General features: G+C 46.7%; 1 protein-coding gene and 2 long non-coding RNA genes across 4 annotated transcripts; 2 read left to right on the top strand and 1 right to left on the bottom strand.

The window, feature by feature from the left end:
- The first annotated feature begins 23635 nt into the window (after positions 1 to 23635).
- On the top strand, positions 23636 to 54256 carry LOC144177987 (uncharacterized). The gene is made up of 5 exons (XR_013323903.1): positions 23636 to 23776; positions 38103 to 38272; positions 40946 to 41013; positions 50688 to 50768; positions 54015 to 54256. It is a non-coding gene; the product is annotated as an uncharacterized LOC144177987 (long non-coding RNA).
- A 26649-nt stretch (positions 54257 to 80905) lies between these two features.
- On the top strand, positions 80906 to 82718 carry LOC144177999 (uncharacterized). The gene is made up of 2 exons (XM_077705545.1): positions 80906 to 81245; positions 82021 to 82718. Exons 1-2 carry the CDS (start codon positions 80906 to 80908, stop codon positions 82716 to 82718), a joined length of 1038 nt encoding a protein of 345 aa, XP_077561671.1.
- Positions 82719 to 88070: 5352 nt separating this feature from the next.
- On the bottom strand, positions 88071 to 130249 carry LOC144177986 (uncharacterized). 2 transcript variants are annotated; one of them, XR_013323901.1, is made up of 6 exons: positions 130032 to 130249; positions 129329 to 129401; positions 107521 to 107690; positions 97144 to 97211; positions 95450 to 95530; positions 88071 to 88313 (listed from the first exon to the last, which is right to left on the bottom strand). It is a non-coding gene; the product is annotated as an uncharacterized LOC144177986 (long non-coding RNA). The 2 variants fall into 2 exon arrangements; XR_013323902.1 differs by lacking the exons at positions 129329 to 129401; positions 130032 to 130249 and adding an exon at positions 128789 to 128925.
- Between the last annotated feature and the right edge of the window lie 13930 nt (positions 130250 to 144179).

Genomic DNA, 144179 nt, shown 5'->3' with positions numbered 1-144179 from the left:
ACGTTATAGGGTACGCCCTTCCCAGGTGATGTCCACTAATTATCAGTTCCAAAAAAATGAAGGAAGGAAACCCTTAGAGCAACAATGATGGATGAAAGATCGTTGCGACAGCGAAGAAGTACCAAATGTGCACCAGTCGTGGACTTATATCTTCGTGAAGTTCATGAAGGTTGCACACAACTTCGCTACGTTCAAGTCTCACGCATTACAGTGAGCCTGCTTCATTGTTTATTGATGAGGATGATTGCTATTGGTTTCCCCTTTGTAGCGGGGTGATGACGTGTCATCTTACCAAAAAGGACTCATGTAACTTAGTTTTGGTTTAATAATTTAAAAGGTGTTTAAACGTGTAAACGTTAATATTTAAACGTTCGCTGCCAAGCGACCCCCAAGTGACATGCATGATATCACTTCGCCTTATGAAGAACGCTAATTAAATGTGGTTATAGGCCGCACGCCAAACCTGAACAGACCTCAACGGTACCAAACCGCAATTATTAACGAAAACAATGCGTTTGATTAATCTTGTAAAAGTTTCTGCAAGAAAAAGGGAAGCCCGGTGGTGCTAAAACGCAGGGCAGTGCCTATAAGTTTATCTCGAGGCCACAGAGCCCGAATGGCAGGCTACTTTTGGAGGTTGCTCAATAGGATAGCGTGCGATACACCCTTTCTCATGTCACCTAGGGGCGCTGGGCAGCGAAGCTTTTGAAAGCACGCGACAGGGTTCAATTATAGGTTGTGAACAAGAAAGAAGAGGACGAAAAGGTTGAACCGCAACGGACTCCAACTGGCCACCTCGTCATGCACTCTCCGAACCGAAGACTTGGTGGTTCCCGGTTCGCTGACACCGCACGCGGTACATGGGATCGCCGACGCAGGTCCGAATCGCCTATTAGGTCCGACTCACACCATATCGTAATTCCAGCGAGCTACACCGAATCCGGAGCGTCAGTAATCTACGACGCAGGGCTCCCAAGGACACCACCGCCCCCCTATGCTAGCCTCAACGATGCACCTGACGGGACGTCTCCAGCGACGTCCCTTTCTGGCTCAGCGACGAAGGGCCCCAGCGTGAGCACGGATAAAGAACCTCGAGAGCTTAACGCATTCAACTCAACTTCCGGTTTCGTCCCTGCGCCTTCTGCTTCTCATTCGGTGTTACAAAGGTAAGGTCACCTACAGAAAACAGCCGAAAAAACTTTTATTTTTATATTCTGGTTCCTTCCATCCATGTAAGCCCATTGTAACAAAGGCTACTTAGCCAGGCGCACAGGTCCTTGCCAATAAGAAAAACCACCAGCTAAAGCATGTCTCATCCCTGCGTGGTCTCAGAGTATCTCAAGAACCTGTAACTCCCTTACCCATTATATACTAGCACGGTACAAGACGTTTAGAAAGGGGTCACGTTCTGATATCCTGTGAAATTACGACGCAGGATATCAGGAAGTGTAAAGGCTCCTCGTCGAAATGGGGGACTTCTGATAGGCCCATCATCTCAGTGTGTTGACTTGGTTGACTTAGACACTTATCTGCAGAAGCAAGTTGGTCTAGATTAGAGCGTTGTGACTACGAATATACCACTCGCAGCCATAGTCGTCACTTATTGGCTCATAAGGTATCAAAATCGTTAAAAAAACCCACCTCCAACACTACCCCGAACTATCAACTGTGACGTCACGAATCGCGAGAGGGGAAACTTGATGGGTGAAGTTTGTGTCAGCGTTGCTCTTAATGACTAAGTGTGGTGCCCGGTGCTGATGTCCAAAGGAAGCCCCTGATAGTACATTGACAGACGCAATGCCGACGTAGCCCCGAAGCAAAGAATTTCGTTTATTAATATTTTGACCTCTTAGGGGCAAAGCCCCTTCGGGGCTCTGGCTGTTGACGTCTCCAGTCGTCGTCATCGTTTTATGTAGTCATGGTACTAAAACACCGGGACACTCGTTTTCTAAAGTATCGCGCTGGAACGTTTCATCTTCGTGGGAAAAAAATGCGCACTAAAGGAACACACAGGCACAGCGTCTCGCTAGAACGCTTCGTGCTTGAAAGACACGACACGTTTACAGCAAAGCTGTATACCTCTACCTCCCAACGGTTTTATCTCAACGACAGAAAATGCCGAGGCGCCAATAATGCACTTATGCGCTGCATGTTTCCCCACTCCCAAGTATCGCGTACTGAAGTTGGCCTGAGGAATTTTACGGGTGCCGAAATCGTATACAGCAGCACAAGATGCAGAATTGTGCGCGTGTTACACCGATGATGGTAGTGACAATATATAGCCTGCATATACAACAGCGAGGAAGTTCTCATTTTATATCAATTCATAAAATCAATGCATGCGGGAACCTTTGCTGAACGTATGCTTTTTTATAACACCAGAACATCAGATTGTAAACATCCTAAAAAAATTGTCTGGCGATTACGATACTCCCTAATGCGATATTTGGGCACAGCAGCGGTGCGCTGAGGCAGTCCGCACTCGGTTCTCTCAACGGCAGCGATGGTGAGCCTCTGCGTCGGCGGCGCAAAGTGCATCTCACGAAAGGAACGCGAACTGCGTCTTAATAAGCGAACGCAAAGCGAACCCTCCACGTTTTCGCCAAGCATCGCGCCGTCGAGCGTCTCGTGCGGGCACAGCATACTGCCCCCTCCCCTCCCTAACCGCACACTTTCGGAGAGCGCTGGCTCACGCCGCCACGGCGAACCACCCTCCCCTCACAATTTCGCGACACTCTCCTCCTTTGCTTTCTTTCACCGTTCGCTTTTTCTTTCACTCGCCGGTCTTTCCATCGTTCACTTGGTTACGGTGACAACGCGGCTCTGCCCACAGAAGGCCGCCAAAGGGCCGCACCCTAAAAGAATTTCTCAAGGGCAGTAGGGTTGCCTCCGTTTACATTCGCGTAGAATGTTTCGCCTGGCAGCAGAAGTAGAGGGGCAGTCATATGCTGCGCAGGGGTGAACACGAGACCTATACGTACCTGCTGGAACTGCCAACAGAAATGGGACATACTAGCAATATCAGAGAGGCTACCAGAACGTTAAGGCCACCCACATCATTAGTGGTCGTGACGTCCTGGCGGCCTATCCTTATTGGCCGTAACTTCCTGGTAGCCTATCCGATATCGCTCATTTTCTTTACGTTTACCTGGGCTGCAGTACCTCACAGGAACGTTTGTTTGGGCGGAACCAAATCGGCGCCCTTGAGCTCAGCTGCACAGCGCCTTAGACAGTTCGCATAGCGAATTGGCACAATTAATTATAAGGACTTTTCTGTTTTAGATGTGATAACAGGTTCTCTACCGTATTTTTGCAATTCTAAGCACCCCCAGATACTAAGCACCCTCCCCTAGTATCAGAAAAAATATTTGAAAAAATGTTCACACGCGAATCTAAGCACCCATTTTCTAAGCAACCATCTCAAGGTAGATCTCAGACGCGCAGAAGCGCGGCGCTAGATGACGTTGTGGACAAGAAATGTATGAAGTTTTCAATTACAAACCACGTCAGCTGAATATAAGACGACCTGCTGGAGGATACTGAGAGCGGCAGCCCAAGCGGAACAACGGAATCGAATGGTAGTGAGGGTGACTACTATGTATCAGACGTAGGCCGCAGGTTTACTGTGGGCGCCTATATATCTTTTTAACGTTTGCCAAATAAAACCTTATTCCTTGCGCCCGTCTAGTAAATATACGGCCGCGAAAAAAACAGTGGTGCGGGGGGGAGGAGGCGGGAGGCTGGTATTTTAGGTTTTCGAATCTAAGCACGCCTTCCCATCGGTCATCGCAATCGTGGAACAAAGGAGGTGCTTAGAATAGAGTAAATGCGGTATCATCTTTATCCCCCCCCCCCTCCTGCAGAAGGTGGATCCACAGTTCCTCGTTACACAGTCTTTGAGATCTTCTTACGGTTCCTGCTTTCCGTCAATGCTTCCTCGAAGTGTAGCAGGTGGAGTAATCTCGCAGCTTTTGTGCTAAGAAATATTTGTGGCAATACTTTGGTAAATAAAGGACACTAGCCCTCTCTTATAAAAAATACGGAGCGATTTCTTTGGTAAGAAAGGAAAACAAATAACTTATTGCTCTTGCGATATACCCCAGCAGATGACGCGTGCAGAGTGCAAACGCGGAAAGTAGAATTATATGATTCAAATCTTCTACCGTAACACAAATACCTCCTTTGTATTCATCATAGATTGAGAAAGAAGGGCGGGGAAGAGTGTGAGGACAGAGGCACGTGTGTGGCAGGAAGTTACTGTCTTTTTGTATTTGCAGCGAAGCAGACATACACGCGGCCAATTTTTCTACATGATCTTGTATCTATCGATAGGAAGTAAGCGTTTTGATTTTTTCTGGTCACTTTCTTTTTCTGCAAAACGTTGATAGTATAATCCTACCGAATCCATTTATGGATGAAAAGTTTTGTTTGTGCTCAATTTTTACCGGTTTACATGTCTTCCTTTCCTCTAACATGAACGCGCGCCCTTCGACATTACCTAAAAATTCGAATAGCTTAATGTTGTTACGTTGACAACATAATGTACATAGTATACTGCAGAGCATGGTACCGTATTTGCACGATTTTCAGGCGCACTCTTTTCGTTAAAGTACCCCTCAATTTCTGGGCCCTTTGGAATAACGCTTTATTGTTGATTGTAGGGTTTCACGCGCCGACGCAACGCAGGCGATGAGGCGGGCCGTAGTGAAGGGCTCCGGAATAATTTTCGTACCACCTGGGGATCTTTAACGTGCGCCGAAATCTCGTACACACGGGCATGTTCTCTTTCCGCTTCCATCAGAAAAGCGGCCACCACGGCCGGGAATCGAACCCGCGACCTCATGCTCAGCAGCCTAACACCTTAGCCACTGAGCCACCACGGCGGGTTAGCGCTTAATAGTAATATGAACTGAAAGCAGCTGTCAGCATTGCCATAAGCACCATCATTTTTTTTTTCAAAATCCAACCTAAAACAGACTTTAACATCACGTGAGAAAATCCTTAGCGAAATATTGCACAGTTTGCTGCTACTTCTGATAGTAGCACCTCGTTTCAGTAGCTATGGCTCCGAAAAGGCGATACTCTGAAGCACAATGCAAGCGTGATGGTACTTCATTTACCATGAGCGAGGAAACCGATACCTTCACCCACGCTCAGAGTGTCGGACGCCTGTATGCGATTTTTGCAAAAAAGGGAGAGCCAAATTTATATGCAAGGATTTAAGGAAAGTATTAACCGACCCAAAGCACGGGCGTTTCCGACGAGTTAGACTCCCAGGAGGGAATTCCAAACGAGCGATAAAGGAACGAACGACCAGTAATGTCTGAAATTACGCAGGTCAAGGGAATTCATATAGCAGACGCTTTCAACGTGCCCAACTCTATGTTTTAGGAGAGGAATAACTGGATCCGCAAGTTTAGTTTATGAAAAACAAGAGCTTTTCGCTGCCACAGTTGCATGCATCAAATAAAATGTCGCCTGCTAGGTAGGTTTTGTGACGTCTTTTGTTGACATTACATTTTTTTCTGATTAAAATTACCTGCGCTAATATCGGGGGTGCGTTAGCATAATGCAAATCCGGTATTTACAAGCACCGTCCACACTAAGCGCCAGGCCACATGAAGGACCATCAAGTCCAACCTCTTTCTCGTCGTTTGAGGCAACACAGAGAATTCCATTGTGGCAATGCATCTCCTTCGCTGCTGACGAATACACGAGTTTTCCCTTTACAATATGTTTCATGTACATGAAGTACCAATTATTTGACACCATCGTGGATTTATAACAACAGCCATTAATTCAAAACCACTCTTGGTTTCATTCACAGCGCAAGTTGGGTCACAAGTAGCAGGCGTGACCGGAGCACTAGCGTGACCAGTGTAAGCAGCGAACTACAAGACCAGGTGCACTACCCGCCATCCAGCAACATCATCGTGGCTTCAACGGTGCATGAGGGAGATAGTTGGATAACACGATCCGCTGCAGCGTACTGGGTCGTTGGTCTGGCCATGTTCTGTCTGGCGATGGCCTCAACCCTCACCTTCACGGTACTCACTCGGGGATCTCTCGGCGAAATGGCGAATGCTCTCCAGAGCGACGACGGCCGGCCTGAGCCAGTCTTAGAACTTGAAGATCCACTCAAGCTGAAGGAACCAGCAAATGAGTCCCTGCAGTCTGAGGCGCCGCCGCTTGACAATGTTGAGGTGTTGAGGTGGAGAACGAACCCTCGCGGTCGCCGAAGGAACGGGCCGCCACTCTTCTTTACGGCCGTAAAAAACACTTCAAGAACTCGCCCGGCAGACGCAACTCCTTCTACTTACAATGCGAATAGAACCTCAGACGAAGCTAATATATACAGTAGTGTTCCATGGAAGCGTCCGGCTTATGTAAAGGCGAGAGATGTCGAAGAATTCTCTATAGAAGATAGGACCGATACCACAATGACAGTGTTGAGTTTGCCGAACGAAACTACTGCTTCTTCAACACCGAACGAAGCCCTAAACACCGCTGTCGTCAGGAACCGCAGATTATTCCGTAAACGCGTTATCAAGGGGCACTGATGAGACTGCATCCGTTCTCACCAAATGCGTAATACTAGTTGTTAACTGCTGCCTAAGTTGCTTTCAAAAAACTGCCCCAAAATTTGCGTCTACAAAGGAAATGAAAAATGAAACGAACGTTTTATCGGTTACAATAAAATACGTTCTTGGTCCTTTTATTGTCGTTTGTGTAAAAATTAAATTAAGTTTCATTCCAGGAATATAATTCTTGCTTTATTCCGTTCCCTCTGGCCAAACCAGTTCCGCCATGTATACTTCGATCACTGGTTTGGGATCTTTCAGAAACGCCAACAAACAAGAATCCCGTCGTTTCCTATTAACATGAACCATACATAACATATTCCGATTCATCTTGCACTTTGCGGGACATTGTCGTGGACGTTAAGCAAAAATTTATAGCACTGAAGCGAAGCCCTCAAGGTCAGTTTTGACAGTCTGTAATACCAGTACACAATTTCATATCTCGGCAAATTTGGCCCGGCCCACTCAAAATGACTCACAACCTAAATTTGAATGAGCACTCACTTACCCTCAGACTCATTGGTGAGAACACGTCTGCGCTCACACTAACTCAAGCTCACAGCAAGCGCAGAACTTAGAACTCACTTAGGCTCAGAACTCACTAGGTCTGAGAACTCAACATGGACTCGCAATTCAAATGAACTTATAACTTCCTCGGACTGAAAACTCCTCGAATCACGTGGGACAAAAAAATGACTCCTAGTCATAATCATCACGTAGTCAACGTTAGTCATGAATGGGGTAAAAATAACTGTGATGTCACTTAGGCGTGTGGGGTATCAAATTAGATGTTTCTATTAGCGAAATAAAATCGGACAAATACGAAATGTCTCCTGGTCATAATATGGACACCATCATCATAAGTCATGGATTGGGTTAAAATTCAAAGTGATGTATCGCTAGGGCATGGGGGGTATCAAATTGAAGGTCTCAATTAGAAACCTCACGTGGGACAAATAAAAATGATTCCTTGTAATAATCATGACATAGTCAGGATGTGCCATGAACTGAGTAAATTCATAGTGATGCCCCTTAGGCGCGTGTGGTATCAAATTAAAGGTTCCGAGTAGGGAAATAACGTTGAAACAATAAAAAATACATCATGATCGTAATCATGACATAGTCATGGTAAGTCATAGACTGGTTTGAATATTCATTGCAATGCCGCTAGGGCGTGTGGAGTATCGAATCGAATGTCTTGATGAAGAGATTCACGTGGAACAAACAAAAAATAGCTCCTTGCTGATAAACGAATCCCAGTCCTGATGAGTCATCGATAGGGGTAAAATTCAAAGTGACGTGCAGCTAGGGCGTGTAGGGTGTCAAATTGAATCTCGCGATGAGGGCAATCACGTGAGACAAAAATGCTTCTTACTCATGTTCATAGCGTAGTCATGGTTAGTCGTAGTTAGGGTTAACAATAAAAGAATACCGCTAGGGTGTGTGGGGTATTAAATTAAAGGAATGGATGAATAAAGTCACGTGGGTCAAATAAAAAGGCCTCCCGTTGATCAGTGATAGTTACGAGTAGTTAAACTTCACGAATTCAGTGCAGATGTGAAAATGATAGCACAAAAGGAATTGCGGCGTCAAAGGAAAGGTTTTGAGGGCGCATGAACCGCATCGTCATATCATTATGTCCAGTCACTTCATAAGTAAGGATTTCGAGTTGTGTCCTAAGCTCATGGGGGCATTAAAATGGTTGGTTTCACAGTAGGGAGTGGCGTGCAGCTAAAGCAAACACATGCCACTGAATAATTGCGAGTTCAGCTTTGAAAGGCGGATATTCAAAAGCCGTCATCTGCTGCATCAGAGGGTCGCAATGTGTGGAAAAAGCGCACGTAGCCACCAAAAACAACGCTGGTGAAATGCAACTGGGGAAAGATGGAGATGAAGATCGGGGAAACTTTTGTTAAATGCCGGGAAGGGTCAGATGCGCAGCCACCCACTAATCACTGTACCGCGCTTGTATAACTTGCGTACTTTGTTACTTCTTGAGTCAATCAGTTATTGGAGTCACCTGCACTATATAGTACTGTTTCAAGAACGGAATTTCCAGGGGGGAATCCCGCATCGTTTCGTATCTTTAGTCTGTGTCGGTTTCCTTCTTCCGCAATTTCCCGCGATTAGCAACGAATCAGTTTGTCAATGCACCTGCGGATGTGTTTTTCATTGCCCCGAAGTTGGTTGCACCCAAAAATAAGTGACTCTAATATCGAGGACGCCTTCATTGCTTAAGGTTGATCTTGCATCGGTTAGCAATTTCCGCCAGAGCTACGTAGAATATTTAAATGGCTCAGTGCACAGAATATTCATAAGGGGTGGCATAAAATCACAACATTAAAAAGGAAAGCAAGCACACAGATTTGCACATGGCAGGTGGTGTTGTGTTTCTTCTCCATTTGTGCTCCGGGTATCCATCGAAAGCGGTATTTTTGCAAGGAATAGATATATTAACAACCACACTCTTGTTTGTAGACCTTTGTATTACTATTGCACTTTGTATTCATAGGGCGATGTCACCCGAAAAAGAGGTAAACCACTCCGGCACACTAACCTGGCACGGATAAGTACACCCAATGAATTATTACTGTTCGTGCGAAAGCAGTCTTTGGCAAATACCACACAGCACCAACCATGCAATGTCTTGTATCTCCACAAGAATACCAATTGGCCAAGCTAACAATCTTATTCGTTATAATAGTGTTAATGGGAATTATTATTGGGGACAAGAGACAAAGTAAGTAAAAACATTCAGACAAAAAACAAGAACCAAGAATTATCCCAAAAAAAGCCAAAAAAGTACCCCAAATTGCTGCTTATCGGCAAGATTTCTATGAAAACACTTCGCAAGAACAGGAGAGCCGTATAAGTGCACCTGTATTATTCAAGAATTGTGAAAAATTTTATCCATTTTCAGCTTCATCAGGCTGATGTGTTCGTGAATACAAAGTTAGAGCAAGTACATGTACCACACCACGTGGTCTTGAAAAACACACCAGCAGCCCCCATTATTCGCACCCCCACCCCAGCGTGGGAGGCCACGCTGTGCAGTTCGGACTACGAGAACTAGCGAAAGTTGGTCGACCGGCCACAGACACCGTAGCCGCCGCAGGGACGCTGTACTAAGAGCTTCTCCCGCTTTCAAGCGCGAACCCCTTTTACTTGAAATAAATGTTTTTTTTTTCTCACCACCACCCCCCCCCCCCCACCATGAAGGAAGGCAGGAAAAAATTAAATGATTGTAAGCTTTGCCAGCATTTACTTACAACGTAGTTATGGTTGCAATTCTTCTGCGTAGTTATGGTTGCAATTGGTTGCAGAAGACAAAGAATGCCCGGTAAATGTTTCTTGGAGATTTATTGGCGTTGCCCAGGGCCGTGCAATACCTTACAATAGACCGGCCGTCGGCTCACATTGTGCGCCATCGGAATGTTTCCACATCCCCTCTGAGCACTGCAGAAACAGAATTTTTAGCTTGTTTAAATATGTAAAGAAGTGGGTTCTTTTGTTCTTATCCTTTTATAGCCGGCCGATTAGGCAGTGTGGCACCTCCTACATATACTTGCACATGCAACTCAATAGCAACACAGCCCGTGGAGCAAAAGTGCAGGCAAAAAGAAAAAACACCCCTGCATCGAGATATCAGCGCACGTTAAAGGTAGCCATGCAGTCAAAACTTATCCATATCCTTCCACTACGGAGCGCCAGATTGACCAGGGGCAGCTTCGGCCCATTAAAGCCTGGAATCTCAATTACATATCTCTGGACTCTCTGGAATATACCTATTTTACATATGTAGCAGTCTCACCTTTTATATAGAAGTGCTACTATGCATCATCATCATTATCGTCACCAGCCTATCTACGCCCACTGCAGGGCAAAGGCCGCTCCCATTAACCTCCAATTATCCCGATCCTGTGCTAACTGCGACCAATTTGTCCCCGCAAACGTCTTTATCTCATCTGTCCATCTAACTTTCTGCCGCCCACTGCCACGCTTCCTTCTCTAGGAATCCACCATGTTACCCTTAATGACCAACGGTTACCTTGCTTTCGCATTGCATTCCCTGCCCACGTCCATTTCTTCGTTATTTCTACGAATATGTCCTTACCCCGCGTTTGTTCTCGCACCCACGCCGCTCCCGTCTTGTTCCTTTAGGTTACACCAATTATCTTCCGTTCCATTTCTCGCTGAGTCGTCCTCAAATTAGGCTGAACCCTCTTAGTGAGCCTCCAAGTTTCTGCCCCGTTCGTGGGTACAGGTAAGATGCAGCTGTTCTACACTTTCGTCTTCAGGGACAATGGTAGGCTGTGATTTATTGTCTGAGAATGCCTGCCGAATGCAATCCACCCCATTCTTATCCTTCTAATTATGTCTGCCTCATGGTTGGGATCCGAGGTCGCAGCTTGGCCTAAGTAGATATATCCGCGTACCACTTCCGCTGCCTCACCACCTATCTCAAACCGCGGTTCTGTCCTGAGGTTATTAATCATTAGTTTTCTGCATAATATTTTAGGCCCACGGTTCTACTCTCTTTGTTCAGTACGGTAAGCATGCTTTGCAATTCATCCCCCGAGGTACTTAGCAAGGGACTGAAATCTAAGGCTGCAGAAATTCTTTTTGCGATTAACTTTGTAAATACCTTGTAGATGACTGGTGGTACGCTGATCGGCCAGTAATTTTTCAAGTCCTTCATGTCAACTTTCATATCGAGTAAGATGATTTTCACGTTCTTCCAAGATTGCGGTACACACGCGGTCTTTAGGCATTGCGTGTGCACGTTTGCCAGTTTTACTAGTACAATTTGCCCGCCACCTTTCAAGAGGTCTGCTGTTATCTGATCTTCACCATGTGATTTGCCCCCTTTCATTTCTTTCAGAGCCTTTCTTACTTCTTCTATCGTTACTTGTGGGATGTCTATCTCCTCTGAACTAATTTCTATCTCGGCATTATCCTGGATGTCCCGGGTACTGTGGAGATTTCTGTAGAACTCCTCGGCTACAATGAGTATTTTATCCTTATTTGTGATGACATTGCTTTCCTTGTCTTTAAATGCATACATCTGATTTCTCCCAACGCCTAGACACATCTTTATTGTTTTCAGGCTGCATCCGTTCTTTACAGCATATTTGATCCTCTTCCTGTTATACTTTCGTATGTCAGCCGTCTTACGCTTATTGATTACCTTCGAGGGCTCCGCTCGTTCTATTCTGTCAGCTGGGGTGGAGATTGCCATGCTTTGCCGTTTCCAAATTCGGTCTTTTGTCTCCTAGGAACGTTTACCAGTGCCCTGTCTAGCCATTGTGTCCCCGACTTCTACTGCACACTCTGTGATAATGCGTGTACGATTTTCGCTGTCTTCCTGTGTCGCAAGCTCTGCTTCCTCGTTGAGAGCTGAATAACGGTTCTGCAGCGTGATCCTGAATTCTTCAACTTTACGTCTTGCTCTTAGCTCATTGATCGGCTTCTTTCATACTCCCTTGTTGCAGCCCTCCTCAAATCTAGCCTAATTCAAGATCTTGCCACACGGTGGTCACTACACCTTACCCTTCGCAGCACTAACACATCCTGCACGACGCCAGGGTTATCGCATAATATGACGTCGATTTAATTGTTATGGTCCCAATTCGGGCTCCTCCACGTCCGCTTACGGCTCTCCCGCTCGCAGAAGAAGGTATTCATGATGCGTAGATTTTTGCGTTTTGCGAGCTCGACTTGTAGTTCCCCCCTGCTATTCCTACAGCCTAGACCATAGTTCCCACCTTCCTTGTCACCAGCCTGATTCTTGCCTACTTTAGTATTGAAGTCTCCCATGACTACGCCTCGCGCTAGAACGGTTCATGTTATGGTATAATGTGTTGTTACTGTAGCCATTGCCGATTCCACGTTTTCATAGAGGCGTTCAGCGAGCTGGTCATCGTGGCTGGATGTGGGGGTATAGCCCTGTACCACCTTGAGCTTGTACCTCTTATTGAGCCTAATTACAAGACCTGCTGCCCTTTCGTTAATGCTATAGTATTCTTGTATGTTGCCAGCTATGCTATTATTGACTAGAAATCCCACTCCCAGTTCTCTTCTGTCCACTAGACCACGGTAACATAGACGTCTCCATTTTTCAGCACCGTCAAGGCTTCACCTGTCCTCCTAACCTCACTAGCCCTATAAAATCCCGTTTAATGCCCTTGAATTCCTCGAAAAACACGTCTAGACTCGCTTCACTAGATAAGGTTCTCGTGCTAAACGTTGCCAGGTTCAGGTTCCAATGGCGGCCTGTCCGGGTCCAGGCATTCCCTCTGCTGCGTCACAGGTCTGACCGCCGCCGCAGTAAGTTGCTTCGCAGCCACTAGAGACTGAGGGACGGGGGTTAGTTGGCGTATTTTACGGGAGGTTGGCCCATCCTGCCAGGGTGGCCCATCCTGCTCTGGTGAGGGGGTGCGTTGCTGGCAATGGTAGCCGGGGTCAGGCCGCACCCCAAGCGTCATTCTGCAATTCCATCAAGACACGGATTTTTTTTATACCAGTGGGAATTGTCTGGCACCGGGATTCGAGCCATTGTCATTCTGCACGCGAGTGGGATTCTCTACCTCTACGTCACTGCTGCACCTTTTCCTACTATGCAAACCTGAGTAATTGGCCCAACATCTACAGCTTGCATGGGTTTCGACCTTGCTCTACGATCCGCTTCGGTGCGTAGATTATGTGTGGTGGGCGCTTCTCAACAGCTATCCCAAACCCGATATGGGGGTTGACACCTGGAAGGTTCGCATTTGTAGAAAACACATGAGCACATCGCACTGCCGAACGAAAAGCTGAAGTAAAAATATCAATGAACATGACAATGTCGGTTATGTGGGATGTACGTGCTGGTTTTTTTCTTTTCCACGTATGCCTTATGGGCGAACCCATTAGGGGCTGGGACAGCTGGCGTAACCTGTCGTCGTCGTCACCGTAATCACCGTTTTAATGGTCGTTTCCACTACTCACGGTACTAAAACATCGGGACACTCGTTTCCAGCGCCTTGTGCTATAACGCTTCGTGCTTCAAAGACGCGATAATTTTACAGCAAAGCTGTATACCTCTACCCCAAACGGTTTCATCCCCGTGGGCAAAAATGCCAAGCCGAAAGGCCTAAGACGCCGAGCGCTCAGCATGAAAACCGCATTATACACTTTATCACAACATCGAAACCGCATCGTACATCAAACCGCATATGGAAACCGCATGATACACTTATACACTGCATACTTTGTCCCTCCCCTACTTTCACGTTAATGGAGATGGACCGGTTTCTCGTTGTGCTCGTATGAATCTGCTATATCATGGCGTACTTCAGTAGAAAAGCACATATCACCGCTGCTGCTGAAGCCCACGCTTCGGAGTCCAACGCACAAGTGACAGCCCGCTAAACAAATATGTTTCCACTGTAGCTACTGTCATTTAATTACCATCCTCATATCAAAGTTCGGTTGTTTCATTTTTTCGCTGTGTTACTATACATAATAGGCTCAGCAAATTGGCCTTTTAAGCTACACCAACAGAGATTAGGGTACACTTTATTCCGGCTTTCGCAATTAGCATGCGGAAAATTTCTCGAGAAAGTCTCCAGTAGTCGACGTGTAGAACTGGGTCCTGCTATTATTTACATTTAAATTTAAATTTACTCTTTTGTAATAAGCACAACACAAAATAACCACCACCTGGTGCGCGAGTGGAGAACGTTTACTGAACGGCCTTTGGGGCGGTGGCGCCATCTGTCAGCCCAACGATGTACCTTTGCATGGCGTCACAGACAGCGTTTCGCGGGGCAAGCAACGTCTGGCGTAACCAGCAACGCCAGAAATTGCAATCCCCTGAACAGCTAAGGTGTTTAAAAGATGGGAACAACTTGGGGGAGTCTGACCAGTTTTCACCAGTTTCGGCTGACAGGGAAGTGGACATGTGGACTGTCAGCACCAAAAATAAGAAAACACCAGACACGAGAGATAAAACAAAAAATGTACACATTTTCACTTCACGAAAACTTCGACGTAAAAGTTATTGTAAGAAATGGAGGTTATGTCAAGGGAGAGAAAACAAATTTATTGGAAGAGTCAAACAAGTCATTAAGAATCCGAAGGACACAAGGTAGTGAAGCAGGTTTTTCATACTATGTTCAACATATGGAGACCTTACGTAGTCCAGGGTAGCGGGTACTAAATGCGATAGAACATTTCTGTCAAATTTCCAAACTAATTCATAATTTTGTCATTTCTGCCTAGCTCCAGACTAAAAGAAGGGGAATGGTTCCGCCGATATAAATTTTCGACCGTTATGACATTGTTATACTCGCAGTGTTCTTTGGCGTAAGCAAGAAAAAAACTCTGCACTCTATGCACAACCGTCTTTTTGCATAAACGTTATTTGATTATATTTTGCAGTGTATTTGAGACCCATATGATGGCTATATAATGTATTATTTTGTGTTTGCATCAGTCAAACCATCCAATTCGACATTTACACCGGCGCGAGCATTACTCCTCCACTAGTTGGCCCCGCATGAGCTTCACGTAATCTCTCCTTCACCCAAGGCAAAAAATTTGTTAATCTTCCTTTTGGTACCATCCTGAAAGCAGCACTCGATGCCATCTCTCAATCCACAGACTTCGCCGTGTTTGAATTTCACTCCTCCGTCCTTCCCAGATACACATCCTGGTGGACGCATTCGAAGCACTACAGATTCTGAAAAGTACCGTATCGACCAATACTATCGGCAACAAAATCTTTCATCAGCTCTTCACCCTGAAATCTACCGGCATTCATCTTCGAATGACTGGTAGCCCGGACACTAGGAATCATTAACGGGGGACCAGTAAGCCCACTCGGTGTCACGGGAGCGTATAACATCTAGGTCTCCGCTGCTACCCGGCTGGGCTCCTGTCCACAATCCGAGTCATAACCGCCAGCAATTCGACTTTTTCGTTACGAAAAAGACCGCCTGAAGGGCCTCACTATAACCGGCATTTTATCCGCTCTGCCCCCGCTGCTAAGATCAGCCAACATTTTTATGAACAAATATTTTGAAAATGCTGGCCTTATACAAGCGACCTTCCGTAAATGGGACACCCCATCCCTGCCGCATCGATGTCCCTTCTGCGGCTCCCTCACACCCGCCAACCTCCAGCACCTAATTTAATTTGGCACTGTCCGAAATTCGCGCGCTACAGAATTTTCAAACCTCCTCCAAATGCCTCCTCCTGATACATCGAGCCTCATACACTGAAACCCTTTATGCTGGCTTTAATAACACACTCAGTTTAGAGTCGTCATCTTGAGGAACAGCGCGAACTAACAGGGACACAATAAGAAAGAAGTGGACAGGACTAGCGCTGGTCCTGTCCACTTCTTTCTTAATGTGTCCCTGTTAGTTCGCGCTGTTCCCCAAGATGCAAGTACACCAACTCGCCCAACTCGCCACCCTGTTAGAGTCGTCAGCCTGCTCTCCGCACCCAACGCGGCCTCTCCAGCCTTCTCAAGGAGCCCAACTGTTTTGGTTCAAACTGCTCGCCTTCAAGATGACTCCAGCCCACTTGCTACACTGACTTCCCCCTCCTAACTTAGAGTATCCCTGCTACAATAAAGTCTATCTCTCTTTCCCGTCCTTTCCCTCTCTCTCTATTTCCTTTGCGTCATTTCTTTTTTCTCTTTGTTACTGTGACTGACGAGGTTTCCTAATCCCTTGGTAAGCCCTACGTATACGCTGCTAGCGTAAGCACACTTTAGTACTTTCGTATTTAGCATGCTCCAGATACCCCTGTATAACTCCAATGGTGCGATTGTGTGCTTTTATTTCCATCTTGATGTTACTTTTTCATTGCGTTATTTTTGTTTCCACTGGTTATTTCTTCTTCATTTAGTGCGTGGACGCCAGCCCACGTGGGTGGCAATGTTTGTTCCCTTTTGTTTACCTGTTCACCATTGTGAGCCGTACATGGTCCCTAATATTGTAGACGGTATATAATAATTAGGAGGCCAGCTGTACTTACAAGACAGAAAAATCTTCACCCAGCCATTAACATCGTATGGCAAAACACTTCAGAAACAAGCATAAATTTAGTGCGGAAACCAGGCCACATATGACCCCCTTGCGACGCAGCCAAACACCACCCAGCCTATGAATTGACTGGGCCAGCAACAAGGGAATGCGAGCTGGAGACTGCCCATCTGATATTGGCTTACCAAGATATTGCGCACTACTATAAGCTGGAACGCAGGCATTACAAAACCCCGCTTACAGAGAGAGTCAGAGAGAGAGAGAAAATTAATGAAAGCCACCGAGGTTAGCCGAGCCGTGGCGCTGGCTTCCTACGATAGATTATAGAAGAAAAAAAGAAATAATGCAAAAAAAACAGCAACAAAAACTATAAAAATTAAAAGATGTCATTTGATGCTCACAAAATTTTCAATCACAAAACTCTCTCCAGTTCTGTGTTCCGAAGAAACTACAAGAGAGCTTTGATTGCCGTGAATATTGACTGAGACCTGACCAAAGTCCCCAAAACAGCACTCAATTCAAGCCCCGCACCAAGCTGCCTGCACAAAGATAATATTAGTTTCTGACTGTGCACGGTGAACTTTGGGCACTCACATAACAGAACGAAGAGAGAAACACTAGGAGCAAGGTAATTTATTAGCCTTGGCTCACGAGAAACAGAGACCCTCTGCGCTTCTGTGGCTTCAGATGTGAAGATGACAGGTTGTGGGTGCGGGCCATTGGTCGGTTTGAGCAACAAAGCGACAGTGTCACTGTTTCAAAGTGTTTATCCTTAATATCTTCACGTGACTGAACGTTTCTGAATTTCCGCTAAGGAAAAAGACATTGAACATGTTTGCTGAAAAAAAAAGCTGGGTTTTCGGAAAACGTTACAGTAAACAGACTGTGCCAAGCCAAAGGGTGCAACCGGAAGATCAGGGTCTCAGATTCTGCGGCTTCCTTTTTGCCTCTGAATCATCTCACGCTAGACTTGTGGTAACTAGCTGGTCCAAGCTGCCTGCCATATCCAGATAGAAGTGAAATACGTAATGTTTGAGTTGTTCTCCCCTCAGCATACCCTTGGAGAAGGCCAGCTTGCGTGATAGAGGGTGGGTGTCTCCCCGAATTTAGCGCATTTTTGTTATCACTGACCTTTTTTAGAACCTTCGGTATAGACAATTGCAACAGTCGAGCAGATACACTGGTTGGATATGCAGAGAGGAAAAACCTGAGGTTGATGAACACATTCTTTTATAAACGAAAGAATACGAAATTGGCATTGAAAAGTTCTGATGGCACATCCAAAAATGAAGTCGACTTCAGTTTAAGTGACTGCCCAGGTATAGTGCAAGATGTAGAGGTGCTATGTAAGATTCAGAGCTGCGGTCATAGGATGGTTCGGTACAAGAGAAGGCTGAATCTCAAAACAAAGAATGAAACTTGTGAAAACTAAGAAACCCCGCATGGAGTCGGTGATAGCCGGATCGCAGGAGTTTAAAATAACACTCCTAAATAAATTCGCCCTTTTTAACGAGCAGACCAAAGTCAGTGTGGACAGGTTAAATTACAACCTAAGATCGGCACTCACTGAATCGGTGGCAGCTGTGGAAGAAGCAACATGTAGGTACCAAACTGGAAAACTAAGAAAACAAATGAACTAAGCGCCAAACGCAAGAACATGATAGTGTCAAGTGTGGCGGATCCGATTGAATTATCGCAGCATTCTAGACTGATAATCTGTGGTGACCAGAACACTACAATGTCCTTCCCAACCAGAGCCCTGTCAAACGTGCTTCTACGTAACACGCCGCGCCCTGCCTTCTATGCTGGCCGAGCTTACGGCCATCTGGGTTGGCTTGCAAGCACTATCAAGCAAGCAAGCAAGCAAGCAAGCATCAAGCAAGCCCCTCGAGGTATTACTTTGCAAATTTATACAGACTCCACGGCGGCCATCCGTGATTTACATCGAGTAAATAACAAATCAGCTATCTCGGGGACATTCATGACATACTGTATACGTACCCCTGCCCTCTGCGGGTGTCGTGGGTCCCCCGAATACTCTCCCCGGTCACATTGCAGCGGATGGTGCCTGCCACACTGAATTTGTTCCACGACCATTGCCTTTACTGACACTAGACACCCCAGAACAGTTTCTCCAAAGGAAAGAAGATCGTCGCGCCACACGAGCTTTAATTCCACCGTGTGGAACGGACCTCCCTAGCAGGCTCGCTCGCTGGGAGGAGGTCTAGCTGCAAACACTTCGTGTTGGCGCAGCCCTCTCTCCCACTGTTACCCCGGAGTGGCCGCCACGTTACCATGCCCCGCTCACACAGAACTGCCCCTTTTGCACAGCTCCTGCGGAAGATGCGGACACTGAACATTTGCTGCGGACTTGCACTTCATTGGAAGCGGCGAGAACAAGACACTTCCGAGGCACAGGCCTCCACCCTGGCAGACCATGGGACCTCCATCGGTGGATTTGGGGACCCCATCATCGCTCCCTCCTAGCGTTTTTTCGCGAAACGGGGGTTAATCTATACCTGTGACGTGGTATGTATGCCACCGGGCATACTATCGCAATAGAAAAAGAAGTAAACAAAATGACATTCGTGAATATAACATGGCAGTCATCGTGGAAACGCTGCACATAGAGGGAAGCTCAAAAGCAACTACGAGAAAGGTAGCCATCGGCAAACACACGATGTACGCACTCAGCCAAGAGCAGGGGTACATTACGCACAACTTCGAAGCGATAATGAATGTATCAGAACGATTCTACACCAGGCTGTGTGCCAGCGACGTTAGACCAGGGGAAACTGCATAGAGTACAAACTGAACTTGCGTTGCCCCAATAGTAACAAAACAGGAAGTTTGGAACGGTCTTAAAGGAATAAAAGTGGGAAAAGCTGCAGGTGACTACGGCATAATCGTATATATTTTGAAGGAGGAAGGCGATGTACTGGAAAAGCTTGCTGCACTATTTCTAGAACGCTTGCAGAGTCAAAAAGGGCCCATATACTGGGAAAACGCTAACATTATTCTAAATTCATATGAAGGGAGATTTCAAGGATCTCAAGAATTACAGTCATAAGCCTACTCTCAGTTGTTTACAAGCTGTTTACCAAAATAATAGCCGCATAGGTGACATCCTAGATTCCCAACAACCCAGAGAGCAGACTGGGTATAAGAAATTGTACTCAACTACGAATCACATCCATGTCATCAGCCAAGTGATATTAAAATCCGCTAAAATCCCCTTTACATGGCATTTATACATTATGAGCATACGTTTGATTTTGTACTCACCGCAGCCGTGTTAGAAGCACTGAAAGACCAGGGAATAGAGGGAACCTGCACAAGACTTCCAGTAGACATATATAAGGAATGCACGGGCAGGGTAACGCTCCAGAAGCAAAGCGATAAATTTCCGAGAATAGTTAGAAAGCTTGACGGGGAAAGCATAGGATGAAGGATAAACGGGCAATACTTGATCCATTTGAGGTTTGCGGACGACACAGCATTGCTCAATGAGCGTCCAGAACACATTCAATGCTTGTGGAACTACAATCAAAGCATGACCATGGGGCTATAAATAAATAGGAATAAATCTAAAATAATGAGAAACAAGCATACCAAAAAAGTCCTCTGGGTATTAGGAAACGAAACGCTGGCAGAAGTAAAAGAATATGGCTATCGCGGGCAGATGGTTTGTGCTTACCCCAACTACGAGAGGGAAATCTGGCGCAGAATAGGTGTGGGTTATAGAACACTCGACAAACACTGCCAAATATTAAAATTAAACTACTTCTGTCGCTCAAAAGAAGAATCTACAACACGTTTACACTACCAGTTATGGCATACGGAGCTGAAATGTGGCATCTCACTAAACAGATAGAAAGCAAGCTTAGGTCGCCTCAACGGGCCATGGAACGCATAATGTTAGGAATAACACTCAGGGACAAGAAACGAGCTATCTGCATCAGAGAACAGAGTAGAGTAGAAGATATTATAGTTCAAATAAAAAAAATGGCTTTGTCTAGAGTGCCGTTCGACGGTACTATAAGCACTCCACTATATCGACGTCCGCTGGCGTTCTTGTAAATAAAATTCCACATCTGGCACTACATTGCTCTACATAACGTAAAGTAAGGTAAAGTAAGGTAACACAACTATGATAACATGACCTAACGAACGCAAAGCAATGATCTAGAAATCCGAAAATAACCTAAGCCGTGAAAATTATACTTCAATTTAAAGATACAAAAACAAGTGAGGCAGGAGACGGTCTCGAACCACCATCCTTAGAATCAAGAAGCTATGGCCGATCCTCTACACCAGGCCGATATTACTTTTTTTAATTTCGGTTCTATTATTGTGCTCCTAGAGATAGTGGCGATGGGGGAACACTCCTCCTTTTATTTTTCCTCCGCTTCTCCCCGGCGCTTCTGGCGGCGCGCAAAAACGGTCACCGCTGCCGCACGGCGAGACGGTGAGGCCGGCGTGCCGGTCATGTAGTGGCCGATTTCCCGTGTGTGCACCCTCGGGCATTGTGCTGCTGCAAAAGGGACGCCAAGAACACCAGGATGAATAGCAATACAAATCCTGTTCTTGTTCTGTTATCGAGAGGGGAGAACCTCGTTCATATGCCGTGAAGCTGAGCTGAAGGAAGGACTTGTGTCGTGCGTGTGCTATGCTTGATGACAGACAACCTTGTCTGCGTTGTATCGCGCATAAAATGTCTGTCACCACACGTCGCGTTCGCGCACGTAACGCGAATAGAGTGTTCAAGTAAAGTTCGGGCTGGCGTCTGTACTGCCAAAGCGGCGTATGCCGACATACGTAGCTGGCCCGGTGGAGGCAGCGGTGAGGCGGTTGCCAGGTGTAAATGGGGGAGTGGGGACGGGGGTGGCAGATACAACCGGCATGAGCATCACCTGTTCCCCACATCACAACCGGCATTACCTATTCCCCACGCAAGCGGCGTCCCCGTCCCCTCGTATTGTTGCCATGACTATTATAACACGCTCAAGGCCGATATGGGGGTGGTGCTGTTATGGCAATAATAACACGATAATGTTTCCCTAGGCTCACCAGAAGAGAATATGGTGCTAGTGCCGGAATTAGTTCGGACGCTGGGTTGAAGGCTAAGTGACTACCTCCTGTCTACACTACAACAGACGCTTTAAGCGGTGCTAGCTTATTCGAATGTCATCGGACGGCACTGTAGCCATGCCTGCAGGGCTTAGCTAGAGTACCGTCGGACGGCCCCCTAGGCACTGCGTTAAGATAAATGGATGGACTTGGGCTCGACATGTTGTGAGACGAACCGAGAACCGGCGGGCAACTGGGGTAACAAAATGGATACGAAGAGACGAGTCTGGAAGAAGGGCGGACCATTAACCCGATGGAGGGATGAAACAAACCACTTCGGGAGTGAACAGTGGACTCGATAAGCACAGGACGGGAGTGGTTGGAGGCCAATGAGAGAGTCCTTCGTTCTGCAATGGAACAGACTAATATCATGGTGGTGGTAATGATGATGATGATGATTATGATGTAGATGATGATGATGGTGATGATGATAATTAACAGTTGATGCTCCAAGCGAAGATCTTCGCCCACATAGATTTGCACATACTTTTGTTGGTTTACCCTCTGCAAAATTTGCCATTATTCGGCATTGAGATCCCCTTGTGGCACAGGGGCGGAGCATGTTACAAAGCGTAGGATGACGAGACGTTCTTAACGTTTTTCGGGATGAAACTGCTGCAGTCATGGTCGCAAGATGCACGATATGTGAATTCTCGTGCCTCTTTATTGGCGCCTCGTTCTATTTCATACTGTTGTGTCCAGGTGTCCAGGAGACGCTAATTTTTTATTCTGCATGGGAGTACCTTAACCAAGCGACTGACCATTCTGCCTGCAGCCAACAGTCGTTTGACTTTTGAGAGTCAGTAATAATGTTCACGTGTATGCTCGATACTTCCAGAAGTGGGATTGCTGGAGGATACCCCGAACGTCCACTTTTTTGTTCCTGTATGTAAGGGGGTCATGCAGTCACAAAAATGGTTAGTGTAGGCGACTGCAATTTCTGCTCGCAATTCTTTACATCCAGGATTCAGTGCATACAGTGTTCTCGTGATTTTGGAACTCGCCTGGAATGAACTTGATCCTGACACGCTTTGGAATCGCTAGGGCACGCTGTGTTTACAAAATTATTTACGAGTCAAACCTGGTTCCTAAAGAACACGCTCCTAATCATTTTTTACTTGTTTTTGTTTTCTATCACTCCATCTACGACTACAGGGTAACTTATCGTATTGTCAACGCCGGTGAGGCGAAAAAAACTGCCTATTTTGTTCATGTTTTGTGGGCTTTTGCAGGCTATTGTTCATTTCGAAATTAATAATGGGGTGCCTAGGTCCAGTATAACTCTATCAATAAAATGTTTTGTCGGGCGAAGTGGTTTATGCTTTCAAAAATGTTAAAAACAGTGAAAACTACGAGGACATAGGAAAACAACTTGACAAGAGGAGCTCTAGTCTAGTGTTCTTGCGTTCCTCTGTTCTCGTACTTCACGTTCTTCTTAATTTCTATGAAAATTATTTTAGGTTACGAGAACAAAACTTGGCTGGTAGCAACACCAAAACGTCTTGGGTGAACGCAGAAACTTTCAGCGTTCTTCGGGAGTTTCTCGTGCAGATCCACGAAAATCTTTCTAGTTCCAATGGCATTTAAAACTTTGAATGCCGTTTTACTCAAATGTCCTTTCAAATGCTCGTGTAGCATGTGTATAAATCACCGGCCGTCATGACGGTTTCCTGTTTCTGCAGAAGAAAAGCATCATTCGACATTTTATGCAGTTTATGCTTTGTGATAAGGCTGTTTGTTCGCTCTGACTGCCTTACATTTCAAAGATTTGTGACCACAGAAAAGGTATAGATGCAAATAATGCAAAGCAACAATGCAAAACTAAATAACACAAGGAGGAAGGAGGCTCGACCTCTTTCAATCTGTGTTATTGTCTAGCCGCAAGTATGCTTCGGTACAGCCCCACAATGGGTTCTGCAGCCTGGTTTGAACAGCATGGCAACACTGCCGAGCATATTGCTTAGACTTGGCTTCATCTTATTTGTGAGAAATCATAAGCGTTTGTCCGACGAAGTCCTGGATGCTTGGAAGGTAAGTGACTGAGTATTCCTAAGCAGGAGTGTGCTTGTATTGAAAATAATGCATAATAACTTTGAACGATTATTTATTTTGTTTTCAGGCGTACAAGAACAAACTCTTAGAAAAAATACAGACAAAAAACTGTCTGAGGGAACTTTTAGTAGCACTGGCATAGGTTGATAGAACGATAGCAAATTTTATTAACACTTTAAGCTGCTTCATTTTCCGTGCAAAACCACCTTCCTGAATCTGGGTTTCCATAAAGCCTTGACACTGGACATGTTACGTTCGTAACATTCATGTACACCTGCATACAAAGTGTGTTTTGCGAGAACTGGAACAGCTGAAATGTTGTGACATAGGCTCTGCCTGCCAAAATCTATTGTGATAGTGCGATTTATTCTTGGTGTTTCATAGAAGCTAGAACATTTCATGCTCTACTTTACAATAACATGTTGTCTGCTATAGAATGGCCAGCTGTTGCTGTGACATCACGAATTGCGACTCAAAAAATAAAGCCGCAGATATTCAGAACGCTGCACGAACTCCTTGCGGAGCGACCCCCCATGTTACATTTTGTCGGCCGTGTTCTGTGCAAAACTACTGAACATTCCAATTAATATAAGATCTGAAGGGACCTAAAGGTTTCCTTGATTTATCGGGAAGTTTGAACTGTCAGATGTCGTTCGATCCCAGCGCTCGCTATTACACACTTTATATAGAGGGTATTTATAGTAGAGGGTACTTTATAGTAGAGGTTGTGTAATCACTTCACAGCCCAGGTGTATTATAGACCTTCTTCGGAGAAGAATCTTCCCTCACAAGTAAACGTGAGAGCGCCGACACTAGAAGCCAATTATCCCTACTGACGTCACGTCGGAGCGGGAAAATTCCCGTAAAAAGTGAAAGCGAAAGAACCAAGTGATAGTTTAAAAGCCAACAATAAAAGAAAGTGCACATCGCCGCTAGCATGAGAGTTATTTGTAATTGTGTATTCATGACGTAGCCGATGACGCAACGTGCTCCTGATTATTATAAATAGAACGTAACAGCCCGATCAACCACCAAGCACCTTCCACGCTCAACCACCTTCAAAGACTGCAATGGCCGGTGATTTTTATACTTTAAGTACACAAAATAAATGAACCATGCTTGAAAGGTACACAACTAGTTTACTGTCAGTCTATTGCAGACAACACGTTAGAGAAACATAAATCAGGCTCGGTATTACAAATTTGGTCGGTTTCAACCAATTACGTCACGTAAAAAATTAGTTTCAGAAACGACCCGACTCAGAATAACTACCTGCATTGAGTACAGAATAGTGGTAAGAACGCCAGACGCAGAAAATTCTACTATATACGGTTGCTTGATTTCAGACGCTTGTTCACTAACACAGCCATTTTTTTGTGAAGTAGACTAATCTGCAGCGAGGCATCTTGACTGCTCCTTACATACTGCCTGGAAATCTAACTGGTGACATCGAAAACTGACTCTTGAAACAAGATGGACTGCGCTAAATCAGAGTGTATTCACGTTACCCTAGAGCACGCAATGAAGTCTATAAGAGGGCGTTGTCGATAACTTCTGAACATTGGAACAACTTTTACACTGTCTAGCCATTCAAACAGGCTGAGTTTTCTTACATGTGTGTAATGAACGGCCGAAATCTTGTGCCCTTATGTGGGCTCTATTACTGGCAAAAAGTAAAAAAATCTCAAAACAGCCCAGAGCATTTGGTGAGTTTTTGTACGACTGCAAAGTTTCAAAAAAAAATGGGGACGCCCAAGCACTAGTTAGGTAGTAAGTAGTAGTAGTAGTAGTAGTAGTAGTAGTAGTAGTGGTGGTGGTGGTGGTGGTGGTGGTGGTAGCAGTAGTAGTAGTAGTAGTAGCAGTAGTAGTAGTAGTAGTAGTAGTAGTAGTAGTAGTAGTAGTAGTAGTAGTAGTAGTAGTACCAGCAGAAGCAGCAGTAACAACCTTATTTTGCCCAAAAAGCGGGGCTTCCAATTTTTGGGGGAACTCAACGTATGTTTCATTGTCGAGCGAATATGCTGATATTAGGTATCGGCACCATGGCGCCATGGATCGCTGATGACTGCTGCGCTTGATCGTTAGAGAGGGGCCAGCGTGAGAAGTTCGGCGCAGTTGTACTGAAATCAGGTTTACTTTTAGAACGGGCGCCAACTTTTCACTTCTGCGTCTTTTTCTTCTCTTTGTTACAGTTAGTGAGCGTATCGGCCAATCGTCCGTGTAAGCACTACGTGTAGCCTTAACTTCAGGTACTTGCAAGGCTGATGATTAAACGTGCCTAGCAAAATCAAAATTATCTTACTGAAATCCGTGAGTAGATTGCCGGCTGACGAAGTGATACCTCAAATAGCAATGTAAGCCTAGAGTCAGCTGCGCACAGCTACTTGACATCACGAAGGAAAGAAGCCATTTAGAGGGAAGCTACTTTGCTACTCGCGTAACTGATACTTCTTTAGTTAGCATGCCAAAAATTAGCACTGTATACCTTCGAACGTTCATCTAGTGCAGGTTTTTATTTTAAAATTTTCAGGTGTAAACCAGGTCGAGGCTCATATTAGAAATGATGTCGTTAGAGTATAGGCTGTCTAGCGATAGCGATGTCCATGCTCACCCACCGCGGTGGCTCAATCGCTAAGGCTGAACACGAGGTGGCGGGTTCGATTCCCGGCCGCGGCGGCCGCTTTCCTGGTGCAGGCGAAAAGCAAAAACGCCCGTGTGTACGAGATTTCGGCGCACGTTAAATATCCCCAGGTGGTCAACATTAATCCGGAGCTCTACACTATGGCGCGCCTCATTGCCTGCGTTGCGTCGGCGCGTTAAACCCTACAATCAATCTATCATGTCCATGCGCAAATCTGGGGCATTTGTATCGGCTGCAGAGCGCCCCCAATATTACGTGATACCTCTCTGGAAGAATTTGTTCCCACTCTATAAAAGAAACGAAACAACATGGGGAACAAATTTTAACACTTTTGTGGACGAGTCATTATGTGTCACGGATAAGGACTGTACCATAACTTCAACGTGAACATCGTAATAATTCTCAAGGAAAGAGAATTTGTGTCACGTATACGGTCGAGACATTAAAGAATGATTGCATTCAGTGTTAAAATTTGTCTTCGAAGTTTGCTAGAAACAACGCCTGCTAATGTATGGGCCTTTTTTATTTTTATTTATACCCCCGGTACAAATCTGGCATTACAGTGGGGAAAGACAAAGGAACCGCCAACTCGAATTGCTACAAGTTGCATTAAGTCAATGAAGACAATATCATGTGTACTCAATACATCAAGGAACTCAGATTTTCAGGTTGACAAACTGTTGACGGAAGTGAGATTACAGAAACAGAACAAGAAACTGAGGTTGACAGGTTAAAAAAAATCACGCATTGGTCTTTTAGGCAGCACCTAAACACAAAAAACTCGTTATCAATTTACCACTTCAGCTTACTCTAAGAAAGGAAAACACGAAGCACTACCGACAGCAGCAACAATGGCTGAAGGCAAACGATTGAACTGGAAAACTGTTTTGGGGTCAAAATAATTTTTGAATCATGCAGTGTTACATCGGTACTCCCACACTTTGTGAATGTTATCGACTCGTCCAGATACGTAGTGTGGCGGGAAAATGTAACTGTCATGAAAAACACAGGTTCGGGATAACCAAACATTATGAGAGCTTCAGGAGCTGCTTAGCTCCCCGTTTACTGAACTACTCCTCTCGTCACACAAAGCAGGTTTAGAATACCATTGCCTGCTTGTGTTTTTGTTCAGGGGTTGCGAAGCCCCGTATTCCTCTGAGAAGAACGAGCTTTCATAGGAAAATCCATAAGTTACGGCAGGGTGTATTTCCAGAAGGCCATTCATCCTAGACTTGTGAAAAACTTTGTCGAATCATCTGGTCGAGAACTAAAAGCCTAGACGTAGCAGATGAATCCCAAGACCGAAAGGGACTTGCTTTCATTAAATATCTTCATAGAATAGCGGACCCGTTTAAGGAACTCGGTTCGCGCTTTGGGATGAGAACTGCCATAGGGGGCCACAAAAATTGCGCTGGGTCCGTACAAGAGTAGATAAAAAGCTGAAGCGCGGGTTTAATAAGAAAGTGGCAATCCAGGGAATCAAGCAGGCCAACTGTTATGTTACGTGCGCATCAGGTGTGGTTTATCGCATCATCTTCAATGTGACTGAACATAGGCTGCCAAATTGGGCCTTGTAATAATATGTACTTGCGAGATCATCATCGGTTGTGGAAATGTCCCAATTCACAATGCCTCAAGTGCGGCCGCAGGCAACAATTTTATGCTACTGACATTTCATTCAAACACACATAAGAAATTAAATGGTCAATTTAATTAAACTAAATTAAACAGTCGATAAATACAGGAGGAGGAGGAATAAATGTTTATTCCACGAGCGCTGGTGCTGCTGTTAGGGCACCCGCCCGGTGGGGGGCGTCCCTAGTCCGGGATGCCCTGGGCTTGGCTGGCAGTCCAGGCCCTCTTCACCAGTATACGCTGGGTCCCAGGGTCTGGACTTTTCAGGCAGGCCACCCACTGCTCGTAAGAGGGGGAAGGGTTGGGGGGTAGGCCTGGGGTTTGTCCGCACTCCCATACTTAGTGGTAAAGCGTGCCCGGCAAGGGACAGAAATTGCAGGTGGCCGGGTATATGGTGGGGTAGATCGCGTGAAGGAGGGTGCGATGGGGATAGGAGTTCGTTTGTATCCTTCTCAGGCTGGTGGCTTCTTGTCTCGATAACTGGGGATGTGGAGCCGGGAATAATGTTCTGCCTTGGCGATAGTGGGCCGGAATGTCTCCATATTTGACAAGAGGTTCTGTTTTGGGAGCGGCAGGCGATGTTTGTCCCTCGTAGATAATGGCCCGGTGTACGTGCGCGCGGGCAGCGGCATGGGCCGCCTCATTACCAGCGAGGGATGTGTGTCCGGGTACCCAGACGATTTCTATTTCAGGTAGCTGACCCTTGGTTTCGAGGATGCGGAGGGCTGTTTTGGAGATGCGTCCCTGTAGATAGCTGCGGCACGCTGCTTGCGAATCCGTAAGCACTGTGATTGCGTCCTCGCTAGTCGTTGCGGCCAGAGCAATAGCCACTTCCTCTGCGCTTTCCGTCTGCGTTGTACGGACGGTGAGGCAGGTCACTTCTTGCCCTGTTGAATTGGTGACGCATACCGCGTGCGCTGGTCGCTGCAGATAAGGAGACGCGTCAGTGTACCTTGTGGTTGGATTTCGCCCATACTTTATGTCCATGGCCCTGGCTCGTGCGATTCTGCGAGCTTGATTGTAAATTGGGTGCATGTGGCGTGGTAGTGGCCTTACCCTGATGTTCTGTCGAATAAGTAGGGGAATCCTAACCTTGTGGTCTTGTATTGGCGGCGTTTTATAGTGCAATCTTCTTAAGGTCGCACGTCCTGTTGGCGTTAATTTGAGGCGTTCTATTTGAGAGGTATGATGGGCTTCCTCTATCTCTTCCCAGGTATTGTGTAATCCAAGTTGAAGCAATTTCTTTGTCGATGTCTTGCAGGGCAATCCTATGGCGGTCTTATATGCTTGGCGGGTAAAGATATTCAATCTTGCCTTCTCATTCTTTTTGAGAGCCAAGTACGGCGCACCGTACGCCATCCGGCTGACTAGTATTGCCTGCACCATGCGCAAGGTGTCCGACTCTTGCAATCCAAATCGGCGATTTGATACGCGGTGTATTAAGTGAGTCAATTGACTGATTGATTGATTGATTGTAGGGTTTAACGCGCCGACGCAACGCAGGCGATGAGGCGCGCAGTAGTGGAGGGCTCCGGATTAATTTTGACCACCTGGGGATCTTTAACGTGCGCCGAAATCTCGTACACACGGGCGTTTTTGCTTTTCGCCTCCATCAGAAAAGCGGCCGCCGCGGCCGGGAATCGAACCCGCGACCTCGTGCTCAGCAGCGCAACGCCTTAGCCACTGAGCCACCGCGGCGGGTGTCAATTGACTGAGCGTCCTTTTTAGTGGGGCTATGGTGTGGAGGCCTGATCCATTTTGGGGGATTGTAAGTCTCAAAATCCACAGATGGGATACCTTTGGGACTGGTTTTCCTGCTATGTGAATTTCCGGATCCGGAATGCTCCGCTTCTTTCGTTGAGCCGTCCGACTACTGAGATCAAGGAGTGCCGACTTTTCTGGTGCGCAGATGTATCAGCCAAGCAACTGCCGTTCACCACCCGAAGAAGATTGCTTATCAGTAAAATTCTTGATTCTCCTGTGGCTGTTATTTCGTCCTTTGGCTTTTTTTTCTGCATATATAAATTTCCTTCTTGATCTAGGAACTCCAGTTCGTACACGAGCGCCATCCCTGTGTTTTGGGGCTCCACTTGCGTTCAATCATGCTGGTTTCCGCTGAAAAATATTAAACTTCGCGCGAAGTTGGACCTACTACTTTTGTTAAACGTCTTTTCAACGAACCCGAAAATTTGTCAAGTTCTCTGTATTCATAATTGTTACCATGGGTGATATCCGTGAGGGGGGGGGTCAGGGGCGAGATATAGGCGGAATGCCTGAAAAAGCCTCTGCCCACGTACAGTTCAGTGTAGAAGGTGCGAAATGCATAAATCGTATTATCAAGCACGCAACAAAAGACACGCGACACATAGTGCTTAGAATAGAACATTCAAATATTTGACATAACGTTGAATAGAGCTCAAAATATACTTTTCAAAAAACTCTAACGATACCATGTCACCCACAAATAAACAGACTACATTCCAAGTACGTAACAAAAACGCACGCGTTACAGAGAAATGAAAAAAAATAAAACAACCCGATGCATACATTTAAAATTTACACAGCATGTCACAATGCGCCAATTTGTGCGAATACACAAGACACACTGCAAGCAAATCAATTTTCACAGTTCTATGCCGGATAATACACAACACCACTGTAAACTATAAACCTTCTGCATGCACCATTGAAACTTTGAAAAGACTGATCAAAATAATGTATATATCACCCCTGTTCAACGTGCTAAGGGTCTTTAAGTGTAACGTCGGCCTACCGCAATTTGCTTGTGTTACAGGCAGCCTGTGCTTAGAGTAACTTATATTGTACCCCCTGGAGCCGCCGTCCGGTGGTTTGTTATAAATTCCAGATTTTTTATCCCACTGCAAAGTTCAAGGTAGTATATTTGGTCCGCCTTCAGCATATTATGTTTATTCAATAGAGGCTAAGGTCGGAGTTCCCGTTTGTCCCCCTGATGGATCTCGCGTGTGCGTAATACTTTTTTCTGCAAAATGATTAGTCTATCACAGTTGCAAGCTGGTGTAGTACCCAATACTAAAATTTCATCGCTCAGCTTGGAACAAAACAGTGAACAGGGGTTTTGCTTTAACCAGGTCGGGAAAACACTGTGTATTTTATACATGCAGCCAATGGCTTTAAATAGATCAGTTTCCAGTTTATTGAAGCGTGTATTCCAGGATAGGTTATCGGTAAACCATACACCTAAAAATTTTGTTCTGTAACGTCTTCTAGTATGTTACCGTCAAATACAATTTTAACATTAGTTGTATCCGTTTACTCATTGTTTTGAAGATGGTATACTTAGTTTTATTTGTATTCAAGCTTAACCGATTTTGGTTAAACCATTGAGACAGTTCCATAAGGTAAGCATTCACGTATTCTTCCAGGCTTTTCTTTGCTTCCGCCATAAAAAATATTGGTGTCGTCGGCGTACATAATTAATTCTAGGGATCCTGGTATTTCGGTAATTTCATTTACGTACGCAAGAAACAGTAATGGACCCATTATTAGATCCTTGGGAACCCCGTGCTGAACTATAAGCTATTCAGAAATTAATGTTTTGCTGATAGCAACATATTGGTATCGGTTTGAGATGCGTTTTAATTATTTTTAGAGCTACTCCTCGTATACCGTATTACTCAAGCTTCTTGAGAAAAAAGTCATGCTGTACGGTATCGAAGGCTTTTTTTTCAAATCTAGGAATACTCCGATGGTGTATAATTTATTTTCAATGTTGTGAATAATTTTATCCGTTTGGTAATTAAGGCCAGTTCCGCGAATTTATTATTTTTTTTTTGAAGCAGTAGTGCGACGGTGTTATTCCTTAATCTTTCTGAAAAAACTCGTACTTCTCTCGTTTATAACCCGCTCTACTTATTTTTCAAAATGCTCGAAGTACAGAAATAGGTTCTTTAGTTATTGATATCGGTTTCCACACATCCTTTATAACCGGGGGTAACTCGAGAAAGTTTTAATTTGTCAGGAAATTCGGCAGATTCTAGTACCTTCTTTATTATACCGGATAAAATGGGACTACGTGTGTCTGCTACGTATTTAACAGCCAAAACCTTGATTTCATCGTAACCAGCGGCTTCATGGTTATCTAAGCCTGTGATTATTTGTTCAATTTCCTGCGGGGTTGTTGGAAAAACCATTATGAATTCGGATGGTTTTTCAACTCCTCTTATACTGGGCGTATTGGAATTGGTACCTGCATATACACCAACATTTTAAAAATCTCTGTTAACTTCCCCTGCACGTTCTTCTGCGTCAATTACAGTATTATTTATTAAGAGTACTTTTATAATGGCGAAACAGCGAGCAAAAAACAAGGACAGAAGGCACAAGACAACAACACGAGCGCTGACCATATATTTGAGTGTAAACCTTCTCTACCCAAGAAACTAGGGTGAACTTCAAAGAAAAGTTCAACAGTTCCAGAAAGCTTCCAACAGACATACCACAACTGTAACAAACTTCTCTTCGTCATTCTAATCCGTAATACACTGTGCAAAACAAGTGTGTAAACTGCCATGGGGAATAGAGTAAAAGAGGCCTACCACATCAATACGCAGAGCATTCGCTAGGTTTTTCAGCGGACAAATATTCCACCACTTGCTCAGAGCCAGTCACAAGAAAAGGATCTTCGATGTCCACAAAACGCAATTGCTGTTGTAGGAACGTAGAAATAGCGCCCTGCCAAGTACCCCGCTCCGTAATTATCACCCTGAAGGGGACATCTTGTTTATGGGTCTTGGCCGAAAAGAAAGCCTCCAGAGTGTCCTTTTTGTCCCACAAACACGAGTGCTTAGGGCATCCAAATTTAATTCATTTGGTAGCGCAACGCACTGTTTCTTCATCTGGAAGGTTTCAGTGGGGACTGTTTTAAATTCTTATCAATAGCAGCAAGCGCCTTAACACCAAATGTACCACCAGGAAGGACGACAAAAAAATTCCCTCGCACTTCCCCGAGGGGGAGAGTGTGTAAGTGCGAATGCATGGTTGTTGATTGCGCGATTACGGTGGATATCGTAATCTTGGAGTGGAGAGGAGGCGCCCAACACCCGCAGTCACTGAGCGGAGAGAAGAGGAGGAGAGTAGCGCCAGCCGTTACGGCGAGGGCTACACGAGCGCCCTCACGCGTCGGAATGCGGAGCGCCCGCTAAGCGAGCGAGAGCTCTCCCGCCCGAAGTGGAGAGGAGGCGCCCAACACCCGCAGTCACTGAGCGGAGAGAGGAGGAGGAGAGTAGCGCGCGCCCATCTCCCCCCGTTGCTAGGGAAGACGAGGAGGAAGACGAGGAGCGCGCGCACCCGCAGCTGTTGCTATGCGAACGACGGCGGCGGACGATTCAGGCTCGCTTAAGAAGTGCATTCGCACTTAACAATCCTTCTTTATCTGCCGTTAACAACCTTAAGTCATTAGCGACAAAGTAGTCAACCAGGGAATTCAACGGGCGCCCATTTACTTGCCTCGAGTTATCCCTGGACACCGCCGCGACAAGACAAAGAGAGTTCTGATCTAATAGGACCCTTTGTGTGACCGATGTGGCCATGGGAAGCTTCTCCACCGGCTTCAGGGCTGAATCCATGCAGAACTTCGGACCAAGCCACAGTAGACGAAAATGAGACTCAGGAACTTGACATTCGCCGAGCACCAAAACTTCTCTTTCACGGGCGTTGACCTTTTTTCTTGTCAGAATGGTTGGCCGTAGAAAGATCCAGAGCCACTCCGTTGTAGTATCCGCCGTTTTGCACCAGTACGCGAAGCTTTCGCCTCAATCCCCCCGCTCACCAGATTGCACCTTCAGGTAGAACCTCAAGACACTTGTCTGGTGATACCACTCCAACCGTAGAAGACGGCAACAACGCCTAGAGTGGCTGGCAGAAGGAAGCAACCATCCACACAATGCTTGAAGTTCCTTGGAGCACGTTGACTGTCTAGCATGCCACCAAGCCGACCTTGCTCGACAGATGCACACCGCGATGAGAGGCGTTAGGACTGCTGGATTAGTAAGATTAAAATTATCACACAAATAGATTTAAATTATGACACAAAAAAGAGCCCCAAGAACAAGTAATAAAGTTCAAAAGTGTCGCGGAGGAAATTCTTTGTTGTAACAAAATACGAATTTGCCCAGGAATTTTTCATAGGCACTTACAGGGCTGTGTTTTTGGAAAATCTCACGCCAACTTTCATTCTGAATGATAGAGCGAAGGTAACTGGACTTTCATTGTCGATGTTGCGAAAAACATTATTTTCTTCGAGGATAATAAAAATACCATTGGTAACTGGTGCTAAACAGAATACACGGAGATGGTCGCTCAGATCACATGAACCAACTTCAGCCGAAACGGAACTACCACCTAGATTCATAATACATAAATCAGCAGATGTCACGCTGGTACTGGTCACTCGAGTTTGTAGTAATATTAAATTGTTACAGGCATTGTGGTCGAGACGTTCTTGAAACTCACACGCTTCAGGGTTGTGCGGACCGGTGTCGAAATTTATGTCTCCGAGTATTATAAGTGGTGAGCTTGCGGATCCAGTATTAGACAGTACAGTATCAACGAACTGCAAGAACTCAGCCATGTTACCCGAAGGCGGCCTATACAACACACCAATAACGGTATTCAGTACTTCAATAAAAATTATTTACCGTGATACACCGCTCGACCGACGTCTGCATATAAAAAAGTGCCTTACTGTTTGAGTGACTCACTTATCAACGCGCAGCTAGAAGCGCTGGACATATTAAGACTCGAAATTTGGGGAGTACCCTTTTTTTCATTGTATAGGGGCTCACTAAGACGGGATTTTGGGAAATTGTAATCTCAAAAGGAGAAAGGCATACATTGCGTTAACGCAATTTTATCGATACCTCGCTCGTCCGTTGAGATACCCAAGTTGTTTTTGCTTATACATGTGGCGCGTAAAAATCTCTTAAAGCAGGTTTTATGGTTTCGTCTGGTAAGCTTTTATGGGGCGAATCTGGGGGTCGGAATAACTTAGCCATATTTGCAGATTCCCAATACATGTTTGACTAATTAATATATATTGAGTGATTTTTGCACGTAAATGTTAAACATACAAACACACAAACATTTTTTGTGAGTAAAATGAAAGTTAAAAGTGTTTTAATGGCGAAGAGGTCATACCAAAGCCCAGCAAAACTACGGGTCCAAGAAGCCTGACATTTCTGCAACACATTATCATACTGCTTCAAGCACTCAATATAGCTTGACTTTTCAAAGACTACTTTCATAGAAATTTAGAATAACTAAACAATTTTTATGCACTGCTTATTGCATCTGAGGTCATGCAGATATCGAACTGCTACTATCGGTTGTACGTGCTTCGGTTTTTTATCTTATCAGCCTTTAAAAGACTCACTTGAACTTGGGTTAAATGATGTTTTTCCGGACTTCTTTACAACGGTACAGCGTGTCAATATAGCCAATTGTTTATTGTGTTGAAATGTACGCAACCAAATACCCCAAAATTGATTTCAGTGTTTCGTCCTAAATAATAAGTAATAAGGTAGGCGATACATTTAAAATCGCTCCCTTCACAAAGTGGAAACGGCTAATATGTGATATTATACGCAACCAGAAATGACGGACTTTCACACTTTAAATTTCGCGACTGCATTGCTGTTATGTAGACGGAGTTCAAATAACCTTTACTCTTTACTTCATATTTAAGAAATAGAAAACAATTGTCCACGTAGCTGCTTGCTTCTCCGAAAGTTGAGGCCTCATCAACCGACGAGGATTCAGCAGCCGTCGTTAAGTCACTACATCCCCTCTATTCCCTTTTTCCCATGTTCTCCTCTCGTCTCTCGATTGCCAGCGATAATGCAATGCAGATTTATTCAAATTCTTTGAATGTTCCCGCGTTCACTCGACTCTTTTTGTCCCCCATTTTAGTCTTTTTTACTTCCTATGAGAAATCCCGATCCAACAAGTCTTCTAATTAAAGCATAGTATGGCACTTTATCACGTTTATATAGCCCAACAAATATGATCGTGTGTATACACTACCGCCAGACCAGTATGTGGACATGTGGGGCAGCAAAGCACGGTGCGCAGGACGCACAACACGTTTGATCGGGTGCAGCCTAAGCACACTGGTTTCTTTTGGAATGCAGTACAATTTTCCAGCGCGCGAGTTATCCCTCGCTATTTGCTGGAATAGGGCGTAGCGTTTTGTGTAAACGCGCACATATTATAGGACCCTCGGGTATTTTTAAAAAGCAGTGATTGCAAGTGGTCCATCCCACGTACTGACATAACACTTCCCATGGGCATGTAGTCGTTAAAGCCGAGAACTATTCTCGGAATATTTGTAATGAGTCGAGTTTCAGCTGTTTTCTCGAACCACACGCCTCCCGTAAGTCACGTATTGACAGCAGTGGCCATGCCGCGTTATGTACAACGCTACAGTCATCTCGATGATTATGACAAGTCAATAAGCACTGATTATGTGTAATACCCCTTGGTGTATTGACCTACCCGGGATCGCTGGTACTAACTAGGTTGTGTGTGTGTGTGTGTGTGTGTGTGTGTGTGTGTGTGTGTGTGTGTGTGTGTGTGTGTGTGTGTGTGTGTGTGTGTGTGTGTGTGTGTGTGTGTGTGTGTGTGTGCGTGCGTGCGTGCGTGCGTGCGTGCGTGCGTGTGTGTGTGTGTGTGTGTGTGTGTGTGTGTGTGTGTGTTTATGTGCGTGTGTGTGTTTGTGTGAGTCTGAGCGTGCGTGTGTGTTTGCGTTCCTGTGTGTTTGCGTGTGCGTGTGTGTGTTTGCATGTGTGTTTGCGTGTGCGTGCGTGTGTGTGTGTGTGTGTGTGTGTGTGTGTGTGTTTGCATGTGTGTTTGCGTGTGCGTGCGCGCGTGTGCATGTGCGTTCGTGCACCACTATTGGGCCCACCACTGTCTCATGTGTTCCCCAGAGCCTGCTGTGGAATGTACGGCAATGCTCTCAGCGATGCCAAATTTTACATTGTTCATTGGCGCCTTATCATCCATAATGCGGTTTCAATGTTTCGTTCCTGGTTTTTTTAGACGAATACTGAGCTCTATGCTGTATGCCTAATAAGCCTAACGAATGCTCTCAGTGTCTTAGGCAAGCGTTGCTGGGCCTTGGTTCTTTTGTTTTGCGACACGACATTTTCCGACCAACTAGAAGCTAACAGCTTCGCTGCAAAATAAAAGCTGTTGATGACCGCAGAAAAGGAATGTAAATGTCGCGAGGCGAAGCGAAAACGACAACCAAGATGTGTTCGTCTGGATAGCTTCCAGACACCTCGGGACGACATCATCAGCCTCATCTGAGGGGTCACTGACCCCAGCCTCCCGCGTCATGCACTCCAGAGAAGGGAAACGAGTTTGCGCAAAGTACCAAGGAATCAGAAGCTAACAGCAACGACGTGAGAAAGGGATGACGGGAAAGAAGCAAGACGGGACGTATGAAGTGTAACGGTGACGTGGGGCTGTCGCGTGCTTGGCAACAAGTGTGCAAGGGAGGTTATCCACGGAGACCCATGGGCACGTACCATAAACAGGTTGTCCCGTCAGGCATCGGAAGGGGACGACCGTGCTTTCAGGAGGGCGGCGCTTCCGTGTGTCTGTGTTGGGTTGTTTGGGAATATAAATACCATGCCTTCTCAAGTCTGTTTTTTTCTTTATTAGTCTTTTTTCTAAGACCCCACCGTCTAGTAAAGGATGAACGAGATATTTCTAAAGCGTTCCAAACTAATTCCATGAAGGCAATGAGGCCTTGAGAAAAAAGCACCGCAAAAAATGTCGACACCACTGTTGTGAGCAGAAAGTTGGTCATCAGACACTATAAGAGCTATAAATGCATCAGGGAATTTCCTGCGATGAACAGTACCCCGACAAGCCATGGTGCTTGGTGCTTGCAAAAAAAGTAGTGGAATTTATTGTACAAACTACTACGTTGTGTGTAAAAATTTCAGCAAACTGAGGGTAATCACGTGTCTGACCTTCTTGCTGTTTCAGTTCATAGGCGGGCCTGGCGATTATATGTACGTAATGTACCGAAACTTCTACAACAATCGCAACCAAGGCGATAACATAAAGTGCACAATGGCAACAAAATTATCTTTGAATGAAAGTTGTCACACTGCTCGGTACTGCACTAAGTGGTATAATATAACCTCCGGAAGAGGGTAAGTTTTTTACTTATAGTGTATAGACTGTTGCAACGCTAAAGGGGGGCTATTACTTCGTGCATTATATACGAATATACATCGAACCATACCTTTTATTGTCCAAGAATATAATGCATTTATCCGTTTCAATAACTCCACGCAATCTACCACTCCGATGCGGGGTTGCGATTACAGAAAGCCTTCTGAAATATATGCGTATACCGTATTGAGGTAACCGAGAAGTCATTTTATTTGTCAATTTATGGAGGTTATCGGTTTCCGCAATTCCCAGAAAAGAATCAGTTCTTGAGAAAAAGCTGACGCATTAAAGACGAAGTTGTTTGGATGTTTAGCATTTGCCCGTGGATGTTTTTATTGTCACCAGTAGGCCCAGAGGATAGAATTCCTGATAATAAAAAATAAGTTTGCCGAATACATCACTGCCTTCCTTTAGTTTAACTATAATATGCTTGCAGAGCGTTGATTTTTTTTTAATTTCGCGGGCGATTGCCCTACTCCAGGTTTATAAAATTCGTGTGCCGATTAATATTTTTTGCTATTGATATGCTCTCGGTAGTTAGTGTTCGTAAAACCGACGACACAAAGGAGTAGCCAGAAATGGTTTCTTTGGGGCCGATTGTTTTCGGCATAAAATTTGTAAGTGTGCCAGGAAAAGTGCAATCATTTATTTGTCGTATATAGGCATGCAACAAGACTATATATCTGAGTAATGACTATTTTGTAAAGTATGGCGACTACTATTTTCAGTTAAATACCAAGAACAATTTTTAGAGGCGAAGCCCCTTACGGGCTCAGGCTGTCGGCGTGTCCTGTCGTTGTCGTCGATCGTCTCATTTAGTCACGGTACTAACACACCGCGACGCTCGTTGTCCAATGCCTCACGCTAGAACCTAACGCGTACCAAAGAAACACCCCGGCACCCTCATTTTCTAACGCCTCGCGCCAGGACGTTTCATATCGGCGGGGAAAAAACGCGTACTAAAAGAACGCACCGGGACACTCGTTTTTCAACGCCTCGTGCTATAACGCTTCAAAACCTTCGGGCTCCAAAACCACGAGACTTTTACACAAAATCTGTATACCTCTACCCCACAACGATATTATCTCCGTGGGCAAAGACGCCAGGGTGCCAAGATTACACTTTTACACTGCATGCTTCGCCCCTGCCCAGGTTTCACATTATTGGAGATGGCCCGGGATTTTTAACTGTCAAATTGGTTGCTCCTAGATAGATTTTGTAAAAGCTAGGCATTCTATCTTTAATGTTGCGCTGATGGTTTATGAAAGCAAGCATCTGCTCGCGTCGCCTGGAATGTCCTCAAAAGACGATAGTCTTGTACAGCCCCTGCAAACGTAGCTTCCCCTCTTATCGCAACACCCCCCCACCGTCGAACTTCCCCTGGTGGAATGGTTCCCGCATTGGTGGTGTGCGGCGTTCACTTTTACCGTGTTTCGACTGCTGCGCCATCCCTCGAGACTGGGTACTGTTGAGGCTTAGCGCTCGAGCTACGAGTGCAATTCTGGGGAGCCAGCCTTGCTTCCTTCTCGTGGTTAAAACATTTTTTCAGTGCATTTCTTTTTAAATTGGCCTAGCAAAAATCGCGCACAAAGTTGCACGTGTACCTTGACAATACAGAACACTACAAAACTAGTTATAGGTATATTGACTTTATTCATCGAATAGGTCTAATACCATCATTTTTCCTGAGCAGGTTTCAAAAGTATGTACCTTGACAATACAGAACACTACAAAACTAGTTATAGGTATATTGACTTCATTCTTCGAGTAGGTCTAATACTACCTTTTTCCTGAGCAGGTTTGAAAAGTATGGAGCATATTTCTACGTTGATTAGATTGAAAATGGTTCGCCTATATACTCTTGTCGGTCAGGCATTCCTTCTAACTTTTGGCCGGGCGGCTGAACCGACCGACGGACAGGCATACATACAGACAGACCAAAATTTTTGCATTTGAGTATTCCAAAAAAAGACTATTGTTCTTCAAGCTTTCCCTGGTTTGTATTCTTGCGAAGAACGTGCATTTTAAAGTGATGTGGGCTTACTAGCACGAGCATTCACAAAAGGCGCGCCAACAAAAATATTGTGACACAAGACGGTATGGTATATTCTTTAGACGATGAATTACAAATGGCAGAAAATTTCACCATCTTCACATGATAGTGCGCATTATACGTCTCGGTGTGTCGAGCGAGCACTATAATTTTACCAGTGGTACTCACACAGCAAGTATAATTTTAACAAACGTGTAATAGGGAAATATGGCGGATTTTTCCGGTGACTTCTCTCGTACAAATTACGCTTTAAAGCAGGGATAGCGGTTTTTTACATGTGCCAAAATTTATGAAGCACAAGGCGAAATTTCTTTCATATTTAATCGGTGTTATCTCGTTGAGAAACAGAGAAAGTGGTATTTTAGTTACAATTCAAAGCCTGCATTTTTAAACAACGTGGGTACCAATTTCTATTTGACGTTTCTTGCTACAAAGCCTTTCCGTTACTCCCTTGAGTGCGAGAAAGATAAAAAGAATATTTCATACCTTTATGAAGCGCCTCGCATTTGATCATTTTCGGCTACGCATGAATAGTTCGTAGCTTCTCCGCAATTTCTCGAAAATTACAAATTTACGATTCAACTTTTCTTGCCCGCAGATACAACATTACTTCGGAGTATGACACACACGCTGATATCCTGACAGCAACTCAACACTATGGGAAAGGTCAGGACTTTTATTTTGCATAAAATGTTCTGATAAGTTATGAAAAGAAATATTTTTACTCGGAAATATTTTTAGCGAAATTGTGGAAAGAGTTTGCGTGGTTTATAATAGTCATTTTTTCAGTGTGGAATGCCATAACATTTCAGCGTGGTAGCTGTGATCCCGTGTTTTTATTTAAAAGGCGTGTTAATACGAAGTTAACTTATAAAATTCAACACGAATAAGTCACCATGAGTGTTTTTGTAGAACTCAAGATTCCTTAAAAATATCGTTCGCAGTCGTATCTCCACACGAGCATGCTTATAGGATAAAGACTGTGGCTGTTAGGTTAAGCTGGTTATGGAAAGCGAATAGTCTGTGGTACGATGAATAGAGGCATGTGCGCAGTTATTCCGAGTTGAGGCTAGCAAAGTCATTGCGCTGAAAAATACGGACGCTAAAGATTATTTCTGCTCCAATGACACACTACGAAAATTTTCGTATAAGCATATTGAGACTGCATGGATTGTACACAATTTTATGAAACAAGTGTAACGCGTAGAGCAAATTTTTCGATGCACTCGCTCCAGTCACCCACATTATACAACATAACGTAATAGTTTCTAGGGAAGCAGCCCTTCTATATAGACAGACGGTAGAAACCAGGGTGTCTAGCCGGAACTGAATGAAACCAAAAGCCGGAACACAATCGTTATTTTTGCCGAAACTCAACTCAAACCCGCACCGTTATTTTCTGAGCCCGCCGAACCAGAACCGGAACTGAACCGGAAAAATATAGATAGCGCCTACCGGTTCACGACAAAACGGTTCGACCACCCGTTGTTTACAACCCGCAATTAATGTCATTCGGGGCATTTCTCTTTCATTTAAGATCACCTTCATAACCTCTCAGGCACTTGTCCTCTTAAAAGCTATCAGAACACTGTCAACGCCCTATACGTAGTCTCCACATAAGCAGAGGTATGCCCACTAATGATGGCAGTGGTATTCGGCTGCTGATCGCGCATGCAGAATTCCAAGATCTGTGAAAGAAATTGCACAATTTGAGCACTCAACGGCGATAGGAAATTTCACCCTATACTCTAACTGTATAGGAGGAATCAGTACCCAGATTGGTGCACTGCGCAACATCGAAGGCCCACACCTTAGGTGTGGCTCCTTATTACGTTTCGCAATTTACTTAATCGTTTTGCACACTTGGAAAGCGTGAGCACTTGTGGTATACACAGGAGGGGTACAGTGGCTGAACTTCTGACAAGAATGAGTAGTTGATCACCACCCAACGCTGGCGCTTTTTCTGTGTCGATATTTCGACGCTCGTTAAAGAAACCCACGTGGTCAAAATTTTTCTTCAGCCCTGCAATATACCGTCCACCTCATAGCACAGGCATACATCCTCCGAGCATCGAACACGTACGCCAATATTTTTGACAAATGTATTTTCTTCATGTGACGTCGCGTGGGCAATCGATGTGAGTGTCGTTTGCAGCTTCGCTTTCTAACCACCTGCACAGTGTGGATTGGCGCGCATTTTTTCTTGTCGCTGCAATTTTATCTGACTTATTTTCAGTTTCTTGGATTTGCTTCATTTAAAAAAACGCCTCATTTGTTTAGCTTGTTTCAGCCATACATTTCCGAATGTATTCCACTGTATTTGGTGTTATCAGGCGATGAGATTATTCCCCCATTTTGTGCCTAGCTCTATATTGTGGGTCAGTGATAAAGACAATGGCCATGTGATCACTGATGACCGTGCTTAGGACTACCGACGTACTGTCTTCTGTGGCGGAGTTAGTAATAAATACGTCTGGTAAGGGCGCTGTTGTCGACGTGACACGTGTTGGGGACGTGATGAAGTTTGTGAAAACATTGGTCTGGATTATTGATAAGACCTCCGTGTCAGAGGTGGTGTTTTTGTAGCGAAAGCGACAACACGCTACCTCAGGCCAGTTTTCGCGGGGTGACCAGCTTTGAGCTGGACAGCTAGAGGTCAAACCATACCCCCTTCCGCGAGCGCCTGGCACGAAGCAGCGGCCCGATGGCGGGAAGAAATAGGCTTATTATTGTATCGAACCAGCTCGAACTAAAGCAAATACAAATGAAGTGGAACAGAAGAACAGCAGCTGGTCTAAAAACGAAAGTTTACTATTAAGAAGGGCGAATATAAACACTTACCACAAAACAATAAAGGACACTTCGCGTGAGCAAAACAAGTTTACAAAAAACCATGGTGATAAGGCAGGTAGATAGACACCGGCTACAGTCAAAGCCCACGCCGATATGCAATCTCTTTGGGATAGCGGCACAGGCTTGCTTGGCTGACACACTTTCTCCACTTTCTGCTATGTGGTACGCTTCCATAATTTCGCGGGGCGTTGGTTCACAGGGCCGAAATAGTATGTCAGTAGCAGGAAAATTACGGTTACATCCGCTGCACAATGTGAAGAAAGATGGGATGATGGGGGCTCTTTATTGACAATTCATGCTCTCTCAAAGGCACGTTGATACAATTTGTGTTCCACTACCTTTGCCTTTGTTTAAGTTCGCGCTAGTTTCATCCAAGAATATGTAGTTCCAACTAACCCAGCTTACAACCCTTTTGCCGAGAGATAGGCGAGGAGGGAACGGAGGCGTGCCCGAGACCGATGTCGCCACCTGCCGGAGCACCAGCACGGAGCAGCGGCGCAATGTCGCGGAGAGATAGGAGCCAGGGGAAGGAGGGAGCGGAAACGTGTGCGGAACCCGTGTCGCCACCTAGCGGAGGAAGGCGAGGAGGCCACCGCCGCAGCGATAAACGCGCCACAAAAGAAAACCAGGAGGCCACGAGCGGCGAAGAGCCGCGTGAGATGCTGGCATACGAACATCCAGCCGTGGTCGCTCGTACAGCTGCGAGGCTTAAGTAACTCCATCTGGCGAAAAAGATAATGAATAAGCCGTGTATTCAATGCAAACATGGCTGTATATTATTGCGAAACTGCACCCTGCCTAGACCTCTTCAATGGGCCTAGCCAGTCCAGTGAAGCATTCGCAAGCAACTAAGGTTAACCAAAGCTAAACCAAAGCGATTTTTTAATATCGATGTTTAAAACACCACGGATAACAAGGCGGTAATTTGTATCATTTCCATAGAACTCTAAACGGTCAAAGATGCGAGGAAAGCAGGGAGGCTGCTAGAGGATGGGCGATATGAAACTTGCATAATGTTTTTGTTGTCTTCTATATATAAGATTTCGTATCTTGCAGCGCTAACGCTGTGGTCAGGGATAATTTCGAATATGGGAACCTAGTTTGAATTTAAACGCCACCCCTCTACCTTCCTGACGGCTCAAGAAAAAGTGAGTGCATTCAGGCAGTACAAAATAATCTTCGTTTTGTACCGTGTCTTGGCAAATGTAACTGCATAGAAGTTAGCCTGACATGAATCAAAAAGCTGCATTACGTCGGCCCATTTTTGCAGGACTCAACGAGTGCTCATGTGAAATAGTTTAGGCATTTTTTCTCAGTTATCCTGGACAACGCTTATTACGTCTTTATAGGAAATACACCCCCTCAAGAAGAATTAGTGGACAGCGTTACGCGGTGACGTCGGCGCAGATTTTGTTCACATTATTTTCGCAGCATAGAGACGTGATACATAACGTTTCTGTACGGCGCGCGAAAACGCTTCCATTTTGCGTCCAGACAAACTTCTAATTATGTGCACGTTCACGTGCCACAGCCGTTCCTAGTATCTTCTTCACAGCTGTGCGCAAGTGCTAGTTTATATAAACCGGCACGTCTATGTTGAGGCCAAGAACTGCTGTTGTTAACCTTTTCTTTCGGGCCTTTTCAAGTACCCAATCTGGCAACTTTCAACGCTGAAATTACACAACAATGTTGGTTATTCCTTCATTCTTTGTTAGCACCATGTGGCACGTGTCGACATTATTGGCAGTTATGGCCCCGCCAAGACATCGGCCAGTTTTTTTTTTCAAATACCTGGTGTATATACTCATTTTCTGATTGTGCAATTTCTTTGATTTCAATGTTCCGGTTTCGCGTTTACCGGTCAGATATAGAAGAATTGCTTCGCAGTCCTGCAGGTCGTTTGCTAGAGCAAGCACTGTTTCCTAAACAGCATTTTTCCCTTTTTTCAGTCGTTTGTTCTCGAATAGGGTTGCCCCAAGTAGACGATTCGCATCGTCGAGGCCCGTGTTTATGTAGTTCAAGTTCGCCTTCATCTCGCCAAGTTCTATGCTCAAGCTTCTTTTTTTCGATCGGACATTTCGCTGTAGGGCATAATTGGAGTTTTACAGTTCAGATTTTTAGTGCTGTTTTAACTCCTCCAACACTATGGCCAAATCCTTAGGCATAGTTAGAGCACTTTTGGTTTGCAAAGCCACAATGCCGAAGAAGAAACCGGTCCAGGGCAACACTGACAGCCACAAGTGCAACTGCACAAACTACTTCCTTATTATATTCACTAACCTGCAAAAATACTGGAGTGGTTTTAGGTCCCTAAGTATAGTGTTGTCACTGCTGCCAAATGCGCCGGTTTCCACTATAGGGTAGGTTCTGTGGCAGCTGGGTTGAATCCTGTCCCAGCTATTGTGACCCACCTAACCCATTTGTCCCATATACCGTGAAACAACCCCTAACTAGCCCTTATGGTGCCTTAAGTTGTGGGAGAAAAAGTGACCGGCGAATCCATTACGCCGATTGTTTTTAAAGGTTGTCTCTCTCTCTCTCCAATGTCTCGGCAAATTTTAAAGTAACTCAGAAATCCCACCACTGTTATTGTGAAAAAGGAGTATCCTTAATTTTTCCTCGTCTTTTGTTTCTATGGTCGCTTAAAGCAACTAAATATTTTCCCTCTTTGCTAGTGATTAAACTAGCCGAATTGGTCGCGAACCGGCTTGGTACGTGGTGTAGTCAAACCGGAACTACACCGGAACGAACTGAGTTAACATGAACCCAAACCGTAACCTAACCAGTATTTTGTGCCGTTTGACACACTGGTAGAAACTATTCATCACTCAAGTCGCGCACATTCCCCGCCCCCCGGGTTCCCGATTTCGTTTTTTTTTCTTTCACAGGTTTTCGTGGGTTTTTCCCACTGTACAAGCTATTGCCTCGCCAAGAAATATGTGTTGGCCGAACAACACCTTCTCAAGGATGATTCAGGATAAAATGTCAATGAAAGTCAAGTTCTTCTCGGTGTATTGGATTGGAAACAGCTTTTGAGTGTTACCTCGCTAGCTACAAAGACATCCGAAATGACAGTAAATGGTTGTGCTCCAGAGGAATTAAATAATTACGGTTGATAATACGTGCACTTCATTTAGAAATAGTATTGGTGCAAAAAAACATTTTATTCTCAATATTGTCACGTGACAACGCAGAGATAGGTTGTCAAAAGGAAGGTGCATTTACAAAAGACACCGTGGTCACCAGCACAGAGGCAGGTTGATGGCGCAAACCCAGTCCAGCCGAAACTCCAATTTCGTCTGTCTTCTGTTCCTTTCCGACGGTCCTCCAACAGAACCACATACCCAGATAAACAGAGATTGGACGTAGCTGGATATGCGGCTGTGGTTAGCGTCAGTTTCTGGCAAAGCTGGTCAACGTCTGTGACGCAACCCCCCGGCCGCAGAAGCACCATCCCGGTGCTTGTTATGATGGAAGAACAGCGGTAGGGGGATCCTGTGTGTCGTGCGGCTTGAGGAGGCTCACGTGGACGAGCTGAGGAGTGAGTGCACAGATGATGTTGGAAGCGCCAGAGCCACAATTTCGTAGGTGACGGGAGTAACGGCACGCTCGTTGCGGTAAGGGTCAGTGAATGCGGACATGAGCTTCTCAGATAGTCCAATGCGGCGAGAAGGGGTCCACAAAAGAACCAAGGAGCCCGGAGCAAAGTCTGCGGGGCGGTGGCACTCGTCGTATCGAGATTTCTGGGATGCGTCTGGTGCCGAGAGCCGTGCGTATACGCAACCTGGCGAGCCATGTCAACGTGGGCGTTGACATCACGAGCTTACGCAGTGGTCGGTTGAGTCGATGCAGGCAGCGTGGTGCCGAATGGCAGGGTAGGCTCAAGGCCAAAGAGAAGGAAAAACGGAGAATATCCAGCAATGTCGTGCCGGGCGGAATTCTATCAAAATGTGGTGGAAGGTAGTGCTGCGTCCCATTCCCGATGGAAATTGGAGACGCACTATGCAAGCATGTCAGTGAGCGTTTTGTTAATCCGCTCAGTAAGACCATTTGTCATAGGGTGCGCTTTGTTTCAGAAGAGTGAAGGAGGTCTTTAGCAACCTGCGTCAAAAAGCGCCGGCAACGATCCGTGAGCAGCTGGCGAGGGGCACTGTGTTGCAGGATAACGTCGTGAAGCAAGAAATCGGCATATCAGTAGCACAGATCGTGAGGAGTGAACGTGTGATAGCGTAGCGCGTAGTATAGTCTGTGGCTACTGCAATCCAGTGATTGCCGGATAAGGACAACGGAAAGGGGCCTGAAATTTCCAAGCCAACACGATAAAATTGTTCGGTGGGAATATCTAAAGGTTGCAACTGGCAGGCAGGACGTAAGGGAGGCATTTTTTAACTTTGGCAAATATCATATGCCACGACGTAGCGACGCACAGTCCGGTAGATCCATGGCCAGTAAAATCGCCGGCGGACGCTGTCGTACGTGCGGGCGGCCCCAAGATGGCCAGCCATTGGCACCTCATGACGATGGCGGAGGACGTCCCAGCGAAGGTGCTCGGGTACTGCCAGAAGCAGGTTCGGTCCATCAGCCCGGAAGTTGCGGCGATATAGGACACCATCTTGGAGTACGAGCGCGTTAATAGAAGGCTCCGTCGGCTCTGAGTTGAAACGGTTGATGACAGACCGGAACGTCTGATCGTGGCGCTGGTGGTCAGCGAATTCGTGGAAGTCGGCCAGAAAAAATACGCAACTATCCGGGTCGTGCTCATCAGTGTTAGGCTGTTAGATGGGATAACGAGATAAACAGTGGGCATCTCTGTGCAGTTTATCGGACTTGTAGGCAACTCAATAATCAAGCCTTTGGAGGTGTAGAGCCCAGCGACCGAGCCAACCTGTGGCGTCTTTCAGGGAAGAAAGCCAGCATAAGGCATGGTGGTCGGTGAAAACAGAAAACGGCCTGCCGTACAGATATGGTTGAAATTTGCCAACGGCCCACACAGGAGCAAGGCATTCGTGTTCTGTGATGGAGTAGTTGCGCTCGGACGCGGACGAGAGATGGCTTGCGTAAGCTGCCTGTCGAGGCCTGTCCGTTTTTGTGCCAGGGCCACTCCTATTCCTGGCCGCTAGGGTTTGTGCGGATTTCCGTCGGAGCACAGCTGTCAAAGTGAGCCAGGACTGGGGAGTGCGATAGGTGGCCGATGAGCGTGAAAAAAAAACGGAAGCTTGCGCTAGGCCCCAACAGAAGGCTGCATCTTTCTTCTGAAGATCAGTGAGGGGTCAGCGATGGCAGCGAAATCTTTGACAACACGGCGGAAGCACGAGCACAGCCCAATAAAGCTGCGCAGGTCGTGCACTGAACGCGAGGCGGGGAAGTCTTTGACGGCACTTATCTTCTCGGAATCGGGCTGAACACCTGTGGCGTCGACTAGGTGGCCGAGAATCTTGATTTCGTGGCATCGGAAACGGCATTTGTTGGAGTCGAGTTGCAGACCTGCCCGGCGAAAGACACGCAGGATGTCCGAGAGACATTGAAGGTGAGTCTCATCAACTTCCTGCTGAATGACGCCCCGTTCAGTCAGGGACACGCAATCTGGGCGTCGACGTATAGGCCTGGCATCGCCTGTGTTTATGCGAAGCGTTACAACGGATGTGTCACCTAAGGGGCGGCTGTCGAAGTGAAAACTGTCCTGATGGCTGGCAGAAGACATCGGAGCTGGTGCGCTTGCTGAGCGGGAAGATCGGGAGAAATTGCTGTCATAAACTGCTCTGGTGGTGTTAGGTTGGGGGCCTACTTTGACACCTTGAGCTGTGTTAATGGCCACGGAGGAAACTTCGCAGTCATCCAATGGTGAAACCAGGGCAAGGGCTATTCTTTGCGTAACTTGTGTGGAAAGTCCAAAATTCAGGAAAGGGAGTGGTATGCGATTCTGGGCAACCGTTAAGACCGAAAACGGGAGGGTCACATTGGGGTCGAGCAGCATGTTGGTAACCGGTGAAACGATGTAATCACAATCCAGCACGGCCAGCTCAAGTCGTCGACACTTCTTGATGATTGAGTCAGTGATAGCGCACTCCTCACAAATGACAGGTGAAATGCGTCATCTGCGATGCCCTTAAGGATGTGGCCAACCTTGTGTTCTTCCGACATTCTTGCGTCAACCATGGAGAATAGGGCCAAGACGTCCTGGATATAGGTGGCGTAACATTCAGAAGATGATTGGGCGTGTGTAGAGAGCTCTTGCTTTGCCGCGAACTGGCTACCAATGGACTTTCCGAACACCTTTCGAAGCTCGTCTTGGAAAACATCCCAACTAGTTAGTCTCTCCTCATTTGGTAACAAACCGCTTCTGAGCCGTTTGTTTCAGGCAAAAAAAAAAACATTCGCGAGCATCAGCTTTTCGTCCCATTTGTTGTGAGCACTCCCACGTTCGAACATGCTGCGCCAATCCTCTACATCAGTGTCGTCCGTGCCAGTGAAGTCGCCGGGGTCACGAGGGTGGGATACCGGGATGGACGGCGAGGGGATCCGGGCTCATTGGTAGGCATCGCGTGGCCGTGAGTGTTTTGCCCGCTCCGAAGTTAAAGCTTCGGAGCCTGGCTGGTGAGAGGTACAGGAAACAGGAAGTCCACCTCCACCAAAGATGTCACGTGACAACGCAGAGATAGGTTGTCAGAAGGAAGGTGTATTTACAAAAGACACTACTGTTACTGGCACAGAGGCAGATTGAGGGCGCAAACCCAGTCCAGCCGAAACTCCAACTTCGCCTCGCTTCTCTTTCTTTTAGTCGATCCTTCAACGGCAACACATACCCAGATAATGAGAAATTGGACGTAGCTGGATATGCGTCTGTGATTAGCGTCAGTTCCTGGCGAAACTGGCCAAGGTCCGAGACAATATATTTTGCAAAGCGTAGTTACATAAAGAGAAAGTACACAGACACATCTATAATTTCTTGCGCGTCATCTTTTTCGCACTCAGTTATTGTGCTCTTCAACTAAAATACTGACTCATTTGGTGTTCGTGCTATTTCTTGTATTCAGGTAGCCGGAAACATGGAGCGTAATACTAAAATAGGAGTGCTGTTTACGTTTACACCTTTCCCAGCATGGAGGCATGCAGACACAGTAGCATCACTTCAATGAAATACGGTATAGTGTAACGCAAGAACACCAGGCTTCGCAGTTGTTAAGGGATGTAAGGTAGACATTTCCCAGAGCTAAGTTATTGTTTAGAGTGAGCCAGGTTGCAGTTACAAGCAGCTGCTGTGGCAAATCAGAGTTTATTGCGTCGCGCTACTAATCAAATTGTCCCGAGTGGATTTCAGGCAGCAAAAAACAAAAGACACAATCAAAAGCCTTCTATGAGCCACTGCGGCCGCTGTGCGCTCCGCACATACTGAATAAAAAAGCACCCCCTCTAATGCGAAAACTCCGGAAGCAGTTTCTTACCTAACCCGCGTACAGGACACTAAACAGCATACTTGCGCATTACAGGACGCGATATCACCGCCAAGTACAAGTTCCTGTTCACGGACGGCAACTGCTCCGTTGTACGGACGCCACACTGGGATGCAGGTAGAATGACTGTTGGTCTTTTTTAACCGTTCATTGCGGCTGCGGTTTTGGGCCGACATGTTTCGGTGGTCATATGTAATCCTAGTTTGATTTTTTGTAATGTTGCAGTTGCAGATGCCTCTAAATCCATGCCGGCGTAATCGGCCAAGCATTTTAAAATTCATATCTCAATTTGCCTTAAGTTTGTCAACTAACTGTGGTCTGACCAATTTGTTACTTGCGATAAAAACCAGCAGAGGTGGCAACGAAACCAACATATCGCCCAAGCTGGTCCTTATTGTCTTGTTCCCCTGTACATTCTAGAAGAAAACAATCAAGTCGTTTATAAAGATGCTGCTAGGTAGGTCGCTTGGTCTCCAGAGATTATTCAACTTACTGCAGTATTCTAGTGTGATGTGTAAGGCTCAAAATACTCCAAAAATCCCAGTTAGAATCCAAACTGTTTCCTGCGCAATAGTCGAGACAATTAAGGCCATTTAGGACTTATTATAAACTGTCGTTACATAAGGTTGTTTGCTTATAAATTTCCAAATATCAGTGAAGCTCTTGTGGGGAATGTTTCTCCGATTTCAGAGACATTTTGAGGCCTACGCAGGAAATTTTGTAATTACAGCAAAAGCGCGTTAATTCGACTCTCGTTAATTCGGAAAATTGGTTAATTCGGACACGTCATCTGGTCCCTGTAAATATACGCATCACTCTATGAGACAGGGCGCGCGTTATTTCGGACACATTTGACCGCAAATCGGATAATTCGGCGACTTTCAGGCCGCTGGCGAGGCTTAAAAACAAAAAAGAACAATTCGGAACAAAAGTGAAGCTCAAACGCAGCATCGCCATGGACATCAATTATCGACTTGGCTTGACTTGAGACTGGTTGAACGTATTTTCTTCGCGTGTAGGTTTGGCGGTGCCATCGGTGCCATTTTGTGGCTTTGTTCCCGTTGCTGAGCACCGTGAAGGGCTCAGAAAAATTGTGTCCGCGCGAATTTCTGCTTGAAAGCAGACAAGCATACGCGATTACTTCGTAAAATAAAGGTATGTAGAAAAAAACTTGCATTTGTTGTGTTTATTTCGACCATTCGATAATACGGACATTCGGTTAATTCGAACATTTTTTCCGGTCCTTAGAAATCCGAATTAACGAGCTTTTACTGTAATTAGTTTAGTTAATAGCAACGTTTGTTTGCGCCTATTTACACACATAATCTCGCATAGTGCGTCGTTCTGCGGTTACAGCCACGCGCCTCGATCAGGCGTTTATATAAAACAAAAAATCCCAAAACAAGCAAAATCTCTGAGTAGCATTTTGAGCACGCGCGACGAAGCAGTCGTCACACTGCCATTAGTTCAGCAGAATATGTCGGAGTGATTCGTGCGTTACCTCTTCACGAAAAAAGCTACTACTTAGGGTTTAGCGCCTGTTTCGTCAGCTGTGCGGTCGACCACACCAGACAGTTCAGTTTGTTTCAGCTTGTTTATTTTTCACCAAAAACACCACACAAGGTGGAGAAATTGTGACCGATAAAAAAGCTGCATCATAGCAGCGTGACCGGGCTACCGCCGCCGTCCGCTAAGAGACAGCAGACGTAACACTCCACCACAAAAACAAATGGTGGTACATACTGCAATTCCTACCCTATAACAGGAAACACAAAGTATCTCGAAAAGCGGTCATCAAAACGCGATATCTGAAATGTCATTCTAAAAAGCAAATCGAAACAGTATCTGTTTACTTTTAAAATACCTAAATGAAGGCATCCACCATAACACCAGATAAAAGTAACGTGGTTACTCAGCGTTGTAGCGCTGGTCACATGTAAAAAAGGTACCTACAATACAAGCAAGCAAAAAGGTAGAATTTCAGGACATGATGCGTATGTAACAATCCCAAATATTTCCGAATATTATTCCCAATCCCAAAGTACGCGAATAAAGCCGAACCACAGGAGGCATACAATACAGAAGCAGGGCCAAGTGCCACAAACTTGGCGTGCAAGGTTGTCCATGTATCTCGATTTCATTGTACAAACAAATGGAAGGAAGTTCATGCTACCGCGTGAGACTTGAAGGTAGCGAAGCTGTACACGAACGTCATGACCATCACGATGGTTTAAGTGCACGATCGCAGCCGATTTGCTTCTTCGCTGCCGCAACGACCTTTACTTTATCATTGTTGCTATAAATGTGCGCTTCCTTCATTTTTTGTAAGTGATAATCATTGGACATGACCTTTGAGGGGCGTACGCTATGACGCGTCATTCTCGTTCGTGGCGAATGTTGCCATGATTACGGCGAACGCTGGAGTCTTCCTCGTTCCGAGCAAATGTTTACATGATTACTCTGAACACTGAAGTTTTTTTGTTCGCAGAATCTTGGCCCATCTCCCTAAGTGGGTATGCTTGTCTTGACAAACATGCGCTGGGAACACTGTGCGGTCGCCGCGAGGCACGCACATACGAACGTTCGGCATTTTCTTGGCTTTTGTAAGTACCGGGTGGTTGCCGCGAGGCCCCCGGTCACGTGGGCGCGCTCGGCAATATCTTTGTATTTTTAACGGCGGACACGAAAAATTACGATATGCTAAACAGCTTCGCACTCATCCTTTACAAGTATTGGAAAAGAATTGATATCGCGCTTTGTTTAGGCACCGTAAGCGGAGTTAAGTGCCTCCAGGAATGTTTTCTATCGCCTTAAATCGAAAACCTTTATACTTGGGTTTCGATTAAAATGATTGTGACGGAAAAGCGATTTGCAAACGGTGGTAAATAATAATGTTTAGGGAGTTAGACGGATCATGAAAAGATTGGCGAACAGCCCTGCTGTTACGTACCTGTAAATCGGATGGCTCAGGCCTCTGTCAGGCCACGTTCGCCTTTAGTCTCAGCCTCCCCTTGGTTTTGCCAAGAAATAAAATCAAACACTCAAATACTCAAATTTAAAATCAAGGGCTTCTCCGGCTCATGTTTGCCGCCTCTTATTGTGGTTGATATCCATGAAACTACACCTTTTAATGGCACATAAAATGGTCATGGTGTGTCTGCTCTATATCTGCGGCCTAGTAAACAGGTTGAGATTCGCTCTACTGCGTGCGCATGTACTTGCTCCCAACTGCACGGTACAAGCAAGTATGTGCGTATTTCAAAAATTATTACTTTCGTCCTAATATTTTCCCCAGTGGTTCACTTTTGCAATATTCAAGGTACGTTTTTCTGGTATTCATATTGTTGCAAATGTTTCTTTCAGCCGCCCAAAAGGAAGGGTGGAGCAGAGCTTGTGAGATGTGGGTGCGAGATGGAAGTACGTCAAGCTGGAGCCAAACATGTGATGACGTATACGCCAGAGAGTGCGGTAGGCTTCAAATAAGAATATACAACGAAACATACTGCGAGAAAATCCGCCTGCTGCAATGTCAGGAGGGTGGAGTTTACTCTGACATGTACTACTTCTTTCCTAGTCTTCACATTCTGCCAAGTTCCAAGTTCCAAATAAAGCAAATAAAAGCAAATTGAAAATCCTGCAGTTAGTTTGAGGACTCATTGCTGATTACTATACAGTCGAACACGGATATATCGAACACGGGTATATCGAATTATTGTCTATATCGAACTCATAAATTATCCCCTTGAAAATTCTGTGTAAAAGTATAGGAATTCGTACGTTTATATCGAACCGTATTTTTCCCGACATTGGGTATATCGAACGCCGCGCGAGCTGGAAGGTGCTCTTCGGCGGTCGCTGCACCCCCCGATTAAGGTTGAGGAGGATGTGGAGGAATGCGCGGGCGTGGCGAAGACTGGCTCGCGGAACTAAATCCCCCTACCGGAACGAATTTGCGCTTGCCCAGTCGGGCCCCGCTACCGGCCGCCGTAGCGTTAGCGGACGGAGCCCGGTATGCTAAATCTCTGTAGGCACACAAGTCCCAACGCTCGGAAAATGTGACAGTGCGAGGTAGGGATGCGACGACTGCGCACGTCCCTTTTTTTTTCTTTTTTTTTTTCGGCTGCGTACGTTCCTCGGCTTGCCAAAAAAGAGTTTTTTTTTTCTCTCTCTCTCTCTGGGTCTGTCTTTCCCCGATGTCGTCTCAGGAAAGGGAAGAGGGAACGAAGGCGCGCTGGCGGCCTCCTCCTCCTTTTGCATTTTGCTGCTGTTGGTGCTGTTTGGCGAGTTGTCCCGCACCTTTCGGAGATCACTGTTTCTCTCGGAGATGACCATCGCGAGCGCTTTGTTGGAGTCCGTTCAGAGAGCCTTGGAATTGTAACTGTTACCTTCAAAGTTATTGTAGTACGTGCGCGCTGTTCTTTTGCGTGCGTGTTGTGCATGGTGTGCGAAGGCGCAGCGTACTGCTGGAATTTTCTAGTTGTGCAGCCTCGAGAAGATCGAGACCAGCGTCTTTAATTCCATTTCCTGGACGAAGAAGCAGGCCAAGATCAGCGATTTTTTTTTTCACGGAAATAAAGCGTCCTGTTGCGTCGTGAGTGCGGAATTAGTTGTCATTCTTGAATGCGACGATCGGTAAGTGGTCGTCCGCCATAGGTGAGGACTCAGAGACCATATTTTTTTACATCGAATTTTTCATATATCGAACTAATTCGCGATCCCCTTGCAGTTCGATATATCCGTGTTCGACTGTATAGTGAAAGATTTAGCGCGATCTAAGCTTGATAGGGCTAATTAAAGCGTATTCGAACACACAGACGCACTTGCGTAATCTCTGTACAATATTACGCAGACGGCTACAGCGCAACTAAAACATAACTACATTTCCTAGCAAGAGAAACTGCGGACTGTAACCCCTCGAGCAAATAAATGTCCAACGCCTTAAAACGCATAATTACGGCGCACCCTTCTAAAATATCGCGATATTCTGCAGAAATGTGGATGTCTTCTGTGGAAATGTGGATGTGGATGGTATTTATTAAGATTTTTCCATTTGTTAATCACATTTCCAACAGAAATAAACCTTCCAGTTGAATCCTTTTCGGAAAACGTTGTACAGAAGTTGTTCTTATATAGTCTCATTTATTCCGCACGACATGATTGCAGCTTCCCAGCCTCGGTTGCTAACTAAACAAACACTTCATAAGATAGCACAGGCCCGCGCGCGTACGAGACACGCACGTAGGCATAGTTCTCACGGCTGCCCAAATGTGTGCGTCATGTTCACGTGGACCATGCGGCAGTCATGGAACTGCACTTTCGCCTCCGCAGCTAGCAGATTCATGGTGAAGTTAAGGTTGATTATCACAACGATCGCAGTCTCTACCTTCTTATATTTTCCGCTAATCAACGGATGCTGCCAACATTCAAAGCAATCCGTGTAGTTGAAGACGGGATTGGAAGCGGAAATTAATACATTGTATATGTGTATTCCATCTTTGTTTACGAAGAGGATGGCTGAACGTAACCCTTTCAGCCGAGGTATTTTTATTTCAAGCCAAATTGTTTCTTCTGTGTTTTGTACAGTTTAGGACCGCACAACCTGAGAAACGAGCAAGTGCGGAGATACAGCAAAATCTTGACGTTAATTATTATCGTAGGCAATTACACTTTTTCCCTTAAAGAGAACAAAACATTTTTTTTTCTTTTCTGGACAGCTAGGACACGCTGAGCCTACAAACAATAAACCAATGTAGCCATACAAGTATTTGATGATTTATGAGCATTTTACAAATGAGAATTTCGTTTTTTTACACGCCCTGTTGCCAAACCGTGTGTCTATCATAGATTTGTTTATTAGAGTAAACCTTTGTGAAAACACAAGGTTGGTGATGTCTGCCACACAAGACACCTTTTGAGTATATTTCTCCAGTAAACTAGCAATCTTGGTTTTGTTTTGGAGTCACCAGTGCATATGCTGTGTGGTGTCATCAGATGACGACTCCAGGGCCGGAAGGACTAATTTTTTTCTGTAAAAAAACATTGACAGGATCTTCACTGACTCCATTTACCAAAAGCCACGGATCAGTGATGGAGATCTCCTCTCGATTTCGCAAAATCGTGTGTCCCTGCACATGGTTTCCTCATTTGAATGCGGAAAACCAAAAAGGCTCTCGTAATTTTGTGTGCACGTGCCGCGCCGATATTGTTTGCCACACGTTGCCGCTGTGCCAATCTCTCTCATAGCAGGTGTATATTACGACATGAGCGAAAATAGTACGTCGACAATAGCACGTGGCTACATTTCTCAAAGTAACTGGCTTGCACTAAATGTTTTTCTACCGAGTTCAAACACGAAGAGAAAACTTTTTGTTAATTACGTTCCGTTTGGGTTTGTTTACAACAATGTAAAGAAGTAACCATAGCGGAACTATTACGGCCCCTAAATGTTTTTGGCAAAAAGTTTTTTTGGCAATGGCCCTTTAGTGTTCTGTACTCAGGTTCACTGCAGGACAAAGGCTTCCCCGTTGACCAGCAACCGCTACTGCCTGGCGCGGCTCGACTTCGTTCTTTGCTCTCGAACCTTTTTTCTTTCATTCCTCCATCGATTTGTTGGCATTCGTTTTCTTCTCTACCCGTCTCTCCATATCCACTCTGTTACCCTGGGGATCCACCGGTTGTCATTTCTTCTCAATACATGACCAGCCCAGATCATTTCCTTTTATTCATTTCAACTATGATATATTTACTTGGGTTTGTTCGCTTATCCAAGAACCTTGGTTCCTGTCGCTAATCATTACTTCTATTATTTGTTTTATAGCCCGTTGAGCCGACCTAAGCTTGCTTTGGAAACGTTAAGTAGGACGTCATGTTTCCGCTTCGTATTTCATCACCGGCAAGATCTATTAGTTGTGTGTCCTTATTTTGAGTGATAGAGGTAGCTTACTTTTCATAATTTGCGAGTTCCTACCGAGTGCACTTCATTCTGCGGCGGATTTATCACTCGGTGTTGGGGTAAGCGCGCTCAATCTGTCCGATATTCTTGTACTTGTTCTAGCGCATCGTTACATATGCTGAAGGGTACGTTTTGACAGGTTTATTCTGTGTTACTTTATATTTCTTGATTAATATTTTCATTCCCACGGAGGGTGCTTTCTGATTGCAGCTGCTGAACAATATGTTTGCAGGTGTTCTGCAGTATCACGTAGCAAAAGTGTGTCGACTACAAACCTTTAAGGGCTCAAGAATTTTCAGTTTATATGTGACCCCATGGTTTCAAAGTCAAGCTTTCTGAATACCCCCTCCAGAAATGCTGTCAAGAGTTCTGGCGAGGTGGGATCTTGAGAATTTCTAGATTTCATTTTGAGTGGTTATCCTGCCCGTACATTTCTTACGTCCGTCGTCTAGAAGTATTATGTAGGTATTGTCTATTCGCTGGTATTTTGTAGATTCCAGCAGTGCTGCGGTGTGTACTGAATGAAACAATTTTTTGTAGTCTACAATTGCCTTTTAAATGCGTTTAGGATATCGTTCTTACTTGATCAAAGACATGGATGTCATTGATTGTTGAGTATCTTTTCTTAAACCCGGCCTGTTCTCTGGATTGTTGCGAATCTAGCCTGTCTGATATGCGGGTAAATAAAGCTTTCGCAAACAGCGTGAATACAACTGAGAGTACATTGATGAACCGGTAATTCTTAAGGCCTTTCGAATCTCCCTTTTTATGAATAACCATAATGATGGCGTTTTTCCAGGCTATAGGAACTTTTAGAGTGCTTAAGCTTTCTAAAAATAGCGCAGCAGCCTTCTCCAGTACAATAGCTCCTTCTTCCTTTAAAATATCCACTGATATGCCTTTCTCACGTTCAGCTTTTTCTCATTTCATGCTCTTTGAGGAAAGAGCCTCTCCCACAGTTGCTCCTTATTCTGCGACTACCATTGTTAGGTTGTCTTACAAACTATCTCCACTGTCCTCCTTCTCCTCATATAGAAGCGCGAATTTGTTTGAAGGGTTATGTTAAGATCTGCGTGCTTGCTGTGACTTCGTTTTGGGTTTTCTACTCTTCACGAGTTTCTTTTTTTTTTTGCTTTTGTGATTGAGCCTTACTTTGCTCCAGATTATCCTATGATCACTGCTCCTAATATTGTTTAGAAGCTATACGTCCAGCACAATACCTGGGTTGTCCCCTAAAATGAAGTTATTTTTTGTTCTGCTGTTCAGACTTCTTAATGTCCATTTCCTTTTTTTTTTTCTTCTTTTTTGAGAAATGTGTTCATTAACCTCAGGTTACTTCTCTCTGCAAATCTTACAAGTGTACGTGATCGATTGTAGCGACTGCCTATTCATACGTTTCCCAGTCCCCAATCGCAATGGTGAACTGTGTTGTTCCCATGCTTCGCTGCTAATTTGACGTCCTCCTGGAAAGTGCTTCCGGCTTCACCATGGTAGCTAGTTGTTGGCGCATATGCCTGTACTAAATTTAACTGTATCGCTTGTTTAGCATAATCCCAACTGCTGGGACCCTTCTACTAATTCTGAAAAATGGCTTCCCATTCTCTGCTATTTCCCCGTGTGTCAAGAACACCAACCCGCGTTCGTTATTCTTTTTAGTTCCTCGGTAACGCCGAATGTGTACACTAGTCAGCTTTCTGAATGCTCCTCCTTTTTTCTATCTTCGGATAACCCTATTCAATAAACACAGCTGCTGGGCAAGTTCGTGCATTATAATTGAAAAATAGAGCGAGACTTGGCCAACGACACAAAGAAGAACAACGGGACAAGCGCTCACTTGCAAATAACATTTACTGAAGCATCGCCTCGTATTTATACATTTATCATGGAACCATGCGCACTGAGATACACTAAACGGAGAGCATCAAACCGATGGACATAATCAAAGTGATGTTTTCAAAACCTTAAACTCGGTGGCACGCAAAATCACAGTTGTATCACTGAGGCACTGGTCCACTTTCTTCTTAATACCAAACGGTTCCAAGAACTCCCTCGCCACTGTATTGTCACTCCTGACGAGAATTGGAATCTTTTCAAAGAGAGTTCTGCATTTTTCCAAAGGAAAGCAGATTAGAATTCTCGGCAGGAGTGACAATACAGTGGCGAGGGAGCTCTTGGAAGCGTTTTAAATTAAGAAGAAAGGGTACAAGTGCGTCAGCGATAAATCTATGATTTTACGTGCCACCGAGTTTAGTTTTTGAAAGCGTCACTTTGATTGTGTCCATCGGTTTGATGCTTTCTATTTAGTGAAGCCCAATGCGCATGCTTGCATGATTAAAGGGGCACTGACACAAAATTTTGAAGGCGACATAACTTCGGAGATAGATTGGTGGGAACACATATACATCATCTGCAAAATATCAGAGGCGAATACAGCCTAGAACATATTTGAAATCAATTTTAAAGTGTGCGAAGCGCAACCGAGCAGCCAGCAGAGGACCATGCGCAATCGACATCCCGAAGATATTGTGTAAATAAACAACATCCAAACACGTCACGAGTTTGTGTTTGCCGCTTCCGTACTGCCGGCGTTTTTCGCCGGCTCGCCCGGCTCGCCGCTCCAATCGGAGGGCCGGAGGGCGGAGCTTCTGCTCTCGAGAACGAACGACCCGATCGTTGGCGGCGGAGGCGCCGTGATTTCGTCAGCTCATCGGGCAGCTGACCGCGACCAAAGTTCTACAGCGATTCCAGGCACTCTGTTTCTATTACTGTTTATTACCATTGGATGCGAAAACGCGCCGGAGGCACGAAAAGCCCACTGAGCTAGCCGCACGGTCGCTGTGCAGACGGCGGCCGCTGCCGCGAAGTGGCCCAGGCCGGCGCAGGTAGCTCGAGTGATAGCTTGTTACCACTTCCCGAAATTGTCCCAAGTCCCGACCATGGTGGCTTACATGAGAAAGGAGTTAATGATGCGATGGCAGGTTGCATTAAAAATTGTCATCTGCACCGCTTACAAGAGCGGCACTCGAATATCCGCCGCAGTGCTAAGCCGAACACATCTGTAGGCGGACCTGTAGGCAGACCGGCCGGCTGCTCCCAGCGCGCGTCTTGCCACCCACCGTCTCGAGCGTCGCGCGTCGTTCTTTAGCCGCGGTAGCATTTGCACTCGCAGCGCCTCGGTCACATCCACGGTCGTTTTTTTAATTAAGCGCCTCACGAGATCAGTACGTGGGGGCATTCGCAGAAACTGCCGTCAATGCGGATTCGACAGTGCTACGGCTGCTCTGCTCTGTGATATCCCTCCGACTGTCACGTGGTCAGCTTTGTTAACACAAAATCCATCGTTTCGCGGCACTCGCTGAAACCGAAACTTTGACTGGCCGCATTGAAAATGCCTTTAAATAAACAACCATCGCACGCTGAAGCAAATGAGGTTTCTACAGGTTATAAGTAGGTCACTAGCTACTTATCGCAACAAAAAAAAACAAGATGCAAAATTTGTGTGTCAGTGCCCCTTTAATGTATAAATACGAGACGATGCTTCAATAAATGTTAGCTGCAAGTGAGCGCTTGTCCCGTCGTTATTTGTGTCTTTGTCCCAGTCGCGCTTTATTTTTCAGTAATATTATAGAGAGTTAAGCCGAACGTTTATGACGGTCCGCTCCGCTCCCGGCTATCCGAGCGTCAACCGGAGCGAAGCCATAACCGTATGTTCCTCTACGGAGAGTCATTCGCATCACTGCTCGTGCCCGGGAGTGTGTAACCCAAAACGTCATCAGAAGGAAATATACGCGATTATTTAGGCACTGAAATAAAGAAAACTACCATGTTTATTGGCTTATTTTCCCTTTCTGTATAATTTAATCGGTGACACGATATGATTGTCCGAAATATCCCTAAAAAGAGGCCGTTCAACTTTGAAATAGCCAAGACAAGGCGCCTTCTCTCGAACGTACATAAAAGTAGGCCCATGCTTCGGTCGAAGTCTTGCGATTGCCTTTTAAAAGTCACTGAGGTGTGTGACGTCTTTGGCTATTCGGAAGCGCTTTCGCCATTGAGCCGCTCACGTTTCAACTAAAGAAACGGAGTTGCACCCTTGCGTGCTCGCCTCTCTGCGGGCGGCCATTCTAAAATGCAGCGTGGTAGGCTAACTGGCTCGACGGTCAACTCATCGATTCCGGCGAGCGTAGCGGGGCCCCACCCCGGCAGCAAGTTTCCGCAGGAGCGCGAAACAAATGCGCAATGGCACTCCCGCTTGCTATCGAAGCTGAGCGGATCGTGAAAAACGGTCCACTAACGCTGTCTAATATCCCACTTAGTGTCAGAAAGCTCCTCTAATAGTACAGCTACGTTCCCTTGCTAGCCAAGGTTCGTGTTAGGAACCATGCCAGGTTCAAGTTCAAAAGGCAGCCAGTCCGGACACAGAGATTCTTGTATTGTAGTCTATATCGCTGGCGTGACTGCCGCTGTGGTCAGGTGGTCTACAGCTGCTGCGGACTGAGGGCCGAAAGTTGCGTTTACTCGTTTATGCCGCATTTGTTGACGCGAAATGAGGACAAAGGAAAGGAGTGCCTGTTTAGGTGACGCGATCGGGCACTGTGCCTGATAGAGCTTGGTGTTCGCACGACAAATCCCGGCTTCTTCTTGGCTCTGACTGTTAGCTACCGGTCCAGTAATCCCAGTGCCATATATATATATATATATATATATATATATATATATATATATATATATATATATATATATATATATATATATATATATATATATATATATATATATATATATATATATATATATATATATAAGCTTAGTAGAGACAGAGACAAACGAGAAAGACGTAGAAAATAGAAATAAGTTTACTGACGTTTCAGGGAGAGGACTCCCTTTCTTCAGGTTTTTTTTGTACTCTGAAGAAAGGGAGTCCTCTCCCTGAAACGTCAGTAAACTTATTTCTATTTTCTACGTTTTTCTCGTTTGTCTCTGTCTCTACTAACCTTATTTTTTTCGCGCTCTGTGTGAGTTTTTATCTTTTCAGACTATATATATATATCATCAGCCTATCTACGCCCACTACGGGGCAAAGGCCTCTCCCATTATTCTCCAATTACCTCGGTCCTGTGCCGACTGTGAACAATTTATCCCCGCAAACTTCTTAATCTCATCTGCCCATCTAACTTTCTGCCGCCCCCTGCAGCGCTTGCCTCCTCTAGGGATCCACTCTGTTACCCTTAATGACCAGCGGTTATCTTGCCTTCGCATTACATGCCCTGCCCACATCCATTTCTTCTTCTTAATCTCTACTAATATGTCCTTAACACGTGTTTGTTCCCTGACCCACTCCGCTCTCTTCTTGTCCCTAATGTTACACCTATCATTTTCCGCTCCATTGCCCGCTGAGTCGTTCTCAATTTAAGTTGAACCCTCTTAGTGAGCCTCCAAGTTTCTGCCCCGTAGGTGAGTACCGGTAAGATGCCGCTGTCATACACTTTCTTTTTCAGCGACAATGGTAGGCTGCTATTCAATATCTGAGAATGCCTGCACCCCACCCCATTCTGATCCTTCTAATTATCTCTGCCTCATGGTTGGGATCTGGGGTCACAACTTGGCTTCAGTAGATATATTCGCTTACCACTTCCACTGCCTCGCCACCTATCTCAAACCGCTGTGCTGTCCCGAGGTTATTGATCATTACTTTAGTTTTCTGCATATTAATTTTCAGGCCCACGGTTCTACTCTGTTCATCCGGTGCGGAAAGCATGCTTTGCAATTCGTCCTCCGAGTTACTTAGCAAGGCAATGTCATCAGCAAATCTGAGGTTACTGAGTTCTTCTCCATTAACCCTTACTCCTACCTGTTCCCAATCCAACGTTCTGAATACTTCTTGTAAACATGCTGTGAATAACATTGGAGAGATTGTGTCTCCTTGTCTGACACCCTTCCTTATAGGTATTTTACTGCTCTCCTTATGCAAGATGACGGTAGCTGTGGACCTATTGTAGATATCCTCTAGTATTCTTACATAATGCTGATCTATCCCCTGGTTCCGCAATGCCTGATTGACTCCTAAGGTTTCGACCGAGTCAAATGCTTTCTCATAATCTATGAAGGCTATATATAGGGGTTCAGTATACTCAGCGCACTTCTCTATCACCTGATTCATCGTGTGAATATGGTCCATTGTTGAAAAACCTTTGCGGAACCCTGCTTGTTCTTTAGGTTGACTGAAATCTAAGGTTGCAGAAATTCTGTTAGCGATTACCTTGGTAAGTACCTTGTAGACTACTGACAGTAAGCTGATCGGCCTGTAATTTTTCAAGTTCTTCATATCGCCTTTCTTATGGATTAGGATGATGTTCGCGTTCTTCCAAGATTCCGGTACCATTGCGGTCATTAGGCATTGCGTATACAGGTTTGCCAGTTTTTCAAGTACAATCTCTCCGCCATCCTTCAAGAGGTCTGCTGTTATCTGATCCTCACCAGGCGCTTAGCCCCCTTTCATTTCTTTCAAAGCCTTCCTTCCTTCTTCGGTCGTTACTGGTGGGATGTCTATCTCCTCTGAACTACTGTCTCGTTCGGCATTATCCTGGATGTCCCGGCTACTGTACAGGTCCCTGTAGAACTCCTATTTTATCCCTATTAGGACTATTTTATCCCTATTTATGATGACATTCACTTGCTTATCTTTAAGTGCATACATCTGATTTTTCCCCACGCCAAGACGCCTCTTCACAGCTTTCAGGTTACCTCCGTTCTTTACAGCGTATTCGATCCTCTCCATATTATACTTCCGTATGTCAGCTGTCTTAAGCTTATTGATTAACTTCGAAAGCTCCGCTAGTTCTATTCTGTCAGCTGCGGTGGAGAATCTCATGGTTTGCCGTTTCCTGATTAGATCTTTTGTCTCCTGTGAGAGTTTGCCATTATCCTCTCTAGCCATAGTGCCCCCGACTTCTACTGCATACTCCGTGAAAATACGTGTAAGGTTGTCGCTGGCTTCCTGTGTCGTAGGCTCGGCTTCCTCGTTAGGAGCTGAATATCGGTTCTGCAGCGCGATCCTGAATTCGTCTACCTTGCGTCTTACTGTTAGCTCATTTATCGGCTTATTTCGTACTAGCTTGTTGCGGTCCCTCCTCAAATCTAGCCTAATTCGAGATCTTACCATACGGTGGTCACTACACCTTACCCTTCCGTGCACTTCCACATCCTGCACGACGCCAGGGTTATCGCATAATATGAGGTCTATTTCATTTTTATGCTCGCCATTCGGGCTTCTCCAGGTCCACTTCCGACTCTCCCGTTTACAGAAGAAGGTATTCATTATGCGTAGGTTATTCCGTTCTGCAAGCTCAACTTGTAGGCCCCCCCTGCTATTTCTACAGCCCAGACCATAGTTCCCAACTGCCTTGTCTCCAGCCTGATTCTTGCCTACTTTAGCATTGAAGTCCCCCATAACTACGGTATACTGTGTTTTTGCTTTAGCCATTGCCGATTCCACATCTTCATAGAAGCGTTCCACTGCTTCGTCGTCGTGGCTGAATGTGGGCGCGTAGCCCTCCACCACCTTGAGCTTGTGCCCCTTATTGAGCCTAATTACAAGACCTGCTGCTATTTCTTTAATGCTATAGTATTCTTATATGTTGCCAGCTATGCTTTTATTGACTAGAAATCCAACTCCCAGTTCTCTTCTGTCCTCTAGACTCCGGTAACATAAGACGTGTCCATTTTTCAGCCCCGTAAATGCTTCGCCTGCTTTCCTAGCCTCGCTAAGCCCTACTACATCCCATTTAATGCCTTCTAATTCCTCGAACAACACCTCGAGACTCGCTTCGCTAGATAAGGTTCGCGCGTTAAACGTTGCCAGGTTCAGATTCCATTGGCGGCCTGTCCGGGTCCAGGGATTCTTAGCACCCTCTGCTGCGTCACAGGTCTGACCGCCGCCGTGGTCAGTTGCTTCGCAGCCGCTGGGGACTGACGGCCGTGGGTTAATTGGCGTATTCATGGGAGGTTGTGGCCGTTACTACACCAGGGTGGCCAATCCTGCTCTGGTGAGGGAGTGCATTACCGGCAATGGTCGCCGATATATGTATATATATATATATATATATATATATATATATATATATATATATATATATATATATAGCAATAACGACGCAGCCTCGCCGGGATGCCGTTGCAAAATGCGACGATGGAGAAGCCGCGACGATTATAGATGAAGAAGATGGTGTGGCGCTCGCATGTGACGCACTTATCATGAGTTGCTAGGTGAGATTGGCCATTCCAGTAACAGTTATAAAACGATGACGCCTGTGCGCACTATATATATATATATATATATATATATATATATATAGAGAGAGAGAGAGAGAGAGATAGATAGATAGATAGATAGATAGATAGATAGATGTAACAGTATTATGGAAAGTGCTGGCTCAGAGGCCCATAAGAATGGTAGGGCGGGAAAGGAGGTAAAATTAAGTCCGGCTCATAAAGTACGCCTCGCGTGCAAAGTCCCATATATATATATATATATATATATATATATATATATATATATATATATATATATATATATATATATATATATATATATATATAGGGTTAGTAGAGACAGAGACAAACGAGAAAGACTTCGAAAATAAAAAGAAGTTTACTGACGTTTCAGGGAGAGGACTCCCTTACTTCAGAGTACAAAATAAGTTCGTTTCAGAGCTATATATACAGCAAATGTAGCAAGCGCGAGGGCAAGGTAAGAGGAGGGAGAGTTTGTACAAATGGATTCATGGTTGGTGGGTAGCAAAAGAATGAAGGGAGAGCGGGAAAATTAATTACAACAAGGATAATAAGAACACACAGTCACGCGGTACGAACTTGGAAAAAAGAGAGAGAGGAGAACCAAACACAGAGAAAAAAATAATACATAATAAAAATAAAAATAATAATAAATAACAAGGTAATTTTCCTCCCCCGTGGCAACGGGGGTGAAAGAGGGGTCAAAACAAGATAGGCCCATGCCCTTGTTTGACATGGGCAAAAAGATTAGTCACGCGGAACGAAGACGTTCCAAAGAAGATATGCACACAAAGGGCGAACATCTGCCCATTCACACCCGTTCTAGGAATCCAAGTAAGGTCATTGAAACAAGAGACACGTGGCTTCTGTTGGTGGGAGGCGGGGGTCGCGCCCAAAAGCAGTAGGACAGGCAGTTTCGACAGGAAAGAGTGTACATTGGTATACAAAGAGCGAAAAAAATAAATAAATAAAAAATAACCAGGTAATTTTCCCCTCCCTTGTGGCAACGGGGGTGAAAGAGGGGTCAAAACAAGATATGCCCATGCACCTGTTTGACATGGGCAAAAAGATTAGTCACGCGGAACAAGGAAACGAAGATATACAGATGCACACAAAGATGAACATCTGCCCAATACACACCCGTTCTAAGAATCCTGGTAAGGTAATTGAAACGTGAGACACGTGGCTTCTGTTGGTGGGAGGCGGGGGTCGCGCCCAGAAGCAGTAGGATAGGTAGTTTCGACTCGAAATGAGTGTACATTGATAGGGGAAAAAAGACAAGGTCAAACAAGTCATTAAAAAAAAGGTCATAAAAAAAAAACAGGCAGGTGCACGCGTATGACGCGGCAGCAAGTGGTATTCATCTGCCCGGCGCATGGTGCCAGTTCAGGGAATGCCGAGGCGGATAAAGGAGGCGCCATCGTGATCCTCGACAAAGCTGACTATGTCAACGAGGCTCATAGACAACTATCAGAATCTGCGTTCTACAAAGTACTCCCTAGCGATCCCACTAATGATTATAAGCTAATTGTAAAAGAAAAAACTCACTGAACTTGTTCAAAATCAGGAAATAACTGAAACAACGGCTCGTTCTCTTATCCCCTTAAGCCCAGTAGCCGGTAGATTCTACCTTCTCCCTAAGATTCATAAAAATAACAACCCAGGTCGCCCCATTGTCTCTGGCATTGGTACTGTCACCGAGAACCTTTCGCGGTATGTCGACTCTCTCATTCGCGACATTCCCCCCAGCTTTCCATCCTTCATTAAGGATACAAATGATTTTCTCTCAGATATCATGAAGATGGAAATTCCCAACAACTGTTTACTTGTTACCCTAGATGTCGTGTCGCTGTACACTAACATTCCGCATGCCGATGGGATCACCGCTGTATCATGTGCGTATGAGGGGTCGGCGGGTGACAAACCTATCGATTCTCTCACCCTTGAAACTTTCCTTCACCTTATCCTTGAACTTAACAATTTTGAGTTTGATGGTGTCAATTACGTGCAAGTCAGCGGAACATCAATGGGAACCAAAATCGGGCCCAACTATGCGAACATCTTTATGGGATGTCTAGAGACAAACTTCCTCGCAACCCAAAGTTTGAAGCCATTGTACTACAAAAGGTATATAGATGATATATTCATGATTTGGCAGCACGGTGAAATGGAACTTCTTGCGTTTATTGAGGCTTTTAACCTTGCGCATCCTACCATCTCCCTCTCTCATTCCTACTCTACGCACAGCATAAATTTCCTGGATGTTACTGTCACAGTTTCTCAGGGCAGACTTCAGACTAATCTCTACAGGAAACCTACGGACACGCGCCAGTATTTGCACTTCCACAGCAGCCATGTCAGGCACTGCAAGACTGCAATACCTTACAGCCAATCTCACCGTTTTAGGCGAATCTGCACAAGCCAGGCGGATTTCGATTCTAACTGCAGAGAACTTAAAACCGCACTCTTAAATCAAAAATACCCAGAGCAGGTGATCGATGACGCGATTACACGAGCTAACCAGTTGAACCGCACCGAAATTCTCCGAAAAAAAGCTCCAAAACCAAATCAACAAACCAACCTCGTTTTGACCCATTCGGCCTCTTCTCCGAAAGTTACTTCCATACTAAGGAAACATCACAATATCCTCGCTCAAAGTGAACGCCTAAAGAGAATATTCCCCGAGCCACCACGTGTTGTTTATAGACGCAGCAAAAATTTGGGCGACGTTCTCACTAAATCCAGCATCAGCCGACCAGAGACTACTGGTTGCATGCCCTGTAACAAACCACGGTGTAAGGTATGCCCACAAATGACCACCACACAGCGCGCCGCCAGCACAGCTTCAAACTATTATGTTAATGTAAAAGGGAACTTTAACTGTGATTCCGCCAACGTCGTATACCTGCTGGAATGCACCCTCTGCGGCAAACAATACATTGGCCAGACTGAAACACCCTTTCGTTTGAGGTTTAACAATCACCGCTCCCATGCCAAAACCTGCCCTTCTTTGCCTCTATCAAAGCATGTTAACACTCCTGGTCATTCTTTTGAACAACTGAAGGCCACAATTCTTGAATCTAGTTTTAAAACGCATCACGATCACGAGGTTCGTGAGTCTTACCTTATCTATAAGTTTAAATCAGCGTCGTTTGGCATAAATGAAAGTTATGGGAAATTAACCTGTCTTTCCTCCGATTAAAATTTCGGCTGCATTTCTCAGGCTAGTGTTATGCCTGTTCATTTCTTTCCCTCAATAATATTCTCCCATTAGTTGGCGAGCTCTCGTAGTTGGGTATAGTTTCGTGCTAGCACGACGTTTTTTAGCACAATGGCTTCACTGAAGCAAATTTGATGAACAAGTCTGGACATTGTGTTCTGGGTAGAAGGCTGCAGTACCATTTCTAGCTTTGATATTCTCACCTTGCAATTAATTTGTGAACGCGAGCGTGTGTGATTGTTTTCGTGTCCTCTTTCTTTTTTGTATTGTTGTTTTCTAATATTCGTTGCTGACCGCCTCGGCATTCCCTGAACTGGCACCATGCGCCGGGCAGATGAATACCACTTGCTGCCGCGTCATACGCGTGCACCTGCCTGTTTTTTTTTTATGACCTTTTTTTTCATGACTTGTTTGACCTTGTCTTTTTTCCCCTATCAATGTACACTCATTTCGAGTCGAAACTACCTATCCTACTGCTTCTGGGCGCGACCCCCGCCTCCCACCAACAGAAGCCACGTGTCTCACGTTTCAATTACCTTACCAGGATTCTTAGAACGGGTGTGTATTGGGCAGATGTTCATCTTTGTGTGCATCTGTATATCTTCGTTTCCTTGTTCCGCGTGACTAATCTTTTTGCCCATGTCAAACAGGTGCATGGGCATATCTTGTTTTGACCCCTCTTTCACCCCCGTTGCCACAAGGGAGGGGAAAATTACCTGGTTATTTTTTATTTATTTATTTTTTTCGCTCTTTGTATACCAATGTACACTCTTTCCTGTCGAAACTGCCTGTCCTACTGCTTTTGGGCGCGACCCCCGCCTCCCACCAACAGAAGCCACGTGTCTCTTGTTTCAATGACCTTACTTGGATTCCTAGAACGGGTGTGAATGGGCAGATGTTCGCCCTTTGTGTGCATATCTTCTTTGGAACGTCTTCGTTCCGCGTGACTAATCTTTTTGCCCATGTCAAACACGGGCATGGGCCTATCTTGTTTTGACCCCTCTTTCACCCCCGTTGCCACGGGGGAGGAAAATTACCTTGTTATTTATTATTATTTTTATTTTTATTATGTATTATTTTTTTCTCTGTGTTTGGTTCTTCTCTCTCTCTTTTTTTCCAAGTTCGTACCGCGTGACTGTGTGTTCTTATCCTTGTTGTAATTATTTTCCCGCTCTCCCTTCATTCTTTTGCTACCCACCAACCATGAATCCATTTGTACAAACTCTCCCTCCTCTTACCTTGCCCTCGCGCTTGCTACATTTGCTGTATATATAGCTCTGAAACGAACTTATTTTGTACTCTGAAGAAAGGGAGTCCTCTCCCTGAAACGTCAGTAAACTTATTTTTATTTTCTAAGTCTTTCTCGTTTGTCTCTGTCTCTACTAACCTTATTGTTTCGCGCTCTGTGTGAGTTTTTATCTTTTCAGTCTATATATATATATATATATATATATATATATATATATATATATATATATATATATATATATATATATATATATATATATATATATATATATATATATATATATATATATATATATATATATATATATATATATATATATATATATATATATTTATATATATATATTGAAATCAATAAATTGATAGATAGATATATTGAAAGGCGGTTTACTCAGCTGTGCAAGCGAAGGGGGAAATCAGCCCAGTCTATTGCAGGTGAACCGGGATCCCTGCTCTTTACACAGGGACGCCCACAGATGATGATAGCTGCATGCTTCTGGCACATACCCGAGCAGAGAGTGGACGATGGAGGTCCGTACGTCTTCTTCCTTCTCTTCATTGCAATCACCTTCCGCCGCAGAGAGAGGCATCCTGGCGACCTACGGTGAGTGCAGTACAATAGGATCGTCATAGGGCTGTAGGCGAGAGACTTGCGCAGTTTCACGGCCACGACGGCGAAGGTCATCTGGTGGCGTCAGTGGTTCAGCAACAAAGTTCACGAGGAAGGAAGCATTGACGACACGGTAGGAGCCCTACCATTTGGAAAGGAGTTTAGAGGAGAGACCACGATTAGTAGATGTTATCCGCACCCAAACGAGATCGCCAGCAAGAAAATAAGTGGATGAGTGATCCAGGTCATGACGCTGCTTCTGTTGAGCTTGGTCTTTCGACGTAAACGAACGTGCGAGCAGGCGGCGCTCTACTGCGTGGCGCGTGGCGTCGGAACGAATATGGCATTCGAACGCATCGGGCTCTCGGGAAGGATTATAACCACTGTACACGATGGTGACCGTTCGTATAGCAAAAATAGCGGTGAAAAACCTGTATTTGTCTGCACGACCTTATTGTAAGCCAACGTTACGAGCGGTAGCATGGAGTCCCAGTTCGAATGGTCGGGCGTCACGTTCTTTGCCATTATGTCCCGAGCATGCAGGTGAATCTTTCTTCCAGTCGATTGGTTTGTGGATGGTAGGCAGATGTGGTGCAGTGCTCAATTTTGCAGTCTGCAAGGATCGCTACAACGGTCTAAGAGAAGAATACACACGCCCTATCGCTGGGGAGTTCCCTTGGTGCACCTTGGCGGGGGAGGAGGGAGTGCAGAATGAATGCACCAACATCACGTGCTGTGGACGCGAGAAGCGCTGCTGTTTCGGCAGTTTCGGCATGGCGCGTGACGTAATGTACTGCCACAATTATCGAAGGTAACCACAAAAAGTGTATGGCAGAGGACCATATAGATCAATGCCAATACGCTAATACGGACGAACAGGGCACGGCAGGGGCTGCAGCGGGACGGCCGGCTTGGGAACAGCTGCGTCTTACGTCGCTGGCAGTCAGTACAGGCAGGAGTGACTCTTTGCACACAATAGTATCTTTGACGTAGTCTGGTATAGGTCTTCAAGAGTCCCGCGTGAGCACTCTGCGGATTATCATGGTAAGCGGCACACACCTCCGCGCGGAGGCTCCGTGGGACCACAAGGAGCCACTTGCGGCTTTCTGGCATATAGTTGCGGCAGTAGAGGATGTTTCCAGGAATTTCGAAATGAGCAGCCTGGAGGCGCACGGCTCTAGGTTGAGAAAGGTTCGACGGTGTCGACAGGAATCTGACGGTAGTAGCTGTCCATGGATCTTCTTTCTGCTGGGACACAATGTCTGAGACAGCGATGACAAGGGAGGATCCATTGGCAGAGGTGTTCCGCATCAGCAGAAACAGGGGTATGGGAGGTGGCGTCGTCATGGAACGCTTGCGTCCGGATGGATACACGACGTGGAGGTAGAATTCTTGTAGACGGAGGCCCTAACGAGCGAGTCGTGTCATGGGGTCTTTGAGACACGACAGCCCTCATAATGCCTGGTGGTCGGTGACAATATCAAAGGGGCGGCCATTAGCGTAGGGGAAGGTGTAATGCCTAAAATCCTGATCGTTTATAAATTGACGATCAGGATTTTAGGCATTACACCTCCCCTCCCCCCGAAGTGAAAATGGCTGTGTTGTGGTATCAATGATTAGCTTGAAGTTGGATCCTAAAAAAAACTACATTTTTGAGCGCATTCTGTATTATCCTATGTAGGCTTGTTTTACTACATACATTAAGAAGTTAAAAATTGCAGAGTATTTGCTTGATTGAAGGAGTCATCAAAATCAAATTCCCATTCACTTCTGCCACGAAACTGCCCTTCCGTTTGGCTGCTCTCACCCATGTATGTCTAATAATCCTCAACTGAAAACAACGTTTTTGCCCATGCTGACGATCAATGTATAGTTGATAGACTCTGGGAGTTCGCTAACAATATTTCCGATTGTGATACCTGTACACTTTGGGAAATCTTCAAGGAAACTGTGAACTCTGATGGTGTGTCAAGTCGTGTCGCAAAAGCCTCTGAATTGGCGAAATGTAATACACTTAAAAACAAGACTAAAGCGTCTAAGAAAGAAACAGGTCTAACAAAGAAACAAGTATCCAGCTCATTCAGACGCTCCTGACTGAGCACCCCGGTGCACTAGCTACTCGTAGAAAAAAAATTGGCTCCAATCCACGTTGTGAAGGTGTTTGTACTGCGAAGCAAAATACGACACCCACAATGAATACCCATGCGGTGTCACTTGGATTCATAGACGTGGCTCTACAAAAAGTGAAACCAGAGACTCTGCCAGCCGTTTCCTAGGATTCGCGGGGCGGACTTCCGAACGCAGCAGCGTCGACTGAAAGAAAACGGATAGAAGCGTATTTCGCAGGGTGAGGGGCGTCCTTTTCAGGGGAGGAGTGTATTTCGCAAGGTGAGGGCGGCGCACGCGGCTGTGGCGTCATCTCTCCCACTGCCTTCCCCTAGCCGTCAAGACGACGAGCTCTCGCTCCACTTCTCTATTCAGGCCTAGATTCAATCCCTGGTGGTGCCAGTAGTTTGTGTAGCCTGGATGTAGCCAGTTGTAGCTTGCGATGTTTGTGTAGCCCCTAGTAGCCTAGGAGTTTTCTGCTGACGAGGACACGAAAATTTCCTTGGCTGGTTGGATGTATACTGCTTATCAGTGAAAATATTTTAGAATCATGCTGCCACACCTTCCAAAAGAAAGCCGGGAAACGTTTTGGCGCTACCTTGCCTCTAAGAGTGTGAGCTTGAACAAATACAACAAATCAGTGCTGTTACCACCGACGCCCGTGCAATGGCCGACAAGGCAAACGACTACTTCCATTCCGTATTTTGAGCACCGCCCAACGATAGTTGCCCATTCGTTCCTGCATCATGCCCTCCCTGAGATTTCATGTCAAAAAGGCGTGTTATTATTGCCTAATGTACAAGACAAGTCATCTAGTGGTCCAGATGGCATGCCAAACAAGGCCTTACGCAGTTATGACGAACCAATAGCTCATTACTTGACTGAAATGTTTGTTTTACCCTGGCGTCTTCAATTTTACCTTATCATTCGCTACTGGCTCGAAAGGTGACCACTTACTGATAGAAAACTAGCAGCCTATCTCATTAACGTCCCCATGCTGTAAAGTATTAGAACACATTATTGCTCATTTTATACCGGCTGTTATCGGTATTTAATACGTTACTTTCAGAATTCCAGCTAGGTTGTCGTATAGGTACTTCGATGCAAGCAAATGATAGCTATGGTTCATAAATTGCTACTGCCTTTTATTCAGCCAGTAAGGTCACCTGTATTCCTCGACTTCACAAGGCATTAGATCACGTTCATCATAATACAATTTTAAGCAAACTACTAAACATTGGTTCAATCGTTTTCATTGTTCGTTAGAATAAATCTTACTTGTCGAAAAGGACTGATCACACGGAAGTCTCCGCGCGCACTTCATGTACACTACCTGTTTTGTCAGGTGTTCTGCAGGGGAGCGTCTTGTGCCCCATTCTGTTTTTAAGGAATATGAATGATATACCTTAATTTGTCTCATCTGACGTTCATATACGATTATTCCGCAGATTGCACCATTCTCAGAAAAGGTACACGCACTGAAGATGAAATAACTTTAAATGATAGCCTCACACGTATTGGCCATGGTTTGCGGTATAATGTTGCTGAATAATGTTCTATTCAAGAAGAACATCTTTCCGAACGACAAAGACAGCCTGATAGTAATTCCCACCTCTCTCCGCAATGAAATAGCACAAGCTTGCCTCGACGAGCAATCGCGGGCCATCTAGGCTTCACTCGGACATTGGCCAGAGTCAAGAACAAATATTACTGACCGAGGTTTTACAAACCGTTAGACGCTATGTCCGGACATGCCGTGATTGTCAACGTCGGCCGACACCATTGGGATGACCAGCCGTTTTGCTGCAGCCCCTTCAGGTTCCCAAATGGCCTTTCCAGCAAGTTGAAATGAATCTTTTAGAAATTTTCCACTTTGGTCTCCTGTAAACGATTTGTGGTGGTTGCTGCTACGCAGAGACGAGGCTTCTAAAACGAGTTACGGCAGAAGGGGCATATTTCTTTCATGGGAATATCGTCCTCAGGCACTGCACTCCGTCGACTCTCATCGCAGAGTGTGCAACAGCCGTCACGGCAAAGCTCATGCAAACTGTCATGACGCTAACTACATACCATTCACAAACCAAAAGTTTGACCGAGCGCTTGAACAAAACGATGGCGGACATGCTATGCATTACGTGAACGTTGAGCAGACGACTAGGACGCCATTCTGCCCGAAGTTACCTTTGTTTGCCACACGGATCAACAGGAGACGACCTGAAAGACTCCCCTCCGACTATTGTACGGTCACGAAGTGTTCACTATGGAAGACGCTATACTATCATATTCCGAAAGCGACAACAACGATGAAGGTGCTAAAGGGTTCATACAGCAAGCCGAATAAGCACGGCAACTCGATTGCGTGAGCGTAAGAAATAAACAGCGTAACGATGCCAGCCGTTATAATCTCCGCGTATACAGGTAGACTTCTAACAAGATGACCAGGTGTGGGTGTGGAGTCGTATTGGTCGCCGAGGGCTTTCTGAAGGGCTGCTGGGACGGTAGTTCGGACCGTAGCAAACGACAGTTGAGCGACGTGTCTTACGAAGCCATTCTGATTGGCACTGTGCCCGCAGCACGTCGTAAGCTTCCACCTGAAGTTGTTCATGTGACCTGGATGGAACCCTATTACTCAAGATAAAGCGGTGTTTTACAACGTCGCATTTAAGAGTGTCCAAACCACCGATGGTGTTTTGCTGCGAAGCAGAATGTCTTACTGTTGCGCTGCTGAGCACGAGGTCGCGGGTTCGATTCCCGGCCGCGGCGGCCGCTTTTCTGATGGAGGCGAAAAGCAAAAACGCCCGTGTGTACGAGATTTCGGCGCACGTTAAAGATCCCCAGGTGGTCAAAATTAATCCGGAGCCCTCCACTACGGCGCGCCTCATCGCCTTCGTTGCGTCGGCGCGTTAAACCCTACAATCAATCAATCAGAATGTCTTACTACCCCCCCTCCCCAAGTATTCATTCCGGTGAAGCCGATTTACTCGGCAGCGCGTCTATGCTCCTCCCCGCCACCGCCGACACCGCCGCTTTCATAACTGTTATTCCCCTCGCCACCCCCGAAGCCTCTTTCACAAGTTGCGAAATAGGTTGATAACGGTGGTAGCGCCGTGACAAGATGATTGCGGAGAGTCAACAGAAACGCGAATTGGCGTCTAAACGACGGCGTGCCGCTGTCGCGGAACTTGGCGGCGTCAGCCTTGCCGCGTTAAATTCCACCTCATGTAGCAGCTGTCAAGCCCGCTCGAATGTAAACCAACACGCCCGCTTGGAACGCCAACGTGAGCCCATAGTTCTTCAGATTGGAAGGCTTTCCGAGCGACATTTTCGCCGGTGTATTTCGCGCCTAAGCACACGCTTATCACCAGTTGCCGGTTTTTTCGTGTACGAGTAGAAAGTGTAGGGCGGGCAGGGCGTGTACACGCAGGTATATGCTTCATGTCTTCGCTGATGACATGGCTGTTGTGCTGCCGGTAGGTGTAAATATCGACGTAAAACGGCCCTTTGCGACCTGTCCAGCATCCTCTGTGGTCGAGCGCAGTGGACTGGTGTGTTACAGAGACCGTAAGATGCCTTCGATGCGGCAGGGAAGAAGACTGAGCCATGTTTTTTTTTTTTTTTTGCTAGAATGAAGCTGGTGTCCTTCCAAGCTAATTGCTAGGAAGTATGCTCTATCGCGAATTACAAAAAACGGTTTGTTTCGTGCACTCCGTGGACTGCGCCGAGCTTCGCAAATCTTCCTTCTTCACAGAGTGGAAGGGCACTGTTACGAATTCCTCCGTTCTCGGAAGGCGTGTCTAAAGTTTACACGTCGCTGACGGGGAAGAGCTCGGGAGGACTTTGGAGGCCCCGGATCAAGTAACCGAAGACGAGGATCGGAACGAAAAGCGGCCGCTGTTTACACCATGCGGCGCATCCGACACCATGCCACAGACCCCGGACGGTGCGGCGCCAGCGAGCGACGTGTGTTTACATGTGTGCGCGCTTACAGACGAACCGACGCCAACCATCGCCATTTGAGGCACCGAGACTCTCCTCTTTGTTCGTGCCCTTACCCTCTTTCAGTAGTGTATACCTGTGCGTATAGGCACCGGTCACTGCTCAGAGGGCGCGACGAAAAAGTACCTCCAGCGCCGCCCCGCGGAAGCTTGAGCTAACTTCGGGTCGGTGAGAGGCAGACGGCGGCCGCGCGCTCATATATTCGGCACCTCTCGGTTTGTTTTTGCGATTCTGCAATTGTTTTTGAAAGGTGTCTAGACCTTGAAAACTGTTCTGGCAAATAGTTTCCCCGTGTCTCAAGTGCTTCTGTGCGATTTCCGGACAATTACGGGGCTGACCTTCTACTGTCGGCCTCGCGTGCTCGAAAAGTTAGAGATTGTACGTTCCCGCGCGCGTGTGCGCCGTCAAAGAAATTGACGGGACAGACATCGTTGCGAAGTCCCATTCACAGCAAGTGTAAGCCGTCTCCGAAGCATCAAATAATTACCGCGCCGGGAATGCTTGCGCCGAGAGGCGAAAACGAAAGCAGACACTGGCGGCCTGCCGAGGGGACCGGGCTCGGATCACGAAGCACTCGAAACCACCACCGCCGCAGCGACCGCGGTGATCGCGGCCGGATGTTCACACCACCGAGCGTGTATGGTGCGAGCTTTGGACTCTCGCGGGGTGCGTGTGTGTGCTGTTCGCCCAAGGGAGTCGCCCCACGCCCGAGCAGCGCGTCAGACGTCTTCTTTGAGTGCTCCTCCGTCTATATATGTAATCCCAGTTTTTTCAGTTAATTAAACATCTTTTTAAATTCTCAAACCTCAGTGTTTTCCCACTCAATATGAGCCACGATCAAGCTGACACAAGGGAAGGTTATTTACAGCGCCAATTCAGGTCAGTAGCCAGCGTATACAACGGCGCTCCACGACAGAACCGTGTTTGTGTTATTTCCTCTGTTCGCGCAACCACACTACGGTTACTTTTTCGGTTGCCCTTCTTCAGCTCGGTTGATGTTGTCACTAATTAACAACACATTCCAAACGTTATTAGCTGTTGACAAAAGTAAACGCAGTTCCACACAGTTCGAAATCTGCTGCGGAGTGGCGGTTGTCTTTACGAAGATTCCGTTTAATTTCGGCTTCTATCTTGTGAGTAATGTTAGAGTCGTCTTAGCGGCTAATTGGGATACAGTTTGTTCAGGCCGTTCGGAATTCTCCAAGAAAGCATTTCCTCCTCCTCCCCATCATCTGCTTAAACAATAATAACCTCAACTTTCAGAGTACGCAAAACGTATTAAAGAAGTCAGTGCGAGTGAATGCAACCTTGCTTTTGATAGCTTTCCACGCTCTCGCTTGGAATGCGTGGCCGAACTATGTACACTTCGGGGAACTAAGTAGGGCAGTAAGCGGGATGCGTATTGACCGTCTTGACATTGCTTTTGGCATCACCCGCGAAGTGCTGTGAATGCATATTCTTGTGTCGCCTTTTGGTATCCATTCGGTGCCGTGAATGTTGCTACAAAAAGGTTACTGCTGATAAAACAATAGTGGCGGAAGCGGTAATACCTTGTGTTATGCAACTACTACGACGGCATGCGATTCATCGCAGCGCGTGATGTGTATGAACACTGAAAGCAAACGTTTTAGTTTTACGGCCCTTCCTGTCTGCGCTGCGCACAAACGGTAATCGTACTCATAAGTTTACTCCTTCCACTGACCAAAAATGTCACGACTTTCTTACTTCCTTGACTTTTCTTACTGCTAAAATAAGTTCTTGCGACGCTTATTCTCCCACGGCTGCCCGAGCGCGAAACCTGTACAGAACGATGGCAGGCTGCCTTTCGCGATTGTGGCTGTCCTTCGCGCAGCAGTAGCGGTGCTACCACTAATTCTTTCCTGTAGCCTTTTGATCCTTTCGGACCCTGCAACTTGCAATTATACACAACGTCGAACCGCACGCAGCGCGTGTGTTTTTACTTGCGCTGAACGGCCGGTTGCGACATCCACCGACCCGGAGTTGCTATGCGGGGGCGAGAGGCGGCGCTGGAGTCGCGCGCAAACTGCAGTGTCGGGTGCCTATAATAAACAGTTCTTCAAGTGAACCCCAAACTGTTCGCATCGTTCCTTGGAGATCTCCTGCGCGCGCGGCACCAGCCGCCCCGTTAAGTTACGCGCAGTCGAGCGGGAACTCGCTAATATCTAAAGGCAAGTTCACGCCTGCGGTTTTCCGTACTGTTTTCGACAAAGAAAACACTACTCAACATTTTGGTGCCGAAACCCAGGAGAAGTCGACCAAGCGACACCGAGAGCATCATGGATCGACTCCAGAGAAAGCAAGCAGCAATTCGCAACAGCATCGACAAGACCCTTGCAACCGCCAACGAACTACTGCAAGCGTCACCAGCAGCGATCGGTGAGCTGGAAGAATTGTTTGACTTGCTTATCCAACAATCTGAAGAGCTTAGAGTAGCTAACGAGAACGTCGAAAAGAAGATAGACATCGACCAGCTTGATGAAGAATTGGCCAGCTGTAGTGTGTACAGCACAAAAATAAGCTCGATGAAAACAATCCTCAAAAGAGCTATCAAAATGGGAACAGCTAGCGACATTGCCCCGGCGGTTTCACCGCAAGTTAACACCAGTTCAACGAGCAACACACAGTCCTCGGCTCCCGCGTCAAGTACGACGTCGTTTCAATCACAGGAGGCAACCACCAGACTTCCGAAGCTCGAAATTGCAAAATTCAACGGAGACGTGCGCTCATGGCCGAAATTCTGGAACGAATTCGAGTCGACAATCCACAAGAATTCAGCGCTTCCAGCCATTGACAAATTTAAGTATCTCTCAAGCTATCTGACAGGACGAGCTGCCGCTGCAATCGAAGGCCTTACGTTGACAGACAGAAACTACGAGATCGCGGTCAAAACCCTTTTGGAGAGGTTCGGCAAAGATGAAGTGATCATCGAGGATCATATGTCGCGGTTGCTGTCGATTCGACCCGTGCTGAACGTTGAGGAAACAGGGAGGCTGAGGATGCTGTACGATGAAATTCAGGCTGGTGTCCGAAGTTTGGAGGCCTTGGGCGTGCCGCCGAGCGGCTAGGGAGTGCTGCTGCTCACGGTCCTCCGAAAGAGCATTCCAAAGGAGCTTCGCTTGGAGTACTGTCGCAGGAAGACAGCTCGCAGTGATGGAACCAAGGATGAGCTACTGAGTTTTCTAGACTTCCTGCGAAATGAAATCGAGAGCAGAGAGAGAGCAGAGTACGGTACTTGTCGGTTTCAAGAGTCTCATTCGCCACGAAACAAACAGAACCGCATGGGAAACGACGAAAAGCAGGCATCGTCGTCAGTCCTGTCAGCGTTCGCGGATAAGAAGGAAAATGCATGCGCCTTTTGCAAAGCACGTGATCACCTGACAGCCGACTGCCAGGCGGGTGTTTCTCTCGAACAAAAGAGCAACATACTGAAACAAGAGAGACGTTGCTTCAAATGCACCAAACGAAACCATCGAGCAGCTGAATGTCGTGCGGCAAAATGGCTCACTTGCGCGAAGTGCTCAGCTCGACACGCCACTGCTCTTTGCGGCCTCAACAACAGACCCGCCCGGGAACCATCGAGCCAGGTTGCGGCCCCGCCAGCGCCTACCGCAGAGTCGTCACTTCAGGCAGCAGCGACGGTTAGCGCTGTCCGCATTATGCTGCAAACTGCTCAAGTTTGGGCAGAGGGACCTCACGAGCGATCCAAAGTGAGGCTCCTTCTCGATGGCGAAAGTCAGCGCACATTTGTGAAACAAGAACTATCGCGACGGCTAAAACTCCGCGTCCTGGGAGAGGAAAAACTAACAATTATGACCTTTGGCAACGAGAGGCCCACAGAGCAAAGAAAATGCCGCCGCATCGAGCTGTGGCTGCGCAACCAACACAGCGGAAACGAAGTCCGAGTGGAAGCGTTGGAGGTCCCTCATATTTGCTGCGACGTGATACCAGCTCCTGAGATGACCACCGTGGCCTACCTTAATGAACAAGTAATGGAGGTCGCCGACTGCTCGGTCGATGGGTCCGGTCTCGACGAAGTAGGACTCCTCCTAGGAGCCGATTATTACTGGGAGGTGGCCACCGGTAACATCAAGCGCCTACAAAGCGGGCTCGTCGCCGTGGAGATGGTTTTCGGATGGACGTTGCAGGGAAGTGCGTCAACTTCGTCATCCGCTGTCGCCTATCACGCCAGCACCGGGGTCTTGCGCGTAATGGTAAGCGCCGACCTGGATGGCGACAATCTTTCCAACCAGCTAAAATCATTCTGGGAGCTGGAGCACATAGGCATTACGGACAAGCCAGATAACACCCACACCGAGAAGCAAGTGCTACAGGACTTCTTACAAGGACGGTCGCTACTGCGTTGCCCTTCCCTGGCAAGAAAACATACACGATCTTGCGGATAACAAGACGACGGCTCTTGCGAGGCTCTCCTCTCTGACTACAAAGCTTTTACGCAGTGAAAGCACGGCTGAGGCCTACGACAGGGCGATGCGGGACTACCTCCTTACCGGACACGCTGAGGAAGTTCCCGAAGCGGGTGAGTCCCCGAGAGGACCTGTTTATTACATGCCGCATCGCGGCGTAACGCGCCCGAGCAGTGAAACTACCCAATTAAGAGTAGTTTTTGATGCTTCGTCAAGCGCACCAGGTCAGCGGTCTTTGAATGAGGTACTATCTGCTGGGCCGAACCTAAATCCGAACCTGTCGGATATCCTCATTAGGTTCAGGATGCACAATGTGGCCATCATGGCTGACATTGAGAAGGCCTTTCTCCAGGTTGGGCTTGCGGAAATGGATCGCGATGCACTACGCTTCCTTTGGTACGAAAGCGTTCCAAGACGGGGAGAAGTTCTTCCTCCGATCAAGGAGTATCGAGTGACAAGAGTGCCCTTTGGAGTTACCTCTAATCCATTTCTGCTCGCAGCTACCTTAAAGCACCATCTCGACTCTGTGCATAACTTGTTTCCTGCAACATCAGAGATGCTACGTGACCACTTGTACGTGGACGATCTTGTAACGGGAGCTGACAACCTGGAGGAGGCGGAAAAGATTTCTCGAGAATCACAGGAAATCATGCACCTAGCTGGCATGAACCTCCGTAAATGGAAATCGAACGAATTCAAGCTCGAAGAGGCATTGTCGGAAACAGATCGAACCCAAAGCGGATTTTCCGACGTGACGATGACAAAAATTCTTGGAGTCGAGAGGAGACCAGAAAGTGACGATTTTGTGTTTGAGATGAACACGCTGATTGACTTTTTGAGCAAGCGACAGGACACGAAGCGATTTCTTCTGCAGGCATCTGCACGCGTGTTTGACCCCTTTGGCTTCCTCGCGCCAATTTCGACTACTGCGAAAGTAATGTTTCAGAGCCTGTGGGAACGAGGGACAGACTGGGACGAAAGTCTCCCGCCCGATATAGCTGAGACGTGGGACAAGTGGTGCCACCAGCTGCCTATGCTGAGGCAGATCGCAACACCTAGGCTACTCGCTCGTGACCTCAGCCATGCGTGCACAGAAGTGGAGCTCCATGTGTTCTGTGATGCCAGCCCAAAGGCATACGGCGCTGTTGCTTATGTTAAAGCAAGGACAGAAAATGGATGCACCACGGTGACACATTGATGGCTAAAGCGAGAGTGGCTCCTCTCAAGCGACTGTCACTACCGCGACTGGAATTGATGGGAGCCGTTATCGGCGCACGGCTGGCAAAAAACCTGACGAAACAGTTGGGAATTGAAGGCATAACAGTTCACTGCTGGACAGACTCAACGATAGCCTTAAGCTGGATCAAAAGTTCCGCCTCCAAATGGAAGCCTTTTGTTTCAAACCGAGTCCAAGAGATACAACAACTGACCAATCCCGAAGTGTGGAAGCACTGTCCCGGAAAGGAAAACCCCGCAGACATATTAACCAGGGGTATCTTACCATCAGTTTTGGTGAATGCTAAGCAATGGTGGGAAGGGCCAGAGTGGCTCAACAAAAGTAAAACGTACCCCGCCTTCGAACCCTGCCTTGCTGATCCCCAACTCTGGCAAGAAGAAATCAGAACGCCGGTGCTAAACACCATAACAGACGGCGAACCAGCTGTTCTGATAAACCTAAGCGAAAAGAGTTCCCTCACTAGAGTGCTTCGGACAACAGCGTGGATCAAGCGCTTCCTCTACAACTGCCAAACCTCTTCGGAGAAAAGGATGGGGAGCCTCTCAGCCGAAGAGATGACCGAGGCGGAGAGGTACTGGCTGAGGATTTCACAGATGGAAACATTCGGAAATGAAGTACGGACCCTCAGTGCATCCAAGTCGCTCGACCGAAAATTCCCGATAAAAGATTTGAACCCGTTCCTAGACACCAAGGGACTGCTACGGGTTGGAGGTCGGCTGCAAAACAGTACAGAGCAAGAGAGAACAATACATCCGATCATTCTGTCTGCGAGGCACCCTTACGCTGGCCTTCTGATTCGCGGGGAACACAAGAGGCTTCTACACGCAGGAGTACGAGATACGTTATCCCACCTCCGTGAGAACTACTGGATCATTCGTGCAAGACAAGCCGTGAAATCAGCCATAAGACACTGCTTGCCGTGTCAAAGACAGAGTTGTCGACCTGCCGCGGAAGCTCAGGCCCCGCTACCAGCTGACAGGGTGACTCAGGCGGACCCCTTTGAGGTTACGGGTGCAGACTTCGCGGGCCCCATATTTTACACGGACCAAGGAAGCATGCGGAAGTCTTATATAGCGCTCTTTACTTGCGCTACAACCAGGGCGGTACACCTAGAGCTGGTAAGAGACCTCACTACTGAGACATTTCTTATGGCGTTGAGGATATTTATTGCGAGAAGAGGAATACTGAAAACTGTGTACTCGGACAACGCTCTCACATTCAAGCGAGCCTCAGCGGACATGAACAAAATCTTCCACGCCATCAAGGGAAGCGACACTCAGGCATACCTAAGTGACCATCGAATAACTTGGAAATTCATAGTGGAAAGAGCAGCATGGTGGGGTGGTTTCTGGGAGAGAATGGTACGTACAGTCAAGAACGTTCTCCGAAAGGTTCTTGGAAGAAGTGCACTCGACTACGACAGCATAGTAACCATTCTCACTCAGGCGGAAGCGGTTGTCAATTCTCGTCCGCTCACCTACGTGCACTCTCAGGTGGAAGAACTCACGCCTTTGACCCCGTCGCACTTACTCATCGGACGTAGGCTTACAAGTTTGCCCTCCCCCGGCGGTAATATCGTAACGACATCTACGAAAAGTACAGTCACAGGGCAATCGCAGCGACGCAGCGCCCTTATGGATTTGTTCTGGAGACGATGGAGACGCGAATATCTGCTGGAGCTACGTTCGGCGCACTTCGCAGCGGGGCTCCCGCAGAAGAGCGTCAAGGAGGGAGACATTGTCTTGCTCGGCGAAGATAAAACACCTCGCCAGCTGTGGAAACTTTGCAGGATGGTCGAGACGTTTCCCCGACGAGACGGAAAGGCTCGGGCCTGCAGAATAGTTCTTCCTAACAAGAAAGAATTACGGCGGCCAGTTCAAGCGCTTTACCCTCTGGAGCTGTAATAAGAATGAGCAGAGGCTCATTGGGGGGGAGGATGTTAAGAATTCCTCCGTTCTCGGAAGGCGTGTCTAAAGTTTACACGTCGCTGACGGGGAAGAGCTCGGGAGGACTTTGGAGGCCCCGGATCAAGTAACCGAAGACGAGGATCGGAACGAAAAGCGGCCGCTGTTTACACCATGCGGCGCATCCGACACCATGCCACAGACCCCGGACGGTGCGGCGCCAGCGAGCGACGTGTGTTTATATGTGTGCGCGCTTGCAGACGAACCGACGCCAACCATCGCCATTTGAGGCACCGAGACTCTCCTCTTTGTTCGTGCCCTTACCCTCTTTCAGTAGTGTATACCTGTGCGTATAATAAACAGTTCTTCAAGTGAACCCCAAACTGTTCGCATCGTTCCTTGGAGATCTCCTGCGCGCGCGGCACCAGCCGCCCCGTTAAGTTACGCGCAGTCGAGCGGGAACTCGCTAATATCTAAAGGCAAGTTCACGCCTGCGGTTTTCCGTACTGTTTTCGACAAAGAAAACACTACTCAATAGGCACTACGTTTTTTTTTTCCTGGGCTACTGTCATAAGCATCGGGATGATGCTCTTCACTGATGGGGGCAAATATCAAGAGAGCGTTTGCTATGGAGTGGAGCTATCAAGACGACGACGACAACGAAGTGTTAGCGTCGTGCGTGGAGGAGAGCTCTTCCAACCATAGAGTTTCATACAATAATAACTAGAGGGGAAACTGGCGCTAGTGTCAGCGCGAACACGGCGGCGGCGTTTACGCTTGAATGGGAATGATAGTTCTGGAACCGGATTGCGTAGGATCCAAACGGGCCTATGGCTGCGCAAATTCTGTTTTTTGACAAAAAGAAAGCTCTTATTGTCTTATTACCCGGTTCGTTGTTTACAAATTACATGGCAAACAAGAACGTTAGTGACCAAGCGCTGTTTTTGTACGAAATAAAACGGCGCGTTTAAATAAAAAGCGTACGAAGCGTCCAGGAGGTTTGTGGAGCAGGTTTGCCATTTGCCGCCAACTGTAGCAGGACGCGGACTTCTTTAAAAACTAGTTCTAAAGGTTTCGGCGCTGGTAGTTTGTAATACTAAGAAAAGTTGTGTGCTCATAAAAAAAGAAACTGATTACCTTTGGCGAAGTTATTCTTGCCTGAATTAGTGACGTTCATCAAGCTGCGTTCCTATCAGCCGCCGATACTGCTGGTCTACGCCGTAGGAGCCGGCGTTCGCAAGAAAGGTGTGGCTATTCCAAGCGATTCGCAACCGTCGTCAGCTCGACAATACATTGCTCTGCCGAATGAGCAGCGCCGCATCTCGCACCATCTCCTAATTCGCAGACAACTTTGCCGCACAGAGCGCCGTCATTTGTGTTTTAGCGCTCGCTCTACCAGCAATGGATTGATAAGCCACCAAATTCGAAACTCCGGTTATAAAACATTCCACGCAGGGCGGCGTCAGTGTGCGCGCGGCATGCAGTTCAAGGAGAAACGTATTTGTGATTTGTGATACTTTTTTCAACACCCAGCGTAGGCAAATGCGTTCATGTAAATCGAAAACGAAAACGAAACTGTCTGCATATTCGAATCCATAGTAACTTCTGCAACCCATCGAATTCCAATCCCAAACCAGAACTACCCATCACGCCCATTGAGGGGGTCGATCGCAGCGCCAGATTCCTCTCTAGTTGTTATTGTATGAAACTGTATGCTTCCAACGGCCCGCATGGAGAACGCTGATCAGATTCGGCAGAGCGGAGAGAAAGTCTCGCATTCGATCACGTTTCTGCTTGCTCTCTTTTGTGGCAGAAGTTCGCCTTAATAAATATACACTTGCCATTTTCCATCACTTCTGGCTACCCGTTCCCTACACGCAACACTACTACTCAACTGTTTGTTTCAAAGCTAGCGTGGTCCAAAGAAGTTCAAGAAAACACACTGAAGACCACTTTTTGCTTGAAATAAAAATTCCACGGCTGAAAGGGTTAACTTCAGCTATCCGTTGCGCTTCATTATACAATTTAACGCGCCGACGCAACGCAGGCGATGAGGCGCGCACTAGTGGAGGCTCCGGATTAATTTTGACCGCCTGGGGATCTTTAACGCGTGTCAAAATCTCGAACACACGGGCGCGATTGCTTCTCTCCTCAATCAGTAAAGCGGCCGCCGTTGCCGGGAATCAAGCCCGCATCCTCAGCTACTTATTTCGTCACCCAAGGTGGAATACAGATATAAAATATAATAACCGCCGCCTCCCATCCCGCCTTCCACTACACGGATTGATTTTGATGCTGACAGTATCTCTTGAATGGCGGGAAATATAAGTAGATAAAGACTGGGACAATTGTGGTAATCACCTCAGCTTGAGCATGCATCTCGTAGGTGCTGACGGGAGAGTGCAGTTGCATTACTGCACCACAGTCCGCGTGCAAATGCCACAAACATCGCGGGCGATGTGAGAACTATACCGACGTTCGTGTCTCCTACGCAGGCGCCACTGCGCTGTCTTCTAAAGATTTTATCTAGCAACGCAAGCTGGTTTTCTGCGAATTCGCCGTGCCTGTAAGAACGGAACTATTTAAGAGCAACTTTTACCTATTGTTTCCCGAAAAAGTGTCTTCGAATTCAACTAAAGTTGTGTTTCTGTTGATGATGTGATTAACAAATGCAATAGGCGGAATGAATAATATCGCGGAAATCAAAATATCTGCCGAAAACCGCAATATTTTTTGCACGGGAGCTTGGAAAAATGTGTCCTATAGCCTAGCCGTTGGACATTTTGCTTGGTTTAACAGTAAGCAGCATCTCGTCCTGCGAAATTTAGGTACACTTCAGCTCTGGGATTGCCACCTGCGCAATAACCTACAGCCACGATCAAAAGTTTCTGGACCAGGGAAATGGCCATTTTAGGTTCCTATACAAGCCCGACAAACTGTTAAAGACATGCGAGATGGCGTATTTGTACTCAACTAATGAAAACTACCTCACATAGTATTCCGGGCTGACGCGCGGCAGAGAAATAACTCAAAATTGCTGCTTTCGTGGTCCGTAAACTTCTGATCTTGGGTGTACATAGATGACAAATGCTCTTGTGTGTTCCACTTGGCTTTAGGCTGTCAGTAGCAAGCTCAGAAGTGTTTTAAGCTGGGCGAGGTGGTACTGTTCCATGGCGGGTAACAGCGCGCAAGCTGTACGAAAGCACGAAAAGGGACAGGCACAAACAAGCGCTTTCCATTTGCGAGACACAAACAAACACTGCAACGCTTGTTTGTGTCTCTCCCTTTTCGTGTTTCCGTACAGTTTGCGCACAACCTCAAAACGTGTTTCATTATTCACTATACGGTAAGCAGTAACAATTCCACGCGCGTTGTTTTAATTTATTCCCATTTTATTTTATTGGTCCGTACATTTTTGCGGAACTCGCCGGACTGTGACCACTAGGAAAGAAGTCGTACGTGCCAGGGAAAACTCCATCATCGTAACATTGCAGCAGGCGAATTTTCTGGCAGTATGTTTCGTTGTATATTCTTAATTGACGGTTACCGCACTTGCTGGCGTATACGTCACCGCATGTTTTGCTCCAGCTTGACGTACTTCCTTCTCGCACCCACATCTCACAAGCTGAGCTGCACCCTTCCGTCTGGGCGGCTGAAAAAGAAATTTCCTACAATGTGAACCTTGAATATTGCAAAAGTTAAGAACTGCGGAAAATATTTGAACAAAAGTAATAATTTTTGAAATATGCATACACTTACCCCAAACATCCACTTGAAAGCCAGTATGAGCACCGGCAGTTCAGTGAATATCTATCTGTTTGTAAAGCCTCATGTATAAGGCAGACATACCATGACCCCGTTGTGCCAAAAAATAGGCAGTTTAAGGATCTCGACCACATTAAGGGGCCGAAAACATGAGATGGACAAGACCTTTGTTGTATACCTTAGCCAGCACCAGCCGTTCTTTCGCACACACATGAGCCTCGTCTGAACTCTCGAAAGATTGTACCTTCATTTGCTAATCGCTGGCCCTTTAGAGTCATTTTAAGGGAAACCCTAATATAAAGCTTTGCGATAGAAGAAAATCGACGAAAACGTTCCTCGAGGCACTTAAAGAAACTCTGAAAGAGGCTTTGCCGATACATGGGTGTTCGCTGTTTCAGATGAGTCGATGTTCTAGTAATTCCCTTCTTTTTGTTAGAGCGATGAGTATTAAAGGAGGTACTGCAAATCGAAACAGAGCCTTTTTGTTTGCTACGCATTTCCCCTTCATTTCGCCTTTCTTCCGGCCCCTGTCCAGCGCTTCGCTCGGATATTTCGCATGATCCCTCGCCTCTCGGTGCAGTCTGCAAAAACGCCCCGTTGCGCGCGTCTGCTACAGCGATAGTACCGCGTCGCAAGTATCCTTTTGGGACGAGGCCATCTAACTCTCTGCGTTCCGTTTGCGCGGTATTTTCATTTCTCATTCTGCTTATGAATGCCGCCCTCCGCTCATGGTTGGAAGGGCTGAAAAGAGGAATGGGGCGGCATTTTAAAGCAAAGCTTTACTACTTCCGTCCAGCGATTTTGTGGAGGATGCGCAAGGTCACCTGTCGGGCGCTTCGCCGCACAAACTGGCGCGGGCCGTGGGACGAGCAGCGCACAAATGAAACGCACGTGTCGCGCGCCGCCTTGAAACGCCGTGCATTCCGAGGAAGGTCGCGCCTGCTCACACCGGATGCGCTAATGGCCACCACATGAGGTTGACTCGCTTTTCCCTCTTCCCTGGCCCCCAGCGGCAAGCGGAGGGGACGATGAACAAGAGACGCGGTCCGGGCGCAGGAGAGCTCGGCCCGCCGTCTTTGGGCTCCGCGCGAGCACTGTTTCCGAGCCGCCCGCCGGGCTGTAAATAAATGTATAGTTTTTGCATCGGAAGCTGAGTTTGTCGGTTGAAGATACCCGGGGTGAGATCCTCAGCGCTGCTGCGGCTTGGAGGAGAAGCCCATGGAAAAGAACATCACGAAGATAACTCACCTTTTGACCGGAGACACACCCCCGGCGACACACCCCTCGAAGCGCATCGCGTGATTCGCCGGGACCGCTATTGGCGCCTGCGGGCGCCGACAGCTGTCGCCACCGCCGCTGCGGCCGAGACAGCCCACCACCTCCGCAGCTTCCTATGCATGCGGCGCTGGGTCGCTTCGGGCAACGTAATTTGCCTCGCGCCCGGGAACGGTGCGTTCGCCATGAATGAACGCCGCGTTCGCCGGCCTCCTTCTGTGTGCGTTGCACGGAAGCCTTTGAGACGTGGTCGGCAATAGAGCTAAATCTAAGGTTAACCAAGCGAAATCAAGACTCAGCCAGACTAAGCCAAGCTTTTTCTTTGCATACCGAAGGTTAGCTGAGCTAAGCCGTAGCCATTTTTACGGTTGCACAGCATGCCGAAAGATCAAGCCAAGAGATACCGACCCCGTCAGAGTCACCGCGTGGAAGTGGTGATCACTTGTTTTGGTACATAATATAACAGTCTAAAATATGTGAGCGAACGAGTAAAGAATCGCCTCCAAATTTCTTGAAGTGACCCCGTACATGCGTTCCGAACCGACTTCCGTTTAAATATTGCCTAATTGCCCTCTTTTTCGCGCCAATGTTGAGCTTGGCCGTGTTGTGGTGACGCCATGCAAGCGCGTCCACACGCAGTAGTAGTAGCTTGCACTCCGTTATTCCTATCGGTTCTACACATTTATAACCGTAACAAAGATATTGACGCAGCTTGCACTAGTGGTGCAAGGCTGGAGAAACGGCAGAGCTGGCGGCCCCTCTCCCTTCGTCGGAGACCCGGCTCTAGCATCTGACATGGATAGATTTCCGAACTTGCGGATGGAAGTTTTCTGCGACTGGCAGGCCCAGATAGTGTTTACCACAGGCTTTCATATCTCTACTAACGTGGACCGCATTAGAACGCGCTAGAACTTGCGGGAACAGGCTTCGCAAACTCGGCGTGTGATCTCCCCACTTCAGGCGCGACCGCACGTGAATTGACGAGGAATACAGCACGCGAGAGATCACGCCACGAACGAAGGACAGAGTGTTCTCGAAGCTCGAGCTGCCCGACGCCAGGTGCTCCTCACGAGGCGCACGCTCACGTGCTCTCGCACCTTTTTTTTATTTTTTTTTAGCTCATTACGTAGCGCAAGCCCACGCCTAAGCCTGGACGACTCCCCGCGGTCCTCACGAAGCGCACGCTCACGTGCACTCGGCTAGAGAGTTTCCTGATAACACTCCACGCCATAACTAAAAGCTTAAACAACTCTGCTGTTCAAAAGCAACCCAGGGTTGGACGATCCGGCTCAGGGCTTTGTTTGCGTGTGTCGTGCATTCGACTGCCCCCTTTCCCAGAGAACTTCTACGCGACCCTGCAAATATCAATTAGACAAGTACAGCGTAAGAGGTAGCATGGGCGGTCTAGGAAGAGTAGAATGGGTTTGGGGCCACGACTGTCCGTTTTTGGGATTCTGCATACAATTGTACAAAACAATTAAACCACCCTCGCTGTTTCCCCTGATGGCCTAGAAGCGTTTTTGTCCTCATAAAGGCTGTTCCTTCATTTCTTGGCACAAGCAGTGCTGCCAATCGCCATGTTGCGGGTCTGGCGGCCGACCGCAGTCCTACATTTCCCTCCACCTTCCAACACCTACCTTGTATTTTTTAAACGGATGGGAGGAAGTTATGCCTTTTCTATTAAAGACATGCCAATTTTTCAAAATACACACATCAGTACTTCTTCCTCTGGAAGTGCAATTGGCTCTTCTAAGTGTAAGCACAAGTTCAAAATTGAATAAATTGTGTCAATGGCGTATTGAGGTTTTAAGTGGTAGTTCCACAGTTCAATCAAATTTTTTTTTTCAAATCGCTAATCAGATGCGCAGACCATGCCAGGAAAAACCACACAGAAAAAAACTACGAGCCTGCCAGGATTTGAACCCGCAACGTTGTTGGAGTGCCCGCGACACTTGAGGCCACTGCACGAAGTCTGCTTTTTTATCCCAACAAAAACAGCTTTGTTTGCATTCTAAATATTCAGTGTCGAAATCGTGAATGGTCATCATCGCTGCACCGATGAGATCCTCATCATCGGTGCCCACATTCGCGTGAGCAGTTCTAGTTCGAGCTTCTTCGTCTTTCTTTCAACGTCATTGGAATCTAGAACAACCACCGTATCCCCGGGATGTCGCGGCCCTTGGTGCCTCCTCCTATTTTACATTTCTGTGCCAAAACGCGGGATAAAGACCCATCTGTGATTTGGAGTCTTCCAACCTTCGGCCTTTTGAAGTAGGACTCCTGGATGGGGACCACGAACCGCTGTAATTGACAAAACCAGGGGTGCCATTCAAACCCGACCAACTTGGTTGGCATATGAGACGACGACGAATCCTCACCTCCTATAATTTCCCTCGATGGGCAGCGATTTCATAAACCGGGAGAAGAATGCTGCAGCGCATCGCGCGACGAAAGGCGTGCTTCGTATGCAACAGGATTTGAGTTTCGCTCTGTCTAGGATGCACTATCACAAACTGACGATAAAAAGTAAAAAAGAGAGGATAATAGTTCGACCACTGTTCAAAGAAGCAAACGCAGTTTTTGGCTAGTCCGGTATAAGCAGTGATGTTTGGCATGTGTTGACGAGCTTTCTGCGCCTGTAACGGAAAGCTGAAATTGGATTGAGATTGTTAAACGAGGAAATTTATCAATTTATCGACATCAATCATTTATACGAGGATTTTGCAACTACCGTAGAATATAAAGCTAAAATCATGCATGCTATAATTCGGTTATTTCACGGATTGAAAGACGAAAAATGTGAAACAATTGAACTCTGCGAATTCATCGAGACAATGAATTTATCGAAAACCTCCAGCACGTTTTTTACATTAACTACACAGTCGTATGACCCACATGATTTTAAAAATCGTGATGAGGAAGCCTTTTGACAGGAACTGTGATTGCTTCACATGTTCTACCACAAGCATAAAATGAGAAGATGAAATATTCGTTGGGGCCACGTGACCCTCAAACCAAAGATGTCTTGCATTTGCGCTCGTTTGAAGAGTTCCCAGCTAGACCCGGAGCGAGACAGGCTGCTCACCTAGTGCCGTAACCATGCCACTTGCAGCTCCTTATGCCATATTTACTAGCGTAAAACCACGAATGCTTATCCTGAGAAATAGAAAGTGCAAGACGAGCCGCACATATTTTCAACGTATAGACCAGAGATACACAGCCCTTTAGAGAGCGATCAAGATGCTTATACAAGAGAAGCAACGAAGGATGCAGCTGTGGGTACCGGAGAACGCACTCGAGAGCCAAGAGTACAAGGCACCCCCATTCGAAGATCAAGAAAGTATCCGATAACGACAATCGACTGTGAGAGTAGAGAACCTGCGAAAGAGTGCCTTTAAGAAACTGTTTTGAAGCCACCGTGAAAACCCCGAGGAAGTCCCCATCAGTCTACAAGACCATCGAAGACGGGCTCCACATTTCAGCCTGGCTGCTTCATCTGCACCGACACTCTGGCGTGTTTTCAAAGGACAGCACCTGTCGTAGTCTCCCCGTCTGTCTACCTCACCGGATCAGACAGGAACGAACGTAACCTGGTAACGTGTCGCGGACTGACCACGGCTTCTTTGTGTCCGGGGAAGATGTAGAAACTGTATGGATTATCATCATTGTGGCACCGATCAGATCATCATAAACGGTGCCCGCGTTGGGGTGAGCAACTCTAGCCCGAGCTGCTTCCTCTTTCTCGCATTACCATTTCTAAATAGAACAACCACTGTATCACCGGCACGTCGCAGCCCCTGGTCTACCCTTCTATTTTATTTTCAGTAAATAGAGATGGGACACGTGGCTGTTGAGTTATAGACAAATGAAATGAGAACCCGAAAATATGAATACGAACAGCAAAACCAATGAATATAGATAGTGGAGATAAAATAATGGCGGGCGAGTAGTATATTTGCGAAGACATCTTTTCAATTTCTGTTACTGTAATGCAGTCACGCGAAAATTTGTATTTTACGGAAAGAAATCGCGCTATTTCTGTGCTCGGGTTCATATTTTCGCCCTCGCATCTCGTTTGTCGATGACTGCACATTCCGATACATTACACTGCATATAATCTGGTTCAGGTGAGAATGCTGCTTGCTTCCCCACCTTTGTTTCATTTTATGTCCCTCTTCTCTAATTCTGCTGGTTCAGTTTGCGTAAAAAAGAGGCAGAATGGTAGTGAAAAAACCTGAATGGTGGCAAAAACAAGGGGGGGGGGCGGACACTAACACACCTATGACGAGAAAAAAACTGGATGCTTCTGACACATTCAGGACTGGCATTCTCGTGTGGTTAAGGGTAATCAGTCACACTCCGACTGTACGTGGAAAGTTCTACTGGAACAAAAGCACAGGGTGTTGGGTTTTGCTGCATGCTAGCTGGTCGCTGGCTTCATAACCGCTTGAAGCGCTCTGCGTCCTTTGTTTTGAAGATTACCGTAGCATGGCAGCAACGCACAAGGGCCTGGCACAGTTCAGTGTCATTTGGCTCTGCATTCTGCATTGTAAGCCTCCTGTGGTCCGGCTTTATTTCGGTACGTGTGTGGCCGACCATACAGCCGGCAGAATGGGCGCTCCACCAGAAGTCGAAACGTCTTTCGTGGCGACACAATGCACGAATCAATCGGACACGCTCTGACAAACACCCACCTAGCATACTGACGCGCATTTTGTCGCGCGCACTCAAAAAGCCACACAGAGCTTGCGCTTGCTAAGAATGAAGGAATAAAGGTAAAGGAAAGGCAGGAATGTCAACCAGGCTGTGGCCTATTTTGCTTTCCTTGACGTGGGGAAGGGGAACAATGGGAAAAAAGACAAAAAGCAGTAAAAGAAGGGAAAGGTAAAGAGAGAGCGTAAAGAGGTGTGGCCAGCGCCACGGCACTATAGGCGATAGAGTTCATTGACTTCACAGATAGCAGCACCTTGTGCTACAGTCTGCTGTTAAGAGATTTGTGATTGTATATACACGCCTGCTAGGGTAGCATGGATCCAAGCACAGAAGGGTGGACAATGTGGGATTTTCTGCGTAATAAGACACAAAAAACGTCCTTCTTAATTGAACTGATAAATAACAAAAGTTCCTACATGGTTACTGCAAAAATCACGATACCGTTGCAGAACTCTTCACCGCAAAAGCTCCTCTGGCTTTCGAAAATTGAAACGCCAACAACCTAATATAGCAACACGCTCAAAATGAATCAGATAGAGCGTTAGTTGTCGTGACCACTGCACTGGAAGCAATTCGGATTCTACCATTTCTATTGTTCAGTTACTTTGAGCTTTAAACAGCACGGCCTAATACGGCGCCAAGTTCGAAAATCCCTGGTGACCAGGCCACCTACCGGCACCTGTATAACCGACTTGCTTGTCCACTTCCTTCCCATAATTTCCTCCAGGAGTAACACCAGAATCAGGAATAAACGACCAGCTTGGCCGATATGTTGGTTTTCTTGCTTCCTCTGGTGGTTATAATATATGTATAATAGCAAGTATCCAACTGTTCAAACCGCTGTTAGTTGAGAATCCTAAGGTGAATGGATAATGAAATTTTAGAACGCTTAGCCGAATACGCCGGGCTGAGTTAAGTGTCACCTGCAAGTGGAAGATTTTAAAATCTTGTAGGATTCAATGTGATTGGCAAAATATATCGACTAAAAATCGCAGCCAACACAAATGGTTGAACAAAGACAAACAGCCACTTTACCTGCATCCCAGTGCGGCGTTTGTACAACCGAGCAGTGGCCGTCCGTGAACAGAAACTGGTACTTGGCGATGACAGTGCGTCCTGTAATGAGCACGAATGCTATTTAGTGTTCTCAACGCGCGTTTAGCAACAACCTTCTTCCTGCATTTTTCATCCGAGGGTTGGAAGAGGGGCTTGTTTGTAACCAATATGTGTGGAGTCTACCGCGGCAACGGTGGCTTACAGAAACCTTTTGGTTGTGTTGTTTCACCTTTTGTAACTTCAAATCTATTCGTGACAATGTGTTGAGTAGCGCTATGCGTTATATAGTGATTTTTTTGCATCATCTCACGTAAATGCAACGCTGCTTTACTCTGCGCGATAATTCAAGTCTGGGCAATCTCTAGCTGACAAACTCTAAAAATTTGATAGCCCTATTCCCCACATTGCACATACCGCATTACACTGGAGTGGAGCAACTATGTCGGTGCCTCCGTGCTCGAAAAGATGCAAACGCAAATGACGCTGCTATTTTCTGCTGACACTCCAATAGTGCTTCCCCCTATTTAAATTCGGGAAATATTATGAACCCAAAACAAGTAAGGATGTTTTTTGACGAGTAAAATAAATCAGCGCGAACATACAAAGCCAAAAAATTATTGCTGTGTCTGAACATTCCCTTGTATGCAACTACACTGCGCAACACTTATGCTGAATAAACATGCTTGGTTGCAGCAGTACTTTGTTCTGAAGAAGTACATGTATATAAGTCACGCCTAATTCCTATGGAGCACAATCCTTTACATTCCTATTCTTATATTCACGTTTCTAGCAAGATAAAGTTCAAACGCTGCTTGCAATCGTAGAAGAACTTGACTTTTATCAACTTTGTGCGTTTGATATACTTACAAAGATGTTGTTTCGCCCAACACATATGTTTAAACTAGGAAATAGTTTGTATATTGGAGAAACACAGGAAAACTTGGAACACCGTACAAACAAAATCGTTAAACACGGGGCGCCCATGTGCATGGTTGGAATTATGAATAGTTTGTACCGTCTACCTTAACTGAACTGCTGCTGTACTTTTTAGCAACGATTACGTTGTTTGGTATAATATTGGTAACTGGAGCGAGCGCATCTTAATATTCTCTCTGAATGCCATAATTATTTTATGAAATTATTTCCAATCCAAGCAGCCGCAATTTCATCAGAGAAAAGTTTTTGAGTGAGTCCTTAGAGCAGAACTAACCTTTAGTAAGCGTTTTACCGCAACGACTGTCTTAACTGAAACTAAGAATAACTGCTCAGTTGTTTTTATTTACTGTACTGGAGGAAATTCGCTTACCAGGAAGAACTCGCCTGGCGTAACTGCCAGAATTTTTATCTTATAAACACATTTTAAAGGTTAATTTTGACGGATACCACTTTGACCAGTATTTTTAAGGCAGCCTATATTCCCCTAAAGCAATCATGGTGATTCATTCGTTTTGCATTTCGTAAATTAACTTCGCATAAACTTGCTAATTAAATAAAGCCTCAAGATCGCAACTACCTCAAAAAAAAACTGTCCGGGCACTGTACGTTGGAAAAGGCAGTAATAAGGAACACGCAAACTCATTTCCCACAATTTTACTGCATAGAACATCTAAACGGGGGAGAGCTGTCTTTATACAGTCCCATTAAAGATATTTTCCGCAAAATAAACGCCCCACCTTCGCCGTAGTGCTGTGTTGCTGTTAGGATATCACCGTTTGTATCATACTCCGATGTAATGTTATATCTGCAGGAAAGACAAGATGAATCGTCAATTTGTAATGGTCGAAAAACTTCGCAAGGAACTGTACACTTTCTATGCGCAGTCGGGGACGACCACACAATATATATTTCATAAACGTATTCAAACGTTTATCTATATTTGTGATCCACAGGGCAGGAACGGCACTGCTCGGTTATAAGGACATTCAAAGTAATTGGTACCGACATCTTTTTGAAATACCGGGTTTACGGTGAAACTAAAATACCATTTTTTTTCTTTTGGCAACTGGAGAAAACCGAGTAAATATAAAAAATTGCATTACGTTTTCTTATGTAAGCACATATAAAAAGAGTTACTCGCGCTTTAATCGGTGATTTTCAGGAGACGAGTCAGCGGCGAAATGCGCCTTATCTCACAACTACAAATTCGTTATAATTTTAGGTCTGTGTAAGGGCCCCTGTTATAATTATAACCTCGATTAATACATCGAGACGCAAATTGCCCACTTTCTGTGGAAGTTGATAAAATTTTCTTTTCTTTCCTTTGTTATCCTGTCGTCCTAAGTATCCACCAACGCCGCCTGTATAAACAGTGCCTAACGCGTGAGCGAAAAATGGCCAAACAGCCACTCTCCTGTTGCTCTCTCCTACCCTTCCCCGCTCCGTAGCCTTCCACCGTGCTTTCGTGTCCGCCAGCCAGCGCCGCTTCTCGGAAACTATGCAAAATAGTAGAAAGTTTGTTTAGCGTTCCCGAGGCGGCGCTCCTACGCCTTCTTGTTTTTCACCATGCCTGTCCGTCTTGGTCTGTCACTGATAAAACTTCCGTTGTCACGAAGCAAAATCCCTGGCGCTGCCGCAGGCTAATGCCGGCTTTGCGCGCTTATCTACTCGGATCACAGGCCCTGAAATTTTCTGAGTGGGGCATCCCCCCTCTATCCCCTCCGCATTTAGGTATTGTTTTGACCCCCCTGTTCGCACTCCGCATCGGTACGCACTTCTAAAATTAAGGACTGTACTGTAGAAGCACCCGGACAGCGTGGCGGGATCGCAGCTGCTTATCCTTTTGTTTCCTATAATTTTCACAAGTTTACAAGCACGTGATATTATTGGAAAGTAATCGTAGAAGTGAGCGCCTGAACAAAAAACGTGCACGCAATTTTTTCTTCTCTAAATACTCCAGGAAGAAAAATATCAGTAAAATAATGGCTGCCCCATCCGAAAATATCGTTTTTCTGTTAGCTATATGTCTACCCGACAATCAGTATGTTTGTTCTTAGACTATTTCAGTCCGCCTCCGTCTTTATCTTTGGAAAAATGCAGCAAGTATGAAGCGAGCGACACGTTGAACGAGATCCCCAGTGCGCCACAGAACTAGCGCCCCGTCACGGCTAAGATGTAAGCGAAACGGCCCTTGAAGCCCAACAGGCACGCTGACAGACACACGCCGTAGAAGTGGGTGCAGCGTTCGCGACTCGCGAACAGTGACGTAAGGCGAGATGTCCGCCGGCACGCGCCACATAGCGGATCCGTGCCTGAACTAAGCGTCCCTACCCTTCCCATTGAAAAGCGCGCGACGCGTCAGGCAATGTTAATACAGGCGGCGTTGTATCCACAATACCGTCTCCCTTTAAAATATTTGTCTTGGCACGCGGGTCAAAATAGGCGGTGTTAGTAACCAAAAATTAGTGGAAAAACTGTTACTGCTCCAAAGAATGGAAAGCCAGACAAAGTTTTAAAAACGACAGTATTTCTTGGGCTGCTCACATGCGAACATTTTGGTCTGTATGTACGTCTGTGTGTATGCCTGTCTGCCCCTCGATTCAGCCGCCCGGCCAAAAGTTAAAATCAATTTCTAAACAAGGCGTTCATATAGCCCGAAACATTTTTCAATCTAGTTAACTTGAAATATGCTTCAGTTTTGTCATTATTGTTCACCAAAAAGATTACACTGGGCATATTGAGGAAGAAAGTGAATACATAGCTAGTGTTTGAAGTTCTTTAATTCAAAGTTGATGTGTGTTGGAGTTTTACGAAAGCACAATAAAAAGAAATACGTTGAAAACGATGTGTTAACCACAAAAATAAAAAAAGGCTGGCGATTACGATGCTCCCTAATGCAAAATTTGGGCTCAGCTGTTTAGCTGTTTTTACTATGCAAAATATGCCGAGGAAAAGAATTTCAGACAGACATATATGTATCGTAACAGAAAAAATTTATTTTTTACATTTTGCTCAACCCAAGACATACCACTGCAGCTTACGAAGGAAGCAATGGAAAAACTTAATAACCACAGTAAGACATATATCTACGCCTTCCATTTTTAGGGGGCATTCGACAACGTTTCGCACGAAGCCATTCTTCAATGCCTCGCATTTACAAACTGTGGCGAGCGCACATTCCAATACTTCGTCTCATTCCTCACCCAGTGCACAGCAACAGTAGGCATAGGACACCTTTGACCGAACGCATTCCAACCCATACCGAAGGGTACCCCACAGTGATCGGTAGTATCCCCAGTAATCTTCAACGTCAGCATGAAAGACTTACCACCCCTACTAAAATCCATCCCGAACCTTCGCCACGCAATATAGGGACCGGGCGGCCGTTGTATGGCACCACTGTCGCTTCAGTGAACAGCGCCGCCCGTGGCGAACCGCTCGCCAGTGGAATGCCGGTGGCGGTCAGCGCAGCGTAACTGTGCATGGCTTTCTGTATTTTTTCTGCCGTGCGGCTTGCAAAGCGTACGTACCCCCACGTGCATTTTTCAGATCGGTAAATCTTGAGCGTGGATGTTACCTTTACGAGGCATGCCATGTGTGTGATTTACGCCCATACTGAGTATTTACAAATAGCAGACGACGCTCAATGCGCCAAGCTGGAAGTCGAGCTGGAAGTGAAAGTTTGTTGCTTCATACAATTTTTTATGCCTGCATGCAGTTTCGCGTATCGAGGATACTGCAGCTAAATGCTCCCACAAAGCCGGTGTGCAACCCATTTAGGAATGCTGCGGCGCTGGCCTTGGGCAGTTGATGACGAAACGGCGTCAACGTCGTGCACAAGCCAAAGACAAAGTTGGGAGGTGTCTTCTGAGATTTACCTCAAAACAGAAATTGTGATGGCCGACGCTTCCGTAACTTCATTACCTACGGCTGAAACGTGTTTAATTTCGCAGAAATGCTCTTACTACAGTCATCGGGAATCGCTGCTAGAATAAATACCGCATGATAGAAGAACGTTATTGCTTGTTGTGGAGAAGCATTGCTTTACAAGAATTGCAATGGTTGCTGGCTAGTTGGTAAATGGTTTTTCAAAAACCAATTCCTGCGTGGCTGAAGGACGCAAGACAGGAGGGTGCCCGAAACCTGTACTCTTCACAACTGAATGGTGCGGTCGGTTTACAAGCTGCCACCTATGCTTAAAAAATCATGCCCACCTTCGTCTAACGAGGATGAGGGTTTATCGCAAAGCTCTATCGTATGGGTTCCTTGATTGCCTTCTGAATTTAAACTTTGACTAGTTGACCGTCGAATTTGACCAGCACGCAGTTTGGTTTTTTGATCGCAGCGTCTTTGACTTTGACCATTTCCCATTCGATTTCGCAGGAAGAAAGCTTTGCGTTCAGCCATCATAATCATTAGACGAAGAGCTAGATGATTTTGCTGTTTAATTTTGAACTTCCATGCCCCCCTCTCAAAATCTAAACTTTGTCCAGCGTGTCGGAAATGTGTCTGTGCTGGAGGACACGCGCTGATGCACCCATATTTGAGGCAACTAATCGCGCGTTTTTGGTGTCTTCACCAGGCATAACACGGTTTTTTAGGTACTCTGTAAAGAATACTTAAGCATTAAAAAACACCGGCTGACGTTAACGCTGCCACATTTTTTAACTATCGGTGCCAGCCTTTAGTCTACGCAGGTGGTAAAACGGAAAGGGAGGAGGGATGGTGGATGGTTTGTAGCTTGGGCTGTTGAGTTGGTGAATAACTTTGGCTCTTGATAAAATGACCACCACAAATGTGGGATTTACACTTCGGCTTTCAGGCTCCCATGCTGTCACAGCGTCGCTCACCAAAACCGAAGGCACATAGCTCACGGTTACAGAAAGTGTAAACTACGCAACATTTCTACGGCTACACGGTAATCCATCTCGTAGGCAGGTGCCTTTCTATTTAAAGCACACGTATCGAGGTATCCCAGCGCTAAGGCTGGCGTGGAAACCGTAGTCATTGAAACCAGTGAAGATAATTTAAAGTGTTAGAAATGAATAATATTATTGCTAATAGTTTTATTCCTACTCAGATCGCGCGGAGCCAGGCGCAGAGCGCTGCAAAAAGCGCTCGTGGCAATGTAGCACATTCCCAACCTTACAAGCATCCAATACGTTTGCGTAGCCGTTAGTGCATTTAAGAAGAAAATAATACTACTAATGGTAGTTCTATTCGTACTCAGAACGGGTGTAGCCAAGCGCAGATCGCTGCAAAAAGCGCTTATGCCATTGCAGCCGATACCCAACTTTAGAAGCTTCCGACAAGTTTACGTAGTCATTACTGCATTTAAGAACCCAACACATCTGTCTAGACTTTGTTTCACCGCACATATACGCTCACAACACCACCAAAACATTCAAAACACCGAAGTAAACACGACAAAAACAACGGGAGGCTGTGTAGTCCAATGCACCGGCTCATTCCACTGACGAGGGGAGCGCCGAGTGGTGGCGCTACCCGTCCAGCTGCCCGGTCCCTATACGCGGACGACCTAACGCTCTGCGTCCTCACTGGATATCCGGGCGACCAGCAAGACGCACTTCAAGCAGCCATTCAGGTTACCCAACAATACCTGAAAACCCGAGGACTCGAGTGTGCCCCCGAAAAATCTGCCGTTCTAACCCGGTGCAAAAGAACATATAAGAAGCGTCTAGATCCCATACCAGATCCAGAACTTACCATTAATGAGCCACCTGTCCCCAATGTCCCACATCTACGCATATTAGGCCTCACCATACCAAAAGATGGCTCAGGCGCCCAGACTATCTTTCCCTTGCAACGGACTCTTAACCAGCTCATTCACGTCATCCGCAGGGTCTCCCATCAGGGATTTTGGCTAGAAGAAACTGACACCCTGAGCATCATTCACGCCATCCTCATTATCCGGGTTACGTACGCCGTACTTTGCCCTAAAACCCGCGGAGAAAGGAAAGCTAAACATCGCCATACGCCAAGCCTAAAGACCGCTCTTGGACTACTTTCAAAAACAGCAACAAGAAAACTTCTACAGCTCCACGTCCATAATACATGTGAGGAACTGGAAAAAGCTAATCGCATCTCACAACTCCCTCGGCTCAAGCTCACGCCAACATGCAAGGCTACACTTACCCGGCTCGGCTACACGCCTCCCCCAAAATGCGAACATAGGCACCGCATCCGTCTACCCATCCGAAACTCCGTCACAGTCTCACCCATTTCTAGGAATATGCAACCCGTTTACAACAAACCACGCCGAGAAGCCCGGATACGAGCCCCTACACAACGATTTCCAGCCTCTCAATTTACTCGTTACACTAATGGATCTCCGCACCTCCAACAACCCGCCTATGTCGTGAGCGTCACCGACGCGCTAACGATGCAGAACTGACGGCTGCTACAGTTTCCACGACATCTATTGAAGCAGCACAAGAACTTGCCACCGCTCTGGCCGCCACCACTGGAAATGACTACATCACTGTAATGACCGACTCCCAAACCACCTGCCGCAACTTCCTGCTACGTCGCATAAAACCCGCGGGCCTCAAAATTCTGCAAACAGTGCGCCAGCTAAAAGAAATGCACATGATCCGGATCCTCGTTCACGAGTCCTCCGAGGAAAACAAGGCGGCACACGCCGCTGCCCGTGTTTATTTCCACCGGAACATTTCTAAGGAAGGCGAAGACACGCAGCTCTCTCACTCTCCAAAACGTGCTACTCTTAGTTCATACACAGACATCCTTGCCCATTACTGCCACGAACGACGACAGTTCCCCCCTCCCCAACATCCCCATTTATCCACAGCCGAGGCGATTGCCTTTAGCCGACTTCACACAAAATCCTATCCTCGCGCCACTCTCTTTCACGCCATCTACCCCACCTTCTACCATGCTTCCTGTAATTTCTGTTCCCAGCCTCGCACCCTGTACCACACGGTATGGGAGTGTCACAAACTCCATCCCTTATCCTCAATCATCGCACCACGAACGAGCAGTAAGCGGGCCAGCTGGCCAGCTCGACCTCTAACTCCAGCGTAGCCTGGTGGAGAGGGCGAGGGAAGCAAGCGCGGACCACGTTTTCCAGGACTATAGGAGGCCCCCCACCGGGCGGGCGCTGAACCATCAGCGCCTGAAGCTCGTCTTAATAAAGTTTTCACTCACTCTCTCACTTACTCACTCACTCCTGCACTTTGTCCTTCTTTAAGAAACCCCCTTTCCCAGTCCTCGATTGTTCTAAAGGAGGCCTTGTGGCCAGCGAAATGGACTTATATATGATGGAGTCGCTGCACCAGTGGCTGGTTCTGAACGCCGAGTCTATGCAAGCATTGCGCAAGGTTACAGCGTTGGGAGGCGTTACGAGGGAGAGGAACAGGAGGTTCTCGCACATGAGTGGTAGGAAATTGCTGTTTTCCTTGATGTCTACTTTAAATTCCCTCATCACTAACATCTGTGTAGATCGATGGTCGGCTAATCCGAGGCGCAGGAAGTGCACTACGCATTTGGTAAGCGCGGTAGGCGAGAAGTAGCCGGCCGCTATCAGCAAGCGGTTGTCCAACTTTGCTGTACACAGCTCGCCAACTTCTTTAGAAATACCAAGCACTTCGACGGGCATTGGTAACCAACCCATACGCAAGTAGATAGCCACTCCCACCGCTCCGTTGCAACCTCTGCTAGCGCCGCAGAAGCTCTGTTAATTTAAGCTTTCAGGCTGTGCGAAGTGGGCCTCAGGAAGGGACCGTGAACGGCGTCTTAGGAAGCGAATACCCATCATCGTCAAGCGCACGCCCCCCCCCCCCCCTCATGTTTTCGCCAAGCTTCGCGCAGGCAAGCGTCTCGTGCGGGTACAGCGTACTGCCCCGGCACACTTTGATAATGATGATGGTGATGATGATGCCCATGATGATTGCTAGTGGTATCCCCCCTTATTTCTTCTGTTATAGGTAGTAGCTGTCCTAGGCAATATTACCCTCTCTGCTTTTCGTCCACGAGAGAGAGAGAGAGAGAAATAACTTTTATTTGTCCAGTTTGTGGAGGAGACCTAGACCTCCACCCTAGGCGTCCGCCAGGAGCCCTTGGGTCCTAGCAGCGTCTTCGGCTAACTGGACGGCCCAGACTTGATTCGCCGGGTCTGAGCTGAGCAGTACGGTCTCCCACTGCTCATTATTGCTAATTTTGCGGCTCTGAGGAGTCGCCTGAGGACATGCCCATAATATATGTGCGAGATCGGCCCGTTCCTTGCATTTCCGACATTTATCTGAAAACTGTCCAGGATAACAATGACTATACGCGACGTGTTCGGGTACGAGTTCGTCTGAAGAAGCCGCCAAACCACACATTGCCTTTTACTGAGGGATGGATGAGCGGGAGGGTAGCGGGCTCGTTCAAGCCGGTAATGAGTAGTCAGCTCCCTGTAAGACACAAGCCTGTCTCTGCCCGTCCAGCGAAGCGAGTGAGCGTCTGGGTCAGAAGTGTCGACGCCAACTTGGTCGGTAAAGCCTCGAGCCGCATCGTACGCACACTCGTTTCCGGCCAGGCCCGAGTGGGCCGGTGCCCATATCAAGTATATCTTCCCGTTCCGCTCGTCATGGGATCGAGAGTTTATGATTTGGGACGCCTCGGGTGAAATTCGCCCTCTCGAATAATTTAAAATAGCCGACTTAGAGTCGCTGACAAGGAATTTAATTTTTGGAGAAGCTGTCATCGCCAGTGCGATGGCCGCCTCTCCACCAACCTCTGTGTCCGTCGTGCGGACCGAGCATGAGGCAATTGAATCCCCACGGAAATTGACCACTGCGAGGGCCATGGCGTCGCGAGCAATGTAATCAGCGGCGTCTACGTATACCACGTCCTCTGATTTTTCATATCTTTTCTGTAGGGCTTTGGCCCTGGCCTGTCGCCGCTCTTGGTTATGTACGGGGTGCATGTTTTTCGGTAGCGGCGGTATGTACATGCGATCCCCTGTTTCCGCTGGTAGGTCTATTTTGGTTCGGGGTATCCCTGCGGGAAAAATGCCAAGCGATTTGAGGATCTGTCTGCCGGTTAGAGTCTGGATACGCCGCTCCCGCTGTGACAGCCTTTGAGCTTTGATAATCTCGCTGAGGGTATTGTGAAGCCCGAGTTCCTCGAACCGTTCGGTTGGGGCTGTTAACGGGATCCCTATGGTCTGTTTATAAGCCCGCCTTATCATGGCATTTAGCTTGGCTTCTTCGTCGCGTTTCAGGTGCAGGAATGGGGCGACTTATGTTACTCTACTAATGACGAAGGCTTGTACCAATCTCACGAGGTTGTGTTCTTTCATCCCGTGGTGTCGATTGGCTATTTGTGAGATCAGGTGAGTTGTTTGGTGTACGCTCTTTTCGAGAGCGAGTATGGTCTCTGAATTGTGTCCGTTGGCCTGGATGCGGAGGCCCAGGACTCGGATACTTGAAACTGTCGGGATGCGTTGGCCTCCGCATGTAAAGAGCTGAATGTCCGGAGGTACTGAGTCTGTCCGGCGTCCTCTGCTAGTCGGGCGATAGAGTAGAAGCGCTGATTTCTCTGGAGAGCAGTTCAGGCCACGAGGGATCACGTAAGTTTCTATTACCTCTATTGCCCTTTGTAGTGTGTCTTGTATCTGTCCGTCACTGCCACCCGGAACCCACAGCGTGACGTCATCTGCATACAGGCTGTATTGCAAGCCGTGAATGTTATCCAGTTGTTCGGGGAGGCCAATCATGGCTACGTTGAACGAGAAATCTAATGTTTTCGTCGCCTCGAAAGCCTTGAAGTTAACTCCTCTGTGTTACGCTTAAATCCTACAGCTTCTGGAAGACGAATATCTCCCTCAAGTAGATTTGTATGGATACCGTCGCATTCTAACACCATGTGCCGAAGCGTAGAAGAGTATCGGAGAAACGTATCGCGCCGCCACTGCGAACCACCCTCCCCTCACAGTCTCCCCCTTTGCTTTCTTTCACACTTCGGTTTTCCCATCGTTCGCTCGGTTACACAGCCATCCCCGCCGCCAAAGCTCAGATGCAGCCGCCGAAGGGCTGCACCCAAAAATGTCACCCGACCTTGGCACTCGTGTCTCCAGTACTAAGTCCCGACTATTAAGAGGGATGGCGCAGCAGTGCTAACGCGGCAAACCTGAACCCAGAAAACGTTCATTGGGTTACCTGATACAGCAGGGGAAATGCGTGAAAGGTGAGTGGGTGAGATAGAAGAGGCAGCTGCGCTTGCATGGGCATTAGAAGAATATCATCTTTTGAAAAAACTCGCAGCGAGCCGAGCAGATTCCTACTATTATAAACGAGAATGTCAAAAACAAAAATAGCATGCCCAGCTTTTCAAAATCTGTCTGGGAGCCACCAATTGGACAGGTAAAATTCGTCTTAAATATTTTATTCAAAGTAGCAATCGCGATCCCTCTTTAACTAATCATTATTCAGATATAGCTATGTTCCATGTCAATATAACACAAATAAAAATCCCAATTCTCCTGCCGAACTTGAAAATGTCACGCAGAAAAGAATCGGCAGCAAAAACCCTTTCTGGATACTAGGTTGTGTAATCGGCTTTAAGAACACTAACCCTGCAGAACATGCCAAAGCTAAAATTTTAATCGCCAGACCGCTTGTTTATAAAGCTGGAGTAGCGCATTCGCCGCCCAAATTAAAAAAACACGATCTAAAAACACATTATATTTAAACCCTAGGTAGATTGTGATGTATTATGCCAACATTATTTTATTAGCAGTAATCTTATTCTTCTGGCAGTTAGGCGACCCTAAACGTCTCCAAAAAAAAGGCCAATTATGATACAACTTCGCCTCAAGGATGGATTATTTCTGGGCATTCCAGGAAGAAATAACCTAAATAAATTGCGAAATAAAGTGACTTCTGTGTTTTCTTGATACGTCATACTCCTTTATTTTAGAAGGTTTTCCGTAATCGTAACCACGCGTTGGGGAGGGGGTAGCACGACAGCAGGTATTGAAGTGTATAAAGGCTTTCCGCTCCTGATCAATGAAATGTATAGTTTGATGAATATTCGTATATCCCCGAAGATACAGCTCCGCTTTGACTTGCACTGTAAGTAAAGAGACTTACCCACTTCCGGACGTTATGTTATACCACTTTGTGCAGTACCGAGCAGTGTGACAACTTCCATTCAAAGATAATTTTGAGGCCATAGTGCACTTTATGTTATCGCCTTGGTTGCGATTGTTGTAAAAGTTTCGGTACATTAGGTACATATTATCGCCAGGCCCGCTTATAAACTGGAACAACAAGAACGACGTTAGCCACGGCATTACTTTCACTTATTGTCTGTAAATTTTACAAAAGGCGTAGTAGTTTGTAGAGTACCTTTCACAACTTTTTGCAAACACCAAGTGTTCACGCGATACTGCATATAACAGAAAATTGGCTCATGCATTTATCCGGAGATCACGACAAACGTTTCTGCACCGAGTCTTCCCATTTAGCGCCGCATCAGCCTGAGGCGGCTATTTCCCCCGTGGACGTTCCAAAAGGAAACCACGTACACGCTGACGATAAACTGCCCTGCCGCCTAAATCCGTCTGGCGTTCAATCAAGCTCTACAAACACGCAGCCAGCTTCCTTCAAGGTTGGCATCAAACCAAAGAAGAATGCCAACATCCATCAAATCACGACGAAAGCTTTTCTGCAAACACTATCAGCATGTCCGCATTCTCAGGGTCACAATGGCTGCACCTTTCACCGAGACACCAGCCCAATTTTTGTATGGTTAGCTTCACTATAGGTAGTCCATAAGTTTTCAAACCTCGCCCATATGTCCGTCGCCCCCCGACTTAAGACATTATGTTGTGTCGGACGTCGATGCCTGTGAGTATCCGACGTGCTCCCTGACACTATCCCATGCGAAAAGCATCACGTGCTCGTGGCCCAGGTCCTGCCTGGCCGCATCAGCAGGAACGCCCGCTCCATACTCCTCCGCATGCTGCTCGATTGCTGCAACGTGGCAGCCCGCTTGCACCGACAAGGCCGCCGGAAGTCGTCCACATGTGCAGACTGCCCAGAGCCTGAGACCCTGGAGCACCTGCTCTGCTCCTGCCGCCACCCCGATGCCCCGTGAGAACAGCTTCGGCCATTTTCAGCATCTCGGGCTGCGCAGCCACACTCTAATGGACCTGCTTTTCCCGGCGAGCCCCAGCTCAATGCGGCGGGAAGCATTCCGATTTGTCCTGGCCTTCCTCGAGGAGACCAACCTCATCCAATGGCTGTAGCCCAATGCCTGCCGACCAGCCTTACGCACTCCTCATCTTTCTTTCTCTCCCATTTTCACTGTCCCCATTTGTTCTCACCTATCTCCTTTCATTCCCCCTCTCCTCTTCTCACGGACTGGATGTATGCTGGTGAACTCCCATATGAGTTCATAAATAACCCCAGTCCACTCCTTTTCCACTTTCTATATCAATAAACCACTCAATCACTCACAGTCGTTGTACATGCCTCGTAGATGTTCTTTGCCGCCCAGAACCGCCGGTGCGATTCATCTAGAATGGATGCATCCTTCTCCCTCGGCCTTACAAGACGAGGCCAGTATTTTGTTACCAATGCATTCAGCAGGGTCACATTCCTACATCCTGCTCCAATACGCCGCCTACTCTGACCCCAGCCAACCCGAACGTGGCCACTGAAAAGAAGGCTGTCCTTAAATTGCGTTGAGGACTGTGCAAGTCTGATGAGCATGATATCACAGAAGAAAGCGTCCAACAAATCTTAACAACAAGCCGCGAACGCGTGCGAACCACTCCCAATTTTTTCAACGGCTCCCGCTTTCGAACCGGTACGATCTCTTAGCTTCCAACGACGGTAACGATGACATTGAAGATCACGCACCAGAACGTGTTTCTCTTACCCCACCTACGACTTCGACGTCATGCAGCGAGATGGTGCGAATTCGTCGTCCTCGTCAGCGCGACCGTCTTCAAGACACCTGTTAAGATCGAGGGGTTGCATCGAGTGGTACGAAGACTAGCCGGAGACGTTTCTTTTTCTGTGTTTGTTTGACTATGAGCGCCGGAGGTTGGAGCAGCCTTTCGAGTGCCGTTTTTTTTTTTTTTTTTTTTTTTTTTGTTCTTCTCTCTTGGTCGGGGGCCGCGGACCCTGCTCAACGCGTCGGCAGCGGAAAGAAACCGTTTGCCGCTAATTCTCAGAAGCAGGAGAGGGGCGAGGCCGTGTGGTGCATTGCTCGCACCGGGCGCGTCGGGTGTACAGTTCGGGAGCGGACCGGAAGCGGCCGGTCGTAAATCGCTGGACAGACTCGACGCAAAGACGCGAAATGTCAAAGTGGCGGCGGCCACTTTCTTTAAACAAATCACGATCGGCCAACCTTCAGGCGGATTAGCGGTTGTTCCCCGTAATTCTTTTGGTCTTTTCTTTTCTTCCAGGTTGCTGGTTTCCGCGCCTGGATGTCTTTTGAGTCTCCTGGTCGGGGGAGTTCCCCCTGGGCGGCCTCTATTCGTCCGCAGGACGTGCAATTGGAAGCCCTAAAGCGCAGTGGGGTGGGCAGCATCCCCGTGGCCCTGGTGCCAGTAAGTGGCGGATTCATCCGGCTGAAAAACCCGCGGGCTGTACAGGCGGCCCTTCGAGCGGATACTGAGAAGTTTGAGCACATTACGGAGGTTCGCCCATTTGGCAAAGGTGGCGTCTTGTGCCGATCGTCAGACGAGACCTGTGTCACTGACCTCTTGAAATGTACAATGTTTGCCTCTGTTCAGGTGAGTGCATTTATCCCCCCTCACCTTGCTTGCGTGAAGGGCATCGTTCGAGGTAATGATGTTCAGATTACCCCTCAGGAGGTACTAGAGCAGTTTTCGGTAGCGGGAGTCACCTCAGCTTACCGTTGCAGCCATGTTGTAGAGAAAAACAGGGTGCCAACAGAATCTGTCATTGCTACATTTGTTGGGATGCAATGTCCATCGGAGATTAAAGTATGGCCACTCATTTACCGTGTGGAACCTTTCCCTCCTCGGCCTCTTCAGTGCCACAGCTGTTGGCGTTTTGGCCACACATCCAAGGCATGCAAATCGTCTCCCCGGTGTCGCGCATGCGGTGAGAGCCATTCTGTCGAGCTATGCACTGCCCAAGATGCCAAATGTTGTTTGTGTGGAGCGGCACACCCAGCTGACTATTCTAATTGCCCTGCGAGAGCTCAAGAAGTCCAAGTTGTCGAGGTCATGGGTAAGCGTCGCTGCTCGCGCGGGGATGCTGTTACCATTGTCAAAGAAAGGACACATGGTTACGCTGGAGTTACGGCCAAACACTCCCCATCACTTGCTGATGCAGCCGTAGTGAGTACCATTGTTGCCGCGGTTGAACAAGCCGTTGCCAAGCTCCAACAGCCTCCCCTCGCTGACCCAGCTTTTGCTTCCGTTGTAGCAGCGGCTGTTGAGAAGGGTGTCTCTTCAGTAATCACCCAGTTAACTTCCACCATAATCGAGTGCGTGTCTCGCACAGTGGTGACTCAGCTGGCGCCATATGTGCAGCCCGCTCCCCTTTTGTGTACCTCCTCTCCCCAAGTGATCCAGCAAGTTTCCACCGCCCCTGATGGTCCGCTGCTCTCAGCAGCTAATATTGCCTCGGATTCTGTTAAAGTCTCGTCTACTCTCGCTACTTCGGTGCGTGGATCGGAACATCCTACTTACGCTGAGGCTGGTTTTTCGTCTGTTCGTGGTCCTACGGCCGACACAGAGTATTTGCCTCCCCTTTCGCCCTCTTCAGACTCGGACATGGAGCTTCAGGCTTGGCCTATGGAGACCGTTCATCAGTCTAGTAAACGTTCCGGATCACCTAGTACCGAAACCCTGGTACTGCAGCCAAAAGCAAAATCAAGGTAAATCTGTTTCAAAGACCAAGAATCAGATGTTAGAGGCTGCAGTTGATGCAGCCGGTCTCACTAAATCATAGGGGTTCTAAACGTTATTCAGTGGAATTGTCGCTCGGTTTCTGCAGGCTTTGCGGATTTACTTTGTCTGTGCTCACAATTTTCCCCAGACGTAATTTTGCTACAGGAAACCTGGCTTAGTAGAAACCAAAAATTTGGTCTTTATAATTACCGCATTTTTCGACTAGACAGGCCAACCCGAGGTGGCGGTCTGTTCAGTTTAATATCAACAAAGTTTGCCCGCAACGCGAAGCTGTCCTTCCAACTTCAACGTCCAGACTGTGAAATTTTACTGCTGGAATTAAAGCTACCTGGTTTCCTCCCCTTCTCATTGGCCAACGTGCACTTTCGTAGTGGCGTCATGGATTCCGAACCACTTGATTTGGCTATTGCTTCGGCTGTACCTCCCATTATCTTTGCAGGAGACTTTAATTCCCACCACGTTACTTGGGGCTTCAGGACGGATTCTTGCGGCAATCGATTGCTGGATTGGATTACAGATAACAACTTGACATGCATAAATTCGGATTATCCAACCTACCATAAGAGACAAACGCAATCTGTTTTGGATTTAACTATATCTTCTCGAGGTGTTTCAGTGCCTTATTGGTCGACCGTTGATGGCGGGTGGAGTAGTGACCACATCCCAATAGTTTTTGACATCGGGTGTCCCATCCGTTTAATTAACCGCCAGAGCCGTTCTTTTGTTAACTATAAAAGGTTTCAATCCTCTCTGAAGGAGTCCCTGTCCTCTCTGGTCACACAAAATGAAGCTGAATGTGCGACAGGCCTTTGTTCCGCCCTTTCCACTTCAGCTCAGTCGTCATTATTTGAAGTGATGTCGAAGAAGTCAGTATTGCCTAGTCCCTGGTGGTACGAAGAATGTTCGCGCAGCTTTAGACGTAGAGAGGCGGCCTGGAAGAAACTTTGCCAGAACCTATCCCCAACTGGTGCAACTAGAAATATTTTTCAGCGGTATTCAAAAGCGCTGTTTCTAATGCTAAACAGACTTATGAGACAGATCGATCTTTGTTTCTCTCCGAGCCTAACAATAAGCGTGCGCTTTTCGCTTTCTTCGATCGCGGAAAGCAGTACCCTCTCCAGATAATACAGACTCTGTGGTGCTATCTTCCGGTAAACTCTCAAAGTCCCTAGAGCCGATAGCTGATGGGCTTCAAGCTCGTTTTTTGTCTTCCTTAGCGATGTCATTTACTCCGCCAGACGTGGTAGACGACTTCATAGAGGTAACGCTCTCAGAGCTCGCTCACGTCATGACTAAATTGACTGCTGCAGCTCCTGGCCCAGATGGCATTACAACTGAAATGCTGAAATTATTATTTGACGAGGCTCCCAATCATTTACTTAACATGATCAATTATTCTATTAGACATGCATGGATCCCCGATGTCTGGCGTCTCGCCAAAATACTTCCGGTGCTTAAGAATGCTGGTCAGGGCCTCTTGATTGAAAACGTCAGGCCTATTGCGTGGACATCTAACGTGGTTAAATTAATCGAGCGGATTTTGCAGCAGCGCATAATGCAATTGGTGTCCAGTTCTAGACTTTTTAGCCCAAGACAAATTGGTTTCCGCCCTGGGTGTTCGATTTGGAGTGCGCATATGGACATTGAAAGCCGGATTAAACTAGCCTGTCGCACTAACCAGTTTTCGGCCCTAGTAGCCCTAGATGTATACAAAAGCTTTTGATAGCGTCGAATACCCTGTGTTGTTGTCCCGGTTACAAGTCTTAAACTTCCCAAGATACATCATAGCTTGGATTTGTGAATTTCTGAGAGACAGGCAGTTCAGTTGTGTAAAATTTAATGTTACTTCCTCACAGCGGCCAGTCTAGGGGCGTACCGCAAGGGGCGGTCCTTTCCCCTGTTCTTCCTAACATCCTTGTAAGCGCTATTCCGCTGGTTTCTGGTGTCTCTACATATGTATATGCCGACAATATTGCGTTTTTTGCATCAGCACCTGACATTCAATCTCTTTACGAATAATTGCAGTCTTATCTAAACATTATTGCCTCCTGGTTGGACAGTATTTGTCTCTCTATGAATGTGAACAAATGTTCCTTATTAGTTATTCCGATCTCAGGTCCTGTTAACATTACTCTCAGTTACCGACAGTGCATAATTCCTCAGTTCCTTCTTTAAAGTACCTCGGGAATATTTACACCAGTGAACTTGACTCGATCCCACATATAGCCCTCATTGAGGCCAAAGGTGCACGTGCTGTTGGGATGTTGAGAAGTCTCAGTCATAGAAAGAAGGGCATGCGCAGAGAGACCCTTCTTATGATATACAGAATGTACGTTCGCCCCATTTTAGAGTTTGGGTGCGTGTTATTCGCTGGGGGCGCCGCGTATAAGCTTCATCGTCTGGTTATTCTGGAGCGCCAGGCTCTTCGCTGCTGCTTAGGGTTGCCTAAGAATGCAGCAAATGCAGTAGTTTACTTGGAAGCGCGCGTTCCTCCTCTGCTTAATAGGTTCCGGATACTGACTGTTGAAACTTTTCTGACAGCTTAGAGCTCTGAGGTGAACAGGGAGCAGTTTATCTTTATTGCAGAACCTTGTGCGTTTATGGTTCACCAATGGCCCTGGTCCTTATGTCCACAAAGCACTTTGGTACAGAGCTTCCTCTCTCCATTGGGTGTAGCAATAAATCAGGTTATTCCAAATACTGACAGGAATTCACCTCTTTCTATCAATTTCCGGAACATTTTCCCCAAAAATGCTAAACTTTTACCAGCCCGGCTGCTCAATCGTCTTCTCGAAGATTATTTGGCCTCCGTGCAGCCAGGGGCTATAATATATACAGATGCCTCTCAACGAGAAGAAAAATTCGGTATAGGAATATTTTCCCTTTCCCTTAACTGGACCTTTTCGGTTCGTCTGGGTGATTTTAATCCCATATTCTTCGCGGAATTCCTGGCAATTGTCCTGGCGCTACGAAAGCTGGATGTTTCAATTACATCTCCAATGATAATTTCCAAATCTTTTTCTGTATGCTTAGCCCTTTCTTCCCCTAAAGACACTCCCCTTCTGCGGACGTTTCGGTCACTCCTGCCACCTCACTTCACTGAAATTAACCTTCTTTGGGTTCCTGGTCATGCAGGGATAACATTCAACGAGACTGCCGACTCTCTAGCAAGGATTGCACTTTCTGGGCCTGAAGTAGACGTCGTAGAGCCGACACCTTTAATAACAGCAGCTAGGTACCGTAGGATGCTGAAACTCCAAGTACAGCAAGAATCGAGTTTATTATCATTAAGAGATTTTAATCATCTTAAATTCTCATGGAAACCTGAATGATGCCCCTCACGCAACTTAGAGGTGGTTATTACACCCTTACGTTGTCGAGTACCCAAGTTAAACAGGTATTTACACAGGTCTCGTCTGGCGCCAACAGCTCTGTGCAGCTATTGCAACGAAGATGAGTCTGTCGAACACTACCTTTTGACATGCCAACGTTTTTTCCCGACTGAGACGTCAGTCCCTGGAGGTGCCGCTTTGCAGTTTGGGGATATCCCTAACAGTGCCGGCTTTGCTATCGTTCGGGACATCCGAAACGGGGTTCTGCCGCCGGGATGCATGCTCTGCCCTCCTGCGCTACATTGAAAATTCAAAACGATTCTCTTTATGATTGCGATTGGTAACCCTCGCTTTGATTTTTCGGGATTTTTTTTTCTCAAAACTTTTTCCAAGCGGTCTAAATTATCTTTCCTAAGCGTATCGTGATTATATAAGAATTCCATTCATTTTAACCATCCTCTGTTGATTGGCCGATCCCCTGATTGGGTATGTGCCATCCCTAAAGGCGCAACAACAACAACAACAGCACGCTGCCTGCGCGGGCTCTGGCGTGGCCGCCATGTAAATAAGCTGTAAATAGATCGTTCATCATTCTTCGCCATGGTTCCTGTCATCTGTGCTGCCTCCACGTTACATTTTGGTAGAGTGTGCGGGTCCCTTCCCGTCCTGGTCCCAGCTTCTCACAACTCATCGGCCTCGGCGCAATTGTCGAGAGGGCGTGACCCACGTCGGCAGCCCCAGCCCCGCCGCTACCAGCACTCGATGACGTCCCCGGGCCCACCCCGTATCCCCAGCCCGTCGCGAGCCGATTCAGAACCGCCATGACCCGATGACGTGACCAGACGATGACGACGTGGTCCCCAGCCTCCTAGTCCGACGTGGTTCCGGATACCTTCGACGTTTCGTCGGTGCCTTGACGAGGTCGTGTCGCGGAACCAGTCATCGCCCACACCATCATCACGCGTAAGTGGCGGCAAGGACTTCACTGTACATTGTCATCTCATCTTTCGTCCTCACCACGTCGCCTGCCACGGCGGCGTCGACCGGGACGGTCGCTTTCAACCGGGGGGACATGTTACGAGAAGACGATGAAGAAGGAAACGCAGCGTGGCTCTGTCATCTCAGCCAACGCCGACGAAGAAGATCTGTGGGTTCGCGCTGCCTGCGCGGGCTCTGGCGTGGCCAAGAAGGACGGAACGTATCACTCACCGGGGATAGAACACTGCACGGCGATCACACACACCGCAGGCAGGGGATCGCGGCTTGGCAAACATCCACGTGACATGTGCCCCCCCCCCCCCCCCGTCTAGAAAGCATCGTCCCGATGCGTGCAAATCTATTGGAAAAAAATTACACCATCTTCCCGTGAGGAACCCTGATGAGGATGCGAAGCATCGTGGCGGTTCCGTGTGGTTCCATTGTGTTCCCGTTATGTTGAGTGATCAGGTTTTTACTAGCGCCAGGGAGAATTCCGCGTCCGGGTCCACACCGGTGGCAAAGGCACGCAAGTGCTGTTGTGTTACGGCGAGTAGGCGGTGGTTCTCGAGGCGCCGAAACTCGTCCATCATGTTCTTGTCGATGTTGTCTCTGTGGTACAATCGGTAGTCTCCGTCAGCTTTGGTGAGGTAAAGGTTGTTGACATTGGTGCACCGCCTGAGAGCAATGTACACGCCCTCCTCTTCGCAGCTTTGTCTTCTCGTTTTTCTTCTTCGGCGGTTCCCCTACGGAAAGATGACGACGGTGGTTGAACGCGAACCTATCTCGTGATGGATTCTTTGGTTGGCCAATCCCTAGGGGCATCCTGCCACAATCAGCATCAGAGGCGCTGCGGACGGGGCTGGTTGAGCTGCAAGGCGCGTGGCGCTTCCCGCCACAGCTTTCCCACGGGAAATTCAGCATCCCCCTCTAAAGTTTTCAGTTCGTCGTTTCCGTCGACGTTCAGCTTCGCGCGCCTTCGTTGTATCAGTAGCTTCTTGACGTAGTTTTAATGAGTCAAGGACATAAGGCGCGTTCGTAGCACTTGCTCTGTCCCGGATTTGTAGCGTAGTGGGAAGAGCACCGCGTACCTCCCGTTGCGGCCTGAGAGTCGTGGGATCGAAACCGGGCGCCGCTAACTATTTCTTTATTATAGTGTAGTATCGCGGAGCTGTGGGTGTAAGGAGGAGAGTTGCGCATGCGCAGTGAGCGTGTGGACGGCGCCACCATCAACGACGGAGGACCAGGTGAGCCTAAGAAATGCTCCGCATTTAAAAAATGAATGCGCCTGCGGCATTGCCCCTCAAAGTGTGAGGTAGGGCTTCATACGCACGACATGAACGACGTCAGGGCGGCTGTTACGCCGGCGTTGAGAAACGATTCCATCGTCCACAACCTTGTAGGTTACGCCGCTAAGTTGGCGCAAAACTCTATAAGGACCAAAGTAGTATTTGAGGAGCTTTTTAGAGAGACCTCGACGTCGAACAGGAGCTCATACCCACACTGGTTCGCCGGGTTTGAAAACGGCAGCCCTGTGACGGAGGTTGTAACGGTGCGTGTCATAGCCTTGTTGCTGCCTTGTTCGTACGCGGGACAGTTGAGTTGACGCGCCTCTTCCGCTCGTTCCGTAAGCTCATTTAGCTGCATGTTGTTGTTGCTGGAGTCGTGAGACAGCATTGCGTCCAACATAGTGGTCACGGGTCGGCCATAAAGGAAGAACGGCGTCATCCCGGTTGTGTCTTGTTGAGCGGTATTCTAAGCGAATGTGACGTATGGCAATACGGCGTCCCAGGTCTTGTCCTCGGCGTCGGTGCACGTACTCGGCATATCCGCTGTTGACTTTTGGAGATGTTCACGTTTGTCTGCGGGTGGTACACTGTTGAGGTCCGATGTGAAGTACCGCTGCGTTGCATCACTGCGTCGACAAGCCCAGCAGTAAACGCTTTGCCTCTGTCCGTAATAACAATGGCAGGGGCACCCTGCCAGAGAACAATGTTGCTAATAAAAAATTTGGCAGCCTCTGATGCAGTTCCTCTTTGGAGAGCTTTTTTTTCTACATGCCGAGTGAGGTAGTCGGTGGCGACTACAATCCACTTGTTCCACACGGACGACTTTGGAGATGGTCCCAACAGGTCCATCCCGACCTGTTCACACGGCTTCTCGGGGATTTGGACAGGTGCAGGAGGCCCGTTCACCGGAGTGGTGGCGCTTCCCGTCGTTGACATTCACGGCACGTGCGCACGTAATGCCGCACGCTTGCAGAACGTTTTGGCCAGTAGCATCACTGCTGGATCCTAGTCAGGGAACGGATGAAGCCGAGGTGACCCGCCGTCGGCTCTTGGTGGCAAGCCTGCAGAACCTCGTTACGAAGCACTGCGGGAACAACAAGCAGGTAGCTTCGGCCACGGGGAGAAAAGTTCGCTTTGTCACTAGAGGACCCGGTCACTAGAGGACCCGGTCACAAGTCTCAGGTAATGTTGTAAGGTGGCGTTCATTGCTGCTGTACCACACGGTACTCTCATCTTCCTCCATTCTTCCACTTCAGGGTCAGTATTTTCGTCGGAGGAAACTTGCTTGAACCACACAAGCCACAGCGCATCCCTGTTTTGATCTAAAATGCAGATTTACAGAAAAGCCTTCTCTATATCTGCGGTAAAAGCGATGGGATGTCACCGAAATTTTATCACCAGCGTGGTCAAGTATGCCAGAAGCCTTGGGCCATTTTCAAGGTGTTCATTGAGAGACGTGTACTCCGGCCCATGCGACGATGCGCCGAAAACCACTCGAACCACACCGCACGGGGAACCTTGAGTAATCTTGGTGACGATGAGTGACGACACCGCGTACCCCGAGCCCCCCATACTTAAGTTGTTACCTACCGTGGCTAGAAGTTGAAAGGTGAAGGGTTAGAAGCCGTGAACGGTGGCCGTCGGAGCCTTGGTCAAGCTCCGGCCGATGGGCTCCCTGCCTGTCTACCGGGCAGGGAGCTCCGGGACCTCTTTGGCTACCCGGGTAAGGTCAAAGGAGAAAGTACCCCCGTCTCCCTGCTTTTATACTATGCTATGTGGCATTTTCAACCCCCCCAACCCCCCCCCCTCCCGACGTGATCGGCCCCCGAAAAGGGGCCGCACCGAAGTTTCTTTTCCGCCACTTCCTGACTTGAGGCCTCCAAAACCAAACAACTATCCTAGCTTCATCGTGATGGAATCTGTAGACCAATCAAAACCTCTTGCTTCACAGTCGGTATTTCTCATTTCAAAGTTTCTTGACGGTATTGTTGGAGGGTCGTATAAGGCCAAAAAACATCGAACCGGTGAAATTCTTGTCGAGGTCAGTAGCCAGGACCAGGCCAATAAACTTCTTGCACAAACCAGCATCGCCGATCTGCCAATCCGAGTCACGCCCCACCGCAGCCTAAACAGCTCCCAAGGCGTGATTTCCGAGTATGACCTACTAAATGAATCTGAAGCTGACCTGCTGGAGAGCCTTCGTAGTCAGGGCGTAACAGCGGTCAGGCGCATAACCATCCGCAGAGACGATAAACAAATACCGACAAAGCACCTTATCCTAACCTTTGACAAGTCCACCCTTCCAGAATTCATCAACGCTGGTTACATCCGATGTTCAGTCCGGCCGTACATCCCGAACCCGCGGCGCTGTTTCAAGTGCCCACGGTTCGGGCACGGCACAAACTACTGTCGCGGCCGACTTACCTGCGAAAAATGCGCCCAGCACGACCACCCGTCCGACAACTGTAACGTTCAACAATTTCTTCGCGTAAACTGTCAGGGCCCACACGCGGCGTACTCCAGAAAATGTGAAAAGTTTCAATTAGAAAAGAAAATATTCAACATCAAAGTCACGGAAAACATCACCTTCCCAGAGGCGCGAAAGAGGTTCGCCTCTTTCCCCCTGGGGAGGTACGCCGACGCAGCTCGCCGCGGGCGGAGCGACGTCTGGTTTCGGCGGGGACCCAGTACCTCGAGTCGGACTTGGTCCCGCCTCTGCCCCCCCCACCCCTGGGTTGCCTCTGGTAGCCCAACCCGCCTCCGCACCGCTCGCTGAGCCAGCAGCGGTTGTGGTGGCAACCTCTTCCGTCGGGACCGGTGCCGCTCCCGTCCCTGCCTCCGCATCCTCCAGTGCGTTGGAGGGTGCCATGGACACTACGGGCTCCGCATCGGCTCCAACCGCAACCGCACCACCCGTGCCACTTCTGGTGCCTCCGATACAGTGCGGCGGTGGGGGGTCAAACGAAGGGCCCCCGAAGGGGGGCCAAGTCCGGGGGGCCCGGTTCGACGGGTACACCCAGGACATCGGACGACGAGATGGACGTCGTGCCATTCTTGCCTGCAACGAAGCGCAAGGATCGGCCTCCGACGTCCAAGCCTACAGACAGGCCCAAAAATCCCAATCCAAGAGTCACAGCCCCGAAAGACGACACATAAACATACTCACTCCAGTAGCTCTCACACTAAATAATGGGAAGAGAAAATATTGTTCAATGGAACTGCAGAGGCCTTCTGAATAATCTTGACGACGTGTATGAGATTCTGCATACCAATCAGCCAACTGTAATGTGTGTTCAGGAAACACATTTGAATTCTAAACACACAAATTTCTTGAATAGTTACCTGGTATACAGGAAAGACAGGGATGGCTGCACACACTCTTCTGGCGGTGTGGCCATAATCGTCCGGAAATCCTTAGCATGCCACCCTGTCACTTTAAACACTATCCTTGAGGCTGTAGCAATACGCTTAATAATATTTCATAGGTTGATAACGGTATGCTCCATATACATTCCTCCTGATGTTACACTGTTGAGCTCTGACTTCGAGGCGCTGGTGGACCAGCTACCCGAACCATACATTCTAACAGGCGACCTTAATGCTCACAATTCTCTTTGGGGCTCTTCTCGTACGGATGCCCGGGGTCGCCTGATAGAGAAGTTTCTTACATCCTCTGGAGCATGCCTTTTCAACAATAAACAGCCTACATACCATAACATAGGACACGACACATACTCAAATCTTGACTTGGCTATTGGTTCGGCAATTCTCTTTCCATGTCTTGAGTGGGGTGTGGGCACCAACCCATATGGCAGTGACCACTTCCCCACTTCACTGGCATATATAGGCAAAGACCCAAGCTGTTCGTCTTCCCATAATAGGTTTAATGAGGCACGAGCTAACTGGAACACATTTACAGAGACATCGAAACTACACCACACATCCATAGGACACCTACACGTTGAAGAAGCTACCCAACTGCTCACGGCGCACATCCTCGACGCTGCCGAAAAGTCCATTCCCCACGCCTCTGGTGCCCCGCGCAACCAGCGGAGGCCGTGGTGGAATGAGGACTGTAGGCGGGCGCGAGAGGCCCAGAACAAGGCGTGGGGTATCCTTCGTCGGTACCCCACGTCGGGAAACCTGCTCTTGTTCAAACGGGCCAAAGCGTTAGGAAAACGTGTGCGCCGTGAGGCAAAACGAGAGAGTTGGCACACCTTCTTGACATCCATAAACTCTTACACAGACACACACAAAGTCTGGACCCGAATACTAAAACTAAAAGGACAACAGACACACAGCCTGCCCCTGGTCAGTACAACAGGCGACACACTAGAAGATCAGGCTAACACACTTGCATAACACTTCCAACACGTTTCCAGCTCTGCACACTACACAAACACTTTCCTGAAACATAAAACCGCTTGTGAACAAAAGTCCCTACATGACAATAACAGGTCAAAGTCTGGTTACAATTCTGAATTTACACTCTATGAGCTGAGGGTTGCCCGTAGCACATGTAAACCTTCAGCTCCAGGGGCAAATAAGATTACATACACCATGATACAACACCTACACCCAGACACTCTTGAAACACTCCTACACCTAACAATAAAATATGGCTTTCGGGGCAGATTCCACACTCTTGGAGGGAGGCCATAGTAGTGGCGTTCCTGAAGGAAGGGAAGGACCCTTCCTCTCCCGCCAGTTATCGTCCCATCGCTCTAACAAGCTGCCTGTGCAAGCTGCTCCAGAAGATGATAAATCGCAGGCTCGTGTGCATCCTTGAGTACAACGGTCTTCTTGAGAGCTGCCAGGCAGGCTTTAGGGTGGAGCGATCTACCAACGATCAACTTGTTGCGTTGGAATCCTTCATAAAAGATGCATTTGCTCATAAGCAGTTCTGCCTTACGGTATTCTTTGATCTTGAAAAGGCTTACGACACAGTCTGGCGATATGGCATCCTTAGCGACCTGAAGTCCTTTGGTGTGTCAGGTAACATGTTAAATACCATTTCTAGCTACATGTCCACGAGGACATTTCGTGTTAAGGTTGGGTCATCCCTGTCCGGGATACATGTGCAGGAAAATGGTGTGCCGCAAGGAGGATTTCTTAGCTGTACATTGTTTATAGTTAAGATGAATTCCCTCCGAAAGGCATTGCCACCAACCATTTCCTGTTCCATCTATGAATATGATGTTCAAATATCTTTTAAATCCTGTAAACTGTCAATTTGCGAACGTCAAGTACAGCTCGGTGTTAAGAAGCTTGCTGGATGGGCGGACCTTAACGGTTTTAAACTGAACCCGGGCAAAAGTACTTGTGTTCTGTTCTCCCGCAAGCACGGGCTTAATGCAGACCCTGAGATTGCTCTTAGCCGTGCATCTATTCCTGTTAAAAGGGAGCACAAGTTTTTAGGTGTCATATTTGATGACAAGCTCACGTTCATGCCTCACGTCAAAGCACTTAAACATAAATGCCTTAAAACACTAAACATTCTCAAGGTCCTCTCCCACCAATCCTATGGTGCAGACAAAGAACTACTTCTCCGGGTCTTTACCGCCTTAGTCGGGTCTCGGTTAGACTACGGCAGCGTCATGTATGGGTCTGCATCAAAAACCGCACTAAAAATGTTTGGCCCAGTACTGCACGTTGGCCTCCGCCTTGCGTGGGGTGCGTTCCGCACTAGCCCGGCAAAGAGTCTATACGTTGGATGTAACAAATGGTGCCTTGAGGACCAACGAACGTACATGGATTTGCTCTCCGCTTTCCAAATTTCATCGATGAATAACCATCCTTTTAAACCTGTTTTTAATGATGCATCCACATCACCAGTGTTTGTAAATCGCCCATCCGTTCCTTTGCCATTCTCACTTAGAGTGATACAGGAAGCTTCGGATTTCAATATTTCCTTTTCAGACATTTACACATCTTTTACTGACGTTTTACCACCCTGGCAGCTTCAACCTGTGTGTTGTGACTTGTCTTTCATGAATATTGATAAAACCAGGGTACCACAAACTGCAATTTTGCAGCACTTCTTCTCCCTGCAGTACAAGTATCAATGTGAAGAGTTTTATAGTGACGCATCAAAAACTGCAACCATAGTGTCTTGCGCTGCTCATGGACCAAACTTTGATGTATGCAGAACCATGAGCACATACACCACAATTTACTCAGCTGAAGCATATGGCATCTTACTCATTGCACAACACATTCTTGAACACAAAATCTCGAAGTCCATCACATATACAGATTCCTTGAGCGTTGTGCGCGCATTGGCATCATACAAGTCATGCAAAAACAGAATTGTCCATATGGTTTTCAACACTATCATGTCTATATATGCCCAAAAACTTGTTCTGGTGTTGTGCTGGGTTCCAGGCCATGCTGGGATTGCTGGCAATGAGATTGCGGATCAGAAGGTCGCAGTTGCTGCATTCAGGGACACAGTAGATATAACAATACTACCACAGAGTGACCTTAAGTTACAAATTCGACAATACCTTCGTAGGAAATGGCAAGCACAGTGGAATGAACAGACAGATAACAAACTGCACGTAATAAAGCCACACTTGGGACGATACACAACTGACTCACACAACAGACACACGGAAGTCGCCTTGGGTAGGCTGCGGATAGGGCACACCCATGCAACGCACTCGTATCTGCTGACGGGATCTTCTAGACCCCAGTGCAGCAGGTGCGGAGAGGCCCTATCCGTAGTGCATATACTAATCACATGCAAGGCACTTCACACAACACGACACAAACGCTTCAGAGAACTCTACAGACAACATATTCCCCTACATCCATCGTTTTTTCTAGGTGACGATGCCATTGTTTCCGTGAAACGTGTGTTTGAGTATTTGTCAGACGTCAAGTTTTTAAAACTCATTTCCTATCACGCATAATGAAATCTGGCCCTATACACCAGCCATGCTCATTGTCGTTTTGTGATTTTGCTTTTGTTTTTGCTGACTTTACTTAGTGGTTATGGCTTCACCCCTTATTTATGACTATTTTTTTGCCGCTCTTTGCCCCAGTTGGCCTTGCGTCATAAACATCCAACCATCATCATCATCATCCACTCGAACCTGGGTAGTTATGGACTCGCTGGAATTCCGTGAGTGATACGGCATGTAATAAATCGGGAAGGGTGGCGGTTCAATTTTCTTCACCCGCTCTGCGTGTCCCAAAGTAATGTAGAACCGATGGTGGAGTTGTACCGCTGGCCGAATTCCGGATTACGCCGCAATTTCGTCTCAACAGCCAGAAGTCTCATCAGAGCTTGTGTCTTATTATCTTCCAAGCGACGAAAATTATCCATTCATGGGAGTGCAACCTTGTAGCAGCCCTCCCAAAACTTGTCGTTACGCTTCAAATACCAGAAACGTCCGAGACCTCATTTGTCATATTCGCCTGGTCCACAATACCTATGTTCTCAAGCTCCCAGAACTTCGGTACAATGCTGTCTGCTGGTTGTGTAATCTGTAATGAAATTGGCGCCCGCGTGCGGGAGTCAGCCCGTAGAAAAAAATTCCCCGCATTTCCCCGAGGGGAAGAATGTGAAAGTGCGAATGCACGAGTTGAATTTGCGCGGTTCGGTAATGTTCGCGAAAGAGAGATCACACACACACACACACACAACTACAAAGAAAGAAAGATGCATTTATTCACAGACACCTATTTGTGTTGTCGTTGTACTTGATTGCTAGAGCGGATCTGAGCTTTGAAATTTCGTGTCAGTACTCCTTTAAGCAGGTGCATTAGCCCTTCTCACGCCCGATTCTTGGCCAATCCCCCCCTGGGTATGTGCCATGTCAGCGGCCAGGCAGAGCGCGCCCATCTCCCCCCGTTGCCAAGGAAGACGAGGAGATTCCTGGCCAATCCCCCACATGGGTATGTGCTATGTCAGCGGCCAGGCTGCGCGCGCCCATCTCCACGTGCGCGGACATCGCCGGTGGACGCAGGTTCAGGGTCGCTTAAGAAGTGCATTGCACTTAAAAAGCGGGAACCTCGGCGCTAAGGCACGCGGAGGTGACAGACGAAGAAGAGAACAACAAATGAGATCTTATCAACAGAAGAGGTCCTGCCAGGCGTCCCTGGTTGAGTGTAACCCTTGAAAGGGGAACTCACGCCTTGAACGCTGTTTTTTTCTCTCTCGAGGGGCCCCTGACCTTTGTCGACCTGGCGCCCGCGTTGTCTATTTGGCGCCCATTATGCCGCGTTGCCGCATCGCCGGTGGTGAAAAAGTCTGGCGGCATGTCCTGCCACATGTGGTTACGGAGTTGAGCGTCCACCGTGGTTGTGGAAGTCACCATGTGCATTCGTGTGCCTTGGTGGCGCCGGCCACCTACCGGTAGAAAAGGGTCAAGAGACTCCCCGGCCTGGCGCTCGGCTGTTGTGTGGGACGACAACGCTTGGGCAGTTCACCCGGAGAAATCTCCCTTTTTTCCGCCACTCTTTTTTCTGCAACGCCGACCGGCACCTGGGCCGTGGTTGAGGATGCCACGGCCGGACACCTCGGAGACGGGCTTTCGCCACGGAAAAGCAGAGGCCACCTCCTGGTCCTTACCGGATTCGTGCGATACCCGCATGCGCGGATTACGGCAGTGGCGACACCGAGGATAGCCGCCTTCCACGCGACCGCAGTGTTTCTGTGGGGGTGATCGCAGCAGTGCCGGACCATCTGACGTCGTTACGCCGAGGGACACAGCGGCCCCGAGGAGGCCATCGTGGACGTGGAGGCGCACGACGGGACGGCGCCACCCAAGGAGGTTGCCGCCACCCCTCCGCGGAGGAGGAAACAAGGGGGCGGCGGGGGCTTGTGACATGCAGTGGAAGTAGCCCCGAAGGAGGGGACGGCCATGATATACATACGACGTCTCCGTCTGATCGGTTCACCAGGAGCTTCACCTCCAAGAGGGCAGCCTGCAAAAGTCTCTCGATGACATCAATTCTTGGTGCAGGCATCTGGGCCTCACCCTCTCTTCTACCAAACCAGCACTACTTACCCTGGCCAACACATGGGCCGTCGGTGCTTAGCAGCTATCTGTCTTTCTGCTCAAAGCACGCCTATGCCAACACCATTGGCTCCACGGGTGTTGGGCTTGGATATTACTCACTTCGGTTCTACGGCACCACGGATTCGCTCTTCCCAGCATAAAGCATCCCAATCACTGCATCTCTTTCGTAGGATTTCTGAAGGGCCGGCGCTGCAGCATCCAACATAATTCGCTTGCTGGTTCCAGCTTTTCTACAGCCCGCACAGTGTATCAGGATCAATTCAACTGTCTTGGAAAGTCAGACTGGGCTTCACTCCAACTCATCAAAAATTGGCCATGCAAGCAATAACTGGACTACCAGCCCATACCCCCATCCCAATTTTCCACCAGCAAGCACAGCTGAGCATATTTGATGAATTAGTTTACCAGCGGCACGCCCTCAACCCAGACCCCGCTGGTCCTGCACCCTACATGACCAATTCACCAGCCCCACAGTTATCTAACACCACTATAAGACCACCGTGAGTTTCATTAATTACAGACACGCGACCTATTTCTCACTTTCATCCCCAAACAGTTGGTGCTCTGGCTCCGCCTCCCATGAACAGTGCTGCCATTACCGCTGCTGTCCTGTTTGTCGACGCTAGTGCATCAGATACCCTGCTCCATATGGCGTATTTTGCCCGGACATTGCTCCCGACCTAATTACATGCACCGACATCACGACGAAAAAGTGACCATTCACCAAAGTAGAGCTCCTCGCAGTGCGGGGTGCTCTGCTGCACACAGCTATACTTCTCACCCCGGCTTCAACTCAGTTTCCTCGGATCCGCTGCTGTCTGATTCCTCCGCTGCTGTCCGAGAGCTACGAAAAACTTATACGTCTAATGAACTTGTGTCATAAATCCGGGGCATAGTGGACATTTATCCATGTCGTGTTCGCGTGTCATGGCGTGAACGCAACAGCCACCCCGGAATCCAGGCTGCAGATGCCGGCACACACCTCGTGCGTGTGAAATATCCCGCTCCTATGGAACCTTACTCAGCGGCTATTAGCCTCGCCAGTGATAAAGCACATCTTCGGCGCACCGCGCGCGCACTAATGCACCCGCGAGGTACTGATCTCCCTCGTGAGTTGTCCTGCTTAGATAATGAGGTCCTGCTCCGACGAATTCGCTCTGGGGTGGCCCTCACGCAGGTTGTGACGAGGACCTGGCCACTTCAATGCCATGCCCCGTTTGACTCGACGCTTCCCTTCTGCCCCACTCCTGTTGAGCAGGCTACAGCAGAGTATTTGGTGTGGAGCTGCCCTCCCCTGTAACGATTACGCACGTGCACCTCGCCTCCTGCGGCCCGCACCCCGGCCGTCCCCTGGACTTCGCCTCGGGGACACAGGTCCTCATCACAGCCTACTTCTCCGGTTTTTTTCTGGAATCCGGAGTGTATATGCATCTATAGATTTTGCTTTGCTGATGAGAAACTTGCGCAAAAAAAAGTGTGGCGGTCCATCATTTCGTGCCCCATTTTGATAGCACATATTAGCCATTTCCCTGTTATAACGGGGGCAATTTCGAAAATCCCATTCACCTTGTTACAAATTTGTTGGTACAAAATCCTGAAATTATTTTTGGGGTTGTTGTGTTAGTAACTTTTCTACGCAATAGCAAATGGTCTATATCCACGCTCTGTGCCTTTTTGGAGAAATCTGTAAAAAGATCATTTGTACCAGATTCAAATTACCGTTTGAAACGTTAGCAAGAAAAAAACCTCGTAAAGCAGTTTTTAGAAATTCAAGTACGGTACGTGCACCAGCAATAACCAGTTCGATATTTCAAGGGCCTGCGATATAATAAAGAAAACATAACGGTTTTTTTGCCAAGTTAACGTTTTTGTGCGTCTACTTTATGAAAACTTCAGTCATACTGAGTTACAGCAGGATGATAATGTGCTGCAGACGTTTCAAGACTCTTGAACCAGCATTTCTCCTGGGATTTAATAGAAGCTTTTCGGCTTTACGACACTTTTATTTTTTAACCATCGCAACATTTCTGTATTTGTACGAGTAAAATGTATCCACAAAAAGTAATTCGGTATGTATTAAACCGTCGAACATAAATTGCGGAATCTGTAAAGATGGTCAAGTTATTCCGATCCGCAGATTCGCACCATGAAGGTTTGTTAGACAAAACCTTCAAGCTTGTTTTTAAAGATTTTTAGGTGACACATAAATGAACAAACACCACTTCGGAATCTCCACGGACGATCGAGATATCGAGAAAATTGCGAAAACACAATTTCGTCCTTTTTTAAGAATAGAATTGTCAAATCGCGCGCCTTAGTACTTCCCTAAACTATAGCAAAAACTACTCCCGAAATTTCAAGCGAAAGGAACAGCTGGCCATTTTGTAGAAGGCAAGTGGTTGTTGTGAAAAAGAGAATTGCACGTTCTAGCCTGTTTGATAAACAAGAAAGCAAAACGTCACTTTCGCAATAGATTCTGCCTGGTATGACCTATTTCGAAACACGTTATCGTCTCAATTCTTGCAAAATACATTTGTTCGCATGCGTACATGAACGTTAAGTACGTAGCATATTCAGTGTTGACGCTTGATGGCAATACAAATTAAGGAAAGGTGTAGGTTGCGCAAAATAAAGCATCTTCACGTGTTAATACAATTTTCCATCGTTCTGGCTATGAAAGCCAATGCGCCTAAAAGTTGCCTTATCGAATTTTCAGTTGTTTTATTTATCTTAAACTTTGTATTTCCCAAACGCTTCCAAAATATGTTTACGAAAGCGCTATCTTGATTATTTGCAAAATTAGCACACTCGTGCTATAGAAGCGCTCAGTCACTTACCTTCCAGGCATCCGGGACTTCGTCAGGCAAGGTCTTACAATGTCTCACAAATAAGATGAAGCCAAATCTAAACAAAATGCTCGGCAGTGTAGCCATACTGTTGAGAATATGTTACACGGCGCTTTGTGTACCTGTAGTGACGCATACTTGCAGCTATACAATCACACAGATAGAAAGAGGTCGGGTCTCCTTCTTAGTTGTGTTATTCCAGTTTTTTAGTATTTATTTGCGTTATTTGTCTTTATTTCTACGTTGTTGTCATTGATATGTCACATTTAAGGCACTTTATATCGAGCTAACACTGTTACCACCCAATGCAAAGTGCAGAAAAGATCCACTGTTTTTTTTTCTTCTGTAGAAACAAGGCGCCCTCACAACGGCTTGATGTAGTTGTTTTATACCCGTGTGTCACGAGCGTTTTAAAAACATCATTTCAGTCGAATGGCCTTAAAAATTTCAAATGCCACTCGAAAGGGAAGAGGCTCCGCCGAAATGGTCGCAAACTCTCAAAGGCAGTAGAAAGTTTCGGCAGTCACTCACCATATTTTGTTCTCGCCACCGCTGCAGAGCTTTGTTCTTGTAACTTGTCAAAACCTTTAATGATCAAGTTAACCTGGTCCGAAAAACCCAATTCTGAGTGATGAAATTGGTAACAACCTACAAACACGCACAAACCATGCGCATAATAAGCAGTTTTCTTTCGCGCCGTCGTTGTCGAGAATATGAGGTTACCCTGTAATGGTAGATTGAGGTACAGAAAAAAAATAGTGCCCTTCCACTCTGTGAAGAAGGATGACCTGCGAAGCTGGACGCAGTACACGAAATGCAGGAAACAAAACACGTTTGTTTGTAATTTGCGAACGAGCAATTCTCTTAGGCCAATAAAACTTTGAAAGACTCGATATTTATTTTAGTGAACCAACATAGAGCTGTCTGTTTCTATCCCGCTTCTTAGGCACCTTACTGTCTGCGTAACACCCTAACCCAATCCGCTCGACAACTGAGGACACCGAAAAGTTAGCACCGGGGCGGTGGACGCACACGTTTAAACCTCCCGCCAGCACGACGGCCATATGTCATCAGTGAGGGCTATAAACCTATATATGCACCTCCCCCCTTCCCTCCTCTCCTAACTACTGCCTGATAAACAGGCAACCAGATATGTGCGCGTGCTTAGAAGAGAAAGGTACTGCCGAAATGGTCACTCTGAAGGCCCTTAACTGAACAAGAAATATTGTCTCACGTGGGCGTCCGGGAGAGATTCCCAGGTACTCGGCGAGCTGGAACTTGCAGTGGAAACAGTTGCGGCAGCGGCCTTCTGTTCACGAGTACGGATTACTGGTCGAGTTGGTGTTGCATAGCAGGAAAAATTCATAGCGCATGCGCACAAGGACAAGAAGGGAGAGACATCACAGAGCGCTACTTTCAACTTCAGAGTTGAAAGTAGCGCTCCTTGGTGTCTCTCCTTTCTCGTCCTTGTCCGCATGCTCTATGAATTTTTCTGCAAGGCTTTCTGTTGTTTACGCAACAATTCGCACTTCTGTTCTGGCAGACGCACTTTCGATTCCCGCTATTCTTCTTCGGAGCGAACGACACGCGTCTGTCCATAGGGAGTTAGCAGCTGGAAGGACTTTACTCCAGTGTACAAACCTGCGGTTGTCCGTTTCCGTTACACGTCATAGGCATCTCACGTGTCGTAGGCATTTCACGTGTTTTTTTACTGCGAAGCAGTAACAAAACACGTGAAAAATATTATCAGTGTGCTTTTAAGAACAAAGTTTTCTTCGTAAATAAGTTTTTGTAAATGCAGCGTGCAGAAACAGCGCCAGACAGTCCGAGCGTTCAGCTTCAAAGGCGTTTAGTACCTAAAAGGTCGTTGGTGGTGCTCCTTTGTCTTTAATAGCATTTCAACCGTATGTATTTTGAAGAACTCGTGTAGCAGCTGAAATATGGTATTTGGGTCAAATGACAGCCGGTTGAAAGCCGTCCGAAAGGCCTGTGTCGCATGGGTATTAGTGCTCCTTGTCTTGGTGCTCGTGTTCAATGCATTACAAAAAGGTAGTGTGCAGCGTTAACAAATGCATACGAATGACCCTTTTTACGCTTGGGCGTGAATTGGTTTCGTTTAAATTTATTGATGCGCACATACTTCTTTCTGCGCGTGCATTTGTTCAAAAATATGAAATAGTTTTCCAGCATTAGAAAACGCGTAATTTAACTCTCGATAACTAATATGCAAATGTTTGCATATTTACCGCGTATGCTGCTAGAAGTACGTTTATATCTATGCACTAATAAAAATATGCGGCGTCATTCTTCACTTCAACGGACACCCGCCCAATCTTTTTTTTTATATATATCACGAGAGTCGAACGTTTGGCTGATCTGCGCTGAATAACGGAGTAACACGAAAACAAGACGAGAGTTAACGCATGCGCACTGAGCACTGGCTACGACGGCCATCGTCTGCTAGGCTCTTCTATACTCGGGAACAAGTTAAGAACGGAAATAGCTCATGCACGGTATCCCTCCGCCAAAAATGGACTCTGGCCAAAGCGACGGATCTAGATTTCAACGGCAGCGCGTTTTGAAAGGAGGCTGCCATGAATGCATGATATCGTCTGCCTTTTCTCACGTAGTCTGTTTGTCGTCGCTGCATATTAAGACCAAAAAATCACAGAAAGGGCCGGTGCCATGTTCAAAATATTCCCAGTAACGCCCTAGTTGCGCCGCGCGGAGTAACATGAGGCTGTAGTGATGAAGCACATGTGCAACTTCCGTTGCCTTTCTTAAATTGTCCCTGAGTATAGGAGCTGAGTGCAACCCCGAATAGTTTTTTTCGCTGATCACACCACTCACCGTCTTTGTTCAAGAGAAGGCCTGTTGCGTCAATACTTTATAAACCGCTAAAAAACAAACATTTTCACATTTGATCGTGGAATGCTTAGGCTGCTGCTATTAGTCCCTTTCACTTTCCCTCTTTGCACCATTAGCGGCTGTTGCGTAGGCAGTCTGATAAGCAAAGGAAAGAATACCAGACAGGGTTCTGCTCTTCGAACAACATAGCAGATGACGGTTTCCGCGGCCAGTGCTTGGTGCTCATGCGGCAACTCTCGCCGAGTTCGTTATTTTGCTCCGTTATACGACGCGGATACACAGAACGGTCGTCTCTCCCGGAATATTGATAAAACTTTGAACGAATGTACTTATATATTGCCTTTCCTTGCAATTGGATACCTAAATACAGTGATAGCATGAAGTTCTTGCTTGACGTGATGGCGTGTTACAGTACTGTTTCCTTTGTACCAGGACCCGACTGCCTCTGCGCGCGCAGACAGCGAAGCAAGCCACCCCTCACCGTAACGAATGCGCCGGCACGCGAAACCGGGCCGCCGTCATTGGAACCAAGCCACTTTTCCGGGACGAGTCCGCACATACCCAGTTGGGTCTCGGGCTCAAACTCACTAAGACTCACGAGGGCTTAAACACACTCGGACTAAAACTCATGATCCATACTAGACTCATGCACAGTTAAACTATAAGTGGCGCGTGAGTTTGAGCCCAAATGAGGCTGAGTGAGTGGACTCATGGATAAGTCCGCGGACCTCTTCTCGGGAATAAATACTGCGGACAACGTAAGATGAACAGGACAGTTTCGAGCGAGGCAACAAAATTAGCAGTAGCTTAGCTCGGCCATGCCAGGATATACGTAGCGTGAGCTAAGGTTCAGCTGGTTATTCTTAGGTTTCCTGGTTGTCTACGATTATCTGATTATCATGCTTACTGCTGCTAAAACGGTTTCCAATTCAATCCAATCCAGTCCAATTCAGTCCAGTCACTGCTCCTCGCGCATGCGCAGCACGGCTCTCAAGGAGCCATAGATTTTCTTACAATATACACTAGAGAGAAATCTGGCGCTAGCGTCTATGCTGCTCACATCAAGGCCGTCTGTGTCGTCATGGACCACGATTAGATCATTCATCATTGATCATTGATTAGATCATTCATCATCGATTAAATTTCATCATTGGCTTGAAGTGAAACGTTTTAGTGACGGCAAATGTAAACAGTTTCACAAAAACGCGAAAAATAGTGAGCAATTATGTAAGTGGAAAACAAAACAGGTTGTTTTAAAAGTAATAAAAAAGGAGGTAAAGCGTATTTTTGCCGGAACGTTTGTTCCTTCTATTTTGCAGGCCAAGGTGGTGGTTACGAACAATGTTAATATTTGAGAAGGAAACTCATTATAGAATCTTATTTTATTAACTTTACCATTATTTCCAATAATAAGTTTCAAGAGTTTGGAGAGTTTTTGCAGCATGCATATGAAAACGTCACCTTCGTCGTGAACCAGTGCACCGACCGTCAGCTGCAGTTCAACAAGAAAACGTGGCGTTAAACAGTCGTGGACGATGACAAGATAGGACAGATTCAGGCGCCCGTATCTGTCATATCTTGTCTTCGTCGAAGTACCTTTTGTTTATTTTTTTTTGTCGGCTAGAAATTTCGCGGCGGCATATTACCCGCTCAGTCATATGTCCTTCGACTGCGGCATGACCAACGTCAGGTGCGATCACGCACTGCCTGCTGTTTCACCGAACACGGCTACCACAGAACAGAAAGGATTTCGGCTTCCTCGTAGCTCGTACACATGTAAATACATAGTGAAGACAGCAAATCCCCAAAACCGCTTAAAAATCCAATTGTCATGCCAAGCCCAAGCCAAAAAGGGGGGTCTTCCCATAAACCCCCACGACGACCTTGATTACCAGGTACAGTTTCCTCTCCAGTATACTGACTAAGGAACTCTTGGCCAGCAGCTACGCGAAACGGCTGTCAAGCGGCTCCGGCGCAGCGTCACACTTGCTACTGCGCAACTGAGGCGCACAGCTGGGCACGCGCCGGTGCCAGTGCGTCTACCGCTGCTATGACGTCACTCTTCTGGATTGCGCAGACCGGCAAATGTGCACACCCAATTCTCTGCACACCCGTACTCCAGTTGGGTTGGATTTCCAATCCAATTCAATGCAATTTAATCCAATCCAATCCAATCCAAATACAATCCAATACAAGCCTATCCAAGCCAAGCCAATCCAATGCTCCAAGCGCTTGCGCACCACGGCCCTTCAAGGTCCACGCGAAACTGCTCAACCTCGGCTATATGGTGTCATAGGTAGCTATTGGTGCCATTGATAGCTTAAGAGGGTTGAACGCTGGTCGACCGCTCCCGACGTGTCGTAGACGCTCGTGTCACGGCCCGGGGGTTGAAAAGAAAGTCCCCTTCACCCCGAGCAGTCGGAGTGGCGCTGGCTTCCACCCCCAAGCGCAGGAAAAAATTAGCTTGAGATAAATAGCCAAGAAAGTGGAGGGGAAAATAGCCCCGCCAGCAGCGTAGTGGTCATCGCACCATGCAGACGTGTATTCAGGAGGTCGTGGGTTCGGATCCCACCCGGCGGGCATTTTTCTCCACTTTCTTTCGTCCTTTCAAAAAATATATCTGAACCAGGGTGTCGAACCGGAGCCGGAACCGAACCGAAAACCGGAACCGAACCCGAATTTTTGCCCGGAACCGGAACTGAACCGGAACCGTATTTTTTCCGCCATTTTGGAACTGAACCCGAACCGGAACGAATTGAGGGAACCGTTCCGAACCGGTTCCGGGGCCTCAAAACTGTGATTTCTAGTTTTCCATCCCGGTACCCTACCTTGCATCCGAAAATATTTTTACCATTCGCCAGACGGCACACGCAATATTTTGCGTAGTCTGCAGTTCCCAAGGCCCAAAAGGTTCTCATCTTATTATTACGCTAAATTTAAGGTAAAGTCCGTATACACTATTAGTTTGCTTTAGGTATAGCCCATCTCCCCAAATTATCTTTTTGCATTTACAATAACTTAAGTTAGAACGCATATTCCGTGGCAACATATCATGGGGTATTCTTTATGGTTTCTATCTGCAGTGTGTTTAAAATTGTGTGAAGTTTTCATGTTGTTAATTCGAATGCATCCGTGTCCGTTTGCGAAGGCCTTCAGGGACACCATCAACAATAAATTCGTATCTTCCACTTATTTTAGTTTGAGTGGGCACTTATATAAAAACAGCACTGAGACACAAACACTCACAGTTCTCTACGTCACCATCACTTTTTCTTGTACAGTGCCGTTGTGTCCTCTGGTTACTGCCACAGGAGAACATGAGAATCGAAAAAAAAAATTGGGGCCTTCTCATTTTCACTTTTTTCGATGCATGGATTTAAGTCGATTACCGCGGATTAGCGGGTAGACTAGGGTGGTTTAGTGAGATGAGTGAATGAACTCATGTGAAATAGTGGGACTGCGGTGTTGATTAATATGGATTAGAGGAATTAGCGGGTCAGTTAAGGCGGATTAGAGGGTTGGACCAAACATGATAGATTTGGGGTCCTTGGCATTTGTAAATTTTGCAGCGTTCTCTTTCTCAACCAATCAGGAAATTTAGTTACGCACAAAATAGCCGGAAAGTTATGCGTCGACCACCTGTATGCTATAAAAGGCATTTTTCGTATTACGCTCTTATGTTATTTCTCGCGTAAGATTTACATCTCTCAATGAAGTTAAAAGCTTATTGCCTAATGCATGTCTTATATTCACCAAAAGGTTCTCAAAATGTGTATATATATGAGGTAAGACTAGGAAGCAACTAAACTGAAAGAAAAAAAAGGAACGATCAACTGGTTTGATGCGAAAGACACCCGACAGCATTCTCCGATACCTTCTCTTTCTTCGTGCTACCGTTCTGCAGCCTTCCACAGGTGTAGCATCTCAACCCCCGAACACAGCCCCTTCCAAGCTGAGGAAAAGGCGATAGCACGTGCGCTTAGCCAAAGGGCTGCCAAAAGTCTAATAACAGACTCTTATCAGGCGTGGCGCAACTTTGCCAACAGTCTATTGCATGTTACAACACTTCGAATGAACAAGTTGAGACCACCAACGAGACCAGCCAGGATTGTATGGGCACCAGCTGATACTGGCATCGCCGGCAGACAAGATCACCAACCTCGTGGCTGGACATTTGACCCGCTTAGCCAGCGCTGATGAAGCCGAGCCCGAGCGCATGCATCCTGTATACATACCAGGAAATTAATTAGCACTATACGCTCTCCCGTAGAACGTATTCCTTCCCGCACAAATCGCTAGCGAATAACCAGGAAAGATTATTCCGTGCACTGCGGATTAACACCTTCCCACACATCACCAGTCTTCACCTCTTTGACGGGACACATATCTCTCCATTTCGTCGCTTCTGTGGGGAGCCTGGGAACCTCATACACACAGTAGGCGGATGCGACAAGTCCACCCTAGATCCACCCAACCTGCACGTTTCCATAGAGATTTGGGAGAAAGCCTTGGCCATCTCCGGCCTGGAAGATCAGTTGCTCTTGATGGAAAGGACTGTCGACTCGACCCCTTGAATGAGGACGCCTCTCTGAAACTTTTCCTATATTTATTTAAAGTTCATTTTCCCTCTCTCTGGGAGGGATAATTACTGCTGCTTGTGGCTTCACTCAGCTATTATCTTTCGTAGAGCCCAACCGCTTTCACCTGTCGCTGAAGTTCCATTTAGCAAGTTCCTATCTCCGGTTGTTCCCTATCCAATGCCGTCCTGTACACGCCGTCCCATGAGTCATTAAAGCCGTTCTTTCTTTCTAACTGTTACGTTAGCACATATAAGATAAGGAGAAGGAAACCGCTTTAAACGCCACCAGCCACGCTTGACAGTCGGAGGTGGACGCCGATGCGGGACTGTTTTCGACTTCTAGCAGTGCTAATGGTTTCGTGTTAAAGCTAAAGCGCCGTTGAAACAAGGGGTACACGAAAAGCGTAGCCGACCAATCAATTTATTTAAATGCAAAATTATTTGCCTCATTGTGCGAAAACGTGGGTGCATGCGCGCGTGCATGCCTAGACATTTGGTGGAACCGGTGGAACCAAAAAAGATGTTGGGCGCTCAGGCTCTTCTGCGCGCCAAAGACTTCCCGCTCGCCAGTAAACTACCTGCCTGCCTGGCTGCCTGCCAGGCAGGCGATTCCTGCGAGGATGCGTGATTTCGGGACGAGGGGCGGCCCGCTACGAGACGCCCGGGCGGAGGGGGGAGGCGGCGGAGACGCAAAATACTGTACCATGGCGACACTCCAGGGTACTAAAAAATTTCTGCAGAAATTCAAACAATTATCTACTCATGCGTAGCAGTCCTATGCCGCTTGTCCTCAGTGTGAGTTTTTACAGCCAATTTTTTGGTTTTATAAAACCTGTCCGACCAATTCTCTCAATTCACGCTGCTATAATTACAAATGGAATATTCGCGAAATCTCCATTTTGTGGAAATGCAGGCAGTTATACGGTTTCCCATTTTCCTTAATTGCTTAATATTTTTCTTATTTTATAGTTTTTCAAAATTTCGTTCGACCAATTATTTCCATTTGCGCTATTACAACAATTACATTTGTAACTCGCGAAATCTGCCTTATTGTGGAAATGCAGGGTGTTACACGGTTCGCCAGTTTCCGCAATTATTTTACATTTTTTTTTATTTTTTACATTTATAAATTTTGTTCGACTAATTATCTCCATTTAGCCTATATAACGATTACAGGTGGAAATTTCCCGAAGTCCTCATTATTGTGGAAATGCAGGGTTTCACGCGGTTTGCCAGTTTCGGTGATTACTTTTCTTTATTTTTTAGTTTTTCAGAAATTTTGTGCGACCAGTTATCTCCATTTACGCTATATTATAGCGATTACAGGTGGAACTCCCGCGAAATCGGTATTTTTGTGGAAATGAAGGGGGTTACACGGTCCTTGCTGTGGGCAAAGAATGGTACGCATTAAAACGATTGTGGACGGACGGGTCGTCTGCTTAGTAGGACGGGGCAATAGGCAGTCTGCAGGGAGGCTGCCCATTACCAGAAGATTCTGGCGAAGATGCACCGAGGCGGAGGCGTCGGAGGCACCCGTGTGCTGCCCACTGGTCAGGATGCTACCTGTTTCCCTTCCAGAAGACTGTGGCGCGGATGCATTATTTGGAGACGATGTGCGGCCCGTCACTTGTCGGCGAAGGGAGTGGATCACATGGCTGCACAGCGGCTACGTAGAGCCATGCGTTTGAACGCAGCCCTTAAGCACCCGCTTCTGTGGTTTCGCGTAGTCCCTCAGCGTTGGACTCGTTATAACCGAGAGAACGAAGACGCCACCGAAGATAGAGCTAGCAGGAAAACTGAGGTTGCAAGTATGACGAAAGTGTAAGGGGGAGGGCGTAATTCCGTGACCGTGCGAGACGTGCTTCACAGTGGCGACCCCTTACGAGATAACGACAGAGTATGCCGCGCGCCGTCGTGCATTAGCTGATGACGCGATCTCTTCCTGAGGCACAGCATCTATGCGCCGTCGCCGAGAAGACTAGAGTTCGCGCTGCACTCAAATTTCGCATTAGCGAGTGTCGTAATCGTACGTCATTTTCTTCCTCAAGAAAACAACTGCGGGGTATAATACTGCAGTGTTATGATCCAAGAATAAATTAAATTAAATTATAAAAAATGAAAGAAACTAAACCAATAAAAACAAACTTGCGGCCATAAAAAGCAGGGCTCTCAAATACACACAAATACGCAGTCTTATGTGTCCGAGCGAATTTTTCATTTCGGTTCAGTTAATGTTGTAATCGTGTACCTACTATAGAAAACATTTTGCAGTACATTTACAGTTAAAGGAACTCTTCAACACTTTAGATCAACGCTCTCACTCTTATCTTCGCTTCTGGAAGCACTGCAAAAGTTATAGCTATTGCCAGCACAGAGGAGCAGTGCGGGATTTGCTCGTCCCAGCAGATACGCCTTCCGTTTCTGCTTCGGTTTTGTGGTTTCATTTTAATGTCGAAATTTAAGGAAAGTCGGCAAATAGCCGCTACATCGCTGTAATGACGTCATTCCAGCGGTAGAAGAACGCCAAGACTGGGGAAGAGAGAAAAATATTTCAAGCTAGTTTGTAAGCTTTCTGACGGGGACAGAGCAGTACTTTTTGTCTGAGGGACTTTCCGACTCCCTGATCTAAGTGCTGGATGTGTTGGTTGACTACTTTTTGCAGCATTCAAGATTTCGAACAAAGTTGAAAAAAGTGTTGCAGGGTTGCTTATTTTTGGCCACAACAAAACATTTGCACAAAAAAACCTATATTATGGCTTCGTTTTTGACAAGGAAAGCTGACAAGGAAACGAAAACCGAACACAAAAAAAAATTAACAGAAAAAAACCCGCCTGCTTCTTTTTTTTCTCCGAACCCATTCGAACCCGTTTGAACCGGATCGAACCGGTTCGAACCGGAACGGAATGGTGCGCTGGAACTGAACCCGAACCGAACCCGAAAGGCTTGAACCCGAACCCGAACCGAACCCGAAAAAATTCCGGTTCGACACCCTGATCTGAACTACCATATCCTATTTTCCCCTTTGGTTTCCGTGGCTTTCTTGACTGCTTACCCTTCTTTCTATCTATATCTCTCTCTCTCTCTCTCTCTCTCTCTCTCTCTCTCTCTCTCTCTATCTCTCTCTCTCTCTCTCTCTCTCTCTCTCTCTCTCTCTCTATATATATATATATATATATATATATATATATATATATATAACAGTGCAGGGCTTGCCTTTTTCACTTGAAAAAGGCTGGTTCCCAGCCGAAACGGTATTCAATATTGTTATGTTTTTCGTGGTGACTCTAATTTAATATATATATATATATATATATATATATATATATATATATATATATATATATATGGTGAGAAGCGGCACGGGCTATGTGTTGGCATGTGAACAATCGCCCTCTTCTGGGTGTGCGCCCTATCATCATCATCATCAACAACAAAATGGTATTATCGATTTCTCTATGCTCACTGAAATCTAGGAATATTTCAAAAAACTAAAATATTCTAAGCTGCAGGGAACCTTACCTGACTTATTGTGTGATGCGTGTTCAGAGGTCCAACGATAGCCAAACAGCATCCCGAAGCCCAAGGATATAGAGGCAAGTTTTTGTGGTTTCATACTGCTTTTAAAATGTGTTGTGTTTGTTGCTGTTGTTCCATTACATTAATTACCGAAGTTACCTAACGTGTCGCTTTGTTAATATTTTTACTAGATGAAGGCACGCTTGTTCTTTTTCCTAATGTTACCATCAAACGCTACTATTGTTACTGCTATCTTCACGCTCGGTCTTCGAAGCACATCAATGTATTCAAACTAATAAATAAAGGAAATAATATCTTGGTTCAACTTCACACAGCACCGGTGGCGATTGATTATTAGGTTTAATGCGCCGAGGCTACAGAGGCGATGAGGCACGCCGTAGTGGAGGGCTACGGATTAACTTTGACCACCTGGGGACCTTCAACCTGCGCCAAAATGTCGAACACGGCTGTTTTCTTTCCAGCGCCATAAGAAAAGAGGCCACCGCAGCCGGGAATCAAACACGCGACCTTGGGCTCAGCTGCACTAAGCCTTACCCACTGCGCTACGGTGGGAGTACAACAGCGTTGTCATCTCCCCCAATAGTAAAGAGACCTCTCAAAGTAGTACATTACCAAAGGACTTCCTACAGCCTGTCACCTTTTTTGTAAATGATCGCTGAAAAGCTCATTATCGGTGCCTATTAGTGCGGCCACCATGAGGTAATATTCTACTTTTCCTACCAAGTTCTATCGATTCAAAAGCTAACTCAATGCTTCTGCCAGACAATGCCAGCTGAATAAACCAATGTCGCCACCTCAGCCTTTTTACACATTTTAAGAGATCAGCACAATTATGTGTGACTGTGTAACGCATACAGGAATTTCTTCTCACGTTGTGTCAGCATTGTGTGTAACTGCATGAAATGGGGTTGAAAATACCTCTACAGCAATACGGCTTCTAACGCCACTACTCACTAACGCCACTACTCACATGTCAAAAACATTTGGCAAGTACCCTAGCACGTTGAGTGTTGTGTACGTGACACGATAGTTGAAGCGAAGGTGTGGTACTGCATGCCTTTTTATGGTGCAACTTGCAAAACATCTGGCGTAGTTCATTATTACGGGTAGGTATACTAACTCAACCTATGCTAACTTCATGACGTGTAGGCTAACAAATTTGCTGAGTTTTTTTATACCAAAACTGGTGTCTCTACTTCCTGACCGCAATTTAATATTACAATATGGAGCCCTTTTTTACACAATAAAAGCAACTCCTACAAACCGTTACCGCTGAAGAACCAAGGGCGGTAATCGCTTTGTGCCATTTTTATATGGCGAAAAATTTTATCGTTTTTTTACTAGTTTTGTCATCTTTCACAATTCCGGTGTAAATCTTCTCCGCAACTCCGCCATCGTATTGTATCCTAGAATTGACGCCTTTGATACCAAGGCACTTTTATTTGAAAACAAATTGTTTGTCCTTTTTAAAGTTTTGTATAGGTTTTCATTGATGTGATTTGTCTTGAAAACGCAACTGAAAGCTTTTTAGGTGTGAGTTTGCTGTATTTTTTACAGTTCAGACGATGGATCTAAAACGTACATTTTTTCGTTTATTTCGTGTGCCAACACGACTTAGTTTTCCGGCTGCTAATTTTGCAAAGCTTTTGCACGCAATATCGAAGTACCTTAGAATATAGCTAAACCAGCTTCATGTGCTGAATAAAGCAGCCATTGCATCAAGTATTGAGCAACTACAACACCGGAGCTGGAATACCTGCGGAATCATTCCGTGCTTCTCGCCACGGAAAACTGACCGGAACTAAATGACACTTTCTTTGTGAATAAATATTTTACTGCTTTTCACTCCCTCAGATATAAAAACCGCTAAAAACAAGCAGCAATATTGGCTTCCTAGAACATAATACGAATGCACTCGTCCCATTTGAATCCTTTTGAACAAGCACTATGGCTGGACATTTACATCACGTGTTAGGACTTCTAGGCCGTTGAAAATTCAATTTCAAAAACCTTTTTTCTCCCTCTTATCGGCCTCCCTGAACTAAATCCTTAAAATTTGTTTTCAGCTTTTGTACAAGTACCACTGATCAGGAAAAACAGTTAGGTATATCAATGGCTGAAACACATATACGGAAATCTTTAAAAACTCCCAATTTTGTTCGAAATAGTAGATTAGCCCATGTACTATTGGTTAGAAAAAAAACGTAAAACTACTGATGAGAGATTTTTACAGGCGAGAAACATCACCAAAAAGCACTTCTATATCTCTACGGGCGAGCGAGCAAATCATATATTTGCAAAAACACAATCAACCCTTTCCGTCAGTTAAGGGCGAAATATCCAGAAAAATGTGCCTTTGTGAGTCTCTACGCAATATTACAAATATGATCCTGAAGTTCCAAATGTCCACGTCTAGCACTTTTGGCTGAGCGTTGAAGAAGCAGTCAGTCATTCGGTCAGTCAGTGTATCGGGCATTTCTTTTTTATAGATACTGATGTATGTATGTATGTATGTATGTATGTATGTATGTATGTATGTATGTATGTATGTATGTATGTATGTATGTATGTATGTATGTATGTATGTATGTATGTATGTATGTACGTATGTATCTATGTATGCATGTATGTATGTGTGCATGTACTGTGATGCAGTGATGAAGGAAACGAGGTTCTTAGAAGGCAATGTTTATTGGAGCGAGCTTGTGCTCCGCAATAAATTTGAAAACAGAAGCGACGAGGAAGCTAGCAAAGTGGCGTGCACAGATGAACGTTTGCGAATGTAGTGCCACGGCGCTTTCCCGGCGAGTACTTATCTCTGAGCGCTAGTCTCTCCGCAACCATTCACAAAATTTACCATCCCTTCCAGAGGAAAGTAGAGAGAAAAGCTAAAGGTAATAGTGCGTCTAACCTTCGATGAAAGTGCGTGGATTGATTGTCAAACGTTCAGAGACCCAAATGTAAATGAAGAACCAAACGATCCGACACTTTTTCGCAAGCTAAATATATACGAACGACCAAATTGTATAACCAATACGTGCTTTATGACAAAGTTATGCTATTGCACTCCTTCTTTATGATCGATGCGTGAATTTTCTTATTTTAGCATTCCTTTTTCGATTTTCAAGAAACCGTTTTGACAATATGAAAGCCCGCTTTTACGCAGGCGTCGTCTGTCCAGAGATCCTATCGCAACTTTACGATCGACCAACCGATCTATAGAGGAATGCATTAATTTTTCAACAGACGTCATCGCTCCCACTAAGAAGGCTTTCTCTTTAATAAAACAAAAACATTGTCGCTTAAAGAAAACAAGTCTAGGTTGGTGTCCATGCTGCGAAGCCTTCCCCCTGTCAGAAAAGATTGGCCGTCGCGGCACGCAACACAAGAGAACAAATGAGCGATGAGTGCGGAAAGACAGCCTAGCGCGCAACGCACTGATAAGAAAACGTAAACAAGATGCACAGCGTGTTGTTGGGCTAGCTGGCGCATCGTTTCAAGTGTTGAAAAAACAGTGCGTAAAAGACAAGACAATAACGAAGTGACAGGACGTGCGCCTGTACTGTCCCTTCCGTATTGTCTTTTCTTCGACGCGAAGTATTCTCAACCCTTGTAAACAAGATGTGTTCGCGGCAGGTATCTGTGCAATGTAGATGTATATGTAGGCGCTTATGTATGAATTTATGTATGTATGTGTGTACGTATGTATGTATGTACGTGCATACGTATTTATGTAAGGGCGTGTGTCTTTACGAATTAGAAAATTGAATTGCTCGAATAAGTCATTATTTTTCGTGCAAATTTGAAGGCGAAGACACAAAAGTAGGCAGTCGTGGTAAGATCTACAATAAGGTTGAAATTGATAAATAGCTGCTGTAACTAAAGAATACGAAGGGCGCACGCATGCGGCGATAGCGGGTGATGAAGGGAAAGACGAAGCTGCGCCCATAGATTAGGAGAAAAAAGAGTTTCTATGACTCTCTTCGGGGGGTACCCACTTGCCACAGAATCGACTCTTCCTGGACCCCTCTTCGCACAGTCACGCGACTCTTATTGAAAGAGGGTGATGCGTATCCCATCAAACTAGAGTCAGAGTAGAGTATGGGTGACTACCGTTCATAGAGTCACTAGTGACTTTGCCACGACCGGAATCTAATGGAAAAATAGAGTCACAGGACTCTTTCCCGGTGATCGTCGCGACACTGTAGCAAGAGTTGCGTTGGACGCTCTTTTTATCAACAGCCCCATGACGCTTATGACGAAAGAGTCGTGGAAGTGAATGTGCGACCCTCCAAGAGATGGTTAGCACCACTACCAATGTAATCATTGCAGTATAGAGCGTATTCACATACATACAGGCAACCATGCGTGCGCCGCCATATCTGTGGCCAAGCGTCT

Source organism: Haemaphysalis longicornis, unplaced genomic scaffold (genome assembly GCF_048455015.1).
Source record: "Haemaphysalis longicornis isolate Haplotype H1 unplaced genomic scaffold, Haemaphysalis longicornis Haplotype H1 scaffold_37, whole genome shotgun sequence".
NCBI classification, from domain to species: domain Eukaryota; kingdom Metazoa; phylum Arthropoda; class Arachnida; order Ixodida; family Ixodidae; genus Haemaphysalis; species Haemaphysalis longicornis.
The sequence above is the reverse complement of the archived record's forward strand: the minus strand, read 5'-3'. Positions and strand labels throughout refer to the sequence as shown.

What these genes read in the sequence shown, in the direction of transcription:
- LOC144177999 (XM_077705545.1), top strand. Translation starts at nt 80,906, where the DNA reads ATGACCTTTGGCAACGAGAGGCCCACAGAGCAAAGAAAATGCCGCCGC. An exon ending in CGGATGGACGTTGCAGGGAA is followed by an intron (nt 81,246 to 82,020) that starts GTGCGTCAACTT and finishes TTCTGCTCGCAG; the next exon opens with CTACCTTAAAGCACCATCTC.